This window comes from Malus sylvestris, chromosome 12 (assembly GCF_916048215.2).
Source record: "Malus sylvestris chromosome 12, drMalSylv7.2, whole genome shotgun sequence".
In the NCBI taxonomy this organism is placed as follows: domain Eukaryota; kingdom Viridiplantae; phylum Streptophyta; class Magnoliopsida; order Rosales; family Rosaceae; genus Malus; species Malus sylvestris.
The window spans coordinates 20,305,860-20,445,985 of NC_062271.1; the positions used below are offsets into that span (position 1 = coordinate 20,305,860).

The 140,126-nt window shown below is 38.1% G+C and overlaps 14 protein-coding genes, 1 long non-coding RNA gene and 1 other non-coding gene across 27 annotated transcripts; 8 read left to right on the forward strand and 8 right to left on the reverse strand.

Annotated features, from left to right (window-relative positions):
- Nucleotides 1-814: 814 nt before the first annotated feature.
- On the forward strand, nt 815-7,572 carry LOC126591953 (type I inositol polyphosphate 5-phosphatase 8-like). 3 transcript variants are annotated; one of them, XM_050257683.1, is made up of 11 exons: nt 815-1,145; nt 2,133-2,212; nt 2,327-2,411; nt 2,533-2,601; nt 3,102-3,186; nt 3,623-3,727; nt 4,270-4,708; nt 4,826-5,022; nt 5,141-5,252; nt 5,375-5,523; nt 6,781-7,572. In XM_050257683.1, exons 2-11 carry the CDS (start codon nt 2,183-2,185, stop codon nt 6,992-6,994), a joined length of 1,485 nt encoding a protein of 494 aa, XP_050113640.1. In that variant the 5' UTR covers nt 815-1,145; nt 2,133-2,182; the 3' UTR covers nt 6,995-7,572. The 3 variants fall into 3 exon arrangements, with proteins under 3 accessions (XP_050113640.1, XP_050113641.1, XP_050113642.1); XM_050257684.1 differs by lacking the exon at nt 815-1,145 and having other exon boundaries at nt 1,327-2,212; XM_050257685.1 differs by lacking the exons at nt 815-1,145; nt 2,133-2,212 and having other exon boundaries at nt 2,336-2,411; nt 3,106-3,186.
- Nucleotides 7,573-35,675: 28,103 nt separating this feature from the next.
- Nucleotides 35,676-38,766, forward strand: LOC126594176 (uncharacterized). Of its 2 annotated transcripts, none has more exons than XM_050260391.1 (6): nt 35,676-35,812; nt 36,077-36,251; nt 36,575-37,843; nt 37,923-37,991; nt 38,069-38,267; nt 38,416-38,766. In XM_050260391.1, exons 2-6 carry the CDS (start codon nt 36,249-36,251, stop codon nt 38,484-38,486), a joined length of 1,611 nt encoding a protein of 536 aa, XP_050116348.1. In that variant the 5' UTR covers nt 35,676-35,812; nt 36,077-36,248; the 3' UTR covers nt 38,487-38,766. The 2 variants fall into 2 exon arrangements, with proteins under 2 accessions (XP_050116348.1, XP_050116349.1); XM_050260392.1 differs by having other exon boundaries at nt 35,686-35,812; nt 36,534-37,843.
- Nucleotides 38,767-41,602: 2,836 nt separating this feature from the next.
- Nucleotides 41,603-46,139, reverse strand: LOC126593790 (ras-related protein RABE1a-like). 2 transcript variants are annotated; one of them, XM_050259902.1, is made up of 9 exons: nt 45,986-46,139; nt 45,734-45,853; nt 44,115-44,187; nt 43,918-44,018; nt 42,985-43,050; nt 42,632-42,729; nt 42,484-42,546; nt 42,310-42,402; nt 41,603-41,902 (listed from the first exon to the last, which is right to left on the reverse strand). In XM_050259902.1, exons 2-9 carry the CDS (start codon nt 45,804-45,806, stop codon nt 41,819-41,821), a joined length of 651 nt encoding a protein of 216 aa, XP_050115859.1. In that variant the 5' UTR covers nt 45,807-45,853; nt 45,986-46,139; the 3' UTR covers nt 41,603-41,818. The 2 variants fall into 2 exon arrangements, with proteins under 2 accessions (XP_050115859.1, XP_050115860.1); XM_050259903.1 differs by having other exon boundaries at nt 45,734-45,868; nt 45,986-46,099.
- Nucleotides 46,140-53,405: 7,266 nt separating this feature from the next.
- On the forward strand, nt 53,406-57,012 carry LOC126593912 (soluble inorganic pyrophosphatase 4-like). The gene is made up of 8 exons (XM_050260083.1): nt 53,406-53,574; nt 54,685-54,858; nt 54,959-54,987; nt 55,391-55,456; nt 55,540-55,647; nt 55,994-56,059; nt 56,131-56,333; nt 56,565-57,012. The coding sequence occupies exons 2-8, from the start codon at nt 54,687-54,689 to the stop codon at nt 56,605-56,607; spliced, it is 687 nt and encodes a 228-aa protein (XP_050116040.1). The 5' UTR covers nt 53,406-53,574; nt 54,685-54,686; the 3' UTR covers nt 56,608-57,012.
- A 1,921-nt stretch (nt 57,013-58,933) lies between these two features.
- Nucleotides 58,934-61,362, forward strand: LOC126594019 (uncharacterized). Its single transcript, XM_050260218.1, has 2 exons — nt 58,934-59,656; nt 61,007-61,362. The coding sequence occupies exons 1-2, from the start codon at nt 59,064-59,066 to the stop codon at nt 61,014-61,016; spliced, it is 603 nt and encodes a 200-aa protein (XP_050116175.1). The 5' UTR covers nt 58,934-59,063; the 3' UTR covers nt 61,017-61,362.
- A 2,170-nt stretch (nt 61,363-63,532) lies between these two features.
- LOC126594372 (histone H2B.9-like) lies at nt 63,533-64,216 on the forward strand. The gene has a single exon (XM_050260675.1). The coding sequence runs from the start codon at nt 63,562-63,564 to the stop codon at nt 64,066-64,068; it is 507 nt and encodes a 168-aa protein (XP_050116632.1). The 5' UTR covers nt 63,533-63,561; the 3' UTR covers nt 64,069-64,216.
- A 189-nt stretch (nt 64,217-64,405) lies between these two features.
- LOC126594371 (uncharacterized) lies at nt 64,406-68,280 on the reverse strand. Of its 5 annotated transcripts, XR_007613252.1 has the most exons (7): nt 68,008-68,280; nt 67,348-67,428; nt 66,248-66,425; nt 65,663-65,707; nt 65,403-65,573; nt 64,970-65,098; nt 64,406-64,869 (listed from the first exon to the last, which is right to left on the reverse strand). XR_007613252.1 is itself a non-coding variant. In XM_050260672.1 (5 exons), exons 3-5 carry the CDS (start codon nt 65,499-65,501, stop codon nt 64,519-64,521), a joined length of 579 nt encoding a protein of 192 aa, XP_050116629.1. In that variant the 5' UTR covers nt 65,502-65,573; nt 65,663-65,707; nt 66,248-66,445; the 3' UTR covers nt 64,406-64,518. The 5 variants fall into 5 exon arrangements, 3 of the variants coding, with proteins under 3 accessions (XP_050116629.1, XP_050116628.1, XP_050116630.1); XR_007613251.1 differs by having other exon boundaries at nt 65,321-65,573; nt 67,348-68,280; XM_050260672.1 differs by lacking the exons at nt 67,348-67,428; nt 68,008-68,280 and having other exon boundaries at nt 66,248-66,445.
- Nucleotides 68,281-69,248: 968 nt separating this feature from the next.
- Nucleotides 69,249-77,050, reverse strand: LOC126594373 (uncharacterized). Of its 2 annotated transcripts, XR_007613254.1 has the most exons (5): nt 76,109-77,050; nt 75,890-76,019; nt 73,782-75,277; nt 73,544-73,664; nt 69,249-69,413 (listed from the first exon to the last, which is right to left on the reverse strand). It is a non-coding gene; the product is annotated as an uncharacterized LOC126594373 (long non-coding RNA). The 2 variants fall into 2 exon arrangements; XR_007613253.1 differs by lacking the exon at nt 69,249-69,413 and having other exon boundaries at nt 71,434-73,664.
- Nucleotides 77,051-79,719: 2,669 nt separating this feature from the next.
- Nucleotides 79,720-79,793, reverse strand: TRNAN-GUU (transfer RNA asparagine (anticodon GUU)). The gene has a single exon. It is a non-coding gene; the product is annotated as a tRNA-Asn (tRNA).
- An 826-nt stretch (nt 79,794-80,619) lies between these two features.
- Nucleotides 80,620-82,451, reverse strand: LOC126592810 (histone H2A-like). Its single transcript, XM_050258598.1, has 2 exons — nt 82,144-82,451; nt 80,620-81,058 (listed from the first exon to the last, which is right to left on the reverse strand). Exons 1-2 carry the CDS (start codon nt 82,351-82,353, stop codon nt 80,816-80,818), a joined length of 453 nt encoding a protein of 150 aa, XP_050114555.1. The 5' UTR covers nt 82,354-82,451; the 3' UTR covers nt 80,620-80,815.
- A 3,585-nt stretch (nt 82,452-86,036) lies between these two features.
- On the forward strand, nt 86,037-88,751 carry LOC126592808 (uncharacterized). Its single transcript, XM_050258597.1, has 3 exons — nt 86,037-86,622; nt 86,823-87,434; nt 88,079-88,751. Exons 2-3 carry the CDS (start codon nt 86,838-86,840, stop codon nt 88,493-88,495), a joined length of 1,014 nt encoding a protein of 337 aa, XP_050114554.1. The 5' UTR covers nt 86,037-86,622; nt 86,823-86,837; the 3' UTR covers nt 88,496-88,751.
- A 5,399-nt stretch (nt 88,752-94,150) lies between these two features.
- LOC126592807 (arginine biosynthesis bifunctional protein ArgJ, chloroplastic-like) lies at nt 94,151-98,029 on the reverse strand. 2 transcript variants are annotated; one of them, XM_050258595.1, is made up of 16 exons: nt 97,745-98,029; nt 97,506-97,629; nt 97,348-97,421; nt 97,185-97,229; nt 96,997-97,047; nt 96,832-96,900; nt 96,584-96,642; nt 96,287-96,356; nt 95,842-95,922; nt 95,682-95,768; nt 95,428-95,547; nt 95,197-95,259; nt 94,876-94,953; nt 94,651-94,796; nt 94,458-94,528; nt 94,151-94,304 (listed from the first exon to the last, which is right to left on the reverse strand). In XM_050258595.1, exons 1-16 carry the CDS (start codon nt 97,910-97,912, stop codon nt 94,222-94,224), a joined length of 1,389 nt encoding a protein of 462 aa, XP_050114552.1. In that variant the 5' UTR covers nt 97,913-98,029; the 3' UTR covers nt 94,151-94,221. The 2 variants fall into 2 exon arrangements, with proteins under 2 accessions (XP_050114552.1, XP_050114553.1); XM_050258596.1 differs by lacking the exon at nt 96,832-96,900 and having other exon boundaries at nt 97,745-98,028.
- A 1,297-nt stretch (nt 98,030-99,326) lies between these two features.
- On the forward strand, nt 99,327-100,120 carry LOC126592234 (uncharacterized). Its single transcript, XM_050257956.1, has 2 exons — nt 99,327-99,468; nt 99,567-100,120. Exons 1-2 carry the CDS (start codon nt 99,327-99,329, stop codon nt 100,118-100,120), a joined length of 696 nt encoding a protein of 231 aa, XP_050113913.1.
- Nucleotides 100,121-105,101: 4,981 nt separating this feature from the next.
- Nucleotides 105,102-106,501, reverse strand: LOC126591869 (organelle RRM domain-containing protein 2, mitochondrial-like). Its single transcript, XM_050257572.1, has 3 exons — nt 106,286-106,501; nt 105,581-105,649; nt 105,102-105,480 (listed from the first exon to the last, which is right to left on the reverse strand). Exons 1-3 carry the CDS (start codon nt 106,401-106,403, stop codon nt 105,239-105,241), a joined length of 429 nt encoding a protein of 142 aa, XP_050113529.1. The 5' UTR covers nt 106,404-106,501; the 3' UTR covers nt 105,102-105,238.
- Nucleotides 106,502-108,011: 1,510 nt separating this feature from the next.
- Nucleotides 108,012-114,708, reverse strand: LOC126593862 (uncharacterized). Its single transcript, XM_050260023.1, has 19 exons — nt 114,465-114,708; nt 113,432-114,360; nt 113,263-113,331; nt 112,983-113,181; nt 112,224-112,308; nt 111,983-112,051; nt 111,782-111,863; nt 111,625-111,684; nt 111,467-111,519; nt 111,208-111,386; nt 110,543-110,726; nt 110,194-110,251; nt 110,034-110,090; nt 109,709-109,954; nt 109,252-109,313; nt 109,047-109,103; nt 108,861-108,954; nt 108,608-108,748; nt 108,012-108,427 (listed from the first exon to the last, which is right to left on the reverse strand). Exons 2-19 carry the CDS (start codon nt 114,188-114,190, stop codon nt 108,344-108,346), a joined length of 2,538 nt encoding a protein of 845 aa, XP_050115980.1. The 5' UTR covers nt 114,191-114,360; nt 114,465-114,708; the 3' UTR covers nt 108,012-108,343.
- A 157-nt stretch (nt 114,709-114,865) lies between these two features.
- LOC126593863 (glycolipid transfer protein 1-like) lies at nt 114,866-118,048 on the forward strand. Of its 2 annotated transcripts, XM_050260025.1 has the most exons (8): nt 114,866-115,040; nt 115,390-115,445; nt 115,653-115,777; nt 115,892-116,063; nt 116,480-116,610; nt 116,861-117,019; nt 117,227-117,284; nt 117,549-118,048. In XM_050260025.1, exons 3-8 carry the CDS (start codon nt 115,656-115,658, stop codon nt 117,600-117,602), a joined length of 696 nt encoding a protein of 231 aa, XP_050115982.1. In that variant the 5' UTR covers nt 114,866-115,040; nt 115,390-115,445; nt 115,653-115,655; the 3' UTR covers nt 117,603-118,048. The 2 variants fall into 2 exon arrangements, with proteins under 2 accessions (XP_050115982.1, XP_050115981.1); XM_050260024.1 differs by lacking the exons at nt 117,227-117,284; nt 117,549-118,048 and having other exon boundaries at nt 116,522-116,610; nt 116,861-117,212.
- The last annotated feature ends 22,078 nt before the right edge of the window (nt 118,049-140,126 follow it).

A 140,126-nucleotide genomic window follows, 5' to 3' on the forward strand; every position in this document is an offset into this window, starting at 1 on the left:
GAGATCTTGGTGCAAAGCTCCTCGAGGTTGAGGTTGATTCTGGGTTCTTGGTGTAGAGCTCCTCGGGGCTGAGGTTGATTCCGGGGCGGAGGGAGATCAAAGACGATAGAAGAAGAAGCACCACGACCACTGCCAAGAAAACCAGAACTGGGTACGAGGATGGGGCTTCCCTTCTACAACAGTGATGATGTCCCATCAAAGATTCAATGGCCTTTGTCAATGGAAGTTGATGTTTCTGCAGAGAAACAAAGTGGATGGAATTTGAAATTTGAAACCCAATTGACATATAAACAAGGACTTGAGTATATCAGGGAAGAAAAAGAAGGAGTCCAGAGAGACCCTTTTGAGAAAAGTGGGAAGAAGAATTAAAAATTAAATTATTATTTTATAATAAAAATTAATAATATTTTAATAAAATTGACTAGGTTATTTAGTTTTAGGAGCGGATATGCATTTGGCCTATTACTGTTCATTGGAATTTATCACTGTTCACTGAGTGGATAAATGCGCTGAGTGCTGGCACATTTGTGTTAGGGGTGGAACTACTCTAAAACTCATAAATGAGTCCCTAAAAGTGGTCTTGGGAGTCCTTATGTAGGGAATCTTATTGAAAATGCTCTTAAAACATTTAACTTACAAGTAAAGAGTAATACCTTACTAAGTCAGTAATAAAGTAATAACTAAACATAATAATTGCACTCCTCAAGTTTTAACAAAATGACTAAAATACCCATAATGGAATATGTGTGCTTTTTGAAAGTTGCACTTCGACGTTGAAGACCTTCGTCGAGTCTCACTCTCTCACACCTCTTTGCGAGCACCCTCTCCCTCTCTCTCTCTCTCTCTCTCTCTCTCTCTCTCTCTTACCTTTTTGCTTTTAAGGAGGAACGCCTCTTGATGTCTATAAATTTGAGAAGCCAAAGTGTTGCCACTTTTACGAGGAACGCGCACAAATTCCTCTGCATTCCTTCTTCTCTCCTCCACCGAGCCAACCAAAACAAGCAGCACATCAGGCCTCGGCTTCTCTGACTTGTCTCTCCTTCTTTGCCTGATCGACAACGAAAGCTCCACAAAAGAATTGGGGCTCTCCTTTCAAGTTTTCAACCTCCCTCAATTTTACCATCATCTCCTTTGGATTCATTCCTGTAAGCATTCTATTTCCCCAGTAAAACCAAAACCCCAAAACACCCAAATTTTTAATTTTCTGTAATTGTTGTGTTTTGCTTGTTTTAGTCATTGATTTGTGACGTAAATCCATTTTTTATCAGCAATGCGATTGACAGTACGTCCCACAGTTCTTATGATTCTTTCTCCTCTCTCTCTCTCTCTGTGATTCATTGTCCCACTATTTCTGTGAAGCTCTGTTTATCTCAAATCACCAAGATCTGGTGACTCCTTCCCCATATTTACAAAACCCAAATCCCAAATTTCTCAGATAAACATAAGATTCCGGTCCTAATCATTTCTCATCATTCTTCCATATTTTGGTTCTCAAAAGTCCTTTTTTTTTTTTACGTAAAATCCAGCTCCAAACTTGACCAAATATAATCTTTTGTGACATATTTATTTAGATTTGATCCGTGGCTAAAGATCTCAAACCAAAAAAGGCCAACCCTTTTGGTCACTATTCTTGTTTTTGTTTAAGGCCTCCCTCTCTGTAAAGGCTACCTCCCTTGCTTGTAAAGAAACATTCCTCCTCCCAAAAGGATGAACCTGGCCTATTCTCTCTCTCTTTCTCTCTCTTATTTATTAATTACCCCAAAAACCATTTTCTCCAAATATTGTAATTTTTTAAATTTTAATTTAATTTCTTCAAACTTACGTTGATTCCGAAGCTGTCTCCATATTTCCTGCAACTGGGTTTTTTATTTTCGGTTGAATGCTCTAGTTGACGCTGATTTAATCTCCGTTTTCGCCTTCTTTTTTCTTTTGCCGTTAAAAAAAATAAAAAAAAATAAAAATCTGTCAATAAATTATATTTTTTTCCTTTGATTCAGCACCCATTTTGTTTTTCTTGACGACTTTCACTTCTCTAGTCATATTTTTTTTTTCTTAATTAAGTAATTATTAATGTGCTTTTGGATTGGATTTATCTTAACCCACCTACTACACTCGCCTTCCTCTCCGTTCAGATTTTAGAGTTGTGGACTGGATTTCGGTCCGGTGATCGGACGGCGGAGCAATGAGGACCAACGGCGGGAAGATATCCAAGGTACCCAATTCATCTTTTGGCCATTAAATTTTCGTTTATCGTAAATTTGTAAAAGATCGGGTTCTCGAAACCGAAACAGAAATTAAATCCAATATCCGAATTGTTTGGCTACAGCCTTCGTGGCCGAAAGTGATGGCGAGGAAATGGCTCAACATACCAATCAAGGGGGATGAGTTTCATTCCGATTACTCTCCAAAATGTAAGATTTCGGGTTTTTCCCGGTTTTTCATTTTTCGCGGTGTATCGTTTCGTAACGGATGCGTTCGGTGTTTCGGCGGTTTCCAATCTGAAGTTGTTTGTTTGCTTGTTTGCTGTGTCAGATGAGACTGGGAGAAGGAAGAGCTGCTCGGACCAAGACCGCTACGTCGTCGTACCGGACGATTTTTCAGGTAATTTTACCATGCAGCAGCACCGTACTCGTACTTGGTTCACCTTTGGCTCTTTATCCTCCAGCTGGAACGGGCGCTCTGATATCCTCTGAGCCGTCCGATCCACGGCTTTTGTTTTTAATTTTGATTAGACACGAACTGGGTTACGATGGGCTCCCTTGATTCTAGATGGGTCCCCCTTGGGATGGTTTAGAGCGAGGAATGTTTTAGTCTATCGAAAACACAACTAGGATGTCAAGTGGTTGGATATTTGAAAAACAAAAAATTTAAATAATTTTATAATAACATTTTTGTACCGAAGTGTATTTCAAACACACTGAAAAATCTTTAGAGATTATTCTGGTTGTGCCACGTGGACGGGGAGGATGTTAGGCTTATGAACTTGGGTTATTGTGCTACAGTAACATAGGTGTCCTTTGCTATATTCTTTCTCAAGTAATTGAGCTTTTTCTTCAGTTTTGGGTATTAATCTTATTTTATTTTTTGTTTATTTTTTCAAGATAGATGCACGTTGATGGGGGAAACAACCCATAGACAAAGTTGTGGAATGGAGCCGCCTACTGTCACTGATGATCCCAATCTCAAGTAAGTCAATATCACGATTGTGTAAGTGATGTTTATAGGGCATAATTACATGTTAAGTGCAAAAACCTATAAATAATTGGTATATTTGTCCAATCATATGGTGTATTGACCTCTGTACATCATTGTATGTGTTACTTAGTGTTATTCAATGAGCTGTATTTTCATGTGTTTCTATTGTAGCTGGATTTGCTTATGTAAGTAATTGTCAACCAATTACAACAATCACGTACTTAGTTCAATAAATACATTTCCGTAACTTCTCTTATATTGTGTTGTGTAATTTTGACGATTGATTTTGACTTGGCTAATGTATGATTCAATTTTGGATAATTTTCTTGAGAATAATCTGACTTGGTCTTGGCCTTTGAAACAATGCTTCTTTTCACACAAGTTTTTGTGAGAATCGACTAAACGAAGTCGTTTTGTCTATGTTTAGGATGTTCGTAGGGACATGGAATGTTGGAGGCAAATCACCCCAGGACAACTTGAACTTGAGGGAATGGCTGAAATCTTCTACTCCCGCAGACGTCTATGTTCTTGGGTAACAATCTTTGCTTTGCATCTCTCTCTCTCCCTCTCCCCCTCTCTCCTTTCTTCTCTCTCTTTCTCTGTCCAGGAATTTGCATACCAAGTTTGACTCCTTTCTTGTTTTTTGCTTTGTCTTGACAATGGTAGTAGTCTAAACATGGAAAAGAAGACTTTGTGCCAATGAGTAGTCGTCCAACCTATAATTTACACTTTATTAGATCCAATCCAATATTCCTTTTATATTAGGGTTCTTGTTTAATTCGATGTTTGTTCTGTATTGCAAGTTTTAATTATGTAAAAGGATACTGGTAATATTTTATTATCAGACAGTCTAACGTGTCATGTCGGTAAAGTACAAGTTAGTGAATTAGTGATTTTCTTGTCAGATAGTTTAACTGGTTATGTCGTCATAAGTTAATTAACTAGTTATTCAGATTAACAATCTGACAATGTTTTATGTAGAAGTTAGCTGGCAAGAGAACTTCCATTTGTCATGCATACATCAAGTTACTTGAAATATATTTGAATTTGGAACTTTTTTTTTTTTTTAATTAGGTTCCAGGAAATTGTCCCTTTGAACGCCGGGAACGTATTGGGCGCGGAAGATAAGGGCCCAGCTGCCAAGTGGCTGTCCCTGATTCGCGAGGCACTGAACAAGAATGACCCTGGACAGCTTGACCAGCAAGGCAAGCCTAGGCTCAGCTTCTCCGACTTGCTTTCTTTAGAAGATGAGCTTAGCAGTGCAGATTTTGAGAGACTTCTGAATTTGAATCCCGCGTCGACTTCAAGTGGAGAAAACTCACCAACCTCGCCAGTGATGTGTCAGTGGAAAGGCAATAGTCCAATGCAAGGAAATCGTTACTGCCTATCAGCAAGCAAGCAGATGGTCGGAATTTTCATGTGCGTGTGGGTTCGTGCTGATCTTTGTAGACACATTAGCAACACGAAGGTCTCGTGTGTTGGTAGAGGCATAATGGGATACCTTGGAAACAAGGTTAGTTACTTTAAATTTCAAAACATAAAATTTATACCACACGAGAATAAAACTATTTGTATGATGACATTGTTGTTTAGATGGTCGCTTTAAGCTATATGATTTTGCATGCGACAGGGTTCAATATCAATCAGCATGACGTTGCAAGGAACAACATTTTGTTTCGTGTGTGCACATTTAACCTCTGGGGAGAAAGAAGGGGATGAGATGAGAAGGAACTCAGATGTCATGGAAATCTTAAAGAAAACAAGATTTTCTCATTCATGTAGAACAAAGGGACAACTGCTTCCTCCCAATAGCATTTTAGACCATGAGTAAGTCATTGAAACCAAACCTCTCTTATTTTTGTTCATGTAATTGCCAATAAGTATACATTATGGTTGTTTTAATCCTACAATTAAGACAATTTTGCCTGTTTTTAATCTAATGCAGCAAGGTTATTTGGCTCGGGGATTTAAATTATCGGCTAGCTGCTGCTTGCTGCGGCGACACACATGAACTATTAAAGAAGCATGATTGGCAGGCACTTCTAGAGAAAGATCAGGTAAGATACTGATGTAAGAACTGTTTTTCCCCCAAACATAGGGGAATAGGTGTACTGTCCCGAATCGAAATGGTATCTTTGGTATTTCGCATCTTACGCTCGGATTTGTTGTTTCTTGGCAGCTAAGGATAGAGCAACAAGCAGGTCGAGTTTTTAAAGGGTGGGAGGAAGGGAGGATATATTTTGCTCCAACCTACAAATACCTAGCTAATTCTGATCATTATGTTGCCCAAAGTTCTAAATCTAGAGATAAGAGACGCACTCCAGCCTGGTAAGATTCCAATCAGTTTCCCTATGAGCTTATCAATAATTGCATCAAATTTCATCACGCATTCATCGAGTTTATTGAAATGAGGAACAACTAGTGATCACCATCATTACACAGACATAATGTAATTATATGTTTCGTAATCTTCATTATGAATTTTTAATTACATACGGTGAGACCGGTTTCAACCTATATTAGAGATATTATCATTGATTAGCAATGTGGTCAGTAAATGTAGTACATCAGGTAATAGCGTCTCATCGTTAAAAATCTTTTCTAGACTACGCGTTGAGGTGGACCTTAAACTGTTGCTAGTTAAGGACAATCAACTTTGTTAAGCCTCCATATTCAATAAGAGTAATCGTCCTCCTAATCCTATAACCGACCCGTCAACTTTATTGAATCCGTGTTGACTCCAGGCTGCAGTTCCGGATTTGTTTAAAATATTTTTCAAATTGTTTGTAATTAGTACCGACCTTTTTCACGTTTTTATTAAACTGAATTAATCCAAATAAAGCTTAACTTTTACTTGCTACACTAATCCTTTTTTAATTGGTGTTGTGGGTGGTGGGATTTGGAACCGGGAGCATAGGGTGGGGATCCTCCTGACCGGGTCATCTGGGCCATTGAAATTTGATCCAACGGCTACAGACAGGGGGTCCTCTAAAAGTTATAATTATTGTAACCGTTGGAGCAAATTTCAATGGTCCAAATAATCCGGTCAGGAGGATCCCCACCCTATGCTCAGGAGGGGATCCGGTTCCGTGGGATTTAACTATTTAAGCATCATAAAGCAGGGACCATAATTATATTTTTTGTCCACATGAAATCAAAATATTATTTTTTGGTCATCATTTATGTTTTACGTAATTGATAGTTTAATTTAGGAGTCGGCAGGGGAAACAAAGAACTGTTTCCTAAAATGAACATGTGACATGTACAGACTGTCATGTCTGTATTATCATATTTAAAACAAGTTGCTTGTGTTTAAACCTTTGCTACCACGGCCCTGCGGGCGTGGGCATAGCCACATTGGTGAGCAATGATGCTCTTTATTATGCACCTGGGTTCAAATATATATTTCCACTGTTTACATCAGTTTAAGGTATAACATCTGCATTGTTCTAGTTTCTCGCTTTCATAGGCTGAGTATATGTTTGTTGTAGATGCATTTATATTCAGTAAATGTGGTTCAAATAGTTTTCATCGATGTTACTTTAGTTCGGAAAAGAGACTAATGTGGTTTGATATGTATGGCAGGTGTGACAGGATTTTATGGAAGGGGGAAGGGCTTAAACAAATGTCGTATGTGAGAGGGGAGTCGAAATTCTCAGACCACAGACCGGTTTCTTCGTTGTTTTCAGTCTGGTTAGACTTGGCTGACAAGAAAAAGCTCAACTCTTGCATGCTCAAGTCATCAGCCAAAGTGCAGGCGGAAGAGCTTTTGCTGCTCACGGAACCAAAAGCTGCTTAGACACCACCTCAAGGTTCTGATTTAATTACTGCCAAACACAGCCCACATTTTTGAAGACCAAAAGCTGAAGCAGCCAGCCAATGTACAAATTTACAGCTAAGTGCTGTGTAAATTGGTTTGGTTTTGACCGACTGACAAAATCAGAAGCTGGTGTCCCTGGCTTTTTTTTGACAGTTGTTGGGACTAAAATTTTAAGCTTCAAAGGCGTGCTTAAATTTTTGAAGGCATGATGATGATGAAATGGTGTCGGTGGAGCAGAGAAGTGAAGCAGAAGCATATAAGCTGCTGGGACTGGGAAAGTTGGGATGGAGAGTGATAGCAGCTTCTGTGAAAAGTTGAATTGTAAGTGGTTAATCGGCTTTTGGCAGAAGAATATATCTTTGTTTGAGATTAAGTTAGGGGGAGAGGGGACACACAGAGAGGTTGATTAAAAAATTGAAATGTGTAGGAAAAAAGGACAGTTTTGATTGAAAGTTTTCTGTTAAGGGAACTGGGGGAGATGGTGGCTTTCGTTCGCTTTTGCAATTTACTAATGAAATTCTTTTATATTTCCAACCAAGTATAAAGATGCGTCTTACGACACCTACAACGCGTTAGGATTCACTTAAATATGTATATATATTGACATTATATACCTCTCAAAGTTAAACCAGCTTTTTGTCACGAGTTATAATTTGCACAAACTTGCAACATTAAACAATAAATGAAATGGTTTTGGAATTTTGATTCCAGCGTTTGGAACAAGATTGAAATCAATTCCCATCCAATGTTTGGCAAACCCCAGGAATGAAACAAATGCAATCCTCATTCACTGAAGTGAAAATCCTAAACTTCAAAACATGTTAAAAATTGATTTGATAAATCTCAAGAAGTTATATGTTTTAATTCTAAAGTAATTACTGACCATGTCAACAACAGAACAGAAGTAGTGTCAGTCCAACCGTATTTGAATTCATCAACCTTGTAGCTATATCCCTATCCAAGTTAACAAACACCACAATCTGCTTTATCAAGGAGAACATTATAGCCGCTATGACTTATTGTTCAAATTCAGATCTCTATGCGCATGACAAAAGATTGAGAAAACTCCACGTTTATTAAAAGTAACACATAAAGTTTCTCTTATGTTGACACATAACATTGTCTCGTGCTATAATTTCAAGTGAACTACTTTCAATACTAGCACACCCAATAGCATATAGAACTCTAAGAGAACAAGACAAATGCGCACCAAAACACAAATGGAAACACTTAGAACCAAATTTTTTCACCCAATTTTGTTAGCAAGTCCATTATCCTTTGGGCCATACCCTTTTAAAATACAATTTTCCTTTAAATATATTGAAAACAGAAAAGAAAAAAAAGTTTCCCCCACTTTTTCCCCTAGACACTCCAAAGAGTATGACTAATTTCCAGACACTTCAAAGAGTATGCCTAATTTCCAGTTTCTAATCCTCCAATCTACCAACAAAAGAACTATACCATTTGATCCCTTTATCAGCCAAATTTTTTTTTAAATAAATAAAATAAAAAAATGCATCATGTAAGGATTTTACCATGAATCCATTTTATTTTTTACTTTACAAATTTTACAAAGGGGCATGCTCGCTGGATCATGCATCTATATTATAAATATACATAATAGATAGGCCTATTGATTCACACCCAATATCTTTCTATAGATAGTAATGGTATCAACTCATATGTCCGTGTGTCTATGTGGTGGAATAAAAATAAAACATGGGATAAAAATAAAATTATCTTTCATAGAGATGGCCGAGTGGTTGATAGCTCCGGTCTTGAAATCCAGTATAGTTTGAAACAAAGAACTATCGAGGGTTCGGATCCCTCTCTCTCCTTTATACTCAATGAATAGATTTGTTGCTTTTCTTTATTTTATTGGTTTTTCCCGGCTCAGTAGTGTAGCATAAAAGGAATGGCTCAGCTAAGTGGGATAGTCGAGCCAGAAAAAAAAAAAAGATTAGAAGTATAAATGAGTTGAAAAGAAAGATTGCTTTTAAAATAGGGGTGTGTTATCCACACACCATTTTTCACTTCTTCCACACCCCTTGTTAATTTTTGTCCTTTGATCTTCTTCAATTCATCTGATCGGACGGCCGAAAATTAAAAGGGTGTGAGAGAAGTAAAAAGGGGTGTGTGGATATCACATCCCTTAAAATATGACCTGATCCACCATACATATTAAGTTTGGTGGAATCAATTTGATTCCTACTTTAGGCTAAAGGCATTTTAACTCACTTTTGTTCAGTCAAACAGAACCTGTCTCTCAAAATTCTCAACCAGAGAATTATCTGTATTTTTACTAGCTTTATGCCTCAAATCCAATTAAAAAGAGCAAACCTGACTTGAAATTTTACCTTACTTCTGCTGGACCAGTTGTCTTAGTTAAAATGTGTCTCCTAGATCTAATTATTTTGGATGTCAAGTCCAAGTTGTGGTCTTCTCACCCTTTACATATTTCACTTAGGAGACATTTTTGTTGGTTGAAGGAGTTAACGGAGTATCACGGACAGATTGTGAAATACTCTAGCTAAAAAAATGGATTTAATCATAAACCCTAATATAGTAAGTAGAGTTTGATGTTTCAATTAAGGTTGGACGTTCTCTTCATCAATTCAAATCTCAAGACTCAAAAAGAGAGTAAGCAGAACCAATTCAATATGATATTCATCAACAATTACCTATAGAAATGGAGGAGATGCTTCCAATTGCAATCAACCACAAAGTTTCAGATAATACTAATTAATTAAAATGTCATAAACCTAAGTCCCAACAAATAAAAGCTCCAATGTCCATTTTAAGGTGCATAGTGATAAAGTTACTACTCAACAAAGTGTTTTTTTTCCCATTAAAGTAAATTTAAATATATATAAAGACTATATATAGTTTAAGTGGGACAACCTTTTGCTTATAAATCCAATAAGAGACAGACATGTGTCCCTGACTCAAGCCACCCTCGTGACATGGCACGCGTATTGTTACTATGCCGTATTGTGATAATAATACAATGTTATGAAATAAACTTACACATATTGGACTGTTAATCTGCTTCACTTAATTTATGGATTTAAGTTGTAGCATGTGCAGCACTCTTTTTTTTCTATCCTGAAGTTTTGTCCCATGTGTTTTTCTTCGAAAGGATTTTTTACCGAGGCCCACGTTAGTATTCATCACCTAGCATGCCAACTCTTTTTGGTTGCTTGTAGCTAGAAATTTTGATGTTTTACATCTCTATTGTATGGTATGTCCCGTGATATTAATCAGGTCACGTATCTTTTTTAAAATTGTTACTGTAATTTCTGATATTCACGTTTGGGTATGGACAGTTTTCTGCTATCCTCTATACTATCTATGTTGTTTAATAAATCACCAAATTAAAAAAAATACTAAGGCCTTGTTTGGAACGTCGTATTAAGCGCTGTATATGATTAATAATACGGTAGCAGTTGTTTGGTGCATAATCGTACTAAATAAGCACCTACTTAATTATACGATCCAACAAATTTAATATTATTGACATCGGACAATTAATACAACTCACAAGCTCGGCATTATTAGTCGGGGATGCTAACCAAAAACACGCTCGCTTATCCTCTTCGGTTTCACACATCTGCTCCTCGGCAAATCCTCTTCGGTTTCACACATCTGCTCCTCGGCAAATCCTCTCCATCTTCAGCAGCAATTCCTCGACGAGTTCTCAACCCCAACCGCCACTCATCTGCAATCAGTCGCCAAGCAATTTCCCGTCTCGTCTGCCGCTTCCTGCTATGTCACGTTTCAGTAGTCGACGTCGAAGCACGACAATGTGGACGAAAAGGTAGTTGAGATCAGGAAGCTCGATTGATGTCAACAACAATAGACTTAACAACTGAATGATCTTTCGTCGCCGACAGCATTGAATCCAGCTCCGACGACCCCCGATTAACTCTGACTTTTGCATCGAATTGATTTCTTTTCTTCATCAATTTGGATCTTCAATTTAATTAGTAGTTGTTTTGTGACAACCTGTCCCTACTTTTACGATTTTATTAATTTTAGTCTAGTGAAAGGACGAAAATGCCCTTAGAGGTGAAGGTATTGACTTTCGTTGACCAACGTATAGTGAGACATACGAAATATTCTTTTAACATATTCTTGAAGTACTCAACGATACAAACTCGTAGGCGTAAGCAGAATCGAAATCAGAACTACGGTTAAAGTTTTACGGAGCTACGAATCCGAAAGTATTTTTTAAGAAATCACTATTTTAATTATATTATACTATTTTATACTACTAAATTGTTATGCCACATGTGCATGGCTGAGAGGGGAAAAGAAAGAAATCGGGGAGGAGGAGAAACATAGGAGAAATGATTGGGCAGAGCTGCCCAATCGGAGGAGGAGAGAGGGAGATGATGAACGAATCAAGAGAAGAGGGAGGAGAGTCTGTCAATTTGATAACGGTTTGTTATAGTTTGATAGTTTGAACCTAGCATGGAATACTATGTCACTTGACCATTTTATGAATCGACAATCTGACCGTTGGATCGTCACCAAACTTTAATACGTTATAGTATGTAATATTTGAGGACATTAGAAACTTACGGATTGGGAATCCCACATGCGGATCTTCCCGAATTGGATTTGTAAGTTCGTAAAATAAAATGTTGACCGCCACTTAATTTTAACGATTGACGGAGATCCGACCGTTTGATCGTTCTGAAATTTTAGAATATTGTTCTAGAAGATAAATGAGACCCTTAGGAAGTTACAGATCTTCCAGATCGAGTTATGTAGGGTTGTGGACCCTGCCGTCAATCTTTGACCGACGGTTGACTTTTGGTCAATGGGTTTCAAATCATTATAGAACGTCATTGGGGATGTGTTTTATGTAAGTTATGTGTTATATCGATAAGAATTCTGAGACATGATTTGATAATTGTTCTAGGCGACGATCATTCGTGATGCATAGATATTTATGCTAGGGAGTTGTAGCACGAACTTCAGGTAAGTGGGTCTTTTCCTCTTTATAGTATATTTTTATGATTGATAGTTTCCATTTATGCATTTGAAAAAAAAAAATCCTTACGTATGCCTGGATTAGACTAATGTTTATAAGAATTAGCAAAATAACGGAATTTATGAAATATGCTACATCTTACGGGATGCACATGTATGCTTATAATCTTTGATGCCATAATTATATCTACGGCTATGAATGTTAGTATGTTGATTAGAATTATTGAATTTTTATGGCATGCTTATATTTATGTAGTCTGCTCATCATCGCTGCACCCCGGTGTTAGTGCTCGCCTTGGGTTAGGGCCAATCTTTCACGTGTATGTTCAGCCCCCGCACCACACACTCTCCTTGGATCCAAGTAGGTGCCAGTCTTGTCGTACAGGTTGCATTAGGCGACTCCGACTCGTAGGTGATCACACATAACGCCAGTCTTCACGTGATCATAGCACTAGAGCGTATATATTATGATTACACTCAGTCCTGTCGTACATGTCGCATTAGGTGACTCCGACTCATGTGCTAGCATAGATTGATGAGCAATTAGTTTAGTCGTACATGTCGCATTAGGCGACTCCGACTGGTGTGCTTACATAGGTTGTTGAGCACCTAATTTTATTTATATTACTGTTAAGATTTTGTGATTTTGAGATGTCATGCCTTATTTACGTTTTATAGGCTATGATAAGTATTTTCATACTATACGTAGTATGTATATTTTGGAAACTATACATGTTTTATGACGAAGGGTTATAACGTTTTCAAAGGTTTTTATTAAAACTTTATTTTCAGGCCCACTCACCCTTATTTTTCGCCCCTCCAGTTTTAGTAGCTGAGCTTTCATATCGACGAAGATTCTTGGCAAGTCTCGGTGTAGATGATTACCTTCAATGGTATAATTCCTCACCCTATTTACTATACTGTACTTATGCTTTGTCATCACGTGTGAAATGGGTTCATTTCCGCTCACATCGCACTTTTATAATTAGGCACTTTTAAGTTTTAAATTTATTCACAATTTCCACATCACTACACTTTATGGCTTCGTCACCTTCCAAGTGTTGGCCAGCACATCTCGATTCGAAGTCCTAGTGGACATTCCGGGTCTGGGTGTGTCAGTTTAGTATCAAAGCATAAGTTTGGGCAGTATTGCGTTCATCACACACGTGATGTAAGCATTCTCGGTTCTTGAGCCTAATTTCCGAATCTTACCACCTCGTCGAGTACGAATATGTGTTATCTTTTTTCTAAGTTTTGAGTGATTTAGACGACTTATCGACATTCTAGAACATCATTTTGGTGGACGTCTCTATATTTAAACGCCGTAACGCCGGTTCACAGTTTCGTCGCCGACATCATTTTGGTGGACGTCTCTATATTTAAACGACTTATCGACACATGCTAGTATATGGGAGTGATACCCTTATGCCATAACGCCGGTTCACAGTTTCAGGGTAACAAACAATATTAAAATATCCTATGTGCGTTAATTAGCGGCGCGCTGATAGACTGATTAACAGTGACAACCTGAGTTGAAACAATTACTATCATGGAAATTTAGGAATAAACTTTGTATTAGGACAATAAACCTATAGTTGTTTTTACCTTATCACCTATCTAGGTAAACAAAACCTCTTCGACTAGCCACATTTTCGATCACTCCTACCGATAAATAGTAGAATCAAAGTACGAGTTGATTCTTCACTGTTATAGTGAATTAGATATCAAGAAAGTTGTGAAGACCTATTAGCACGTATCGTAGAAACATAGGTAGTATCGTACGTTTCGAGGGCGTATATCTCCGGCATCATTTCCCAAAATTTTACTTGAGATACCACTAACGCGGGAGGTTAAATACACCATTGATCTACTTTCTTGTACTATATCAGTTTTCCTTGTGACTTTTCGAACCAGTCTTACTTCATTGATAGAACTTTGTTACTAAAGCTTACCGATTAGAGAATTATCCAACCAAACCCTTTATTTGGGGAACCTCAAACCTATTCGCGAAGGCAAAAAGCTGAACTTTAGGGTCATACCTAGATTTTAGCAGCTTCCCCTGGTGACGATTAAAAATTGTTATCCCCTACTTCGAGTTGATGGTCTAGCCGACTTGAGTTTTCTTCCACAGCCTGACGAATTCATAATGGTCTTATCGATGACTTTCTCATCTACCTCGGCAGTGAGACCAAATTCTCTAAATCTCGACAATCAACTTTATACAAATTTCTCAAACATTAGTTTTGTTTAGATTGGTACTTTTCCCGGGAGATGTGATCTCTGCAAACTATATTCTTTTCTTTTTCCAAAAAGATTGTAGTGGAAGAAGGTGGAAATTCACACGAAGTGTTGTGAAGTTTGAGATATCTTTGACCTTGTCGATTTATTGACAATTTGTTAGAGATTTTTCTGCTATAAAGTATTTCCTCACTTATGACCGAGGAAAGTTAATTTAGTTGATATGTTGAATATGAATAAAGTTTCTAACAACCGAACTGTTGTCTCACCTCACCATCGCTTTACACTCTTCGATAACATTGATCATTTTGGAAATCCATGATGACGTGTTCCTTGGATATTTTGACTGTGCAGAGGCAGCATGACGAAATTTTGCTCATGCTTTCCAACGGTTAGAACTGTTCAAAATGAACCATCTTACTTATGGCCTAAAGTCAATAGTTACCATCTTTACTTGAAAACCAGTTGACACTTCTCTGTGGAGAAACGTGTCCAAAACCTTTACCAACCTTAAATTTCTCAAATACATCTTCATTTGAAAAAAGCTAAAATTTCTGAGAACGACGATGGAAGAACCAAATCAACACCTATGATTGCACTATCGTGTATTACACCAGTTGTGCAAACGTAATTACTATTCATAGTAGTAAAAGATGTTTCTACCCTCGAACATTTTCAATCTTTTCCTATCCCATTCTAGCTGGAGTTCGCAAGCATCGATTTGATGTTATTTTCCAAATCATCAAAGGATCGTTCGAGTGGTTATAATCACTTCTTGTATCTATTTAAGGATGGAAAATATCACTATAAGCTTCCAATACGAGGTATCTTGTACATGTGGAGTTATGATGATGTTTCAGTGACCATTGACCGATGTGACGAGTTAACTCACTTTTCGCTGGTCCCGAGTGACCACATTTTAGACCACTTGGTAAAATTGCTCATTTTTTAATTTATCGGATTTTCTGGCGTTTTGATCAACATCTACATTGACCATGATGCCATAGCCACCTCCTTGTGCTAGAAAACATTCCAGTTAACTTTGGATACGTGTCTATTCTACTGCAGTTCGTATTATTTTGGGGGCAGGTAGGTTGTTCATCGCACATACATTGAAATTTATTTGTGATCATTAACTCTTTAATCACCCAACAAGTACTTTGGTGAGCGAACCGTTACCATTGGTGATTGAATATTCCGAAAGCTACCGTTGTAGTGAGAGATTATGCATTAATTCCAGAAACCTTGTACTTTAGATTTGATGGATTTGTTGTGACCCTTAAATTCTCGAGTATTATTTTAACCTTCTCGACATAATTTTTCGCTAAATTCGAGAGAAATTCAATATGAATTTACTCATTATGGTATTGTGAATTGCATTGTTCGAATATATGGTATGTGTCTCACTACTGCATCTTGCCTTGACACGTGGTTCACTTCCAAGCTTTAGGAAGTCTTCTCGAAGACTATGAGTACAAGTTGTTGTCCGATACCACGCTTCACCTTCGGACTAACGGCTAGTCGGAACGAATTATTCCGGCTTTTGTGGACATGTTGCGTTTATTCGTTCTATAATTTTAGTATGATGGTAGTGCACTTATCTTTGTTAAAGTTGCGTGTAACTGTGGTTACACTTTCGGTGTTAGGGTATAGCACCATTTGAGATGTAGTATAGAAACTCTTTACATATTACATAATTGACAATTGAGTATTGTGATCAGGTATTTGAATGATCGAGATTATGATACAGAAAATTTTATGGTATTAGTGATGTTGCCGAGAGGGTATTACGTGAGCGCAGTCGAGGCGCTGATCAAACGAATTATATGTATTTCCTAATGAGGGGCAAGATGGTAATATTGCACCCTCAGGAATTTTTTGCTTGCTTATCATGACAACAGTGAGTGATCGGTATTACGGGTTACAAATCATAATATCGATAACTTATCTGTTGAACTCGTTAACCAAGTGGACATTTAGGTCCGTCTAGTTATTTATTTATCGTTTGGGCTTAACGTAGTGTTACTACACACTTATTCTCAGAGTACGTTATGCTACGTGTGCGTAGGTGGAACCTTTCTATGTTCGGTTTTTTATTTCAGTACAACTATTTTAACTTTACTTCAGTACATATGTATTTTGACATTATGTTTTTATATATCTATTTTTGACCTTATATTTTTATAAAAGTATTATATTAAAGTATTGTGCTGAAGGAGAATGAAAATATGAATTTTGGGGCATAAAAGTGGAATCATTGCACTTCGATCGCGACGGAATGGCATTCCCTTTTATGCAACTGCTCTAGCTTGATTTCTTCCTTATATATATACACTTTCTTCCTACCTTTGGAGTATATATATAGTATAGCAAATGATTTCAAATTTCAGGGATGAAATTTTATTTAAGGTGGGTAGATTGTGACAACCCGTCCCTACGATTTTATTAATTTTAGATGAGTGAAATGATGAAAATGCCCTTAAAGGTTAAGGTATTGACTTTCATTGACCAACGTATAGTGAAACGTACAAAATATTCTTTTAGCATATTATTGAAGTACCCAACGATGCGTACGCGTAGGCGCAAGCGAAATCGAAATCAGAGTTACGGTTAAAGTTTTACGAAGCTACGAATCGAAAGTATTTTTGAAGAAATCATTATTTTAATTGTATTATACTATTTTATACTACTAAATTGTTATGCCACATGTGCGTGGCTGAGAGAGGAAAAGAAAGGAATCGGGGAGGAGGAGAAATAGAGGAGAAGGGATTGGGCAGAGCTACCCAATCGGAGGAGAAGAGAGGGAGATGAGGAACGAATCAAGAGAAGAGGGATGAGAGTCTGACCAATCAGGAAGGACAACAAGAGGGAAATGAGAGAATAAGGAGAAAAGGGAGGAGAGTCTGACCAATCAGGAAGGAGAACATGAGGAAAATGAAAGAAGAAGAAAATGAGGGAACCCAAACCGGGTCTCCATTGACCCGTGCAACCCAACCAGCGGAAGCCATGGAAATCGATGGTTTCCCGGCCAATTTCCGGTGAATTAAGCCAAACCACCACCTGGAAACCATCCCACAACCTCCCCTCTTCCATTTTCATCCATTAATTGGTGGATTTTAGGCCTAGGGTTCGTGAATTTGCACTGGTGGGATCGTGGGTGTCACAGCAGCAATTCGCCCATTTATGAAGAGTTTGCCGTCAACCACCACCCCTAATATACTTCCCATAACCCCAGGAACAATGCCCAATCATTGGTTGAAGTGTCGGAGTTGATTTGAGGACGAATCAAGAAACACCCATTCTAGGGTTCCGGCGGGTTCGTGGAAATTTGAAGCTTTTCCCGGCCAAATTGGACTTGTCCATAGTTATAAAGTTTTCTTTACTCACTAAGATCTACATTTCTGTGAAATTTGAGAATTTTTAAAGTAGGTGAAATTTTTCGACGAATCGGGGCGGCCGACCGCCACGTGCAGCGGCGCATGGCCAGAGGGCCAACGCTTTCTTTTTGAGTTAAATTTGATGTTCTAATGTCAATTTGATAACCATATGTTATGGTTTGATAGTTTGAACCTAGTATGGAATACTACGTCACTTGACCATTTTATGAATCGATGATCCAACTGTTGGATCTCACCAAACTTTAATATGTTATAGTATGTAATATTTGAGGACATTAGAAACTTACGGATCGGGAATCCGACGTACGGATCTTCCTGAATTGGATTCGTAAGTTCGTAAAATAAAATGTTGACCGCCACTTAATTTTAGTGATTGGCGGAAATCTAACCGTTGGATCGTTCCGAAATTTTAAAATATTGTTCTAGAAGATAAATGAGTCCCTTAGGAAGTTACAGATTGGAAATCCGAGATACGGATCTTCCGGATCAAGTTACGTAGGGTTGTGGACCCTACCGTCAATCTTTGACTGACGGTTGACTTTTGGTCAATGGGTTTCAAATCATTATAGAACATCATTAGGGATGTGTTTTATGTAAGCTACGTGTTCTATCGATAAGAATTCCGAGACGTGATTTGATAATTGTTCTAGGTGACAATCATTTGTGACGTCTCGATATTCTTGCTAGGGAGTTGTAGCGTGGACTTCAAGTGAGTGGGTTTTTCCTTTTTATAGTATATATTTATGATTGATAGTTTCCATTTATGCATTTGAAAAAAATAAAAAATAAAAAGAATTCCTTATGTATGCCTGGATTAGATTAAAGTTTATAAGAATTAGCGAAATGACGGAATTTATGAAATATACTACATCATACAGGATGCACATGAATGCTTATAATCTTTGATGCCATAATTATATCTATAGCTATGAATGTTAGTATGTTGATTAGAATTATTGAATTGTTATGGTATGCTTATATTTATGTAGTCTGCTCATCATTGCTACACCCCGATGTTATTGCTGGCCCCGAGCTAGGGCCAGTCCTTCAAGTGTATGTTCACCTCTCGCATCGCACACTCACCTTGGATCCAAGTAAGTGCCAGTCCTATCGTACAGGTCGCATTAGGCGACTCTGACTCGTATGTGACTGCGCATAGCGCCAGTCTTCACGTGATTGTAGCACTATAGCGTATATTATGATTACACCCGGTCCTATTGTATAGGTTGCATTTGGCGACTCCAACTCGTGTGCTAGCATAGATTGATGAGCAATTAGTTCAGTCGTATAGGTCGCATTAGGCAACTCCGACTGGTATGCTAGCATAGGTTGTTGAGCACCTAATTTTACTTATATTACTGTTGAGATTTTGTGATTTTGGGATGTCATGCCTTATTTACATTTTGCAAGCTACGGTAAGTATTTTTATACTATACGTAGTATGTATATTTTGGAAACTATACATGTTTTACGGTGAAGTGTTATAAAGTTTTCAATGGTTTTTATTACAACTTTATTTTCAGGCCCACTCACCCTTGTTTTTCGCCCCACCAGGTTTTGGTAGTTGAGCTTTCATATCGACAAGGATTCTTGGCAAGTCTTGGTGTAGATGATTACCTTCAATGGTATAATTCCTCACCCTATTTACTGTACTGTACTTATGTGTGGGGGCAAAAATTAAGGCTCAAGGAATATGCCACTACCTAAATTTGGGAGAGTGGAGCTAGAATAAAGGAGCATGATCAAACACTTCCATGTAATATGGAACATGGAGAAATAGGAGGAAAGTGGAACTTGAAGCCCAAGTATTTTATGTCTATAAAGGAACTAGAACCCCCGAGAACAAGGGGAGGAAAAAAAAAAGTATCATATAGCTTTACAATGTCTTGCAATTATTTTGAACAACGACTGACTTGAGCGTCGGAGTTTTTTCTTGCAGGTCCCCCCGCTCTCATTGTTGACAAATAAAGATATTGTCCAAGGCTTCTCAACGTGTTCAAGATTACTTGTTGGTGGACAATTGGAGTATCTGAAATTTTCTGCTCCAACAGTCGGCGCCGTCTGTGGGAATTCGTACAAAAAGCCATATTTGAGAAGTCATGGTTTCACCCACGCCATAATGGGGGCACGGGCCAAAAACCTGAATAAGTTTTTTTATTCTTCTCTTTGCCCAATTTAAAACCCTCGACTGTCTCTCTATCCCTGTTCTCATTGAACTGGATGAAGGAAAGCACAATCATTATAAGACGTCGTAACCAAGAACAACGATAAAACATAGGAAATTCTACAGAGGGTAAAGCATGGGAAATTTTTCAGAGGTGAAGATGACTATTAACCGCCATCACCATTGCCGTTGTTTTCTTCATTGCCCTTGCGATCGGTGATGGATCCCTTGAAGCTGATACGGCTCATCTACCTCAACAAGAATGGGAAGTTCCGGAGGGATCAATAGGCTGTCTCCATTGGTATCGTTGGTAATGCCTGCCAGGGAAAGAGCTTTATTCTTAACCAGCTTCTTAGATTTCAAGTGGCATTTACAAAAGGGTTATGGCGTTGGAATGCACCATTTAAGAGAACTGCACTGGATGAGCCTGAATACAATCTATTACTATTGGATAATGATGCTTTTGATCAGACGGAAATAGGATAATGGAAGGATAACGCCCTGTGAATATGAGGAGCTTGTTTTGAAGCCAGTTGAGGGCAAAAAGGGTCATAGAAGCTAAAACTGAGGCATGAACAAAAAAAGAAAAGCCCAAAAGTGGGGAATAAAAGAAAAGACACTGCATTCAACCCTATCTTGAGAAAGACAATTGCACGAAGTGACAATAAGTTCCTACAAAGCCAAACAGGACAACCAACCAAGCACCTATGGGAGATCTATTGTGGAGTGGGGGCACAGAAGCAACTCCTAGTAGTTTGAATTACCAAAGCCAAGGATAAGATGAATTATGCTCTTCGCTCACTTGAAATGCATGCTGCTGATTACTACAATCAAATATAAGTTGGTTTTTGAATTAAATTACATTTCTTTTGAAGATTCTTTTATTATAGACAATGATTAATCCCTCTGCAAGGATTTTGGATCAGTAACCTGGAAAGAAAAGTCTTTTTTTTATAGAGGGCAAGTTTATCCTAATAATTAAGATAAGATCTTGAAATGATATTTATAGAATGAGCGCAAAGATCATATTTTAGAGAAATTCGTTGGAGACATCTTCCCACGTCAATAAAATAGGGATCATACACAAAGAAAATCGAAAAACCTACATATATAACACGTGTTCAAGGTTGCAAAGCAAGGAAACATGCTCAAGGTTCACTCTTGCGACACAAATGGCAATGAAATTGCCTAACAGATAAGAACTACCACATTGATTTATAATCATTTTCATATTCGTGCAATTCATGGTTTTTGTTTGGCAAAGAAAGCTGAGAACACTGAATCACTAACATGGAATCTCAACTTATTTATCATTTACTTTATATATCACTTATGTCAATGAATGATATGAGTATTTCACTATTAATGTTGTGGCCTCATATTGATAAAGCTAATGAGGATTTCTTGGAATGGTGTTGGCAGTGAATCGTTCCAATTTATGAGAATATGGAGAGAAAGTGGAAATGCTTATATTACACATCGTTTGGTTGCATATGGAAAAGGAAATTGTTTGGCAATCACTCATGGGCTGGAGCACTTTATTACTACATAAATTCTTAATCGAAGATCATAAGATCGTTGGTTGTAGATCGAGAATGAATCAGGCCCAAAGGCCCAAGACGGCGGGAAATGTATAAAAAACCGTATGAAGAAGTCGTGACGCCGTCTAAGCTACAATGGGGGCACAAATTAAAACCCCAAATAGCAAAATGGCTACGCTGCAAACGGTGTAGGATATGGATTATAACGGGGGAAAGGATCTTCAACAATTTGAGCGTTGAAGGAAGAAAGAAAATCAGAAATGCATAATGGCTGCTAAACGTGAGACTAGCCAAGAATTTGGGGCATGTCGTGTATCATGCAAACAAGAAGACAAGAACTTATTTGCTTCTTTATGTAGTATTTATTAGCAAGAAATTACAAATAACATTTGATGATAATAATATAATCCTAATTAAATATCAACAATACTAATCGTTATTATCAATTTAGAGTCCTATTATAAAGTAATGATTCAGAGTCAAGCGTTGCCCCAACCAACTTCGACAGCGTACAAACCTCCATCTTCCGTAGCTGCTTCATAGATATTATTCATGCTACAATGGGGGCATGAGTCAAAGACCCCAAATAGATAAGTTTTATGATTTCTTTTGCAATTTCATGAAATTTAGGCCTTCTGTCATTGCACTTCGTGCAGTAGCACAAAAGGAAACGGATTCACTGACTTCGGAATGTTTACAAAAGAATTTCCATTACAATGTCTTCACAAATTTCAAACAATTCAATGAATAGAGAACAAGTTGATAGTAAACAGTTGAATGGGGGCAAGAACCTTTGACAATGCAAGTGTTGAAAATGAAATTAGGCTGAAGCAATCGCAACTCATCCCCAGCAACATACTAGCCTTTGTCATATGCAGTTGTTCCAATCCACTTCACTATCATCTAAAATGAGATGATTGGTTGGTCTCAGGCTTGGTGCCATCCACCAATGATAATTCAAATGAGCTCATAAAGCCATTAAGCACCAATTAATTGGAAATGGAGCATGAGCTAAACCTCAAGTAGGGAAGATTTCTTCTCTTTTATTATTTCAAGGTTATTGTGTGAAGTATGCATTTTTATCATAACATGTAACAAAATGATACAGTAAGACATTTCACTACGGGTCTTCTTTAGTACAGCTTAAGATGAGGGAATGAGGATCATCCTTTCATGGCTCTGAATTGTACAAAAGAAATGTTTAAAATTCTCAAATGTCATAGATAGGTATCTAAGTTTTCCAATAATGTATGCTGTCGTCCAATTGTGCAAAAGTCATATTTGTGCAGTGAAATTCTTAAGGCATGAGCTCAAGGCAACAGAGTTGTTATCTCTGGTCTAGGTTATGTATGATGGTTATTATTGAAAATGACATTTACCAAGAGCGACAAAAAATTATTCACAATTCATGCTTCCATATATTTTGTCTACTGAATGGAGCAGATCCAATGGGGGCAAGCAACTAACATTCAAATGCCTAATTCTCACAAGGTGCATTAAATGTAGGCATTGTCTCAAGAGGCGTCTGCAGATAAGAAAAGAAGGAAATAAGTAATGCACATCCCTCCATTATGTGTTGAATAGTTTGGGGCAACTAATATTCAACTCCAAGGCGCAATCATGGCCGAGGGCCGAACTCATGACCGAGTATCATTTCCATGGTCGAAGACGAAACTTATGGCACAAGTTAAAGCCTCCAAGAGAAGAATTCTTTTGGCCCCCTCTTTTACAATCTCATTTGCATGAAACGAAATTGTTACAGGTTATAACATTGCAGGTGTTAGAGGAATTTCTTAGTCACCTAACAAGATAAGACTTCTCACTATATTCTAATTTTTGACAATAGGATCATGATAAGATTCTCAATTATCAAATATTTTCTGAGATGTCAATTGCCATTAAGCTTCATAAGCTTTATATAACAGGAAAGCAATGTTATTCATGGGACATGACACACTCTGTTTTGGTATATCAACTTAAATGGAAGGTATATACATGATGTTGATGCACAAAATCAGCGAGGACTTTGGTACAACAAAAAATGTTAAGTTTGTGACCTTCGCTAGATTGCTCCGGTCACTAGTGTGGATAAGTATGTAAATGGATAGAGACAAGGAAACAAACACAAGATGTACGTGGTTCACCCAGATTGGCTACGTCCATGGAGTAGAGGACTTCTCATTAATTGTGAAGGGTTTACACAAGTACATAGGTTCAAGCTCTCCTTTTGTGAGTACTAGTGAATGATTTAGTATAAATGACATTAGGAAATATTGTGAGAGAATGATCTCTATTTATAGAAGAGAGTTTCTAGTTTCATTCTGACATTGACACATGTCGTGTTGTGATTGGCTTATGATGTTGACATGTGTCGCACTATGATTGGCTTCTAATGTCGACACGTGTCGCGCTGTGATTGGCCTCCTGGTTAGAGGGAAACTCTTCTGGGTCCTTGACGGTATAATGTTGACCGGTGCTCAGTAGTTTTGGGATTGGTCAAGTATGGTACAAACAGTGCTCCCCTAAGTTCCCGAGTGAGGGAAGCTCCTCGGTTGGGGACTTGCAAGATCTAAGCTATTGAGTAATCACGAAACTTCTAAGTACCGAAGTGTGGTATCATTTTCACTTGCCTTATCTGTCTCATATGAAGATGTGGCATCTTCTCTGGAAGTACTTTTCCTCCATCAGGGGTGGTATCTTTAACCGATGAAGATGCACAAGGTAATGTATCAATTTAACTTAAAGCTTACTAGTAGTTTTGGGCTTCGTCAAGTGCAATACAAACCCTATAGTATGAGTCCCCCAAGTCGCCGAGCTAGGAGATTTACCGAATGAGGTAACAGGCAGGGTAAGTAATCAGACTTCCAAGCAAGCAACCTGGATCAGAGGTTCGACTTCGGCTTCTGGTTGATTGTTCTCCTTCTCCTTGTGTCGTAAACAGCAACAAGGATAAGGAGAAGCAAATGGAGAAGAGATGATATGAGATACTTTTGCTTTTGAAGAAGTAACTTTCCATAGGCTTATTCTTGAACTGGGCTGGAGGGTTTTCTGGTTTCCTCCAGAGTATAAGGCCGACTCAAGAATTTGAGGGTCAAAACAAGTCCATCAAATCTAGAGTACGTTCAACCCTGATGATATAGGATACTTTTGCTGTTGACAAAGTAGTGGATGTATCGGCACGTGTTCTGTTACACTTGTCTCCACATGCTTCCTTGTATCCTTCTCACTTGCCCTATTTGTTCCTCAGACAGATGTGGTATCTTATCTGAAAGCATAAGATGTTGAAGATGAGTACTCGAGAGCAATGCCAGGTAAATAATCAGGCAAGAGGTTCCAGGTAGTCAGTTCCTGAATGGAAGCTTGATTCCAAGTGCTGACTGGTTGCTCTCTTTCTCCTTGTCTTGAAGGTAAGAACAATGCCAAAGGAAAAGACAGGGAAAAAGCATGATATGGGATACTCTTGCTTTTAACCCTGATGATATGAGATACTCTTACTCTAGTGTGGCTTGTTTACAGAGGTATTATCTGGAGGAAAACAAGCTGAGTATTTCGAGAGACTCTGCTGAGAGTGCCCTCTCGGATGTGAAGAACAATTGAGCTTTTTTTTTTATTTGTAGGTCTGCCTGGCTGTGGATGATGGAGGTCAACATATATAGGAGTTTCCCTAACAACAAGTAGTAGTGTTATTCCTTTACCCTTCTTGGTCATAGCAATGTAGTGGGAGCTGCAAGCTTCACATGTTTTAACTTTGTCAGAACACTTTGAAAAAGTGGTATGTGGTATCTGGAAAGCTGATGTTGCGTGTGAAGATTGCAGACAAGCTTTATCCAAGGAAATCTGGCTTTCGAAGTTCGGAGAGCGGTGCCTCTTTGGTTTTCGAACAAGTAATCATATCGGGGATCTGGCTCTCGAGATTCAGATAACGGTGCCTCTTTGATTTTTGAGAAAGCAATCCTGTTGGGAGTCTGACTCTTAAGATTTGGATAACAGTGTCTCTTCGATTTTTGAGAAAGTAATCATGTTGGGAGTCTGGCTCTCGAGATTCGGAGGGCGGTGCCTCTTCGATTTTTTAGCACAGAATCCTGTTGGGAGTCTGGATCTCGAGATTCGGAGAGCGATGCCTCTTCAATTTTTGAGAAAGCAATCATGTTGGGAGTATGACTCTTGACATTCGGAGAGCAGTGTCTCTTCAATTTTTGAGAAAGTAATCCTATTGGGAGTCTGGCTCTTGAGATTCGAAGGGCGGTGCCTCTTCAATTTTTGAGCAAGCAATCTTGTTGGGAGTGTTTTCTCGAATGTGAGTAAAGGTTGGGCATTTTTGCCAGTCTACCTTGCCATAGAGCACGGAGGTTGACACACATTGGGACTTTCTAGTTATCAAGCAGTGGTGTTGTTCCTTTACCCTTGTGGCTAATAGTAGGGTAGCTGGACCTTCAAAATTTATGTGTCTAAACTTTGTCAGAGATCTTTGGCAAAGTTATATGTGGTACTCGAGAAGCTGATGTTGCGTGTGGAAAGTGGTGCCTCTTCAGAATCCAGATAGTGGTGCCTCTTCAATTTTGAACCAACGGCCCTGTTACCCTTTCTTTTATAAGGGCACCAATTGTGTGCAAGAAGTACATTTAGAGAGTTATTGCTTGTAGGAATTTTCCCCTTACTTCAGAGATTTATTGCACCTCATTTCTCCTTCATCATTTTTTAGAATGTCTGGCCCATCCGACTGTCGTTTTGACTTGAACTTTGGTGAAGAGGCAGCCATGCCTTCTCAAGACAACATATGGCACCCATCATTCTTATCTCCCACTAGTCCTCTTACCGTTGGGGACTTTGTGATGAAGAATGATATGACCGCTGCGGTGGTGGCTAGGAACCTTCTCACTCCTAAAGATAACAGACTACTTTCCAAACGGTCTAATGAGTTGGCTGTTAAGGATTCTCTGGCTCTTAGTGTTCAATGTGCAGGTTCTGTGTCTAATATGGCCCAACGCCTATTTCCTCGAACCTGCCAAGTTGAATCATTGGCGGCTGAAGTGATAAGTCTCAAACAGGATATCAGAGGGCTCAAGCATGAGAATAAACAGTTGCACAGGCTCGCATATAACTATGCTACAAACATAAAGAGGAAGCTCGACCAGCTGCAGGAATCTGATGGTCAGATTTTACTTGATCATCAGAGGTTTATGGGTTTATTCTAAAGGCATTTATTGCCTTCGTCTTCTAGGGCAGTACCACGTAATGAAGCTCCAAATGATCAACCTTCGGTGCCTCCTCCTTCTGGGGTTCTGCCCAGTACTGAGGCTCCAAATAATCACCCTCTGGTGCCTCCTCTTTCTGGAGCTCTGCCGACTGCTGAGACTTCTCCTGAGCAACCTTTGTGAAGGCTCCCTCTTGTTTGTTTATTTTGATTCATGTATATGTACATATTTGTAACTTATCGGAGATATCAATAAACAAGCTTTGCTTCATTTCAACGTATTGTGTTCAATACACCAAGGCCTTCTTCACTAAGTTCTTTGAATTTTTCCTTTTGTTGAATCTTGTATGTTAAAGCTTTGTGAGTGAAGCATGTAGGTTGAGGTAGTTCTCCCTTAATTTCCCGACTGAGGAAAACTTCTCAGTTAGAGACTTGAAAAAATCCAAGTCACTGAGTGGTCGTGAGACTTCCGAGTATCAAGGTGCAGTAGCATATGGTAGGAGTCCCCCAAGTCTCCGGTCGAGGGAATTGACGAATGAGGTGTCTTGCTAGTAGCCAAGTTTCCAAAGTAACAAAACTTCACCATTTTAATTTCTAAGTGGTAGCCCAAAACTCCTCATTCATATATATTTGTTATGAAAATTGTTAGGCCCAAAGAAGATGAGGCCTAGGGATTTTTTTTTTTTTTTTAATTTTTGAATTTTCAAATTTTCAAATTTCTGAATTTTTGAATTTCTGAATATATATATATATATATATATATATATATATATATATATATATATTAAGCTTTATAGGTGAAGCTTTGTAAGTGAAGCTTTGAGGTTAAAGCTTTGTTGGGTACCATGAATTGATTTTGCTTCACATTATCTTGATCAAGATAGTGTGAAGCTTTTGTAGGTGAAGCTTTTGTGTTGAAGCTTTGTAGGTGAAGCTTTTGTGGGTGAAGCTTTTGTGGTGGGTGAAGCTTTTGTTGGGGAAGCTTTTGTGGTGGGGGAAGCTTTTGTGGGTGAAGCTTTTGTTGGTGAAGCTTTTATGGGTGAAGCTTTTGTGGTGGGTGAAGCTTTTATGGGTGAAGCTTTTGTGGTGGCTGAAACTTTTGTGGGTGAAGCTTTTGTTGGTGAAGCTTTTATGGGTGAAGCTTTTATAGGTGAAGCTATTGTGGGTGAAGCTTTTGTAGGTGAAATTTTTGTGGTGGGTAAAGCTTTTATGGGTGAAGCTTTTGTAGGTGAAGCTATTGTGGGTGAAGCTTTTGTAGGTGAAATTTTTGTGGTGGGTGAAGTTTTTATGGGTGAAACTTTTATAGGTAAAGCTATTGTGGGTGAAGCTTTTGTAGGTGAAGCTTTTGTGGTGGGTGAAGCTTTTATAGGTGAAGCTTTTGTAGGTGAAGCTATTGTGGGTGAAGTTTTTGTAGGTGAAGCTTTGGAGTTGAAGCTTTGTAGGTGAAAATTTGGAGTTGAAGCTTTTGTTGGGTACCATGAATTGATTTTGCTTCACACTATCTTGATCAAGATAGTGTGAAGCTTTTGAGAATTTGTAGTTGTCCTCCATTGATGAAGCTTTTGTTGGTGAAGCTTTTGTGGTGAAGCTTTGTTGGGTACCACGAATTGATTTTGCTTCACATTATCTTGATCAAGATAGTGTGAAGTTTTTGAGAATTTGTAGTTGTCCTCCATTGATGAAGCTTTGTTGAATTTCCCTTTTTTTTTTTTTTTTTTTTTTTTTTTAGGAAACTAGAAATTTGAAAATGTGGGAGAGACAACATATACAAATTTTGCTTCCACATTGTTGAGTAAGAGATTGTGATGCAAGCCACACCTTGTAGTAGTCGAAGGTTTGGATGAACCATATAAATTGAATTTGCTTCGAACAGTCTTGAATTTGCCTCGAAGGTTTGAGAATTGTAGTTGCCCTCCATTAATGAATCTTTTGTTGGCACCATAAATTGGTTTTGCTTCACACTGTCTTGAACAAGAGTGTGTGAAGCTTTTGAGAATTGTGGTTGCCCTCCATTGATGAAGCTCTTGTTGGCACCATAAATTGGTTTTGCTTCACACTGTCTTGATCAGGAGTGTGTGAAGCTTTTGAAAATTATGGTTGAACTCCTTTGATGAAGCTTTTGCTGGCACCATAAATTGGTTTTGCTTCACACTGTCTTGATCAAGAGTGTGTGAAGCTTTTGAGAATTGTGGTTGCCTTCCATTGATGAAGCTCTTGTTGGCACCATAAATTGGTTTTCCTTCACACTGTCTTGATCAAGAGTGTGTGAAGCTTTTGAGAATTATGGTTTCCCTCCATTGATGAAGCTCTTGTTGGCACCATAAATTGGTTTTGCTTCACACTGTCTTGATCAAGAGTGTGTGAAGCTTTTGAGAATTGTGGTTTCCCTCCATTGATGAAGCTCTTGTTGGCACCATAAATTGGTTTTGCTTCACACTGTCTTGATCAAGAGTGTGGGAAGCTTTTGAGAATTGTGGTTGAACTCCTTTGATGAAGCTCTTGTTGGCACCATAAATTGGTTTTGCTTCACACTGTCTTGATCAAGAGTGTGAAGATTTCTACGAGTTGTAGTGTTTGCATTGTTACAGAGGGGAAATGTCTGAAGCAGATGCAAGAGGGCTGAATAGCTTGATCTTCGTATGCCATGCACTGAAGTTGTTGTTGGCTTGCAATAAGACTTTGTTGGTGACTATAACTCTTATTGGGCATAAGTGCTCCTCTAGTTGAGTTGTCAAGCTTGAGGGTTTTTTGATTACTTATGAATGCTAGGAGTTCACATGTACAAGTTGTACCACTCGTCTTCTAGTAGGTGGAATGAATGGTGAGTTGCTTTCATCACTTGGTTGGTGGTACGAATGTGAGTTCCTTCATCACCTTTCATCACATTTCATCACCTGGTTGGTGGCACAAGGATGAGTTCCTTCTTCACCTAGTTGGTGGCATGAATGGCAAGTTGCCAAATGATATTAGAGTACGGGTTGTACATTTCATCACCTGGTTGGTGGCATGAAGATGAGTTCCTTCTTCACCTGGTTGGTGGCATGAGTGGCAAGTTGCCAAATAATATTAGAGTACGGGTTGTACATTTCATCACCTAGTTAGTGGCATGAAGGAGAGTACAAGTTATACATTTCATCACCTGGTTGGTGGCACGAATATGAGTTCCTTCTTTACCTGGTTGGTGGCATGAGTGGCAAGTTGCCAAATGATATTAAAGTACGGGTTGTACATTTCATCACCTGGTTGGTGGCATGAATGAGAGTACAGGTTGTACATTTCATCACCTGGTTAGTGGCATGAAGATGAGCTCCTTCTTTACCTGGTTGGTGGCATAAGTGGCAAGTTGCCAAATGATATTAGAGTACGGGTTGTACATTTCATCACCTGGTTGGTGGCATGAAGGAGAGTACGGGTTGTACATTTCATCACCTGGTTGGTGGCATGAAGATGAGTTCCTTCTTCACATTTCATCACCAGGTTGGTGAGAATAATGGCAAGGTGTCGAGGTACATTGTAGCAAGTGTCGAAGACACAAAGTATGTTGAACCCTTTCGAAGCACAATTGGCTTATGTATGGATGTGTTGGAATGTATGATGTTTATGTATGAATGTGTTGGAATGTATGATGTTTATGTATGAATGTGTTGGAATGTATAATGTTTATGTTGATTGATATGAGTGATGCTTATGAATGTTTTTCTATACATGAAGGGATCCAAGTTTTTGATATGTGAACCATGTTGGTTGTAACACTTAGTATCACATACTTTGTGTCAAAGTACGCATGTTGAAGCTCTAAGTTGGAGTATACGGGTAGGTCAGCGTAGACCAAGTGTTCCAGTGCTAGGAACGCAAAAAACTCAGAAGAAGTTGTCTGAATTCCCTCTTCTTTAAATATTTGCTGAAGGGCTTGTGTGACAAAAGATCTCAAGTGGTTGAGAGTCAAAACATTTGTAATGTGTATGCCTTCTTATAATAACATTTCTTTCAGTACCTAGTCCTCCACTTTGAAAGAGTGAGGCTTGGCCCCATAGTCATAATAGTCGACAGTACGTTCACCCATGGTTGTCTTGATACGAACTTTTATCCCTCTTGTTGTAATGGGCTTGCTGAGAGTAAAAATCCTTCCTCTTACCAAAAGACAGATACGTTTGGTTACTTAGCGAGTAGCTAAATGAGGCAGGAGATGATGCAATGGGTGTCTGAATGGCTAATATCTCCTCACTTGGTAGAACTTGACTTCCACTTCCCATTTGTTGATAGGGTTAACCATATGGGGGTTCCCTTGGTATGTCCTTGCTTATGCGAAGGCGTGGTTGTAACCATGTGCCATCACCTTAGAGTAAGTCTTCCAAGTGTTGGCATTGATCATGTACTTAAAGAAACAATCATGTAGGCCTACCGTGAAGGCCTTGAGGGCAGTCTTGTCATCTGCTTCAACGCAACGAGAATACTCATGGCTTGAGCGACCGGCATACTCTCGTAGTGATTCGTCCGGCTTCTGGCGAATAGTGTACAAGTCATCTGCAGAATGCAAGTAATCGGTCTGGAAGATGTGTTGAGAGATAAACAGTTTCCTCAATTCCTCAAATGAGTCTACTGTCTCAGGTGGAAGACGGCAATACCAGTTTAGAGCTCCGGCAGAGAGGGTGGAGGGGAAGAGAAGACATCGCTCTTCGTCGGTGTGCATCTGATATGCCATGGTGGACTCAAAGAGGTTAAGGTGTTCAATTGGGTCCTCCCTTCCAGTATAGAGTTGTAAACCAAGCTTTTGTTTTGTCTTCGCTTGAAGGAGGTGTCGAGGATCCTTCTTGTGAGAGGGTCAGGCCTGGGTTGGTTCCAGTCAGGTATCTCGGCCTGACGTTCGGCCTTCAACTTGTTTACTTCCTCAAAAAGCTGTAGGACAAGGGGGTCCTAAGTGGAGTCATGTATCACTAGAATTTTCTTTCATAAGTCTCCATCGCCTCTTGAAAGTAGGAAAGTTTGAGCAAGGGCGTGTGGTTTTTTCTTGGACTCGACGTACTGACTTCTAGGGCGAGTCTATCGAAATACCTTAGAGTCCCCCGTACCTTCATGTTCCTCTGGGACCTATCGTTCTTTCCTTAGATTGACAGTTGGCCTGGGTCGTGGGAGGGGACCGAGTCTTTCAGAAACCCTTGGGTCATTGATCTTCGAGCATATATGGAGGGGATTCTCTCGACGTTACTTTAGGAAGTCTCGGCAGTCACGATAAACGGCTTTCGATCCTTCCAACCCTTCTGCAAGGAGGTGTCTTCCTCCACTTCTTCTACTTCAGGTCGAAGTATCTAGGTTGAGAGAAGTCTCATGTTGATCAATGTTTTGATAATTAGCTCGCTCCTCATCAGGGATACCCATGTTGAATGGGGGTGACCCTCCGTGTTGGGGGGCACCTAGATGATGGTTGATGTCCACAGGGGCAACGAGCTCGCGTGTTTGAGTACGCCTAGTTTCATGGAGCGTCTCAAAGAGCTTCTCATACTGCTCCTAGAGGACCTCATTCTTCATTGCTATCTTGTTGTTCTGAGCTTCTAACTCATCGACTTTAGCTTGAAGAGTAACCCTTTTTCCTTCCTTCCTTCTTTGATTCGCATTAGGTGCAAGAAGGGTGTCATTCTGTGTGCTGTGGCTTCCTTCGCTCCCCATGTTGGAGAGGGATGCCTGGTCAAAAGAGATTGTACGAATGGTGGAAACCAGCTTGGCAAATCTGAAGATAGTGGGAATAAGTGTCGTTCCCACAGATGACGCCAAATGTTGATGCATAAAATCAGCGAGGACTTTGGTACAACAGAAAATGTTAAGTTTGTGACCTTCGCTAGATTGCTCCAATCACTAGTGTGGATAAGTATGTAAATGGATAGAGACAGGGAAGCAAACACAAGATGTACGTGGTTCACCCAGATTGGCTACGCCCACAGAGTATAAGAGTTCTCATTAATTGTGAAGGGTTTACACAAGTACATAGGTTCAAGCTTTCCTTTTGTGAGTACTAGTGAATGATTTAGTACAAATGACAATAGGAAATATTGTGAGAGAATGATCTCTATTTATAGAAGAGAGTTTCTAGTTTCATTCTGACATTGACACGTGTCGTGTTGTGATTGGCTTCTAATGTTGACACGTGTTGGGATTGGTCAAGTATGGTACAAACACATGACATTGCATGAAACTATAATATGACTATTGCATACACTGACTTACAGATAGTGAGAAAATTGATGTGGCTGCTTTGCTTTTGCTTGTGGGAGTCGAAGCTCCCATATGAACATACCATTTCCTTTTTTTTGTTCCTCCTTTCATAGCTCTCAGTGCATGTCGATATGTGGAACTTGATTCATTATCCGTTGACATCAAGAATGCAGGCCCCCATGCCTCACTTAAACACCAAAATAATTGGTGATTATTTAACAACATGTATTTCATAACCTTAGGACGAGGCTATCAAGATGTATATGTGAATATGCAGAGTTGAATTGCTCTTGTATGCACAAGTACGCATAGTTCTCATGAAGGAACAAAACTTCTGCTTGACCAAGTTGAGTCTAACAAAAATTTGTTGAAGACATTTGTGCAATCAGGACATAGGATAGGAGAAGATTGAAAAGCCACTTATAGGGAGTGTACTTAAGACTTCTGAGCAAAAGAAAAACACTCTACATCAACTCCATTGGCGACGAAGTTGCCTGAGAGGAATGTTCGAATAGAATAATTCAGCATGTGAATGTTTAAGGTGCAACAACTATGGGTGCCGCACTAACTTGCGTACGTGCTAAGGTCCAACTTTTTTCCACTATTACTAGAATGATTGCTTATGAATGAGTTATCATGAATTAGTATCTATGAATTTGAGACCAATGATCAAAAATATAAAATTAAGCTAACATCTCAAAATATAAGATCGAAAACCCAAGATCGAATGGGTTAAGACCGAATTAAAATCGATAACCTGAATGGGTTAAGACCAAATTAAGATCAATAACCCGAATGGGTTAAGACCGAACTAAGATCGAAAACCCAAATATCGAAAAACCCAAGATCGAATGGGTTAAAACCGAATTAAGATCAATAACCTGAATGGGTTAAGACCGAATTAAGATCGATAACCCGAATGGTTAAGACTGAATCAAGATCGAAAACCCAAGATCAAATGGGTTAAGACCGAACTAAGATCGAAAACTCAAAGATCAAAAAACCCAAGATCGAATAGGTTGAGACCGAACTAAGATCCAAAACCCAAAGTCAATTGGGTTGAGACCGAATTAAGATCGAAAATCCAAGATCAAAAGGGTTAAGACCGAATTAAGATCGAAAACCCAAGATCAAATGAGTTAAGACTGAATTGAAATCGAAACTTAAGACCGAATGGGGTCAGAAGGATCGTGATCGAACACAAATTTAGGATGCAAACACAAAGATTGTAAAACAGCTAAATGCCCAAGACCAAGGGTTGAAAACCCAAAACCCATGGTCGAATACCATATGATCACCTCGAAGGTTAAATTATGACTGTGTGATCATAGCCAAAGGCTAAACTACAATCGTAGCCGAAGGCTAAACTCATGTTCGAAGATCATCCACATGAAATCTTACATGTTTGGTTGTATCATACCAATGATGTCACATGAATTTTTGCAAAAGAAATATTTTTCCTCTACAAATTCATATGATATGTGTTTGTAGAGAAAAAAAGGGGGCATCTGTGGGTGCAAAAATTAAGGCTCAAGGAATAAGCCACTACCTAAATTTAGGAGAGTGGAGCTAGAATAAAGGAGCATGATCAAACACTTCCATGGAATATGGAACATGGAGAAATAGGAGGAAAGTGGAACTTGAAGCCCAAGTATTTTATGTCTATAAAGTAACTAGAATCCCCCGAGAACAGGGGGAGGGAAAAAAGGGAAGTATCAGATAGCTTTACAATGTCTTGCAATTATTTTGAACAACGACCGACTTGAGCGTCGAAGTGTTTTCTTGCAGGTCCCCCTGCTCTCATTGTTGACAAATGAAGATAGTGTCCAAGGCTTCTCAACGTGTTCAAGATTACTTGTTGGTGGAGAATTGGAGTATCCGAAATTTTCTGCTCCAACATTATGCTTTGTCATCACATGTGAAATGGGTTCATTCCCGCTCACAACGCACTTTTATAATTAGGAACTTTTAGGTTTTAAATTTATTCACAATTTCCACATCACTACACTTTATGGCTTCATCACCTTCCAGATGTCGGCTAGCACAGCTCGATTCGAAGTCCTAGTGGACATTCTGGGTGAGAGTGTGTCATGTTTTGGTTGGTGAATCGATGTGGTTCTAGGAGATTGAAGAAATGAAGAAGTGGGATTGTATGGGAGGGTGGGATTTGAAGCATGGAAAAGATGGTGAAGAAAGGAAAAAGCGATTGGGAAGAGGTTTTTTACCTTCTTTTTTTATTTTTTTTATTTTTTTTAAATTTTGTCTGTAATGATGTTTAATTACTTTTTTTTTTCTTTATGTTGTTCTTTGTTTTTCTTTTTTTTTCATCTTAATAATTATTGTATAAATTAAAAAAAAAATTATTATTATAGTACAACATGTTATCCGATTGACAAATTAATTCGATACAGCAACAATGTCCGACTAATTTAGTTAGTGTTATCCGACGACTATTTATATTATCCGATAAAAATAATCAGTACAGTCTGAGATGCCAAACGATGCCTAAAATACTAAAAAAGGGGAGAACGATGATGTACTCATTTAATATAAGTTTTTCTTGTTCAAACACTTTCAACTTCCAATCTCCAACTGGGAAAGAGATTATTTCCAAATCTCTTCCACCAAGGTCAACGAATCAAGTGATTCGGGCATTTGAAAATTCATCTAACTGCCCATCTCTTTTGATTCCTTAAAAGCTATAATAAATTTTTATCATTAGATGAAATTCCAAAGGTCCGGATCATTTAATCCGATGGTCTTGGTGGAAGAGATATATAGAGAATTTGTTTCCCTCCAACTAAAGCTCAGTCCAACCGGTTACAGAACAGTTCGAGTCCCAATGCCACGTGTACGGCCGCGATGCAATTTCCACGCAAAGTGAACGTGCAGGGCACCCACATCATCTTATAAGTTATATCTTTTTTCGCTTTACTTCAAAATCAAGTCCCTCTCACTGCAAGATCTCACCACGATCTCCGTCCGTACATTCTCCGGCGTGTTTTCCGGCCGACGCCGGAAAGTTCATTGATCATCGTCTACGGATCCCATAGTCAGGTTTGCATTGAAAATACCGCTGCTTTTGATGATACGTTACAGAGTAGGGTCTTAGGGTTAAGAGTCTCTCTTCCTATTTAGCTGATTAAGGCCCTGTTTGGTTGCACTGCTATTCAATAAGTGATTTTCAATCCTGGATTTTCAGAAAGTGGTATTCTTTGCATGACAAGTTCGATTTTCAACATTTTTGGTGTATCATCATTGTTTAATACTTTAATTAATTATGTTTATTGATGTATTTATTTGTTTAATTTTGTCTGGCAGATAAGTGCTGAAAGTTTTGAGCTTGATCAGTTTGGTATTTATAAAATTGGACTATCAATGTGCGTTGTTGGTGGAAAGAGATTGGTATATAGGAGTGTAAATAGTTGTTCAACCAGGTCCCCGGCAAGGGCAACAGCCTCGGCGGAGCGGAGTTCGAAGCGAAGCAGCAGAAATGGTATGTTTGAATCAAGTTTCATGTCTCTTTAATGGTGTTTTGCTTTCGAAATTGGCTCTTTTCATGTGTTTTTAGCAATGTGGTTTCGGTGATGCCTTGGTTTGTATCTTTTTGCTATTGGTTCGGTTGTTAGGTTTTCGTATGCAAATGTGTTCTAAGTTTTGGCTCTCATAACTGATTGATGTGTTTCGTTGTCGATTTAAGGTTTTTAGTATTAGCTTGTTATTTATTTACACCCACCATAGAGCTTTAAATTTCCTTATTTTCGTATATGTAAATTAGTTATGCAGTGAAGACGTCTTCCTGAGTAGTATTTGTGACAGTCTTTTCAGAATCACGGCCTATGGATGGCAAAGGGTACTGGGTGTTTAAATGAAGGTGAGGCGCTGTATGATAATTCCTCTAGAATTGAGCCTAAGCGTTCTCATCAGTGGTTCATGGATGGTCCTGAGGTAGGGATATTCCCCAACAAGAAACAGGTTGTTGAAGTTCCAAACAACAATCTGTATTCAGGAATGTTAAATGCAAATGTTTCTCCGTGGGGAAATGTTCCTGGTTTTCACTCATTCTCTGGCCAATTCGCTGAAAGGTCATTTGATTGTGAAATAGACCGGGCTGTGAAATTTGATGACACGAACATTCCGTCTGTTGGAACGGAAAAGATGAATTTGGCTAGAAAAGTTAATGAGGATCTATTTGGGAATGACTCCTCATTTGGTCTATCTATGTCCAACACACTAGAAGATCCTAGATCCAGTCCTAATTACAGTGGATTTAGAAAAGTCAAAGTTAGTGAGGTAAAGGACTCTGAGAATGGCATGCCCTTTTCAATAGGACAAACTTATATTCAGGCAGATAATGATGCCATGTTGGCGTCTCACGCGTACAAGGCCAAAGACAACTCAACTTCCACGGGTCCCATGTATAAGAAAGGGGATGACAACTTCATATCCATGAGTGATACCTACAGCAGGGCAGATAACGGCTTCATATCAATGGGGCAACCCTTTAACAAAGGGGATGAAAGCATATCATTTGGTCAATCGTACAAGGAGAGCAATAACACCCTGTTAATGGGTCAGACATGCAATAAGAGTGATAATAATATCATTTCTATCGGCCAAACCTATAAGGTAGAGGAAAATACCATATCAACAGATAATTTCTACAATAAAGGGGAAGGGAGTACCATATCCGTTGGTCATGCGACTCATGCCTACAGCAAGGGTGACAACAATATGTTGTCAGTTGGGCACTCTTATAATAAGCGAGAGAGTACTATCATATCCTTTGGCGGATGTGATGATGATGATGTGAATACCTCTGCAGTCTCTGGTTATGAACTTCTGATGGGTCAACCTTTTGTGAAAACAGAAACTGTGAATGAGAAAGAGTCAAGCAAATCAAATTCCGCTGCATTTGTTAATGTACCTCATATAACTGCTGGAAACGAAAATGTCCTGAAAAAGATAGTTGAACAGAAAACATCTAAGAAGGTTCCTCCGAACAACTTCCCTTCAAATGTGCGAAGTTTGCTGTCAACAGGTATGCTGGATGGAGTTCCTGTAAAGTATACAGCCTGGTCGCGGGAGGTAAAATCCTAGTACTCATGCTTTCATTTTCAGATTAGCTTATGTTCGGTGATGCATATATTCTTCATATGCATTTCAGAAGGAGCTGCAGGGTGTTATCAAAGGTTGTGGGTATCTATGTGGCTGTCAGTCGTGCGACTTCTCAAAGGTGAGTTTGTTCCAGTTTTTGCTTTTGACATATTGAAGCCCAGTTTGATGTCAATTGGACTCAACAATGCTTATCAGGTAATCAATGCATATGAATTTGAGCGTCACGCTGGTTGCAAAACGAAACACCCAAATAATCACATATATTTTGAGAGTGGTAAAACTATATATGGGACTGTTCAAGAGCTCAGGAGCACACCACAGAATATGCTGTTTGAAGTTATTCAGACTATTACTGGTTCGCCTATCAATCAGAAATCCTTCCGCCTTTGGAAAGGTGATGCACATGATCTTTTTATTACTGTTGGACACTTGACTTGTCCGTACACCATTTGACACTCCAAATTTCCCATTTTCTTTCTGGTATACGCGCTTTATGTTACGAACGTTGTCTTCTCATGCTTGCTCCTCTTTCTCCTTTTCAGAATCCTTTATGGCAGCAACACGTGAACTTCAGCGTATATATGGCAAGGAAGAGGGGAAACAGCTTAAATGAAGAAAGCTTGTTCGGAGGCAGGACCATCTTTTGTTTTGTGAATACAAGTAATCGTTTTTTGGCTGTACATTGGTACTCATTTGACGGTGACTTCATCACTAACGCAATGGCTCGGCATGGTTATGTGAAGGACAAGGTGTTCCTGTAAATCTTTGAGACAAACCTTATGTCAGAATAGAACCTCCGTTTTTAGTCGTCGGACATACGATGACGGGTTGTAGTTTGTATTTTGTAAGAGTGTTGAAGGAAATGAAATTTTAAGATAATTTGGCACTAAAAACATCACTACAAGAAAATTGATCTTTGGCGTGACCATTATGCACTAGTCACAAGCAGGGCCTGAATTAGTGACCAACTTTGCCAACCGATCACAAATGTTCACGTTGCTCAGTGAAATTTGTTTAGGCTATGTTCGGGTGAGAGATATATACATTTTGGATTCCTTCCATCATTTGTTCTTTTCGATTTCTCCTCGCATTTCATTTGCAAGATGCGATTGTGATGGCCTCAAGATTGATATTTTCTTTTACATCTCGTGCTTGCTTCGTTGCCGTTAATTCATCTTCGATCGTTTTGTCCGCGGACTCATAATCTATCGCTTTTACCCCCATACAACAAGATATAGGCCGGCAATTATGACCGCAGCACCCAGCAGCCTGTAAATGATCAAGTTAGAGTTGTTTAGAGTATCGCTTTGTCAAAACGAAAATTACACATAAAGCATGCAAGAGTGAGGGAGCTCATGCGGAACAAAGGAGCTCATGACAGCAACAATAATCATGCTTAGGGGACTGAAGGCTGTCAAAAATACAGGACCTCTGTCTTTCAGTACTACTCCTTGAATGTAATAAGCTAGTCCTGAACAGAATATTTCCTGCATGGATGTTGTATAAATTATTAAATATAAAGAGGCGAATTATATACGGAAATATGCACAAATACAACGCTTACGTACTATTTAATAAAAAAAAAACCATATGTTATAAATAGGCAAAAGTTATAGAAATAACATTTGCTAAAGACATGAGCGAAGCGGGTGCAAAATATCACATTATAACTTTATTAGCTATAACACAAAGGATGGCAGATAAAGAGAGGGAGAGAGATATATTGATATTATTTATTTGATTCTTTCTTTCGTAGTGTGTATTTTGATAACACACGGATCACTCTATTTATAGAGCTACTTCCGTGAAAACATCCAAAAATGATATGATGGTTACTTTTGATAATATTATATAACAAATATATCACTATTCTTTTCACTTTTTTTCCAATTGCATGTTGGTATACTAATGCATGTAGGATGTGGGCATACACCATACAGTTTTTACAACACCATAGTTTATATATGGTTTATTATTTGAAGGTCCAGTGATTAGGCCTTGGGCAAGATTTATAATGCGGACCCTCATTAAATACAACTTTGCATGTATAAACGTCACAAGAGAATTGCTATTAACACTTAACAAAAGTAACGATACACTCTTTCCTCTTACTACTTGTGTCAATAACAGCTCCGGAAAAAAAGAAAGATAAAACTGTCACTTGCAGTCTTGCATCAAATCTCCTTGGTCCTCCTCCACCCCAAGAACAAAAGCTCATGTCCCCTTGTTTTTTTTTTGGTCGATTCATGTCCTCATCTTGTTGAACTAAATATGAATGGTTTAATCGGTGGAATCCATATCCCGTTAAGTATCAGCAATTTCATCTTATGGTCAAATTTATGAAAAATAAGGATCTGTTTGGTATCCTACTCAAAAAAATTATAATTCTTAAAAACAACTTGGATGAACTTCTTTCAAGAACAATTTTTTTTACAACCCAAAAACTTGTTTGGTATCTAACCTGGAAACTATTTTAAATCTTCAAGGATTTAGGCCATATAACCCAAAAACTTGTTTGTACAAAACTATTAGGTGGCAGTGGCTGAGGGAGGATATTAAGGTTGGGTCGGAATCTGAGAAGCAACCCGGAAAATACTCACCAAGACCCAATATCTTGACGACTTGATTTGGAACTCTCAATTTCACACTTCATACTATGAAGTCATGTTGTCTTCAAATGGGTTTTGTTCACATATATGGTGGTGGGTTGCTAATTTCAAATGTTGCCATTGAAATTGACCAAATTGAGTTTGAAATAAAGCTTTGGTAATGGCGGAGAGGTGAGGTTGGGGCTTGCGGGTGATTAGAGTGAGAGGACGGTGGGTAAGGGATGGTGGGAAGGAAATATCTCAATCATTGGAAAGATCCATGTCATGGTCGCTGGAACATCTATCTCAGTCGCTGGAAACATATCTCTCATCGCCGCCAGTTACTCTCAGTTGATGTTTGGTGTCGCAAAGAAGAAGAAAAAAACAGTAAAAATAGACTTTTGTTGTTCTCAGATTTTAGGCTAGTTTTTGAGTTATTTTTTAGTTCAAGTTTTGCAAAACAGGCTTACCAAACAAAGTTTTGAGTTGTGAATTGAGAAACAGTTTTTGAATTAAAAACCTTTAACTCAAATAGAATACCAAACAAGCTCTAAATAATGCAGCTTTTTGGTGTAGCTCTGTGGGCAGCCGCAACATCAGAAGGTATACCCCAACGTCCTCAAAAATCCAAGTAAAGTTTATTCGATCCCAGTTTCGCAGACAAGACTTGTGCCAAACAGCGTCAGGAGAGTACATGTGTGATTCATGCCAAATGCACCAACAACAGTCTTAACACCACCCGTGAGGCGAACAAAATACGGCCGTGTTTCGGAGCATTTTAGATAAGAAAACATATGTTGGCACAGGGATAGGATGACTTCGCACGCGGCACCTAAACTACTTACGTCCGGAACACAAACAAACTATCGTAAGTATGATGAGATATGCTAGCGTTAGTTGTTAGTTGTCCATGCTCGTACATGACTATAAACCATTGATTAGCATCGCCTTCACTTCCACAGCAATCAATGGTTACCACGAGGAGTAGCAAACCCAAAAGGATCATAAAACGTATGATAGTTGTCGACATAGTCTAATAACTTCACACAAAAAAGTTTAAAACAAAGGGTAGGGAATTTCACACATTTTCTCCAGGAAATTAAAGGAATGAGCGGGAAAGGAGAGAGGATGCTCAAGAAGATAAACCTAAATGAAAAATCAACTAATATATAATTGACTTCCCAGAGTATGAGGATCTACCATTCACACCCAAATCACAAGTACTTATAAAATAATGATAATAGAAAGCGATACAAACACAAGTAACATAGTTGTGACAAATCAGTTTTTCTCCCCAGCGTAGTGGTTGCGTTTGCCTTAAACATTTACCCATCGCATCATGTTCGACACAGTTTTCCTAAGAACCGCAACACGCTGATTTTTGGGCAGCTTGAGCAGCCCCAGCTCCCTGGTCTGGTTGGTTAATCTTGATTGTCTGAGGCTGCCAAAATCCAACAAAAGTAACCTCAGTATATCATCAGAGCACGAGATGAAAGATTGAGTTTAATCAAACAATCGCCAACCAGCTCTAGTTGGTAGCAAAGACTTGATAATGAAAAAAACAATTCGGCACTTTAGAGGGTGACTGACTTCCAACTGATATATGCACCCACTACACACTTTCATTTAATTATTGAACACAAAGAGTTTCTTTGAGCCAGAAAAGGCCCTCTTTTCCATTTAGTTATTAAAAAGAAACCGTTTCTAGAGATAAAAAATGGATACCATATATTTCAAGTATTAAATTAAAAAGATCACATAAGTACCAATAATTTAGTTATAGAAAGGAAATCTAGCTACGTACGTATCAGGAGAAATGTAGTAATATAAGTGACATGGACATTATACCTCAGCCCTCGAGTCAGTATCGGCAAGTCTTTGCTTGATATCCCTAGCTATTGAAAAGAAGACCTCTTCCACATTCAAATTTGTCTTTGCACTCTGTAATTCACAATATCTTTTCAGGAAAATGGGAAAAAACCAAACTACATTGTAAGTAAGAAGACACCATGAGAAACTCACGGTCTCAAAGAATTTGATGCCATATTCGTCAGCAAGGGCTTGACCCTTCGAAGTGGGGACAGCCTGAAAGAGGTCACTTTCGTCAAGACAAGATTGAAGAACCCTGAATCACACTCAAGAAACATACAAAGAAGGGATTGGAACAAACCCTTTTGCTTTCATCCATGTCAGCCTTGTTACCCACAAGGATCTTGTTGACATTGTCAGAAGCATGCTGTTCTATGTTTCGAATCCAATTCCTAATGTCTGAATACAGATAAAAATATAGCTTGATTACCATGTATATGTAATAACCATAACACATAAAAAATAGACCATAAAAATTCACATATAATTCCAACAGTCCAAGTGTACAACCCCAATATCAAGAGAAATATACCGTCTTTTTTCATATTTTTTGGAAAAGGAGAAATATACTGTCATCAACAGAGATCTAGAAAGCTAGGGAACGGACAAATGATGAATATATGCATAGGGTGATGTAAGTGATGAAGAAGTTACTGTTAAACGATGACTCGTCAGTGACATCATACACGAGCAAAATACCCATGGCTCCACGGTAGTAAGCTGCAGAGACAGAATACAAGGTTATCAAAATTCTTAGGAAATGAAGGCAAGATTCCAAAAACTATCAATCTAAAAGGTAATATGAGATCTCAGCACAATTAACAGCTTTAGATGTATTTTGGAGCCACACTCAAAAAGGCGACCAAATATTATGACTTCATAAACTAAATGTGCTGAAACCCAGTTCCAACTCTGACCACTTAATGTGCCCACCGGCCTGACCCACAAAAGTTGAAAACTGAGAGAAAATAAGGCCTGCAACTGAACTGGCCCTAGTCATCAGGTTTACATAATTCTTCCATGCACGTCTCACAACTGTAACAAGAAGGCAACAGAGAAGCTCTGGAATTATACAAGACCCTCCACATTCAGATTGCCGCAAGCCAGCAACATAGAAAATATGGAAATATCTTAAGTTTAGACCAAACACCAGCTTATCCAGAGTATTAAGTTTCTTGCTAGTGGTTTGACTCCACTAATCCCAATGGAGTCAAACCAAACATAGTATCACTATAAACGTACAACACTACAGCGACACCATGCCCCTTTTTTGACGGGAGACTATAGTAGTAACAGCTTCCAACCTACTCTTTAACGCTGAACTTGATCAAATTTACAGCTCCAAATTGAATTTCGGAACCAAATACAAGCCCTGCTGAGCTTGAAGACATTGGGTTGTTCTAACTTAAAAACATTAAGATCCAATTTCGGTTAATACATGCTCCTTCATGAAGATGCATAATTGATAAACGAGCTTGCAAACACAGCTGTAAGAAGCATACAATCAAAACTTCCATTTAGGAGAAAGTTGGACATGGTTACACATTCAAGTTCAATTTAAAAACAATTTGAAGCCACAGAACTAACCAGTTGTAATTGTTCGAAACCGTTCTTGACCAGCAGTATCCCAAATTTGCAATTTAATTCTTTTCCCATCAAGCTCTATGGTCCTTATCTTGAAATCAATACTGTCAAAGAATTACAACCTAGCAAGATTCAGAAAGCGTTGCAGAAAAATAGAGATAACAAAACCTCAATCACATTCAAGCACAAAAATTTCCTACCCGATGGTTGTAATGAAACTAGTTGTAAAGGACCCATCAGAGAAACGCAGAAGAAGGCAACTCTTACCCACACCTGTAAAGTCACATAACAAAGAAAACAAAAAGGAATTAAACTCAAACTAATGGTTGTGGTACATACAAGGACACATAAACCATAATTGTGAACAGGCTCGACATCCTTAATCAATAAAGATACGTCATCTGATCCTAGTAACCCTTGAAAGGCATTTGAAAACAATAAAATCATTGGTTGCCTGACGATTTTAAACAGAACTAATCAACCCAATGCAACAAACATTCCCTTAAATTTGGAAAAAGTCCGAGGTGTTAGATGGAACGACACCTTCAGAAATATCAATGAACTAGCAAATACATGGTTTACAAAACTACTTCATACAGCTAGTGCGTTTAGGCTCAACCATTACTTTATGTTATTAGATTGAAGAGGTGTCTCAAATATGCATAACTTGGCCTATTGGAAACTCCCCAAGGTGTGGGCCCCTAAAAGGAGTCACCCTGTGGAAAAGTTCAATCTTGCAACACTTGCTCAAAATAATGCACTGATGAAAATTTCCTTACAAACGGGAACACATTATCAAAGAAATTACGCTAAGTGGACTCCTAAGAAAGCAGCATTCACTAGATTGACCCGAACATATGCTTCAAACTCCAATAGTCCCGAACCACAACAGGATTACTTTGAAATGCATAAGGACTATACCTCAAAATACAGATACCACATGAAATTCTGACTCAAAGGAAGCTAACTTAGAACTTCAATTAACTAAATCAATCACAAATCTAACAACTCAGACTGCCTATTCAGAACATACGCCATCTGATCCTAGTAACCCTTGAAAGGCATTTCAAACAATCAAATCATCGGTTGCCAGATGATGGTAAATAGAACTACCCAACCGAATGCAACAAACATCCCCTTAAATTTGGAAAAGTCCAAGGATTTCAACGGAACGACACCTTGGGAAAATCAATGAACCAACTTACACATGTTTAAGGCACCACATCAAACAGCTAACAGGTTTAGGCTCAACTATTGCAGACTCCCCAATGGTGAAGTTCAAGCTAGCAACACTTGCTGAGAATAATCCACTGGTGAAAATCTCATTATCAAATAGGTAAATTATGCTAAGCGGAGTCCTTAGATAGCGCCATTCGTTTAATACAATAACCCAAACATATGCTCCAAACTCTTATAGTCCCCGAATACAATGAAACTATTTATTTTGAAAATGCATACAAAATATACCTGAAATGCTGCTCAAAGGAAGCTAAACTAGAACTTCAACTAACTACATCAATCACAAATCTAACAATTCCAACCGCCTACTCGAACGAAGAGGCTAACCAAACCGCAACCTAAAACTTTCACCTCCAATAAATTACGCACATCAATCATGTACCTGAATTAACAGCAACAAAAAATACGATCTACCAAACAGAAATCGAAATCACAAATATCCTAAATATGCACGTCATTAGCCCTAAATCAACCCTCAAATTAGAACCTAAAATTCCCAAACAATATACGATCAAACGACGACGCAATAGCAGATTTCAGACCAGGAGATCAGAAATTTCCTAGAGATGTAAAATCGTACCGCTGTCGCCGATCAGGAGGAGCTTTATGAGGTAATCGTAATCAGCTCGAGCTCTGGCAGGTGGAGCAGCCATGGCAAGAATCCCAAAGCCACAGAAAATTTACCAGTGACGATAAAACCCTAGAGAGGAAACCGCTGATTGGTGAATAAATTACAGAGAAAATTGAAACCAAATTTCAGACGCAGAAAAATTAGAGAAAATAATAAAAAAAATAAAAAGGAGAAATTTGATTCGAGGAAGGAGAGAAATACCAGATCAGGAGAGAGAGTGAGATCTAAGAAAATGTGAGAGAAAGAGGAGGGAAGCGGAAGCAGAGTCCCTGTTACGTCAGCAGACTCAGCAGCACAAGTCGGCCGTTGATTTTTTGTTTTTTTTGTTTTTTTTGTTTTGATTTTATTAGCGAGAGAAGTATTGTGGTGGGGTACGAGAGTTCCTGGCCGTTGGATTATAAGGGGAACGAGATCTGAGTAGATGAAAAGCGCGTCATTGTACTCGTGAAGAGCGTCGCAGATGTTATGAATCTTAACAAGAAGTTATTTTGAATGTGCATGATCTGGCTGAATATCAACGATATGGTAAGGACGTTGATATTAAGTAAATATTACATTGATATTTGATTGATACATATGACGTAAATAATTAGTATCAAAACGTTATAAGTTAATAGGACAAGGATTGTCTGTCCTTCCACTTTCGATGTCCTCTCATGCCCTTCTATTTTATATAGTCACAGTTAAGCCACGTCAACATTTTATATTATTTTTTTATAGAGATAATAAGAAAAAAAATGAATAGTAATATAAAATGTTGACATGGCTTAACCGTGACCACACAAACAGGAGGGCACGGGAGGACATCGGAAGTGAGAGGGCAGACAATCATTGTCCAAGTTAATATAACGTTGTTAAGATGATATTAATATCGGTTCTCATATCAATAGTTGTGTCATTCACGTCAGATCATGCACAGTCCACGTGAGAATCATGTATATGCATTATGGTATATGATCGATCTCCACCAATTTCTCTTCCTTCATCATAACAACTAATAATATAACTCACTAAACGCTAATGTTTGGCAAGAAAAAACCATTTGACAATTCTTAAAGAACAACAAGCTATATAGAAAATTACAGCAATACCAAACTGACCCCTAAACTAAAAAGTTCTCATCATCTTACTAATCAAAAAACGAGATGATGTTTCACAAACCTATGGAAGGCCGACCCACCAAAACTAGTTTTGATCATTTGCCCAAAAGCGAATTTGAACCATATTATTGCTAGTTTATTATGAGGTTTAGCTTACTGTCCTACCTCCTCTAATATAAATAATATTGTTTGTTAAAAAAAATCACAATTTGTTGAAACAAACCTTCCCCCTAAGCCAAACTTGAGGGCCTTTAGTTTAGGGTTTAAGGGCTCATAGTTTAGGCCTTTCAAGTAATTGGGTTCATCATCTTTTTTGGAGTCCATGCCTTTAACAAAAAGGCTTCTATCAGGTGGCCTGCCCTTGATTTTGGACCAGATACCCTTTACAAAATAACTTCAATTTTTAAGTTTTTATTTTTATTTCTATATAATTTAATTGTCAACTTCAATTTTAAGTTGTTTTATTTTTTTATTTTTTGTGTGCAAAGATCTAGTTGTCATGTATGCCTCCTACCAACTAAGAGTGTAACACGCATTCGCACATTCTAAGAAGATTTCAGATCAAAATCAACATATAAAATATGCCAACTAACTAATAATTTTAAAACAGCCCAAAAATAAATCTCAGGTACCCTTCCGCTTGCATTCCAAGACTTCTGCGCACCTTCCAACTCTTATTAAAATACCAATTATAATAAATTGGCCACCTATGCATTCAGACAGTACGTCCCTTTATATACGTACATATATATATATATATACGTACATATATATATATATATATGTATATATATATATATATAATTTTAAATGCCCGAAATTGGAAAGGGAGAATATTTTTTTCTTTTAAACAACAGATATTATTTGCACTAAGACTTGTAGAATCATCAGAGAGATAGGCCAAGGGCCTACTTCCTACAACAACTATAGTATCTTCAACTTGGTAACTATCACCTGCATGATCCGTCAGATGTGGGTTTTATCACAAAAGATTTCGGTGTTAGTTAGAATGAGATTATGATATTTAAACTATTATTTTTGTTTTTCTACGACTGATGTAGGATTCAACACACCCTCTCACATGAGACCCAATTACTGAGTCACACATGAGAGATCATACATCGACAAACACATGGAGCTAAAGGGACTCACCCTACACGCAAGGCAAAAGGACCCACCATCATCGAATGGAGCCAACGGGACCCACACATCATGTGGCAGTACATTACGGGCCTGATCCCTAGCTCTGATAACATGTAGAATTATCAGAGAGACGAGTCATAAGCCCACTTCCAACAACACTGATATTATCCACAACTTGGTAATTACCACCTGCACAATCTGTCAAATGTGGGGTTTTATCACAAAAGACACATGTATTAGTTGGATGTGGTTCAAATTCGTTTTTGGGTAGAATTGAACCTAAGACCTCTCACTCACAAGTGAAGAGGAATGTGAGAATTTAAACGCAAAGTTATATTGCTATTTAGTAATATGGTTTAGTAGTATTCATCTTCACTTATAAGTAAGAGGTCTTAGACTCGATTATCGCCAGAGACGAATTTAAAACATATTATTATGGCTAGCCTAGTGTAAGGTTGAGTCTCACTCCCCTCACCTCTTTAGTGTAAATAATGTCGTTTGTTTATAAAAAATGTACATTAATATTGAACTCGTCATCTATATGAAGCAACTTTATTCGTTTACTTACAAATAAAATAAGAAAAGTAATGCTAAAGAGATTAAATTTGCAAACTAAATAATCTGTCACAAATAGGAATGAACACGTTTATCAATGCTTAAGTAATAAACCAATCATCAACGTCCATATCTTTTAGTTTTCAAAATTTAGTTTACAAATTTAATTCCCCAAGCATTACTCAAATAAGAATACAAACAAACTATAAGTTAAAATACTAGCAGTTTTTTAATTATAAATATTTGATACTTAAAACTAAAAGATGATGAGGTGCCATGTGTCAATCCCATCCTTAATTCTGCCAAATATAAAAAATTGATCATCTCTGGATCTCTTCCACCAAATTCACCCAATTACCTAATTCGGGCCCTTAAAATTTGATCAAACGACTAAAATTATTATAATTTTTAAAGGGACTCTTGTTTGTAGCCGTTAAATCAAATTTTAAAGGTCTAGATTAATTGATTGGTTGAATTTGGTATAAAGGATTCAGACATGATCCATTTCCCTAATATCTGAAAGCCTTCTATCTTCTGGCACTTCCACTTGTAAGTTTGTTTTTATGTGGGAGTTGTGATGGACGATCGGTTTTCTTACCAGTCAATTTGCTGTGTCGGCTGGCTAGCTCTTTCCAATCATACTTTATTCTTCCGCAATCCGCACAAAGACCCAAAGGCAATTCAAGACGCATTCGCCAATTTATGGAACAATTATCACTTCATCAAAAGGACAATAATTAGAATTGTACTTTAGAAGTTTAGCTGTGTAGTTCAGAAGTTTAGTTGTGGTAAGGTTAGTTGTTTACGTAATTTTTGATCGTTGATGTATGTGAGGTTTGCAGTACATTAACAGTTCGAATTCATCTATATTGTCAATATATAACTGACTAGGTTCACTTATGCACAAGTGGACCATTAAAATTACAATTTTTTTTATAGATTTTAATACGTGATAAATACGTATTTATGTCACTTCATTTTCATGAATACGATTGATGTTACACATGTAAAACAAGATTCTTAGTGCAATATTTGTTGCCATATGAGAAAGATTCGAGCAAATTTTAATTTTTCTGATTTAAAAAATAAATGAAGAAAAAACGATATGAAATTGGTCAGCATATTTAAAAGCATAGAATTAAAGTGGAATATTGCATGGCGCAGGAATTCCGAAGTATCGATTCTCTAGATGAGGAAAAATCAAAGTTAGAAATTTGCGAGTAAGATTCCTCACCCAAATTCCGATCCCTTTGTTTTTGTATTGATGCAGGCATGTTCAAGTTAAGTTTTTCAAGGAATCCTTCTTCAGACAAATTTGAAATTTATAATCGAATAGATGTCTCAACAGATAACAACTTACACAGAACCAGTTTATTATATTTGTGGCATCTCTAATATCGCACTGTCATGTAGATAAAAACTTACACATAACAATAAAGTATTGAACTTGAAGACGCCATCTAATAGTAAACTCGTTTCATTTAAGTTTATCTCACTAGCATTGCCACCATTTAGTAACATCATTTTCAGGTAAGTAAGTCAAATGCTATATATGGATCTTCACATCGGTTTCATGGTAACTTTACTACATCAATAAAAATGTCATCTTGACCTAAAGCATGTGATGTGTCGTAGTGTCTGATAAGTAATAAGAGAGCATTTTTCGTTTGGTCACATATTTTGTACCACCATTTGTATCATTTCTATTAGAGGTAGAGGGCCTACTAACACATCTCTATCAAAGAAACAATACAAAGGATGGTACAAATAAATGGTACAATCAAAATTTTCCCCTTGCTCGTCCTCGAGTGGTGAGTATAGTTGTTGGTATGGCTGCTTATTTCTTTTGCTGAGTTTTTTTAGAGGCAAATTAGTGTATTCTTTGCGCATATTAATTTGTTGTTGTGAAATTAGATATTAAATTTAATTTGCTCTCTAGTTAGACACATATATTTGCATATGTGGATTTATTTATGGCCCTTGTATTTTGTTATGCTGACCTCATAACAGCTGACCTGAACAGCGGATTCGTGAGGTTCATAGTGATTGTAGTGAAGACGATGATCATTTCCTCTACTTGGGCTTCTTTGTCCACTTGACCTACTAACAACTTTTCTTTAAGTTATCTCTTATACTATTTTCTTCTATATGAATGAAGCTTAATTCAGACAAATGAAAAGATGTTTGAGGCGGACATTTGTTGAAGTTAAACGACATCCTAGAAGGTATGAGTTCGATATTCTAAATTGACATTTGTAGTTCGAGTCCAAATTGATAAAATACAAAAGTTCATGCATAATCAAAACAAAATTTAAAAGAGAACAACTTATATAGACAACATAACGGTGCACTCGGTCATATAAGTATTTCTCAAACCAAAGCGAAGAAGAAGAAAAAAAAAAAAAGGACAAATGAACAAACTGGTACATAATGGCTGGCCACGAAGAAGTCCTTGAGATTGACACGGTCTGTGTTTTATCTTTCCTAAAATCTACTTCTTGAACCATTCGCCAGCAGGTCAATTAAACTGACCTAATTCCAAGAGTCCGAATCTTATGTACCGAAATTCTACCATCGTGTCCTGCATCGACCGAATCTATAACGTAAATTTTGACTATTCCACGAAACAGTGGCAATAAAAATATGTGAAAGAGTAAATTGTAGTTATAGTCTTTTAACTTTAATTCAATTAGAGTAATGGTCTCTCAACTAAAAATTCATTATTATTGGTCTCTCAACTCATCAAAACGTGCAGCTATAGTCCCTCAATTAAACATGTATTACCATTGGTCCATCAACTTTAATTCAACTGAAGAAATTGTCTCTTAACTTTAATTCAATTGTAGCAATGATCATTCCAACATAACTCGTTTTGACAAAATTTTTGACGTAGTTGATAAAAAGGACCATAATTACACACTTTGATGAGTTGAGGGACCTTAATTATATAAATGGTTATTCCAATATAACTTATTTTGACAAAATTTTGACGAAATTAATGAAAATGACTATAGCTACACATTCTGATAAGTTGAGGGACCAACAGTAATGAATTTTTAGTTAAAGGACCATAATTTTAATTTGATTAAAATTAAAGAACTATTATTACAATTTACTCGTATGTGAAATCTATCCAAAGTTATGAATAAAGAAAGAAGAGTAGTTGGTATTAGCAAAATCAAAAGTCAAACCTAACAAAAATGGGGCGTCGGAGCTTTTGGAGCAATGGATAGGCATTCCCACTCATCTCTTACACACCACCCACATGCCTAAGATAGAGGAAACGATGATCCCCCATTGGCTCTCGTTGCTTCTACGTCACCTCTTTCATAAATGACTATTAGCGTTTGACTGTCTCACTTATACATAGTGTTATCAATCAAATTATGCATGTATATTTTATTATTTTATGTGTGACTATTATATCGTTACTACTGTTATTATGATGTGATATGTGAAGCATTCAAGTAGATACATTCATATTTACTGAGATTAAAATTAAAATTATATAGCGGTTACAATCACTTGTCATATTATATAGTAAATAAGGATATGAAAATATTAGGAAGATCATATTTTTGTATCATATGATGTGATAGTGATATATACATATCACGTCCATTAATGAGTTATTTTTATTAAATGTTAGTTGTATGCATCACTTGCATATGTGATAGTACACTAAATATGTAAAAATGTGTGGTCTCTCTAGCAAAACTCATAAAAATATGTACAAATTGCTTTATTCTAAATTACACTAAGTGTTTAAGATATCAATATGTGTGGAAATATTGATATGAAGATTTGCAAAAATAGCGACAGATCAAACATTGGTTTGGACGAAATATAAAAGTTTTTTCGATATTTAACAGACGTGTCAGAAATATCGATGATATCTATCGATTTTAACCTAAACATAAGATTTTCTTCGATATGAGACTTCACCCCCCATTTTTATATCTTTCTCTAATTTTTTTTAACAATATTGACCTTATCGAATAAATTTTAAACACTAATTACACGTGAAGATATAAATTTTATTTATTTATGCCTTATACTAGATTCATACCATATTAACCATGCTGCCCATATCCTTAATATATCAAAGTAAATTATAATCATGCACCATTTTCTATTTTTGCACGCTCTTGTTTATATGGATCGTCAAATTCAATAAATTAAATAAAAATAATGAAGAAAATTAAATAAGAGTATATAGAAAAAGTCATCTACACCGCAATCATATTATCCGTATTTAGATCTTATCTTTTTATCGTTTTATTCCCTTTTACGATCTCGCAATTTTATCTAATCATCAAAACTATCTACTTTTAGACGACCTTTAAAGATCATCTTTAAAAATAATCAAATAAAAAATTATTTAAGTGATAAATTAGACGTTGTCATATAACTTTTAACGTTTATGATTCTTCTATAACACCTACATCATCTCCTCTCCCACCAATCCAACTCTCCTAGGATTAGCGTGATCCGTCAGCTAGACCATCCCCGATTCCCCACCCACATAATCCCGGATACGTTTTGTCTCATGGAGACTACTCACCGTCCGATTCACGATGTCGCAGCGAACCCAGTAAAAAAGCCCTCACGACCGTTAGGAATACCGTCTCTGTCCGTCTGTGGGACCAAATACCTACCAATAACCACCCGCCACGTAGCACATCGATGCCAGCTGGAAACACGTTAATTTCGGTTGGACAGAATATCCGGATTCCATGAGCACCAAAACTTGGGAAATTTTCACTTTAACTTTTCATTTATTTTATTTTATTTATTTATTTATTTTCCTTTAAATGGGAAAGCACAAAGAGAGCGGGAACACGTACAGCTGCTTCTTCCTTTCATATTCTGCTTGAGCGCCCCATTCACCCCACTTCCTTCCTCTCTTTCAATTTTTTAGATCTGCGCTCTCTTCCTCTCGAAGCTTTCTCCTCGCTCCGCCGACGGATTTTCAGCTCCGTTCCTCCGCCGGTACGTTCTCGCCTAGCTTTTCCGACTCCGTAACCGTCGTTTCGTTCAATTTACGCTGCATTTCTCGCTGTTTTTTGCATCGTTTTGGTCAACCTTACTGTCGTTCTAGCTGATTTGATCGTCGTTCTTGTTGTGTTTGTGGATCTGGTTTTGTTCTCTTCGGTTTTCCGAGGCAGAATCCGTCGACTTGGTCAAATTTATAATGCATTCGTAGGTTTTTTTTGCCGTCGTTTGGTCAACTGTGCATTCTAGCTGATTTTCGCGTTGTTTTTATTCTGTTCGCGGATCTGATTTTTTCTCTTCGATTTCGTTATGCTGCTCGTATGCGTTTGCTTTCGCTGCGCGCGCTCCATGTTTGCGTTTTAATTACTGTTAATCGCCATTTAAAATGAATTATTGTGCCGAATTTATGTAAATTTCAGAGATCAATCTTTCTAGTTGTTAATATCTAAAATTGCTCTTTGTTATCGCTCTGAAATTGTTTATGTTTTCGGCTTCTGGATTAATTGCAATTTTCTTAATTTTTCAGTTAAGTTAAAGAGTTACTGTTTGGCAGGTCTAGACGCGGATTTTCTGTGTATTTAGGTCAAAAAGTTTTCCTTTCCGTTTCCTTTGCTCTTTGAAATAAAACGCTTTGCTGACGCGTTTCTGGAAACGTTTTCCTTCACAGTCAATTTTACGAGGCTATTTTGGATTATTTTATTGAATTTTATCCTCCGGAATTGAAGAGAAAAGTGAGCTTTTACAAAATTTTAGAGCTATGGGCATTTTTGGATTTGTTGTGAGAAAGTAATTCTTTTACTTACTGCCTTTTGTCATTTGGATGATTGGAATCTCATAGCTTCGGACCTTTAAATTGTGAAATGTTGCATTAGTTTCATGTGATCTCGGTCTTTAATTTCGAAGGAAAAAGTTTCAATTTGTTTTAATAATTTAGATTTTCAATCATAACTCATAATCGTATCTGACGGGATATAAATGATTATTCTAGATCTTAGCTTTTGAGACTTGTGTTTAGTGCCTGTGTGGCACACTCCATGAAACATTATCGAAAAATCGCATTCAAAATATTTTGTTTTGCTGAGTTCATGTGGTTTATGTATCTTGTAGATATGGCTCCACCAATTGAGACAGTTCAGAAAGTTGAGCCTCCTCAAAAAGTTGTGGAATCCCATGTCACCTATCATCATGATCACTCCTCGCATCCACCTCTTAATGAGAGGATACTTTCATCCATGACCAGGAGGTCTATCGCTGCTCACCCATGGCATGACCTTGAAATCGGTAAGCAGTATCTCTGGTAGCCATCTTCGTCGTGCTTCATTTCTTTTATCTTATTACCTGTGTCTAAACTTGTCTTCTTTCTTTTTCCATATCAATGCAGGACCAGGAGCTCCTAAGATTTTCAACTGTGTAAGTATATTGAATCATAATAACTGTTTGATGCATTAAATTTTTTGATGATTTATCTTCGGCTTTGCTCAAATTTTGAATTCTCTGTAGTCTGTACTTAAGTTGAACTTATAGTGATTATATCTTGACCTGAATGACTACCCAATTGAAAAAGGTAACTTAGGAAGTCATATTAGATTAAGTTGAGTTGACCAGCTATCCAGAATCTGGAGACATTCTTGACATTTACTGATATTTAATTAATCTTCCGGAAAATTATTGTTAACATTATTCTCTAAATAATCAATTTTCATGTTGCAATTCTAATAGTTATGGCATCAATAGTACTTATTCACAAGAGTGTTCAATTGTGTTTGTCACTCTACTGACCATTGTTCTTGTGGAAACATGATTAATCATCCAGGTTATCGAAATCCCAAAAGGAAGCAAGGTGAAATATGAGCTTGACAAGAAAACTGGACTCATCAAGGTAAATATCTGTGCCAAGCTAATCTTCCTGGTAACTTTAGTACGTTGAGTGTGACTGCTTACGGGTGTTTTTTCTATGTGTAGGTTGACCGCATATTGTACTCATCTGTTGTCTACCCCCACAACTATGGCTTCATCCCCCGTACCCTTTGTGAGGACAATGATCCCTTGGATGTCTTGATTATTATGCAGGTATTTTTATGCTTCTTTCTGCTGCAAATGCTATATTGGAACTTTATTTCATGAATATCGGGCAATGAAAACCTGAATATGATATCAACCTGTTGGGCACATACTACCCATGTCCTATCATTCGCTCTGAGACAATCATATGCATGTCTCATTAAATAAATAATAATCATATAAAAAAATTTGGGCTTAATTTGCCATATTTGTAAGGAATCGTGTTTTTGAAAGTATTGCGTTATCTTTGTAAGTAACTTTACACAGCTTCCAAATCCATTTGGTTTATTTTAAAGCTGATGCTTGTAAGCGGAACCTCAATCTGATTTGTTTTGACACTTGAAAAATCTTACAGGAGCCAGTTGTTCCTGGATGCTTTCTTCGTGCCAAAGCTATTGGCCTGATGCCTATGATTGATCAGGTAAATATGAAGACAGAACGCGTTGTTATCTTAAATTTGTCACAAAGGTTTTTAACTTTTCATTTATTCAGGGTGAGAAAGATGACAAGATCATTGCTGTTTGTGCTGATGATCCTGAGTACCGACACTACAATGACATCAAGGAGCTCCCACCTCACCGTTTGGCTGAGATCCGGCGCTTCTTTGAGGACTACAAGAAAAATGAAAACAAAGAAGTTGCAGTTGACGACTTTCTCCCTGCAGCTACTGCCTTTGACGCAATCCAGCATTCCATGTAAGTGTCAATCCTGTCTGACCTTCGCACACTCATATGACTACCTCTTTGTCTATGAATTAAACTGTCGATAGTCTTACAAGAATGTCGTGGATACAAGTTATGCCTCTGTCTAAATTTCTTTTGACGTCAACCAGTGTCCATGTGTATAACATTACTCATTCTCGTTGGTTTGTTTAGTTCTACGAATGGCGTATAATCTTAATCTCTCTCTTTGTTTCGTTGTGATAGGAACCTCTATGCGGACTACATTGTGGAGAGCCTCAGGCGGTAGTTGTTCGTGCAAGTGATGAAACATGGTGCTATCACTACTCTTATATAGGGAACGTTATGTATTCGTTTCTCTGTTATGAAAAATAACTGTATTATTTGGTTGTTAATGCAGACATTTATGCCTTATGCTCCAGACTCTAGTTGGGATTGCGTCTTAAACCCTTTATATAGTAATGGTATCGACGAAAATGATAGGAGAAAGGAGAAAGGAAAATAGTCTGGGTTGATATATATATTGGTTTATGCCTTTATTTTTTCATTTGGTATGTGACTCTTGAGTTGAGTCTTCCCTTTCTGTTTTTGTTGGAGAAACATGTTTTATTTGCTTTCTTTGTGTCGATGTAACGGAGCAATTCATTTTGTAAAATGCTTAATTTCAAATGTATCATTTGTTACCAATTTCAAATTATGATTTTCCGATGAAATAATCGGTTCGAGGGAAGGCTTAACTCTTAGCCGAGATTGAATCTCAATATTGACCCTTTCATGTGATCCCATTAGTGTCGTACTTGCCAACTGTGCAGGTTGAATTTTAAACCTTCCATTTGTAAGTAAAACGGAATATTGAGTAATATCTAATTAATGGTGAAGCGTCTCATGCTGAATAAATTCGTTCATGTTTGAGATTTTATCTCAAAAAACGGTGATTCTATTAGCAACAAGGCACCCACTTAATTTTAGCAATGATTCTTAACTTTAACTCAATTGGAGCAATGGTTCCTCAACTAAAAATCCATTACTATTAGCTCCTCAACTCATCAAAACGTGCATCTATGGTTCTTCAACTAAAAATTAATTACCATTGGTCCCTTAATTTTAATCCAACTGGAGAAACAGTCCCTCAACTTTAACCAAATTGGAGCATTGATCCCTCAACTTTAACTCAATTGTAGCAATGGTCCTTCTAACATAACTCATTTTGACAAAATTTTGACGAAGTTGACGAAAAGGATCATAGCTACACGTTTTGATGAGTTGAGGAACCCAAATTATAGCAATGGTCCTTTGAACATAACTTATTTTGACAAAATTATGACGAAATTGACGAAAAGAACCATAGCTACACATTTTGATGAGTTGAGAGACCAATGGTAATGAATTTTTAGTTGAGAGACCTTTGCTCAAATTTGATTAAAATTGATGGATCATTGTTATAATTTACTCAAAAAACAAAAAAAACAAAAAAAAACCACTTGTAGTAGTATGCCGTGGAATCAAGTCCACCCACATCCGTTACTTGTATCAATCCACACAACCGCAACTAATACATCCAAGCTGTCTGCAAATTGGCATCCCAAATAAACAGTCAAACTTCAGAATTAGTACTCACCGGTAATATATGACCATGTCTTCCTTTCTCCACTACAATTTTCTAACATTGATGCCAACGTGTTTTGGGGCAGCCAGTCTCCGTTCAACACCCTTACTCTCACCGTACTAACAATGTTGTGCAAATGCTCGAATTGGACAATATAACTTTGTATGTAATCATCACGCTTTCATTGTTTTTTGTTTTGTTTTATGTTTTTTTCTCTCACGAGAGATCCAAATCACAGTCACTGTGGTATCATCCATTCATTTGTAGTAACACATTTTAGTTGGAGCGCTATCATGTCCACTCACATGAAAAAATAAGACAGTGGACATAAGAGTACTATTTTATTCGTATTAATATTTATGCCCTAAATTGCGATTTTATCTACTTAAATTATAACACTTTGATGGTAAAATCGCATGTAAATGTTTGGGCTTGGAACCCAAAACTTAAGTCGGTGATAAAACCTTTTAACCTTAATACCAAATTAAGTTGTTCATTGTATAATTTAACCAAACTTCTCTTTCTTCTTCTAATGTAAAAATATCGATGTACTAAGAAAAAATCGACTTGAACCCAATATCAAAGAAGGTTTGGGAGGAGGATTGTCTGCCCTCCTAGTTTCAATGCTCTTCCATGCCCTCCTGTTTTGTGTGGTCACGGTTAAGCCACATCATTATTTTATATTGTTTTTTTATAGATATAATAAGACAAAAATAAATAGTAATATAAAATATTAACGTGGCTTAACCGTGATCACACAATCAGGAGGGCATGGAAGGGCACTGAAACTAGGAGGGCAGACAATCCTCCTCCGAAGGTTTGCCCAGTTGATCACACCTATCTATTCTAATCACAGTCGGAGGTTGACATTGTGATAAACGTCCAGGTCACAGCCACGATGTGCTTATCTACGAAATCCACGTGCTTCCATCGGAACTCTGCACTTGGCAGAAACCCATCTTCAATCGTCAACATAATAAAAAAAATAAAATCCTTTAAATATTCCAAGCTCCAAGCTTAAGGCATAAAACCCTTCCGTTCCCATCCCGCAAAAACCCAAAACCCCAAAACCCCTTTCCTTCCAAAGGGCGATGTTCTAAAACCCTAATTTCCCCAGTCGGAACCCAAATCCAAACACCATGAGCTCCTTCACCAACACCACCAATTTCGACAACCTCATGCTCCAAACCCTAATGGGCAGGCTCCAAATCCGACCCCCCACCAACAACTCCTTCCTCTCCCAAACCCTCGAGGAGCTCCTCTTCGACGCCGCCAATCTCTCCGACGACGACGACGATGAGAACAAGACCCAGCTCGCCAAGGAAGAATCCCGCCTCGAGAAGGAGATCATCCGGGTTGTTCTCAGCGGCAAGACCGATTCCCTCAAGCCCAATTCGGGTCAGGCCGTCACGATCGGGGAGCACCACATTTGCGTTGGGTTTCATGAGGAATCGGGTTCGGACTATCGGGTTTGGGAGTGGCATGGGCATATCATGCTCTTCGATGAAGAGAACGGGTACACCCCTGAGTATATATATGGGAATTACTTTGAGAGGCTGATTGGTAAGGCTCGTGGAAGTGGCGGCGGCGGAAGTGGTGGTGTTCGTGAAGAGGAGACCAAGGAGGAAGATAAAGAGAAGGTGACCACTTTGGGGCTCAGGGAGTTGATTGATGGTGTAGATTCGGGTCAGGGTCGGATTCTTCATCGGAATATCAATGCGGGTTCTACAAGGTTGATATGAATTACCCCCCTTATTTTTCTTGTGTGTTTTCATATGATGTGCTTGTCTTTGCATTGCCTTCACTTTTGTTGGTGCTCAGGGTTTTCAAAGTAGTTGTGATTTCAGAAATGGTATATTGCAATGTGATTACGCTACATTTTGTGTTGGAACTTATATTTGGAGAGAGTTCGGGGCTGCATAAATTGCTCTTTTGTGCTCATTACCCTAATTGTTTAGCTAACTTCTCACATTGATGTTCGGAGTGAGCACAATCCTTCTTTCAAATATTAGAGTAAAGACTTTGGGAGGGGCACATCTATTTTGTTGTTAGAAATGGTAATAATTTTGATTTTTGTTGGTTTATAGTTTATTGTAATTTTACTAAATCAAGTTGGAAGCTCAAAAATAGATTTCATCAGCACTGTAATGAACATTTATGTTGTGGTTGAAACAACATAGCCGTTGGTGGCTTTGCTTTCTGATAGACAATTCTAGTGATGAGAAAACGTTTGTGATAGGACTGTTCAAGATGTCGACTTAAAAGCTTAAGAAGTTTTGCCTATCTTACCAGATAGGCTGAAAAAAAAAGAAAAAAAAAAAGGCCAAGCCTTGATTATTATTATCTTGAAATTGGTTATGATATGGCTACTAGCGGCTGTATGAGGTAGGCCGGCATCTCACAAGGAATTAGAGAATGATTCTGCTACCACTTACTCTTACCATCGATTTGTTATCATGTTTGTAGTCTTTTCGATATCCTGCCAGCCACCTTGACTGTGGACCCTTGTGCTTGTTGAAACCAATCTGGCATAGGTTGAGTTAGACGAGGTTTAAAGTTCTCTTAGAATATAAATGTTCTCTGTCTAGATCTAGGAAACTAGGATCTTGTTTCAAGTTGGGTGCTCTCCCCCTATATACTGTTTTCTTCATCCCGTTGTCCATAATGGATTTGAGACGCATCATGTGAAAAAAAAAAAAGGAGTTATAGAAGTAGAGTTTAATTCTTTAGTAAATTTTGAATGATTTTTCTGAAGTCTTTCTCCCATTCCTTCACCAAGCCTTATTTAAGTCTACCTTGCATGTGCTTTTTTCCGTGTAATAAGTTTCTCCTATTAACCGCATCTTCATGTTTCACTGATGTTGATAGTAGGTTGTGATTCAGAACTCCCAAATGACGGGATTTTTCTTAGGATTCTACGTTCATTTCTAGCTGGGATTTAACTTTCAACCTCAGTATTTAATACCTATACGTATAAACCTAAATAAAGATATGATAGTATGTGCTTTTGTGTATAGGATCCTGCCGATCGTGTCATTTGCAATGATCTATATGTTTAACCTGATTATCCTTCGTCTTACAGGATTAATTAAAAGAAAGGCTTTTGGTTCTTAAGAAGTTTCTCATGTTAAAGAAGGAGCTGCGTTGAACTTTTGTTTTCTTTGGTACGTGGTGTGGGAATTCAGGACTGCTTATCACTTTACATGGTTGTAAGCTGTTTTCTTTTTGTTTTCGTTTGAATTTCCAATATGTAAGACGGTACAGAAGAAGAAGGAATGTATTGTGAGACATCATTCTGTTAAAAGTAGTTTTTGATTAACTTATCAATGGACCAAAAATGGTGCATCGACTCTTTTATATTACTTGGTTGTAAATTTTAGTTATGCCTGTAAGCTGGCAGGTACAAATAATCGAGTTCCAAAGTTTTGGGTTCCGAAATGGTTATATTCTTGATATACTAGGTGTACTATTTCTAATTTATTGCATGACTTACTTCAATAGAGGGAGAATGGCTTGCATGGAACAAGTTTACCATCACATGTTGTCTTGGTTGCTATGCACGACAATGCATTATTTGACGTGGTAGTGAACATGTTTAACGTAAGTTGCGCTGTGGTGATTGAAAAGGGTCAAATTCTGGATTTTGGTGGCAAATTTGATGACCATTCTCGTAATGACTATAAAATTTTGTGGGGATTTTGAGCCGTTTTCTTCATCATTCTTGTATTCCGATTCTAGGTTTATCAAAACAAAAGAACTAGGCACATTTGATGTTTAGGATGGCTTGGCTTGGACAACTTACTAAACTCAAAGAATAGAGTGTTGAATGAAATTTGAATGTTGACGTACGTATATTGTTCAAGTGCATGTAGAAGATGGAGAAGTCATAAAGAAAACTATGTCTCATAATTCCCGTAGAAATGGGAAGATTGAGAGGGATAAGTGCTTTTGTAACTTCTCCATCTTCTACCTTCACATGAACAAGATATATGAAGTCTACAAGGCTATTATTCTTCTCATTTCTTGAAATTTCATGTATATTGTCATATACCAAAATTCAAATCTATTCAACAAAACAACATAGAATTTGTAAATTCTATCATATTCTCTATAAATTTTTTTATTGTTTGAAATTTTCGATCGCTTCTCCCTATATAATTTAATAGTATATATAAATGATGAGGTTTCCATGCAACGGTTTATGAATAGACAAATTATCCACGCTTAAGTTATTATGATGTTTTGGTTCTCCCTTTTATTTTACCTCACATAAATCCTGACTTCACCACTGTTCAAATACCTGTTATATTATCTACATTATGAGGTGAGGAATGGGTTAAGGATGACAATAGGCTAATCATAATAATTTGGTTTGAATTCACCTTTAGCGAGAATCAAATCTAAGACTTTACTTACAAGTGAAAATGAATACCAATAAACCGTTATATAAAGTGGCAGAAGGTAACAAAGTCTTTTAAGAGATCTTATGTTTGAATCTGATGGATGGCAAGTTCATATCCAATTTATTCTCTTACCCCTTAGTGTAAATATGTTATTGCATAAAAATAAAATAAAAAGTTTGCAAATTCAAAGGTATTCAACCAAAATTCTAAATAAATTCATGAAACTCTATGGATACTCACCCAATGTTTTGAAAGAGTTTATAAAACTCCACACAAATCTAAGTGTATTCAACGAAGTAGGATTATCTCTCCTCTTATTTTCATCATATTCCCTCCCCTCCTCTCACAAATTGTTTTATGTCTTCTTCTGACTATTAAAAAATTAACACACCACGTTGACGTGGCTTAACTGTAACTGTTCAAGTAGGAGGGGAGGGATAGGGAGGAAGACTAGGAGGGGAAATAATCCTACTCCATATTCAATATGATCTTTAAATAATTCATAACACTTCATGTGTATTCAATTAGGTAAAAATGTTTGGGATTTTATGAATTTGGAGGGATTATATAATGTATTTTAGGTTTTTGAAAATCAAGTCTCTCCCTCTAACATTTTGAATGATTTTAGTTGGGATATGAGAGCATTCATCTTGGATGGGCTTACTACTTAGATGATTTTAGCAGTTATCCGCCCCGCTCTAGATTCGCATAGACATTCAGGAACTATTGTCCTAGGGGTTAGGGTTACAAACTTATAATCTATGATGATCTAGTTGATTAGGAAATAATCGAGTTAAGAGTTGTAGCTATAAGTGCTACAGATGATCTAAAGAGAGGAATGAAAGTGATTGACATCGAAACTCCTCTAAGTGTTCCAATCGGTGGAGTGACTCTAAAACAAATTTTCGAGCCTTTTTTCATGTTTGTCTCGAAGGTCTGGAGAAAGCTGCCGTCATAAGGATTTTCCTAATCCTCCCTTGCACATCCAATTGAAAAATGTAAAAATTTGTACAAGTTATCCTTTCCGTTCTCCATTAAAACTCCTTCAAACTCCATTAATCGGTCTGACCACGACTCCAGTAAATCCAACCGCCACCACATGTCCAACTCTATCCAACGGATGCCCAATCATACACGTCACCGATCCTCGTGAAAACGAATCACCCAATCACAACTAACCACCCCTCACTATATAAACAATTCGCACTACCCGCCCCTCCACCAAAATCCCTGAATGCACTCCCTGTCCCCGCACAAATCCGTTTCAACTTCCCTTCGAGTCCGCTCGCATCCTTTCCGATACAACAACAAACCGCCCGAAATGGCGCCGACGAAGGCCGAGAAGAAGCCGGTGGCGGAGAAGGCACCGGCGGGGGAGAAGAAGCCGACGAAGGCGGAGAAGCAGATCCCGAAGGAAGGCGGAGGAGGCGTGGAAATGAAGAAGAAGAAGAAGGTAAAGAAATCGACGGAGACGTACAAGATCTACATCTTCAAGGTGCTGAAGCAGGTCCACCCGGACATCGGGATATCCAGCAAGGCCATGGGGATCATGAACAGCTTCATCAATGACATCTTCGAGAAGCTCGCACAGGAGGCGTCGCGTTTGGCCAGGTACAATAAGAAGCCGACGATCACGTCGAGGGAGATCCAGACCGCCGTCAGGTTGGTGCTTCCTGGTGAGCTCGCCAAACATGCCGTTTCCGAGGGCACCAAGGCCGTTACCAAGTTTACCAGTTGTTAATTTTTCATTTATTTTTTGCGATTCTTTTTGTTAATATTATTTTCGTCGTGAATAATATGCATGCAGTTGTATGGAATTGGTTTTGGATTTTTCCAGATGACGAATCTTGAGTGGTTCTGTTTGTATAAATTTATTCGGTTTTGATGAATCAGTGAAATAGTGAGCAATCCGCAGTTCCGCACCGTTGTGGGATCGAAATCTCTAATTTGCAGATTTCAGTTGGTGAAAAAGGGATCCTGATGGTTGGTGGATTGAAGATTTTAATTACGTTCCATTCTTTTGTTTTTTTTTAAACAAACGATATTATTTACGAGTGTGAAAGGGCTAAGCCTCATAATGAAATTGTAAAAATGTTGTTCATTTGACTTTGATACTAAACTGTAGTATTAATATTAAGTGGTAATTAAGTTAAAAGGAAAACTAATGAAAAGGGCTTGAAAACTTTGAGTTTTAATTAGGGGTGGGCGCGGTGCGGTTTGGTGCGGTTTCGAGTGAAACCACAACCGAAATCGAAACTTTTTGTGGTGCGGTGCGGTGCGGTTTTGAAGCCAAAACCGAAATGAAACCAAACCGTTTGGTTCGGTTCGGTGCGGTTTCAAACGGTTTCGGTTTCAAACGGTTTTTGTGCACAAAACTGCACAAAAAACAGTAGCAAAAATTACACTGGAAGGAAAAGAAAAACACAAAGGAGAAGAGAGTTGCTTCTTCTACTACCAGCGGAGAAGAGAGTTCCTGAATGGCATGTTCCTCTAAGTTCGTTTCCTCTGCAGTTGTACTCAAATCAGCCGCCTCAGTACATGCCTAACATTGGAAGGAAAAGAAAAACACAAAGGTTATGTACTTGGAGACGAAGAAAAAAGGACATCACTTTTGTAGGCTTTATGTTTGTGTCCAGGTAAACCTGATGTTCCGCGGAGTTCTCTTCATTTGTTTCTTTATCAATGGAATCTTGAGGGGGTTTTGCGACAGTATGAATTTCGTACACCACATGTTCTCCAGTTTCTTGCTCTGTACTGGTAGTCTCAAGCACCTACATTAAAGATGAAACCGTCATGATATATAAGGAGAAAATAGACCGCTGGTGCCATTTAAAATAAAACATCATTTTTTTCGCATGTTCATATCTATCAGTGATACGTTATGAATCCTGCATCTCGACCAATAACAAAACCGTGTAGGGAGAACTTATCAGATGATAAGACAGTATGAAAAACTCATAAAAAGTTTATTCCGATCTTAGCTTCTCCCTTACAGTGCCATCTTCTTTTGTGTGTGTAATTTCAGTCACTTCTTCCTTTTCTTTGTCTAAAGAAAACACTAAACTCTCTACTAACCAGAACCAGATGTGCCCCAATGTTTTTCAACACCTTCCACAGCAGCAGCAATAGCCTTTCCCTTTTCAGCTGCTCTTTCCATTCGAGCAATGACATCATATAAACACTTTGCTATATCAAGTAAAGCAATGACCTCTCCATTCTCCACAACAGGCAAATGTCTGAATTTCCCTATAAATGCAGAAATCATCATGTAGAAAGAGCAAACCACAATAAGATCGTATGCCAAGAAGTAAATTTTCCTCTCATTTAATACTAACCTTGCACCATAAGATCGTATGCCAAGAAATCATCTAGTCCTCAACCTGCCAAATACAAGTCAAATGCAACCACTAAATCAGTTGTTCAAAAACTAACAATAATGGATTAGAAGATGGATCTGAATAACCATCTTGGTTAAGACGCTGTCAAGTGCCAATTGATGACCATGTTGGAAATAATAAGATTCTCTATTAATTTTCTTCTTGGTGTTGGCAGCAGTAATCAAACTTAAGCCCCAAACAAATCCCTTATGCTTGCTTCCCCTTTGACAACACTAAATTATCAGCATTTCCAACCCCACAAAGGCTGTCAACAAGACACGGCTCATATACTAACTCTGATAGAGGAGACAACTTGAAGGCTAGCAATCCTTATCTCTGTGAAGGACCGTAATTTAGCAAGACAGCAAAGAAAAACATTTTGAAGCAATACAAGTCTCAACAGAGATATCAAAAATGAAAACCGTACTAGGTCACTTGTGACCACATAACTTCATCTAACAACAAACCCAAACCTGCCTAACATTCGAATTAATCTAACAACAACATATATGAAATTGAAGACAGAGGATGAGAAATTTTTACCTCTGCTCTGGGTGTGTCGACTCCAAGATTGGAGGCAAGGCAGAGATGAAAGCAGTGACTCGCAGAGGTAGATGCAGGCAGAAGCAGATGCAGAAGCAGTCGCTCGCAGGCGGAGATGCAAGGAGGCGCAGACGCAGTCGCAAACCCACTCGGTGTCGTCGGTGCAAACCCAGAAGTTCTAGCGGCGCAAAACCAAATGTATAAGTTTTCTGTATAACCTAGTTGAATAATGAACTAAATAAAAATAAAAAAGTGCGGTTTCGGTTTCGGTTTCGGTGCGGTTTTGAAAACCCAAAACCGAAACCAAACCGTTTTGGGTGCCGCGGTTAGGTTTTGAAACCGAAACCGTTTCAAAACCGCAAAACCAAACCGTTTGGTGCGGTTTGATTCGATTCGTGTTTCGGTTTCGGTTTTCGGTTCCAAGTGCCCACCCCTAGTTTTAATGATAAGGACAAAATAAAGGGTAAAGTGAATAGTACCAGAATTGACTTTTTAGTGTAAAAATGTGGTTTTTCGTTAAAGTGAACAGTACCAGGTACTTTTCGTTAAAGTTCCCTAAGTTAAATTGCTTCAATCATGGCCCACTGAGACGTTTCTCTACAGTGTCTACATGAAACGGTCTCGAGTGCTTGCCAAGGTTGCACATACAAAATTTGACTTTGTTTTTAGTAGAAGCAGTTTTAGGAAAAAACTGGGAATATGGCCCGCGTGTTGCTGCAGGATTAGAAACCGTATGGAAAAATATGTTTCAAAGCTATAATATATTGTTACAGAATGTTAATGTTATCTACACTGAAAGATGTTTGAGTTTTTTAAAAGAATTTTTACATGAAGAGCATAAATTGGGTGAATGAAGCTCTTGGAATTCTTTGAATCACTCTATGAATAGCATTACTTGTGAATGATGGATTGTGTAACAAAAATTAGTAAAAGAGTGTAATATATGTAACTTTCATATGTATAATTCAAACTTCTACACATTTATATGTACCTTACCAATTGTTAGAAACTGCTAAGATAACAATTGGTATCACATAATTGGTACGCTATTAACATAATGAATTTCGTGAAGAAAAAAATGATATGCAATTTCAACTTACGATGCTAAAGAAGCTCTATAAGAGTAGTCGGGTCCTTTGTGCTTTATCCATCAAAGACATTGCAACTGTAGATCCTGGAAACTATAAAAATTCATCCAGTCAAGAGACAAAATTCAATAGTTATAGGTAAGGTGAATATGGAACCACGAATGTAAGATATACTTGACAAATTTACAAATTCATTACAATTTCATAAAAAATACTAAAACTCAAGATCTTAAATTCATAAAATATCCAAAATTTGATAAGTTTGTCAAAATAAGTATTCATCACAACAATAGCACTGAAATTGAGTTCTTTTGTTTGCCAACATTTTTCCAGCAACCAAACAGATGAAATTATAGATAATGAAACAATCAATTCAATCAAAGACTTTGAATTAATCTCTATGACAACAAAAAGAAGACAAACAATTGATGTCGTTGTAGGTCATTTTAAATGAAACGAAGAACGTTGTCTTATATAGTTGGACGTAGGTAGCTGATACAAAATCTATAATCTATATATCCTGCAAAACATTGCGGAAGTAGTAAAAAACAATCCTCACAGATGACAGTAAAATAATAAGAAGACAGACTTGTACCAAACGTACAAACAAGATAATACATATTAAGGCAAAAATAACCAAAGAATAAAAAGATAAGGCTTTTAAAAGCCTACCAAATAGTATCACCAAGGAATTTTCCAAAGCATTAAGTGATTTTTTGTAACCCTTCTTCGTAATTCTACAAAAAAAAGCACAGGAATAACCATATAAGCTCCTAATAAAAGCTAAAAAGTTGATATAAATTGAAATTAAAAAAAAACAAAACAAAATTAGCACAAATGGAATGATTTAAATCTCTGTATATCTATAAAGTAAGGGTTAATCTCAGTTTACTACCCTAAAGTTTCATGATTTTTAATATTTGGTACATGAAGTTTTTTTCATCCTAAAATCATACCTCAAGTCTTAATTATGGGACAGTTTCATACATCTCTTAAGTTTTTCGTTAGAACTTTTGTTAACTGATGACATGGCGCCCACGTGGACAACAACTAAGCACCACGTGTCAATATGGGCCCATTCCAATATTAAAAAAATTAAAAAGACACAAAAACACCCACACAAAAAAAAGACCCACCCGTCTTCGACCTCCCCCAACCCCCTTCCTTCCTTCTTCCCTCTGCAACCCGCACCCTCTCCCCCAACCTTCCTTCACCACCAATCTCCCCCAACCTTCCCCCACCTTCCTTCTTCCTTCTGTAATTTCTTCCCCCATCCCCTTCTATCTCTCTAAAATCCCTCGCCACAGCTATCAGGTAGGGCTCTTCAATTTCCTTTTTCTCGGCCTTGACAAACTGAGCTATGTCAAATCCCAAACCAGGTTTTCCCCTCACCGCAGCCGTCCGATTTAGGCCCCTGTAACTGCAAAGCACTAAGAACGAGGCGTTCTCTTCTTGGATTACGGACCCAAATCTCGAACCAGAGGAGGCTAAGACGAACGCCAGGTCCGCTCTGGACGTGAGGCTAGACCGGTGCAACACCATCAGAAACAACCAGAGCTCGGGTTCCGTGACGTCGTCGTCATGAGGTGAGTGAATGTTCTCCAAATCTCAATTGTTATGTAGGTTTAAGAACTAAACAGTCAAAAAGGGTAGACGAGATGAGATCAGATTAAGTGTGAGGACAGAGTTTTGTATTTATTTAAGGTCTTGTAAAGAATTATCGATTTCTTGTTATAAGAGGAATTTCATATTTTTCTACCCAGTTTCACTTTCCTTTTATTTATTTTTATTTTTAGCTTGCGTGCCAGATTTAGGTTCGATTGTCACATCCCGGACCCGGGGCGACAACAATAACTCAACCGAATCCGAAACATGAGTTAAAAACTCAATAAATAAAAAGAAATTGACACTGGTTGGAAAAATGAACTCCTCTTATTAAAATAATTCATGATTCTTAAACAAATCAAGAATTCTTTACAACCTACATTAAATAAATGAATAAACTTTCTCTATTCCAATCTAATCCGATCTAATCCGATCTCATCCTACCTACCCTCTTGAATGTCTAGTTCGTAAACCTGCATAACAATAGAGGGATGAACTTCAACAGCTTAATAAGGACATAACTTTATCACAGTAAATTGACAATATTAAATTAAGTGTCATAAAATCATATAGCCAAATATGAAATCATTATTGATAATAATGCATGGATGCAATGCAACCTCTTCAATTACCCCCGTTAATTTATATAATAAAACGCGTGGACTTGCACGTCCCATACCATGCATTTTACCCCTACATAGGTGGTTCAAATATTCTATTATAGAAACTAACCCCCATATGATATTTCAAGTTCATAAACCCCTTTTACTAGTCATCTTATCTAATTCATTGATCTCCAGCCCAAATCACCCACATCAACAATTCCTATCGATATCCTATTATACTGTGCACATCGGGCTCGCCTGGAACTGGTTTCATAATGAATAGATTCAACTACACAAAAGTTCCTTTCCAACTACCCTCATTTCCATACTTCCAATCTGAATACTGAAATTCCCACCACATCAACATGAATGATGCACAAATAATATCAATTTATCTTTCACATGTATCATAGTATATTCTCAACGAATAGCATCCCAGCAATGATTCCATATCCAATAACAAGTAAACACTTAATTGAAGCAATTAACCAATTAATATTCAATCACATTAATCAACCAAAAAGATCAAGAATATTATACCACTTCACGAAATTTAATAAAATAAATTTCCGTAAAGGTCTACCTTATTTCCTTAGCCGACCCCACTTAGTGGGAAAAGGCTTTGTTGTTGTTGTTGTCTACCTTATTTCCCCTACCTGGATTCCAAAGCTTAAACAAAGATTCACGTCACTACCGGAATGGCTAAGCTCCACGTACTTATCCACGCCACTACCGAAATAGCTAAACTCCATATACTTAAACAAGTTCCTTGATCATTCCTAAATGATCATATATTTCTTCTACTGTCTTTTATCTTCTAACTTCTCCCTCTAAACATATATGTGATAAGTGTAGACATATGATGGATGAAGCAATGGCTGCTGCCATGTCAGCATATATGGTTGGGAATGGTTGCTGCCATGTCAACCTATGTGGTTGAGGTAGTTGTAATTGGATGTAGGTGGTTAGAATCTGATAGTTAGGATCTATTAACTAGATAAGAAGGGTAGTTTAGTCTTTAAGAAATGTTACTCTATAAAGCTTTGTAATCACACTTTGCAATTCATTCAATACAATCAGCACTTTTCTTCTTATCTTTCAGACCACCATTCCCAACCATATATGCTGACATGGCAGCAGCCATTGCTTCATCCATCATATGTCTACACTTATCATTCCCCCTCAATCTCAGCTGGGTTTACCAAGCTTGAGATTGCAACAATGTCTAAAGAAAGCTGAACCAGCCGCTGCAAATCTGCCATGACCCTGTGCTCGCGCTTAGCGTTCTCCTCGTAGTTGAACATGACCAAAGCCCGCTTATCCTCAGCACTGTAAACCTGGTTTTCCTTTCTAATACGAATGGCATTCATTCTCTGGGGCCTACTATTACTCATTACATACCCAAGGTTCTCAAAACTTATGAATCTCATCAGCCTAAAACCAGCAGCCCTCTCAATTGCACAATCAATCGTTTCGTGAAAAATGGGAAAATGGCTTCTCCACCGAAGGATGTCACTTGCCCAACAAATAATGCCAGCAGTAGATGAAGAATTTTACAATCCCCTGCAAACCAAGCCTTTCAACAGCTACAACTCTAACAACTAATCTTGACAGAAAACTTGGCTTCGTGCCCACAAACTTCAATCAACTAATCTATACAGAAAAATGGCTTCGTGCCAAAAAAAAAAAATCAATCTTGAAATGGCTTCGTGCCGCAAACAAACAGTAATGGCTTCGTGCCGCAAACAAACAAACTTGAAATGGCTTCGTGCCCAAACAACTAACTATCTTGAAATGGCTTCATGCCCAAAGAAACAAACTTGAAATGGCTTTGTGCTGCAAACAAAGAATAATGGCTTCGTGCCCAAAAAGAAATCAATCAAAAGAATAATGGCTTCGTGCCTCAAAGAAATCAATCAACTACTTCACAAAATCAATGAATCATACACTTTTGCAGGGAATTGGCAGCTCCACCACCGAACAGAACATGGATCAAATAACACCAAAGAAGCACAGAGAGCTAATATGCTCACAACACCAAGAATTCCTCACTGAGACAATCAAACAAACAGTTGATATGCTAAATTGAGGAGTACTCGAAACAGCACATGATGACCATTTCTGATACCATTTTCAAAGCTCGAACTCTGTCTCCACAGTTCCACAGTGCACTGAACATGGTGTTGTATGAACTCAATTCATAGAAAGTCCAATGCACAGAAATTGCAGATATTGCCCAAATTTCTCATATTAGAGAGCTCCTAATTCTCAAATCACAGTAAACTTCTCAGACAACATTATAGATTTGCATATGGGTACCAAGAACAAAATCACCTGATTTACACCAGAGGTCGAACGTTTGCATAAATTCCAAGCGCAAAATCTTCAAGAAAACCCAGCAATCGAATTGACCGGTAGTGTCGAAGAGCAGCAAAATCAGATACCAACACCGACTGCCCATAAATCCACTCGACCACCGTTAACCATTTTCTTATTGATCAGTGCTGATTGATGAGCAAGTAAAGGTTGTGGATGGAAATGCACTCCCTTGCTGCCGCACATATTAACCAAATCCTCACAGAATCGGAAGTTAAAATTTGGGTCCAATTGGGAGAAATTGACGCATGCCCAGAAACACCAACACCAAATCCGACTTCTGACACCAACACCGACTGCCCACTTCCAAAAGGGGATGAATTCACTATCCCTTTAACCCCTTCGAAATTCAAAGACCGTATAATCTTTGGCCCTGCAACTACGGTCGTCTTCGGATTCTTCTCCTCTCGTCGATGCATTGACTATGCCTATCAATTCTCCAAGAACTTCAAGACCCCCTTCGTCGTCTTCTCTGTTGGACTCCGTAGCCACAATCTCCCAAAAAACAACCCAAAAACAAAACAACCCAAAAAATAGTAGAACGATCGCGGAAGAACCCAGAAATTTATCGAAACATCTAATGAAAATTTGGAAAGAAACTAAAGCTAGAAACACAAGAAAAAAAAAAAATAGGAACCACCAGAATCCATGGCGTGAGCCTGGTGGCTCTGATACCATATTAACTACATTGTAAAGATGAAGAAAAATGAAGAACTGTGTATGAAGATTTACAGAAAATGAAATTACAGAGAAAATAGAAAGGTCTGAAAGATAAGAAGAAAAGTGCTGATTGTATTGAATGAATTGCAAAGTGTGATTACAAAGCTTTATAGAGTAACATTTCTTAAAGACTAAACTACCCTTCTTATCTAGTTAATAGATCCTAACTATCAGATTCTAACCACCTACATCCAATTACAACTACCTCAACCACATAGGTTGACATGGCAGCAACCATTCCCAACCATATATGCTGACATGGCAGCAGCCATTGCTTCATCCATCATATGTCTACACTTATCAATATGTATACACCTCTACGTAAGAAAAACACTTGCAGGCATAGCATGCATTTTTCAAAATCAATTTCACCTTTGAAAACGGTTGGAGGAATGTCCTATTTATACTAAAAGACGGCGGCTGCAAAACTTGGAGATTAAATAAAAATAATTACAAATAAACATCGGTCTTATCCTTGTGACACTTGTCAAAGTAATATAGATTGTAAAAACTATTTGGTGCCCCTGTCTTCCTCTTACCTCGTCCATGCTATCTAATTGCCTCCTCATGCTAATATTAGGCTTTGAACTATACCTTGACACCTCCACTCAATAGGCTAAGTTAGTCAGCATCTACAATCCTTAGACAACACTCTAAACTCCCCACCGGTTGCCACCTATGAATAAGATTTCATGCATGTAAAATCATGCCACACACACAACTAACTTCAATGCTTACGAGCACCTCGTGTCAACCTAAGCTCTACGATATGTATACATACATATACATATGTATAAAACATACATATACATAATGTACTAAAGGGTAATTCTATTAACACCCCCACAATCTTATGAATACACCCCACAATTTTATTTTTTTAGTTAAATTTCCGTTTTTACCTCGACGATTTAAATTCTATAGTCCAAAATAAACTTCATCCACCCTCTTATGCCGGTTGCCAAAATCTTCGTAAGCACAGCAATCTCCATCATCAACGATCCACTCAAATTGCTCACAAACCTGAAAAGTCATCAAATTCCGCAAAAACAAAGTTAAATTGAATTAACACATGTTAGTGAAGCAGATGATGTTAGAGAGAGAGAGAGAGAGAGAGAGAGAGAGAGAGAGAATAATAACTCTTCATTGAGACGTTTGTTTGGATTGAAGGTGTTGGGAAGAGAATCCACGGATAATCCATGGGGATGGGGTGGCTTCAGAAAAATGGAGGACAGAGTTGGAATTTTAGAGACACATTTTAGATGTGAGATGTATTCATAAAGATGTGGGATGCTAATAAAACAATCCTTCTTAAAAACTCTTTTAAATATAATATATATATATATATATATATATATATATACATATGTATATATCTAAAATACGGATCTCACACGTCGTCAAGGATGTGGGCGATGACAAGATCGGGCATGGCTCTGGTGCCGCGGTGGTACAGACTGCCCATTTTCTGGAGGGCAAATTGGGACTTTAACAACTTCTGCTGTTTTTGCTTCCACATTTCGGACAACCAGGAGAATGAGAGAAGAGGGAAGTTTTGATTGGTGGGCAATTTGGGAATTTGGGTACTTTGGGATAGGAACCTTCTGGAAGGTGATGGGACGACGGCGCGAGGCTTGGTGGCGGAGGGTTCGAAGGTGGAGAGGGTGCAATGGAGGAGGGTAAGGAAGACGAGAAGGGCACATATGGAGATTGTGGATTGGGCTTTGGAGAGAATAAGGCTGTTGGAGTTGGGGATTTTAAAAAGAGAGGGGGATGGGGGAATAAATTACAAAGGAAAGAAGGAAGGTGGGGGAAGGTTGGGGGAGACTGGTGATGAATGAAGGCTGGGGTAGAGGATGCGGGTTGCAGAGGGAAGAAGGAAGGGAGGGGGTTAAGGGAGGTAGAAGACGTGTGGGGTTTTTTTTGTTTTTGTTTTTTTTTTTTTTTGTGTTTTTGTATTTTTTTAATTTTGAAGTGAGCCTATATTGACACGTGATGTTCAGTTATTGTTCATGTGAGCGTCATATCATTAATTATCAGAAATTCTAACATAAAACTTAACGGATATATAAAACTATCCAAAAATTAAAACTTGAGGCATAACTCTGGAATGAAAAAAACTTTATATACCAAATGTTGAAAACCATGGAATTTTAGAGTATTAAATTGAGATTTGATAGTGATTTTTTCTATTTGTCTTTACTATAGACTAATTCAAAGATCTATTCTTCTTGGATATCTAGGGAAAGGAATAACATCTCTAATGTGGTCAATGCCGGTAGCAAATAAAACCATTCGTTCGAATCCTAAATCAAAGCCACAATGTTTGATGGTCCCAAAGCGCGGTAAGTCAATGTACCACTCATACGGCATAGCAGGTAGACCAATTTCCTCAATCCTGCAATAACACTTCCATCACACAATACAAACATTAGTCAGCTCATTCAAATATTATATAAAACTATCCACTCGGAAGTATGAGAGAAAAATTGTGGAGGAGATGACTCCACTGAAAAAAGAATAACTACAACAACAACAACGGTAGATAAAGTCACTAAAACAGACAACTGAATAATACATGCTTATAATAACATCGTAACGCTCTTCCCTTTACCTTCCCCCAATCAACTCTCCACCTGAAATATAAGAAAATCGTATGAGGTAATAAAAAGATGAGTAAACTGTCGATTTGCCCCCTGAACTATCACCCAACTTTCGATTTGCCCCCTGAACTTTTTAATTGGAAAATTAAGGACTTAAACTAATTTTTTTTGGCCGATTTCCCCCCTACCGTTAGTTTTTCATAAATTTCATCCAAATTAACGTTAACTCTTATCATGTGCAAACCACGTAACTCTCATTTTTGGACAAAAGCGTCATTTCACTAGACCTTCAGACAGAAAAGCTATAGAATCACACATATTTGCATAGGTTTATATTTTAGAAATCTAAGGTTTTCAATTATTTTAAAGAATGAAGTGACCGAACTACCCACACATGTTGTGCATATGCTTCCATTTAACAGAAATTTGGATGGAATGAATGAAAAATTAACAGCAGGGGGCAAATCGGCCAAACAAATTAGTTTAAGTCCTTAATTTTCCAATTAAAAAGTTCAGGGGGCAAATCGAAAGTTTGGTGATAGTTCAGGGGGCAAATCGACAATTTACTCTAAAAAGATACACAATGCTCAAGTATACAACAGAGCATTGAACTCAACGGTTCGAAGTTCAAAGTATAATACCTACCTCTGGTACCAAGACATCCACAGCAGCCACTGTCTTTAAATCATCGTTGAGCTTTCTGTAGAATGCTTTGACCCCTTTAGGATAGTTGTAAACAGTAACAGGCTTTTGAAATAATACCTCCGTCAGGTATCTGCACAAAATCAAAACAATGAATCGATAAGCTCTTTTTAATCAGTAACCATAATAAGACAAACCAGTAGAATAATTCTAAGGGATTACCTTTTGTGCTCAGATGCCAAATCAATCCCCCACTATACATGGTTCTCAAACTTCTTACCTTTTTTCACATCATCAATGAGCAGATCCACTATTTCTGTATAAGTAATCCATTTAAAGGGTGTTTTAGCAACCATTGTTGGACGATCAATGCAAGTTTTATGAAATTATTGATTGTTTTTCATATTTACAACACAACAGGAAACACCAAGTCATCCAACACCATCTAAAACCATAAAACAACATAACAAAGACACCGAAATCTTAAAAAAAAAAAAAAAAAAAAAAAAGATCCCCACATATTCGACTTTCCACTATAGAAAACACAACTTCACAATATTTGGAAAAAAAAAAAATTGTTGTAGAAAATGTTAAAATGAAAAACTGAAATTGTTTAACTTGAGCATAAACGGCTTCGAAGCCGCACACAGAAGCCCAAAAAACGAAGAGCAAAGTGTCCTGAAACAAAAAAAAAAAAGAAAAGCAAATTATACAACCAAATGACTGATCTAAGGATATAAACAAAACACCCAAAATTACAAAAACGAAATTCCAAAAAATATAGAGCAACATGTTTTGAAACGAAAAACATAAACAAATCATACACCTAGACATCAGATCTAACAATATAAAACACCCAGAATTAGGAAAAAAAAAATTCATACAAAAATCCCACTTGAACATGGAAAACTACAAAATAAAATAAAATAAAGCAGCAATACTATAAAGGTTAAAAAAAACTCACCACCAAACAGAGGTGGACCTTGGAGGTAACAAATCCACCCTGATAAAATCGAAAAACCAACAAAATTGGTACTGACCCAGGGGTTTTAAACGCAAGGTGCATCAACTATTTATTTTTCCAAAGGTTTTAAACGCAAGAAATTTGCACATATAATTTGGCTGAGAAAAATGAGAAAGATGAGAAGATCAGAAACGGAGAAATAGAGGAACCAGAAGATGAGAAGGTCAGAAATCATTTAAAATTTAAATTTTAAAATTCAAATATGAATAGTACTTAACGAAAGCTTACCGTACGATATATGATGAACGGACATGATTGCGGGATCCCTAGGATCCCTAGGGAAATGCTCAGGAGACACTCCTGGTTCGAAATAGAGGACTCGAGAGATAAAGAAAGGCAGGCAAAAAAACACTGAAAATGAGGAGAAAGAAACCAAAACCAAAAACGAGGAAGGGTTGAGAACTTTTGGAATCAGACCTACGCGTCGACATCCAAGAGAAGCAGGCCGACGCATGGATATCAAGGACAAACACGTAATTCTAGTGTGCAACAAAGAAAGAAAAGAAAGTTGGAAACTGAATGGCAAATCCATCATTTCACTGTTAATGAACAGTGCTCTCTCACACGATGAACAATGATTTTCTGCTGGCTTTTAGTAGATAGTGATGTTTGTGAGCAAATGTATTTTTTAGAGAAACTGTCAATATCAGCATGACATAGGCTAGCTAGACCAATGTGAGAAGCTTTTAGGTACAAAGAACAAATATTATCAAAGCTGATTTTTTTTTAACAAACAATATTATATATACTAAAGAGGAGATTATGAGCTTTACTTTATAATGAGTTAGTAATAATATAGTTCAAATTCGTCCTTGACGAGAATCGAACTTAAGACTTACAAATGAAGAGGAATACCAATAAACTTTAGTACTAAGTGACACTTTCGTGATTTAAATCACAAAATAAAAAGAAACAAAAAAATAAAATCATGAAATAAAGAGTAAACTGTCGATTTGCCCCCTGAACTATCACCCAACTTTCAATTTCCCCCCTGAACTTTTTAATTGGAAAATTAAGGACTTAAACTAATTTTTTTTGGCCAATTTCCCCCCTACAGTTAGTTTTTCATAGATTTCATCCAAATTAACGTTAACTCTTATCATGTGCAAACCACGTAACTCTCATTTGTGGACAAAAGTGTCATTTCACTAGACCTTTAGATACAAAAGCTATAGAATCACACATATTTGCATAGGTTTATATTTTAGAAATCTAAGGTTTTCAATTATTTTAAAGAATGAAGCGACCGAACTACCCACACATGTTGTGCATATGCTTCCATTTAACAAAAAATTGGATGGAATGAATGAAAAATTGACAGCAGGGGGCAAATCGGCCAAAAAAATTAGTTTAAGTCCTTAATTTTCCAATTAAAAAGTTCAGGGGGGAAATCGAAAGTTGGATGATAGTTCAGGGGGCAAATCGGCAGTATACTCTGAAATAAAAATAATTAAAAAATTATAACCAAGGAAGAAAATATCGGTAATATCGGAAATATCGGTAGTCCGAAAACACGGAAATATCGGGATAATATCGATATCGATAAAAATTACATGGAAACCACGGAAATTGTAAGAAAAACTTGGAAATTTTTATTGAAACTTTGCATGATGTTTATTTAGTCAATTATCTATTAGTTTATCACAAAAAATTGGAATGAAATGCATTGCATGATGGATTTAACTGATTTAAGTTGATTATATAGCGAGCTGTCAAACATTGTAAGTGTAGAAAATATGTAGTAATTAATGAAAGAAGTTTAAACACACCATAATCATTTATATATAATGAATTAGTACAATATTTTACACTTTATACATTGCATGGTAAGATACATGAGTGACTAAGTACCACATAGAGTTCCTATGAGGTTCAAAATTTTCACTATCTTCATCATCTCTATGTGTAGAGTAAGTGTATTGTGAAGAGTAGTCAGCAACCATGACAATGGCTTTCAAGAACCGAAACCCAAAAGTCAATAGGAAACCGAATACTTCGGTATTTTTCGGGATTTCGGGATTACCAAACAAATGGGATTTGGAAACCAATCCCATATCGAAAATTTCGGTATTTTTCGGGATGGTTTGGGATTTTTGGGAATTTTTTCCAACCATACATGTAAGTGACCAAATAAAAAATAGAAAAATTAAAAACCACATGCCATTGACTAAGTAATTAATTGACACAATTTAAAATATAATACCACAAAAAATTTGGAATATGTGCAAATTTGTTTCTTGCAAAAAGAATTCAAAACAAAACCATATATATAAATAGTTTAGCATGTTTTCACAAAAACGTAAGTGGTATAGTGGTCAAGGCGCTGAAGGAGTTAGATGGGAGGAGTTTGAATCCCTTTATGTGCATGTTTGAGACTTTTCAGAAATTTTCAAATATTTTTAGGTTCATCTCGCGATATTATCTATAATATCGCGATAATATCGATATTTTCGCGATATTATAACGATAATAAAAGGAATACTTGCGAAATATCGTTATATGAAAAAAACGATAATATCGGCGATATTATCGATATTTTCATCTATGATTATAACCACAAAATAAAATAAAAATAAACAAAAATAATAAAATCATAAAATAAAAATAATACAAAAAATAAAAGGAAAACTAATGAAAAAGATTTGAAAACTTTGAGTTTTAACGATAAGGACAAAAATAAAGGGTAAAGTGAATAGTACCATGATTGACTTTTTAGTGTAAAAATGTGGTTTTTCGTTAAAGTGAAAAGTACCGAGAACTTTTTGTTAAAGTTCCCAAAAATAAAACCACAAAACAATACGAAAAAATCCGCTAGAAGGAGGGTTCGAACCTCCGACCTTGTGGTTAACAGCCACACGCTCTAACCAGCTGAGCTATTCCAGCTCTCTGATATAATGTTGGAACTTTTTAATTTTAAATTACATCACTCAATTGCTCAATAACTCCCGGTTAAACCACAACTCATTTTGTCTTTACAAGCTCTCACCGACATTCAACCTTATCGAAACGCCCAAACGATTCTTTCTACCGTACAACAAATGTATGGATCATTTACAGATTAAATGCCATCATTCTATACTCTAGGAGGGAAAGATGACCCCGCCTCGTATCGTGGTTAAAACAGCTAATGTATAACATACTGTATTGTTCATTAATTGTGAAACTTAACTCACTTCTTATCTTTTTAGTGTAGATAATGTTATTTGTTCGAAAAAAAACATACCGCATTGTTGTATGGTAAATTTTTCCCACTCAAGCATCATGAAGCAGATGCTCTCAAAGTACCTAGTAAGATGTAATGTAAGTGCAAAAAAACACCAAAGCAAAGCAATAGTTATATAAGGGGAAATGATTGATACAAACTCTTTTTCTCCTCCGCCCCCCCCCCCCCCTTCTTTTTTTTCTCCTTGACAATTGAATTGAACAAATCAAAGGAAAATCAAGCAACACAATTAACAAGGGGTGTAGAAAGTTGAAAAACAAAACATGCAGAAACTGCTCTCACTTATATAAAATGAGAAAAACTAACGAAAAATTCTAAAAAACTTTAGGTTTTAACAAAAATAACAAAATAAAAATGTAAGTGAATAGTATCATGAATGACTTTCAAGGTAAAAAAGTCATTTTCGTTAAAAGTGAACAGTACGAGAGTGTTTCATTAAGATTCCCTGTAAAATATCTCCAACCGCGCCATTGCAAAAGGCGAAAATTTAGAAGTCGGGTGAATTTCATTTCATATGAAACACAGATGTTCTAAGCGGATATTGAAACAGAGAGTGCAAAGAGTCTTAAGTCCTAGGGGGATAACGAAGGGGATAACGACACATGAAGGCATCCTACTAACCATGTACAGACATGGAGACTCCATAGACAGGTACTACCATAGACACTGCTAATTAGATCAGTTATGCCTTCTTAGGGGACTTGGTGGCAGCTTTGACGGGCGACTTGGGCTCTTTCGCAACCCTCTCATGCTTCTTTGGCAGAAGCACAGGATTGATGTTGGGAAGAACACCGCCATGAGCAATTGTCACACCCTTCAGGAGCTTTCCAAGTTCTTCATCGTTCCTCACGGCCAATAGCACATGCCTTGGGATAATGCGATTCTTCTTGTTGTCTCTTGCAGCATTTCCAGCCAGTTCCAAAACCTAACCAAATCACGTCATCACAATTAACACCAGTTCCTAACCAAATCATACGGTATATACTTGAACCCATTTGGCCGCTAATCAAAGAGATTGGGAATAAATTTGGGTTACTGGCTGTTATAGGACAATTATAAACTTGAAATAAGTAAATCAACACCAACGACATGATCAACACTAATTTTCATTGGAAACGTCTTAAATGCCCCATATATACCAATTAAAACTACACGATTAACACATGTTATCGACAGCCTCCAATCGAATTGATTCATCCTCAGAATGCAAAATTCTCAATGTTGATCCTGTCGATTGTGCCAATCGCGTTGTTTTATATGGTAATATACGGGAGGATTTGAGACATGTCACGTGTTACGCTTCGTGTGGATCGTGTTGATTTTCTTATTCCAGCAAAAGAGATTTATAAAATTGTCCGATAACGGCCAACATTACAAAACAAATACACTCAAGAAGACAATTTTAGAAACTTGAATTCTGAATTGAGGGAATGCAAACCAATGATCATAGGATAAACTACCAACCTCAGAAATCACATGCAGGAGCTCATCTATCTAACAGAAGTTAAGCCATCAAGGGCCTGTCTGGATTCCAAACTACAGTTAAATCATTTACAATCCTCTACAATTTAGAAAACCATGATTTCCTTTTTCCTTTTTCCATCTTTTTCTTACCAACCAAACAGATCCCAACAGTTAACAAAAAGCAAAACCCTTTTCACCAAAAAAATTAATATAAAACTTGGTTTTCGTCACTAAATAATTTCATATTTTGGCATAGGTCAATGCACATTTCATTTTCTAGCTGAGGTCAACAGAAACGATTTCCCCCTGCAATTAAAATCAACACCACTTGCTTAAATTTCTCCTCTTTGACATGCACAAAATGCAACTAAAATCAAAACCACTTGCATAAATTCCCCTTCGTCGACATGCACAAAATGTTGATTGACCCCAACCCTCATATCGAAAATATTCTGTGATCTCAAACAAATTACTTCAAAAATCTAATAGCAAAAACCCTAAGCAACTGATCGGCTAATTCGGAGACATAGAAGAAGCTGAGATTACCTCAGCAGCAAGGTACTCGAGCACAGCAGCCAGATAAACCGGAGCTCCGGTTCCGATTCGCTGAGCGTATCGGCCATGCTTCAAGTACCGGCCGATACGTCCGACCGGGAACTGCAGACCAGCTCTCACAGACCGGGTAACCGGTTTTTTCTTGGGACCGCCGGCTCTCCTCCCTCCTGCGCCTTTCTTGAACTTCCCACCGGTTTCCATCACCCTGCCCTCCGCGCTGGGATCAACTTCTGAACCGACTTTCCCGAGAAACAAACAGAAAATAATTAAATAAAATGTAGAAGTGAAATTTTGTGCACATGGAGCTTCAGTGAAAGGGGCAGGTGAGATATACACTGGGTTAGGTTGGAGCACTAACTACGGTTTGGAATCCGTGGACATCCACCGTTGGATTGGCTCAGATCGACGGTTGTAAGAAGCTGAGTTTGCAATCCAATTGTCTGGAGTGGACTCAATTGTAAATTGGGCTGACTATTGTTTGCGTTTACTTTTTCTTATACCAAAGTTCAGAACCCTTTTCAAATAAAGGGGGATTCATCAATTTACCATTTGAACTTGCAAGGATTAGCCAATTTTTCCTTTTAATTTTAATTTTGGCCAATTTCTCCCCTTGATTCTTATAATTAGTCAATTTGCACCTTATTGTTAAATTTTTTAATTTGAGTAAATTGTAGCTATGATCCCTTAACTTTAACTCAATTGGAGCAATGATCCCTCAACTAAAAATTCATTACCATTGGTCTCTCAACTCATCAAAACGTGGAGCTATGGTCCCTCAACTAAAAATTCATTACCATTGGTCCCTCAACTTTAATTCAACTGAAGAAATTGTCCCTTAACTTTAACCCAATTGTAGCAATAGGCTTTCAACATAACTCGTTTTGACAAAATTTTTGATGTAGTTGACGAAAAGGATCATAATTACACACTTTGATGAGTTAAGGGACCCTAATTTGTATAAATGGTCATTCCAACATAACATATTTTGACAAAATTTTGATGAAAGTGATGAAAATGATTATAACTACACATTTTGATAAGTTAAGAGACCAATGGTAATGAATTTTTACTTGAGGGACAATTGCTCCAATTTGATTACATTTGAGGAACTATTGCTACAATTTACTCTTTTAATTTTTCATCTATACTTCCGTAAAATAGGTATCCGCATGACTGCCTTTAAGGGCAAAAAAGTCAGTTTACCTACATCTTCCGTCTTTTTCCTTTTCTCCAAGCTGGTTCCACACCACAACTGTCGTCTGCAACCCTCTGACTTTTTCATCAAATATGCCGCCCGGAACCGCTGCAAACACTCTCTTGGATGCATATCCGTTTCTGTTGGAGTTGTCGCAATTGCCCGAAAACCCTCTGGGAAAGTAGAACTCTTCTTCCTTTTCATCTTCCTCATCATCTCGATTATGGGTCGAAACCGGTTTGGCATTCTCCCAACGGCTCAGCCTCGAGGTTTGCCAAACAAGCGGCGGAAGCGGATAGAGGTCCAGTGAGTCAACTTTCCGAGTTTCTTTTTGGGCCTTTCGACCAACACTCATCGCGCGAGTCAACTCGTTCCTCGAGTCTGCGCGAGTTGACCACTGTGCCCAGGTAGAGGAACTCGAAGCTGGTGGAGGAGCCGGTTCGGACCTTGTGGGTACCACTGAAGAAGTGCCCGAGATTGGGCGCCTGGAACACCCTGCTAGTGTGCTCGGATCTAACATACGACTTTTCGTCCTCGTTGTCAGGGAAGTTGCAGCGGTTGTGGTGTGGAACCAGCATGGGCTCAGCTTGGAGAAAATGAAGAATAAGAGAAAGTTCGAAGAAAAGGAAGAAGAAAGTGAATGTAGGTAAAATGACTTTTTTGCCTTTGAAGGTAGTCATTCGGAAGAAATGTGGATACCTACTTAAAGGGAGAATGGATGAAAAATTAAAAAATTTAACAGTAAGATATAAATTGACTAATTATGTGAGTTGAGGGGGAAATTGGCTAAAATTAAAGTTGAGGGGGGAAATTGGTCAATCCTTACAGGTTGAGGGGGTAAATTGATGAATACCTCTTCAAATAAATTACAACATGTATTGGCAAATAGAAAAAGTCATATTGTAGATTTGTCTCCCGAATTTGTATAGAGCTGTCAATTTCCTCCCTGATTTTTAATTTTAGCCCATTACATCTGAATAATTATAATTAGCCAATTTCTTAAACTTTAATTTTAACCGATTATTCTCCTAAACTTTTTATAAATAGCCAATTATCCCCTTGATGCTAGATATAAAAAATATCATTCAATTTTCTATCTATTTTGATCACTCAAATAACACATGACAACTGTATGGAGGCAAAAATAATGGGAAACTTGATGGATGAACAATTTCAAAATCTAATGCTAGGGGAATTAACTATTTATAAAAATTTTAGGAGGGGTAATCAGATAAAGTTAAAGTTAAAGAAGGAAATTGGCTAATTATAAAACTTTAAAGGGAAATCGGCTAAAATTAAAGTTCAAGGGAAAATTGATGGCTCTAAGTGGCGGTGGGGGGGGGGGGGGTTGTAAGGATGGGGGATAGACAAATACCTCAAAGAAAAAATAATTGGGCCCATTGTTCACTCACAATAATTAAGGTAGTTTGTGTGCGTCCTGTAATTAAAGTAGTTTAGAGTAATTTACTTAATTTTTTAATGTGAGTGTCATACCACCAAATTATACTAGTTTTATTATTATTATTATTATTATTATTATTATTATGGAAGCCAAATGATACTAATGTAAGAACAGGATCCTCTCCTGAGCAATTTCCTAGGGATCTTAAGGATTCCGCAATCTTGTCCGTTCATTTTATATTGTGCGGTCAGTTTTCGTTAGGTACTATTCATATTTGAATTTTAAAATTTAAATTTTAAATGATTTCTTACCGCACGATATAAGATGAATGGACAAAATTGCAGGATCCCTAGAGAATTGATCAGGAGAGGATCCTGGTTTCTAATGTAATGGGTAAACGATACAGTTAATCATGAACCTTGGGTATTGTACTGATAAAGAATATTGAGACAAATCTCTCTAGTCTAATCATTTGATATCAACACGTTATCAACTATCAATATGTCATTTCTATTATCAATCATATCGACACTTTAATTACATAGTTCTCCATATTTTTTATCATGGAATTCTATATTTCCTGGCGGACTGGTCAAGCAATTTGACCAAACTTTTTTCTTTCTTTCTATTTGTGTGGACTTACAACACCATATCATATTTGTGACGATCACACTTAAAAGCTTGTTGATAAATACAACCTGTTTAATGCTTATTTTATTCTTCAACAAATGCGAACCTTTGTTACATACGTTTTCATAAACATGAAATTAATTTGTCCTCTGACTTTATATTGTAATTATGATTCAAAATTACATTGTTTAAACGTCTAGTATTAATGATCAAAGTAACGTTATTGTTAAAGTTTGTGATTAAATCTCCACATAGTGTAGTTTAGTGATTCAAATTTAATTGTTACTTTATATATAAAGTCAGCATCCTAAAATAATGAAATTTTCAAATATTGTCAAAATAAAATAATTTAATGAAATAGGGATAAAATGGTAAAATTGAGAACATTTCAATTTAGAAATAGAAAAATAATAAACAAAAAAAGATGCCATTTCTTGCAAACAGCCGTACACCTTTCCAAAAATATCTGCAGAGGGAAATGAAAAGGAGAATATGTTAGTTGACCCGGCCCAACCCAACTAAAAATCTCCCTCGACCGACTGAATGACCGGCAGTTCGCAATGGACACATGTACGTCCATGATCTGCTGGCCCGCCAGACTCGGCCGTGGACCCATTGACGCAAAGTATTACCGTCTTCCTCTCCTCCTTATATACAACAAGGAAGAGCCCCAAAAGTCCATCCGTTCTGATCTCCATTTCTGCGATCTCTGAATCTCCTTTTGACTTTTGACCCACCACCACATTAGGCCGTCCCTCCTTTCTCCGCCATGCTCCGCTGTTAAGACCCCCGATTACACGACGACCCTGAAGCCGGTTTTCTCAGATTTCGCAGCTCTGGTTCACGATCTGGGGCGGTTTTGCTGCGACTTTCGGGTTTAGGGTTTCGAAGGGCATACGAGAATGCCTTCGGTGCCCACTCACCTCCTCCTACGACCCTCGGTCCCTAACTTGACTTCCTTCCACGGCGGCTCTTGCTCTCATCGTCTGAAACGTCTCGAAAAGGGTGATCGGCGCGGTAATCTTAGTTAACATTCGGTTTTAATCTCACTTGGGTTCGTTTATCTTGTGGCTCTTGCTCAGCTTCCCAGTTTGTAGCGAAGGTTAGAGAGTTTTCGTCGAGATTTCTTCGAGAAATCTGAGGTTTTAGGGTTCGAAGAACTTTTTGTTCAGGCTTTAAGAAATTTGAAGTCGTTTTGTCAGATCTTGGTGCGAAGGCTTTCTTGCTGTTAACTTTTTTCGAGGTAATTAATTTTATGAATTTATGTTTATTCATGTTGATTGGTATTGTTTATATTTAGGTTCAGAGTATGAGGCAGCTGGATATTTTTGGATTATATATATGTAGTTATTTGTAGTTTATTTATGATTTGGTGAACTCTGTTGATTTGATTTCTCCGATGATGTTTGATGTTGTTAAAATGTGGATTCTGGCATTTTGTAGAATTTGTAATTGTAGATGGACATAAGCTCTCCTCGTGGGAAATCGGTGTTGCGAAATGTAGACAGTTTGCAAGGTTTGCAGCCCTCTGTGAACCAAGAGCAAATTCGTACTAGTTTGCTTGAAGATTATTCGGTAAGCGGTCTTGTAAGTGCTGTCGGTGAGTCCTTGAATATCAGCGTTGGAGAAGACTCGACTGATGTTAAAGATGTTGGAAGAGAGTCGACTGATATCAAAGATGTTGGAAGAGAGTCGACTGATGTCAAAGATGTTGGAAAAGAGTCGAGGATTGATGTTAAAGATGTTGGAAGAGGGTCAATTGATGTCAAACATGTTGGAAAAGAGTCGATTGATGTCAAACATGTTGGAGAAGTGGAACATGCTTCTGATGGGTATAATACTATTGGTGTGGAGAAGAGAAACACACATGAAGATCCTAATGCACAGCAGGGAAAAGTCGCTCGAAAATGCTTGAACAAGTGTGCAATCTTTCCTAATCCTACTGGCGTGCTCTCTCCTAATGCCTCCGCAAGCATAGTAAAGGAGGAACCTAAAGAAGCACTATGCGGGGATGAACATCATCACCAAGCCTGCTTGTGCTCGGTGTCTTTGCCTGTAAGTTATCTATATGCTTACTGGAAGAGCCTATTGTCCCCAGAGTTGTGCACTTTATTCCCCCTAATACTATGTTTTCTCTCTTGGATATCCCGTTAATCATTACCACTTTTGTTTTCAGTTGATATACTTAAGGAACCTGTTGTTATTGTAATGAGCTCATATCCTTACACGGACTATGCCTAGCTTGATATACAGCACATCAAACAAAATGGTGAATGTGGTTTAGAGTTTCCGGTCATGCCCCCCCTCTTGGCTCCACTTAAAGTGTGGGAGGCGGAATGTGTTTGTTTCTTTGTGTTTTAGCGAACGTTCATTTTTATCCTGTTCATTATGCCTTGTCCTTGATGTTGGATGGTTTCTCTGTAGTATATCATGCAAGGTATAGAAGCGGCATATTTTTTCTGTGCATCTCCTCTATTAGGTTCTCCAGAAAATATAGACGTAAAATTTAGTGTAATTATATTTATGCATTAATGTACAACAACGTAAATTTGGTAAGTGTAAAATAGGTGGCAGAGTAGTATGCTGTCTTCTAGTTTTGGAATGATTGAACTGGCTACTTGAAAAGAAATGTTGTGATAGTCTAGTTTCCAATGATGTGCTCACTATGTAGGTCTTATGGTTCTTAATGCCTTGTGCAGGCTCCTACGAAGCTACTTTCTGCTCTGAAAGGTAGCCGGGAGAAAGAGGGCTTATCACCCGGGAAACTTTCTGTCACTTGGGCCCCTGATGTGTACGATCCGCCTGCTACATCAATGTCGCACACAGTTACAGGCAAGAAACAGCAGAAGTCAAAGAACAAGAAGAATGGGAAGAAAGATGGAAAGAAGGGGCAAAAGAGCAGCTCATCACGAGGAAAAGATAAGAAGCAATATCGCAAATCTGGGGCTTCTGAGAGGTGTCACAGATCTCTGGATCCCCGTGAAACATTGGTCGACCCAAACAATGGTTTTGGTGAGCTTGTGGTAGGCAGCCCAGACCAGCATTCTTATTGTGGGAGCTCCTTCTTGAAAAATTCGCTTACTAACGTGCATTACCCAGTTGCTGAAGCCTTGTAAGCGAACGTAATATCACATCCTACGCTGTGTGCATAAATAAGTCACTAGAGACAATGTTATGTTTATGAGTGTCGGAGAAAACTTGGAACAATGTGCTACTCTATTTGTACCCAGTGTGGTGATTTCTTTATATGTTGTATCGTTGCTATGCTTCCTTCAGAGCAGCGTTTTGTAATTAGGATTACTGTGTTTGTGGCATGCATTTCTACTGTGAATCGGCTTTTCGCTCGCAGAATGCTATCTTCTTTGGTTGGCCCGATTATGATTTATTAATTTTCTGCTTGGATTTTGTCTGCGTACTCTCCGTCTAGGGTTTGGACATATTCAAGATGATATTCCTTGGTGTATGCTTTTCGCAGACGATATAGTGTTGATAGATGAAACTCAGGAAGGGGTAAATGCAAAGCTTAACCTTTGGAAAGAAGTGTTGGAATCTAAAGGTCTTCGCCTAAGCCGATCAAAGACAGAATATATGGAGTGCAAGTTCAGTGCAAATGGAGGTCAAAACGAGTTAGGGGTGAGGATCGGAGATGAAGAAATAACAAAGAGTGACCGTTTTCGTTACCTAGGATCTATCCTGCAAAAGAACGGAGAATTAGATGGAGATCTCAACCATATAATACAAGCTGGATGGATGAAGTGGAAGAGTGCATCAGGCGTGTTGTGTGACCGCCGTATGCCACTAAAGCTCAAGGGAAAATTTTATAGGACGACAATAAGGCCGGCGATGCTGTATGGCACAGAATGTTGGGCGGTGAAGCATCAACACGTACACAAAATGGGTGTAGCGGAGATGAGGATGCTTTGTTGGATGTGTGGGCACACGAGAAATGATAAGATTAGGAATGAGGATATCCGGGGTAAAGTAGGAGTAGCCGAAATTGAAGGAAAGATGAGAGAAAATCGGTTACGGTGGTTTGGACATGTGCAAAGAAGGCCTACTGACGCTCCGATTAGAAGATGCGACTATGGGACAGAGGTTCAGGGCCGAAGGGGTAGAGGAAGACCTAGGAAAACTTTGGAAGAGACCCTAAGAAAAGACTTAGAGTACTTGGATCTAACGGATGACATGACACAGGACAGAACACAATGGCGTTCTAAGATTCATATAGCCGATCTCACTCAGTGACTTGGATTTTCCAAGTCTCCAACCGAGAAGTTTTCCTCACTCGGGAAATTAAGGGAACACTACCTCAACCTACATGCTCCACTCACAAAGCTTCAACATACAAGCTTCAACAAAAGAAAATTCAAAGAACTTAGCGAAGAAGGCTTTGGTGTATTTAACACAATACGTTGAAATGAATGAAAGCTTATTTATTGATATCCCCGATAAGTTACAAATATGTACATATACTTGAGTCAAAATAAACAAACAAGAGGGAGCCTTCACAAAAGTTGCCTAGGAGAAGTCTCAGCAGTCGGTAGAGCCCAAGGAAGAGAAGGCACCGGAGGGGGATCATTCGGAGCCTCAGTACTGGACAGAACCCTAGAAGGAGGAGACATCAGAGGTTGATCATTTGGAGCTTCATTAAGCGGTACAGCCCTAGAAGACGAAGGCAATAAATGCCTTTGGAACAAACCCACAAATATCTGATGATCAAGTAAAACCTGACCATCAGATTCCTTCATCTGGTCAAGCTTCCTCTTCATGTTTGTAGCATAGTCATGTGCGAGCCGGTGCAACTGTTTATTCTCATGTTTGAGCCCTCTAATCTCCTGTTTGAGACTCATCACTTCAGCCGCCAATGATTCAACTTGGCGGGTTCGAGCAAATAGGCGTTGGGCCATATTAGACACAGAACCTGCACACTGAACACTGAGAGCCAGAGAATCCTTAACAGCCAACTCATCAGACCGTTTGGAAAGTAGTCTGTTATCTTTGGGAGTGAGAAGGTTCCTGGCCACTACCGCAGCGGTCATATCATTCTTCATCACGGAATCCCCAACGGTAAGAGGACCAGTAGGGGAGACGAAGGATGGGCGCCATATGTTGTCTGGAGAAGGCGAGGCTGCCTCTTCAACAAGGTTCAAGTCAAAACGACGGTCGGATGGGCCAGACATTTTCAAAGGTGTTAAAGAGAGAAGAGGTCGGACAAATCAAGATCTTAGAAGTGCAAGAATGGAGCTTCTACCGGTGGATATTCAAGTGTGCTTTGGAACTTAATGTCAGCCCCTATAAAAATCTGCACTCGACGAAGCTTCAGAAATCGAAGAGGCGCCTGCTCAGAAATCGAAGAGACATTTGCTTTCTCAAAAGCTGGGTTGCTCAGAGACCACGAGGGTCGATCTCAGAAATCGAAGAGGCGTTTGCTTTCTCAAAAGCTGGGCTGCTCAAAGACCACGAAGGCCGATCTCAGAAATTGAAGAGGCTTGCTTTCTCAAAACCTGGGCTGCTTAGAGACCACGAGGGCCAATCTCAGAAATCGAAGAGGCACCTACTTTTCCAGCCTTGTCAGCACCTGTCACACTCACACTCAGCTTTGCGGAAATTATGGGCATTCTGTCGAAGATTTCTGGCGAAGTAGAAAGCACATGAATCGTACTGTTCAATCACCCACTTCCCACACGCAACAGTAGCTCATGGGTACCACAGATAACTTTGCCAAATTCTCTGACAAAGTTGAGACACGTGAAGCTTGCAGCTCCCACTACATCGCTCTGACCAAGAAGGGTAAAAGAATAGCAAAGAAACAACACTAACAAAGTTTAGACACATAAATTTTGAAGGTTTAGCTACCATATTATTACCCACAAGGGTAAAGGAACAGTACCACTGCTGGATAATTGGAAAGTCCCGGTGTGTCAACCTCTGTGCTTCGTGGCAAGGTAGACTAGCAAACATGCCCAACCTTTACTCACATTCGAGAAAACACTCCCAACAAGATTGCTTGCTCCAAAATCGAAGAGGCACCGTCCTTCGAATCTCGAGAGCCAGACTCCCAACATGATTACTTTCTAAAAAAATCGAAGAGAGGGTCAAGGAACAGTACCACTGCTGGATAATTGGAAAGTCCATGTGTGTCAACCTCTGTGCTTCGTGGCAAGGTAGACTAGCAAACATGCCCAACCTTTACTCACATTCGAGAAAATACTCCCAACAAGATTGCTTGCTCCAAAATCGAAGCGGCACCGCCCTCCGAATCTCGAGAGCCAGACTCCCAACATGATTACTTTCTCAAAAATCGAAGAGACACCGCTCTCTGAATCTCGAGAGCCAGACCCCCAGCAAGATTGCTTTCTCAAAAATCGAAGAGGCATCGTTCTCCGAATCTCGAGAGCCAGATCCCCGACAGGATTGCTTGTTCAAAAACCGAAGAGGCACCACTTTCCCAACTTTAAGAGCTGGATCTCCTTGGATAAAGCTTGTCTGTAATCTTCACATGCAACATCAGCTTTCCAGATACCACAGACCACTTTTTCAAAGTGCTCTGACAGAGTTAAAACATGTGAAGCTGGCAGCTCCCACTACCGTGCTATGACCAAGCAGGGTAAAGGAATAGCATTATTACTTGATGTTAGGGAGACTCCTATATATGTTGACCTCCATCCCCAACGGACAGGCAGACCTGCAAACATGCTCAACCCTTCCTCTTATCTGAGAGGGCACTCCCAACGAAGCCTTTTGAAATATTCAGTTTTCTTTCCCCCCGATAACACCTCTGTAAACAAGCTATACTATAGCAAGAATATCTCATATCATCAGGGTTAAAAGCAAGAGTATCCCATATCATGCTTTTTCCTTGTCTTTTCCTTTCGCCTTGTTCTTACCTGCAAGACAAGGAGAATGAGAGCAATCAGTCAGCACTTGGAATCAAGCTTCCAGCCAGGAATTGACTGCCTGGAACCCCTTACCTGATTACTTACCTGGCATTGCTCTCGAGTACTCATCTTCAACATCTTATGCTTCTAGGGAAGATACCGCATCTGCCTGAGGAACAGATAGGGCAAGTGAGAAGGATACAAGGAAGCATGTGGAGACAAGCGTAACAGCACACGTGCTGATACATCCACTACTCTGTCAAAAGCAAAAGTATCCCATATCAACAGGGTCGAACGTACTCTAGATTTGATGGACTTGTTTTGACCCTCAAATTCTTCAGTCGGCCTTATACTCTGGAGGAAACCAGAAAACCCTCCAGCCCAATTCAAGAATAAGCCTGTGGAAAGTTACTTCTTCAAAAGAAAAAGTATCCCATATCATCTCTTCTCATTTTTCTTCTCTTTATCCTTCATGCTGCCTGCAAGATAGGGAGAATGTGAACAATCAGCCGGAGCTCTGATTGCTTACCTTGTCTGTCACCTCTTCCAGCAGATCCCCTAGCTCGGCGACTTGGGGGGGCTCCTACTACATGGTTTGTATCGCGCTTGACCAAGCCTGAAACTACAAGTAAGCTTCAAGTGAAATTGATACATTACCTTGTGCATCTCCACCAGTTACAGATACCACCCCTGGATGGAGGAAGAGTACTTCCAGAGAAGATGCCACATCTACCTATGAGACAGATAAGGCAAGTCAAGACGATACCACACTCCGGTACTTAGAAGTTTCGTGGTTACGAGATCATTCTCTCACAATATTTCCTAATGTCATTTGTACTAAATCATTCACTTGTACTCACTAAAGGAGAGCTTGAACCTATGTACTTGTGTAAACCCTTCACAATTAATGAGAACTCATCTATTCCGTGGACGTAGCCAATCTGGGTGAACCACGTACATCTTGTGTTTGCTTTCCTATCTCTATCCATTTATATACTTATCCACACAAATGACCTGAGCAATCTAGCGAAGATCACAAAAAGTGACCGTTTTCGCTACCTAGGATCTATCTTGCAAGAGAACGGAGACTTAGATAGAGATCTCAACCATAGAATACAAGCTGGATGGATGAAGTGTAAGAGTGCATCCGACGTGTTTGTGTGACCGTCGTAGGCCACTGAAGCTCAAGGGAAAATTTTATAGGACGGCATTAAGGCCGCGATGTTGTATGACACAGAATGTTGGACGGTGAAGCATCAACAAGTACACAAAATGGGTGTAGCGGAGATGAGGATGCTTCGTGGGAGGTATGGGCACACGAGAAAGGATAAGATTGAGAATGAGGATACCCGAGGTAAAGTAGGAGTAGCCAAAATTGAAGGAAATATAAGAGAAAATCGATTCCGGTAGTTTGGACATGTGCAAAGAAGGCCTACTGACGCTCCGGTTCGAAAATGTGACTACGGGACATAGGTTCAGGGCCGAAGGGGTAGAGGAAGACCTAGGAAAACTTTGGAATAGACCCTAGGAAAAGACTTGAGTACTTGGATCTAACGGAGGACGACACAAAACCGAGCGCAATGGCGTTCTATGATTCATATAGCCGACCCCACTTAGTGGGAAAAGGCTCTGTTGTTGTTGTTGTTGTACTCTCCGTCTAGGGTTTATGAATTCATACATCAACACTCTCCGTCTAGGGTTTATGAATTCATACATCAACAGCATCGTGGAACCCTAATTTATGTGGAAGTTCAGTTATGTTTGCTGTGCTTGGCGACGTTTTCATTTTGTACGGCCATTTCCCTTTTCGAGTATAACTGTTACTTAAGGTTGTGTTAAGGGCCGTATAAATTGAGCTGGTGTTCTAGACCAACGGCTAAATTCAAAATGGAATTGAAGAGTAACAGCCTAAATAATCTCATTTGGAATTCCAGTTGGGGTTGCACAATGACGAAATGAGTACTTTATGTTGTGTACTCGGCATTAATTTTAACATAATCGTAACTTAGGTCACAACCCCATGCTTGACCTCGTCCAGGGCCATCACCTGTTCAAAAGTAGAGGGCATATCAAACACGAAATATTTACAAAAATAGTTGAGTTTGCAGGTATAGTAGTCAGTCAGATTAGGTATAAATTATAATCATGGTTCTAACTGAATATCCGACTTGAATCTCCTCCAAATGTTTCAGAAACTTACCTACGGATACACTAATTACAACTGTGCCGTGGATCTCACCAGCCTTCTTGAGGTAGTTACTAGCCGTACTCCTGAAAGAAATATAGCAAGTCAAACTACTAGGTTTAAGGTCGATCTCCTCGGAGGGGAGAAAGATGACGAGCCGAAAGGGAAAGGGAAATGTCCTTGACACAGAGCGAAACGATTTTGTTACCTGTCAAATAATTGTGGCTCCCCACCATTCATGAGCAGAATATCCCCTAGTAATACTTGGAGCTTGCTTTGGTCGAAAGGTATCCCTGCATAGCCTGCAGCAGCAGCGATTCGTCCCCAGTTTGGGTCTCGGCCATATATTGCAGCCTGATTGACATTTGTGAATTAAATTTAGTATTTGGTACACATGAGCATCAAAAAGTTAGGCCGAGTTCGGATATCATGCCTTTACTATTGAAGAAGATGCCACCGACCGTGCTATTTTTGCTGCTTCAGCCTCACCGTCTGCACCAGTCACCGTGACCTGCACATCTAAATCCGGATTAGCAAACACATCTTCGAAATCATATATGAAATACCTCAATTTCATCATCCTCAAAAATCAAAGTGCAAACAATTAGCATAGTCTTGTACTTACCCAGATCCCACACTGAGCACTTTACAATACTATGTTATACTTGTGAGATTAAAGAACAATTTGACTTTAGCTTGAAAATTAAAATTAGAAAAACAGTGAAAATTAGCAATCTGGAATAAGAATGCAGACCTCAATTAAGCAGGTTGCTCCTTCTCCGTCCCAAGCTATTGATTTGGCAAGACCTTGCATTACCTGCAAAATGACACAACAATTGCAATACTAAAAATTGGATTTAGACCATACAACAGCTCAAATGGAAAACACAACTTTTTTTTCCATTTAATTCCTGAAATTTGAATCTCACTCTAGGAGATTTTTAGACCACAGAGGTTAGGTAAAAATTAAATGCGCGGAACTAACCACATCAAGGCATGCTTGAAGTTGGACTGCTTCGTTACTGTTGTAGGAAGATATCTTGGTTCCAGATAGTCCACTAGCTAACGCAATGACAGTATCATTGGTGCTTGTATCACCATCTACCTGCAACGAGAAAACACCTTAAGTGGGTTATCATACTACAAAAGAAAGATGCAGCAGCTTGATTACACTCTGTCAGGTGTTAGTCCCACTAACTATGATATTCCGAAAAAAGAGAAAATAGAAAGTTTACTTACTGTTATTTGGTTGAAGCTTCGGTTGACAGCAATTTGAACCATTTTTCTCCAAACATCACTGCTAACCATTGCATCGGTTGTTACTACCTGTTCCCATATAAAACTCTTAGTAACATTATGTACTAGTAACAAACATCAGGAGTAACTTTAGAAGACATACTCCCAGCATGGTAGCCATATTTGGGTGGATCATCCCGGAACCTTTTGCCATTCCCCCGACTCTTATATTTGTCCCTCCAACCTGAGCAATCACCAGTTTAGTAAGGACCTGACTGATTTTTCAAAGTTGTTTTTATTTCCAATGTTGTTTACTTGGTAGTAATATGCAGAAGCTAGATCAAAATTAAAGAATGTGACATTAGTTTACATAGAGTAAATATACTTGGAAATTGTAATGCCAACGTTTTGGCATCGCTGATTATGCATAAAACAAAACTTCAAACAAAAGCAAGCAACATAAGAGTTGCTCCTGCTTGGGTCAATGGTACAGTGTCTTTATCAAGACCCGTACAAGACAAGCACTCAGAACATTAACAAAAACAATTCCAAAAAATAAAACATATATCTCATGCATCAAGGATATAAATACAGGAAACATTGCACACCTGAGACTGAATTGCCACACTCTTGCTAACGAGGTCGGTTGTTGTGATTGCCACTGCTGCAGCATTTGCCCTGCAGAACGAACCAAAATGGCACATCAGGGTGATGATTTAAATTTTTTTTAATCCCATAGTTTCACAACAAAAAAGAATAGCATGCACTCAAAAAACAAGAGAGTTAGTTTACATCAAAGAGAATAAAGTACTTGGAAATTCGATGCCGAAAATAAATACAACCAGCTACATAAACATGAAAGTATGCCATTTATATGAGCTAAGTTTACAAGCATTAACATTTACCCATCAGTTGACGATGACAGTGAATTAACCAGTTTTGGAAGAGATTTTAGAAGTGCTTCCTGCATAAGAGAATTAACAAATGAATCGCTTATACAACACTAAGAACATATCAAGTTATATATCTGCCATAAAAATATCATGTAACATTTATCAGTCAATCTATTAATATTCCAAGAAATCCTGTGCACATCAGTATGATTACAAATGAGCAGACGAAGGAAACAGAAATATGGTGGCTATATATTAACCTTCTTTATCATTTGACCAATCACACCAGTGGATTCAATCAGCACTTCCTCTTGTCTCAAATGAAGCAGCTGCAGTACAAAAATTCATGTTGAACTTGATAAAAAAAAAATCCAGCCTATGCAAGAGTATCTATGAGATTCACGTGTTTGTCGCCCTCCACATACCTTAGCAAGGCTGCTGGAGCACTCTATTACATCTTGATATCCCGCATCACCCTGGACAGAATTGGAATGTATATCATCTGTGCAAAACTTAACTGTAACAACATACTCGGAGAGTGATTTAACAAGCTACAGAGTTTGGAAGACAAAATAAATAGAAAATTGACAATAGGGATCGATAAATGTCCTACCGTTGCTGCATTGGCTTGACCAGCATTGATCAAAACTGCTCGTGCCTAGCAGATAATCAAAAACACAAAAATGATATCAAACACAACAACAAATTTACAGTAATCCCAGCATCATTAGCTAATAAGTGAAAGAAGCATTGAAACAAAAGACAGTCAAGCACACCGTTTCTGAAGTCTTTAATACAGATTTGCAATACAACACCGGCGCAGCTGCTACCACATTCGTGGTAAACGATCCTGCAATTAATCAAACTTAAAAATCATTACAAAAATGAAAAATTACACAGAATCAACTAGCTCAAGATGAGATTAATTACTCACCAGCAGAAGTGGCATCAACATCACAAGTGACAAGCGCGAGATCAGGCTTGTCGCCTTTGGCACGAAGACCGCCATACAATCCTGAAGCTTTGAATCCTTCTGCAGCTGTAACTCCACCGGGAATCTACAGAATCACGAATAAAGTCACAGTCTTGATCAATATTAAAGAAACAGGAAAACGAAATTGCACAGAAAAATGCAAAAAGTAAAACAAAAACAGCATCGTGGAGAAGGTCAACCTGCTTCCAAGGTCCTTCTGGAAGGAAAATGGGGGCTGCCGGAATGTGAGCGGAGACTTCAACTGCAGACATGGAAATAGCGGGAATTTTGAAGTCCCGTCCAGACGAACCGAAACAAGGGATTGCTGAGAATTTGACGGAGATGGATTGAGGAACGTAGAGATACATTTCGGCAATAACACCTTGGAGTTGGATTTGAAAACGGTGGTTTTAGGGTTTTGCGGCTGTTAAACGTATTTTTTCTATTTTTTGGGCGGCCGAAATGTTTCAAACAGTATTGGTGTGGACGTAAGAAGGAGAAAGTTTTAAAGGGTTAATACTTGGGTACTAATACTTGGGTACTCACTGGTGAGTACCCAAAAAATGACTCTTTGAAGTGGTCCAATTAAAATTTTACACCTGTTATGTCCATACACTTCCAAACAGATTTTTCAGTGTAACCGTTACACGAGGTGGTACACCACATGTCTCTATATAAATGGTGGTTTATGTGTGTTAAAAGGTTAATAACTTAAAAATTAAAATTTTCCAACACTTACATAAAAACACATGGTGTATCATCCGTGTTTTCGTCATAACTAAAAATTTCTCCTAGATATGGAGAAAATTTTCATTTTTATGGGAACACAAGTGGTACACCACATGTTTTAATAGAAGTGGTGAGAAATTTTATTTTTTAAGTAATTAACTTTTTAGCACATATATCCTACTATTTGTATAATGATACGTGATGTACCATTCGTGTACCGGTTACATTGAAAAATCTCTCCTAGATATGCTCATACACAAACATCCCTCATCTTCCTCACCATAAACCCATCTCTTCTGCATCCGCTCTGATCGTTTCTTTTCGACAACCCCAACACTAATTCCATTTATTTTCCAACAACCACCTCTAATCCCTCGCTTCTCTGGCAACCGCCTCCGATTCTAATTTTTTCGGCAACTGCGAATAGACGGCCTCCCGCGATGGACGTTGTTATTCCCCACCGGCCTTAACCTGCTGCTTCCCGATGGACGCCCTTGATTTCAATCTTAGGAAAACTAATGAAAATGACTTGAAAATTTTGAGTTTTAATGATAAGGACAAAATAAAAGGTAAAATGTGATAACAGTATACAAAGCAAGCTTAACAGCTTGTGATCGTGTGGTTGTAATAGTGACAAGTGTAGTCATCATGTAATCTTTGTAATAGCTTAGAAAGTAAGCAATCTAGTTAGATATATACTGTACATAACCATCATTGTAAACATATGAAAAAGTCAAGAAATAAAAAAGCATCTTCTCTGCCTAAAACTCTCTTTCTCTCTCTTCGTATACCTATTTCTTCTTATGCAAGAATACATCTTCTCTGTATCTGTTGGTATCTTTACATGGTATCATTCGCCAGAAAAGCTTCGTGCTTGAAGGTTAATTGATATTGGTTCTTCTACTTCCGCTCTATCTCTTTCATTTCTCGATCTTTTTAGGGTTCTCATTCCCCTATTCTCCTATGGTTCTCGATGGTTGTAATAGTGCACACCAGGTGTTTGATCTTTTGTCTCAGTGAAATTTTCTTTGAATTCTTGATTCATATTGGATCATGGTGACTACGCAATTGCAAATTCTTCAATCTCCTATTACCTCTCTTATCTCATCAGTTTCATCCTCTATTTCTGTGAAACTTGATGATTCCAATTACCTCACATGGCATTTTCAGATGGAGCTTTTTCTCGAAAGCCATGGTATTATGGGGTTTGAGGATGGTACAAACCCTTGTCCTGCGAATCATAGCGATTCAATTGAGTCTTCCAGTGACTTGCATAACAATGATGCTTTTAAGATTTGGAAATGCGTGATCGGGCTCTCATGCAACTCATCACGGCCACATTATCTCCTACTGTGATTTCGTGTGCTATCGGTAGCACTAGTGCTCGAGACTTGTGGGTGCGTCTTAAAGAACAATTTTCTATTGTTACTCGGGCCACAATCTTTCAGATGAAATCTAAGTTGCAGAATATTAAGAAAGGTACATATTCTATTTCCTTATATCTTCAACGAATTAAAGAAGCTTGTAATTACTTGGCTGCGGTTGGAGTTCTATTTGCTGATGATGATATTGTGATTTTAACTCTTAATGGTCTGTCTTCTGAATACAATACATTGAGGTCTATTATTAGAGGTAGGGAGAATGTTATCTCTATGAAGAATCTTCGCTCACAATTGCTTGTTGAGGAAGCAATGCTTGCTAATGTTCCTGTTACTCCTTTCCTATCTGCAATGGTAGCTAGCAATTTGTCTGCTGCGTCTAAGCCTCCGCACTTTGAGTCCAATTCGACTCGTCCTCATTACTCCAGCAATGGTTCTTCCTCAAATGGCGGTTCATATAGTTCTTAGGGAAGCTTTTATCAGTCCAATGGGTCTGGTTCTAAATCTACTTACAACAACAACAAGGGTAAAGGCAAGTATCACTACAATTCCTGGTTTGGTAATGCAAAGCCTGGTTCTTTTCATAACAATGCTCCTGGTATTCTTGGTACCTCTCCACCAAAGGCACAAGGATTTTTCCAGACTCCATGTCAAATTTGTGGAAAATTTGGACATCTAGCTGTTACTTGCCGGTTTCGAAATACTGAGAACTCTATTCCCGAAGGCTGTCAAATCTGTGGAAAAAGGAATCACAGTGCTCATTTCTGTCATTTTCGAAATGCCAACCTACAAACTCAGCAAGTGTTAGCTATGCATGTTGCTACTCCATCTTCTGTTCCTAATGCTCCTCCTCAACAAATTTGGCTCACAGATTCTGGGGCTACATCTCACATGACTGCTGACCTAAATCAGTTGTCATTGGCTTCTCCATTTCCTTCCAATGAGACAATTCAAACAACGGGTGGTGGTGCAGGTTTATCAATCTCCCACATTGGTTCATCAACTCTACATACACCTTTCAAACCACTGCATCTTAATTCAGTTCTATATGTGCCTAAACTAACTCAGAATTTGTTATCCATGCATAAATTGTGTCTGGATAATAACTGCTGGTTAATATATGATGCTTTCTGTTTTTGGATCCAGGACAAAGCCACAAGGAGGATTCTCTTCAAGGGACATTGCAGTAATGGATTATACCCTATTCCCCTACCAGTTTCATATCATTCTTCCTTACCCAGAGTACAAGCTGCTTTCATTGGACAACATGTATCTTCAAGTCTATGGCATAATAGATTAGGCCACCCATCCAATTCTATAGTATTTGCAATTTTAAGAAAATGCAATGTATCTGATCTACCTGATCATAAGTCTGAGATGTGTCACTTTTGTCTAGAAGGGAAATTTTGTAAATTGCCATTTGGTGACTTTGTCTCTAAGTCCATACATCATTTTGATATTGTTCATAGTGATGTATGGGGTCTTTCCCCTTGTAATTCTGTGGAGGGTTTTAGATACTATGTGACATTCATTGATGAATGTACTAGACATTGTTGGCTCTTTCCTCTCATCAATAAAAGTGATGTTTGTTCCACTTTCATTGCCTTTTACAATTTTGTGTTAAATCACTTTGCTCTTTCTGTTAAAACCTTACAAAGTGATGGGGGAGGTGAATATATTAGCAAGTCATTTCAACAGTTTCTTGTGACCAAGGGTATTAAACACCAACTTTCATGTCCATACACCCTTGAACAAAATGGCCTAGCTAAAAGGAAGCATAGGCATATTGTTGAAACAACCATAACCCTTTTGCAAACTACCTCATTGCCTCCAAAATTCTGGTCTTTTGCATGCCAAGTTGCTGTCTACCTTATTACCAGAATGCCAACACCTATTTTACACAACAAATCTCCATTTGATTGTTGTTTAAAGATGTACCAGCTATCAATCATCTTCGGGTATTTGGTTGCTCTTGTTTCCCACTGTTAAAACCTTACAATAACACCAAGTTGCAACCTAAAACAACAAAATGTGTCTTTTTAGGCTATGCTTCTAGATACAAGGGCTACATATGCTATGAAGTGAGTCAACAAAAGATGTATATATCTAGGCATGTTATTTTTTATGAGAGTGAATTTCCTTATGCCATGTTGTCTTCCAAAATCTCAAATTCCTCATCTTTTCCTCCGTCTATTTCAATGCCTTATGTTACACATGATAATTAGGTTGTCTCCATCTCATCTGCCTTTAACTCACCTACACTTGAGTCTATTCTTAACTCACCATACCCTGAATCCATTACTGCAACACCAACACAGTCTATTCTACCTTATTCCCCTGTGGCTGCAGAATTATCCTCTGGATCTAATCATCATGATCACACTGAGTTTTCTTCCGAGTTTCAACCTGAGAGTTTGCAAGTGGTTCATTCTCTCTAACCTATGAATACACATGCCATGCAGACAAGATCCAAAAGTGGCATCTTCAAGCCTAAAGTTTTTCTCTCAACAATTGGAGAGGACAATCCTCTTGATTTCACTCAGGTGGAACCTTCAACATACAAGCCTGCTCTTAAATCCTCAGTATGGAGTGCAGCTATGAAAGAAAAGCTCTCAGCTTTACATTCTCAAGGAACTTGGTCCTTAGTTCCTCTTCCTGCAAACAAGAATTTGGTAGGGTGTAAGTGGGTCTTCAAGATTAAAAGAGATGCAGATGGGAACATTTCTAGATATAAGGCAAGACTTGTTGCCAAAGGCTTCAATCAAGAAGAGGGTATTGACTATGGGGAGACTTTTAGTCCAGTTGTTAAACCACAACTGTGAGGTTAGTTTTGGCTTTAGTTGCACATTTTGGTTGGTCTTTGGGGCAACTTGATGTGAAGAATGCCTTTCTTCATGGCATTTTACAAGAAGAGGTTTATATGTCTCAACCTCCAGGTTTTGTCAACTCTCACCAACCCTCTCATGTTTGTAAGTTACATAAATCCCTATATGGCTTGAAACAAGCCCCAAGGACTTGGAATGAGAGGTTTACCAATTTTTTGCCTTCTCTGGGTTTTCTTACAACATATTCAGACTCCTCCTTGTTTGTGAAACATGTTGGACATTTTGTGGTCATTCTCTTGCTATATATGGATGACATAATCATCACAGGCAGTACTACTGCAGCTATTACTGATGTTATACAGGCTTTAGCTCAAGAATTTGATATTAAAGATTTGGGACCCCTCCATTACTTCTTAGGGATCCAAATTACTCATCATTCTACTAGATTATTCCTTTCACAGTTTAAGTATGTTTCAGATTTGCTTCACAAGACTGTATGGGTCTTTCAAAACCGTGTAATACTCTTGTCTGCCTTATACCAGGTTACTTAAAGATGATGGAAAACCCTTTCATGATCCAGCATTGTATCGAAATGTGGTGGGTGCTCTGCAATATCTTACATTTACAATACCCGACATTGCTTTCTCTATGCATCAAGTGTGTCAGTTTATGCACTGTCCCATGGAATCTCATTTTATAGCTGTGAAGAGAATCCTTAGATATCTGAAAGGCACAATGGATTATGGTGTTCAACTAAGCAAAAAGGATTATGTTTAACTGCATTCAGTGATGCTGACTAGGCTGGGGATCCAAATGACAGACGGTCTACTACAGGTTTGGTGGTCTATTTAGGGTCTAGTCCCATCTCTTGGTCATCCAAGAAACAAAATACCGTTTCTAAGTCCTCAACTGAAGCTGAGTACCGAGCACTTTCATCCACAGCTGCAGAGATTGACTGGATCACTCAACTTCTGAAGTTTATTCGGATTGATGTCTCATGTCCAGCCACTCTTTTATGTGACAATCTTTCTGCTATAGCCTTGGCTTATAATCCAGTTATGCACCAACGGACAAAGCACATTGAAGTTGATATTCATTTTGTTTGAGAAAGGGTTGCCAAGAAGTTCCTTCAACTTCAGTTTGTTTCTTCCAATGAACAATTTGCCGATATTCTTACCAAGGGATTGTCTACTCCATTGTTTAGGACACATTGTAACAATCTCAGGTTGAGCAAACCTCCTCCTGTGATTGAGGGGGGATGATAACAGTATACAAAGCAAGCTTAACAACTTGTGATCGTGTGGTTGTAATAGTAACAAGTGTAGTCATCATGTAATCTTTGTAATAGCTTAGAAAGTAAGCAATCTAGTTAGATATATACTCTACATAACCATCATTGTAAACATATGAAAAAGTCAAGAAATAAAAAAGCATCTTCTCTGTCTAAAACTTTCTTTCTCTCTCTTCGTATACCTATTTCTTCTTCTGCAAGAATACATCTTCTCTGTATCTGTTGGTATCTTTACAAAATAAATAGTACCAGATTTGACTTTTTAGTGTAAAAATGTGGTTTTTCATTAAAATGAACAGAACCGTAGGTTTTTCGTTAAATCTCCCTTCAATCTTCTGTTGTGTGGTCATAATCCCGATCTTCAAGCCATGGTGAGGGCGATGTTTGTATGAGTTGTTACCGTTGTTTGGTTACATGTTTTATATAACTTAAACTTTAACAGGTGTCCTATTTACACCACTTCAAAGAGTCACTATTTTGTGTACTCCATAGTGAGTAGCCAAGTATTGCCCTGTCTTGCGTGTGAGTACTACCGTCAATGCCACATATAACAAGTTCAAAGACAAGATAATGAAAGTGTTGCCTCTTAGTACTACAATTAATGGTAATGTTCACAACTTTAAGGTTCGGTTAATGTTCTTATGCTTTTCTTTTACAAGCATCTTATTGTGATAATTTTTTCACGGTTATGTTACAAACTATTACTTGCTTTCTAACAACCCAAGTAGTCAAGGTTTACTCTTTATCATGAAAAAAATAATCAACTCGGGTTTTTTTTTTTGTTTTTTTTGATAAAAAATAATCAACTCGGGTTTTTTTTTTTGTTTTTTTTGATAAAAAATAATCAACTCGGGTTTGTAAAGAAAAACACTCCTCAAAATCCATATCGGTGGATATCTTCGTAGGGAAACATTCTGTTTTAATAATTTGTCAAAGCTAAACAGTGGTGCAGCAAGATCACGGTGTTCCACCATTCGTGCCTAACAAATATCACCCTTAAGATTAAAAACTGAAAAAAAAAAATCAAATTTTCGAAGTGCATGGTTTAACAGAATCAGTGTAAGTTTTTTTTCTTCTTTTTCAAAAGGGGAATCAACTAGTGGTAAGTCATGGTTATTCACTCATTCCCGACCTGGAAGAGCTATGGGAAATTTCACGTTTCCCGTGATCACAGTCAAGTAAACTCACCAGCTCGGAGCATCGAATCCGGAACCTCACATATTTTTTTGTTTATTGGGGAGCTGCAGCCCGCCAACTTACCACTGGGCCACTTGCTGTGGTTTCAATGTAAGTTCCATGGGTAAAATGTGCCAGAAAGGTTAAGAGAAGGAAATTTAAAGCATGGATAACCGTGTTTAAATAATTCAAGTGTTTCATATTTCTCAATACAAATAACCAGAGAGAGATTAGTGTTGAAACTACCCTCCTTTTCATCACAATGAGATTAAACCCAAGCAACTTATGCAGTCATCATCCACACCATCCAATCGTCTTGTTTGATCTGAAGCCGGTTTCCGAAGGGTCTTGCGATGCTTGCGGTGGAGGGGCATATCTAGGCTCCCTAGGCTTGGCAGGGTCGACGAAAATAACCCACCCATCCAAGAACTTGGCATTCATTCCTTCTCTAGCTTTCTCAGCTTCTTCAACTGATGCGTAAGTGATGAAACCGAACCCCTTTGATCTTTGAGACACCCTATCCATGACCACCTTAGCTGCATGGCCAACAAATGCAATGCGTTCGGGTTAAAGCATTGTAATTAAGGTTGTTAGGACTTAGGAGAGCAAATGAACAAGCCAGAAACGACTTTTTACCATCTACAATCTGTCCAAATGGGGAAAATGCCTCTTTAAGCTTTTCGTCTGTTGTTAATCTCGAAAGACCTGCTCATTGCAAATAACGAAACAATAGTAATGATTCAAGATTCAAAATATTCGCGTCTTCAAGATTCTGCAAATGGTAATGTAGTCTCCTCAGGAGCTCAACAGTTCTTCGGTAAACAGATGGCATATTTACAGCCATATTTGTTCTGTTTTCTTTTCGATCAATTAGTCAAAATATTCGAAATTATTGGATTGAACCCTTGTTATTAAATTAAAAAATAACAACAAATAAACACAGATTGAGGCACAAGAATATGCAATTACAAAAAGGCCTAATCGCTTATAGACCACAACAAACATACACAAAAAGTCTAAAGGAGCACCAAATTATACAAAAAGGAGCACCAATTATATAAACTCGCATAATCTGGGTGGAAACCACAGCCATTGATCGTAATGTGTCAATGTTTCATCGACAGGTCGTCGATATTTAATTTCAGCGAGTGGGATTTGATTTCTGATCAATTTAGCCAAGTTCCCAAAAAAGATTCAACCTTTGACAAAATAAGTGAAAAAGAAAGAATTTTCAATGCAAAGAAATGAAAACAAAGCATGGGTTTCTGCAGGATTCGATTGAATTTCGCACACAGTGAAGAACAGAAAGAAAATAACGGAGTGGGTGAGATCGAAACATACAGCTGATGAATAGCCTGGGGGATGTGAGAGTTGAGTTGTGACGAATGGCGGCGAATTGGGAGTGGAGAGCGGAGGAAGATCCGCCGAGGACGCGTTGGAAGGTGGAAATGAACGCCATTTGAATTTTGAGGTGATCCGACTTCAACGGACAGTGTGTGATGGCAGAGTTGGGGGATTTTGGGGGTTTAGGGTTTAATGAGCAGAGAAAAATATCAGGTTCGGGTCGGGTGGGAGCAGAGTTCCAGAAGCTTCTACTCTTTGTCCAAAACCAATAGGCCCGACCGGGCTTGGCCCAATTTGGATTTTTCCACAAAAGTGAATGTCACGACTCACAAATTTAATAAAGTTCCGAATATGTCCCCGATCAGACATAGTGGAAGTTTAGAGGGTCGGATGGTCACATGGTTCGGTCGTCCGTACTTTAGAATTTCTCGACATAAAAGTTTATGGGAATGTAATACTGGAGTCACCAATTACATTTCTAATTAGTTTCATGGTTTTTGTGGAATAAAATTGTAGCCTAATCTAGCATCAAATAAATCTTAAATAATTTTAAAAAATATAAACAAATACCGAACACTAATTTTTAATAAAAATATAATTGGAAACACTAAATAAACAATAATTCTATCATGATTTATTGCCCCTTAATTATCTGTTTAACGTCCTTGAATTATTTATTTATTATATGTTTGTGAACAGGTTCTATTTTTTGAGACGAAATGATAGTAACTTTATTGATAGGATTATAAAGAATTACAGTCTTGAAAAATATGGTTCTAAATAATATCATGAGACTTCCCAAATCAATACGAATCAAGATCTAAAACAAAAGTCAACTTAGCCATTTTATGCATCACAAAATTAGTGGTTCTATGAATATGACAAACAATTTATCCAAATTTTGCAAGCAAGCTCGAAAGTCACCGCCTCTAAACCCAGCCAAAGCCATCACCGCGGAGGCTGCCCAAAGAGTTCACAACCTGAAGGGAATTGGATTCCATCCAGATCCATTTTCTAGGGATCCCCACATTTCAACCATTTATCGTGTATCATGCGATCAGAAATCATTTGACTTTTTTTTATTCAAAATCAAACACAAACAATATCTAATAAAAACTAACCGTATAATGTACGATAAACGATTAAGACATAAAAATCCCTGAGATTCCCACAAAATGAATCTGAAAAGGATCCTCTTCCAACATGAAGGGAGTAACTTTTAAGTACAAACATTCGACCATCCCTTCTCCAAAGCCAGCTGCACACTTTCTAGCAGCATGGAACTCCACCACATCGAGCACTGTTACAGGTGGGATTTTCAGACAAAACCTCCAGCATAACTACCGGCTTTGCAACCGGTTTTATTCGAGAACATTTCACATATTCATATTTTATGTTACATGAGGGTGCGTTTGGTACGCAGACGGAACGGAACAGAACGAGACGGGACGGGACGGAACGAAGGTGTAATTTTTGAAAAAGACATGGGGTATATTTGTCTTAAAATAGTAAAACATTGTGTTCCACAGACGTGGAACAAACCCGTTCCAGGGGGAGGTGGGACGCAAAAACACCCAAAATCTGTTCCGTGGAACAGCCCGTTCCACCCATTTTTGGCGCACCAAACGCGGGACGGAACGCCTCGTCCCGTTCCGTCCCGTCCCGTCCCGTCCCACGTACCAAACGCACCCTGAGTTACCGTCCATAGTACTAAATCCCAAAGTGGTAGAAGCAAAGTGACAATTCAAAGTGAACACAAATGAAAAATGTGAAACATCATCGTCATACGGTAACCAAATAAAAACGTGGGATGCATGCAGGATAAAAGGTCAGCATGCACTTCTTTTTCTTCTCTTTTTACGTACTTTCTTCTTACTCATCTTCCTCCTTTTACTCTCGAATTCCAGTTTCTCCAATAATATTTGTCTTTAAAAAAAATCCTCAAACTGCTGCTTATTGGAGAGGTGAATCAGTAACGATATTACATGACAAGTGAAGCGCGAAAAAAGATAAAACTAAATCTAACTTCGAACATCACGGAAAATTGACGAGTTGTCAATCCGTCAACTTCACCACCTTTTCTAGCATTGACGTCCCCCTGAAAATTGTCAACTGCACTTCCCTCATGTATTTCGATAACTGGCAAATAAGAGAAGTTCAAGCGGTTAGGGATTGTTAACATTCACTAGCTGCTAACATCAAGAAGATTGAAAACAAGAACAGCCCGCCTTATAATACCTAGTTAGAAAAATCAAATTCTCTGTAACTGCGTACCATCTGCAGATAATATATGCAATTCAAGTAACTGTATTCACTTACCTGCTCGTCTCGCATCTTTCTAAATCCTAATTTCCTCGTCCAGATTGACTCAGCTTCCTCAGCTGCGGGGAGAACCAGTTTTTCCACTTTCAGGGAAATAAGTAACCTCTCTATGCATGAAAATAATGCTTGGAAATAACCCTACAAACACCAAGAAACAATGAGGTCAAACTTCAAAAAACCGGTGATTTTCATAGAAAAGAAAACTGTAGTATTATCAGATAAACGCTAGCAGATTCTAAATCCAACTTACTTTTCCTTGATGTTCTCTACTAGTAGCAACAATAGGAAGCTCAGCAACCTCCCGACCAAAAACCCTAAGGAGACCAGCAGATACAACAACAGACCTGTACATAAACGAAAATTATTACTAGTGTAAAATGGTGTGACAAAACCATCAAGTACTAGAATTCGTACTAACACCGGAGGAGCAACGTACCCCACTATTAAAACTACACAGTACATGCCTCCAAACTCTTGACCTGAAATATTTCTCCTGAAAAATGCCAGAAAAAATAATTGATTCAATAATATTTTTGTCAGAGAAATTGTATTGGATGAACAAACGCTACACAAAAATACATAATTCCAAGAAGCAACAAATAACTAAAAAACAGGGGAACAAATTAAAAACCACCACTTACCCATATACCATGACAGGGATCAAGTCACGACCAGACTGTGCAACAATAGGGTCAAAGCACTCCTGCCAATTGAGCACAATCAATTTGAAGGTGACAACATCGATAACTATTCCATATAAATTTGCCCGCACAACCAATTTGAAGTGACAACGTATGAAAGATACACAATTGACAACTACGAAGTGACAGAAAAATACATAAATAGGAAGCCTAATCTAGAACGCCAAGTGACATACGAGAGAAGCCATTCCCTCAATATATTTGTCCTGTATAAGTTTTGATGACTGAAACATAACTTACCAGTTCTAAAAGTAAATTCTATTTCTTTGTGAATTTTAAACATACAATTGGGAAAGAATAAAACACCAAAGTCCAAGTTCAGTGTCATACGTTGAAAGGCATTAAATGAGCATGAAAGAATAAGGGTAACAATTCCAACGCACATATATGTACTTACTCGAAAAATAGCAGCAGCCCTTGAAAGGAAGGGTAGGTGTTCCGGATAGCGCCTCTTTCCACTGAAAACTCGCCATTGGACATCCGCCATTCCATCAATAAATATGCCTCTGTCTGCATGCTTCCGGATTATTGTATCTGATAATGGAGCTGGAACATGCTCTGCTTCACTGAGTACTAAATTCTGTAAAGCTGCATGAATCCTGTTACAGTCATCACAACAAAACCATTTATCTTTGGGGAGTTCCTGCAGTAAGACAGCAAAAAATATAAATTAGCATCCCAGAAATATAAAAAATTTAACCACCACAAGGTTCAGAACATACTTTTAAGTCACATAATCCACTGTTCCGTAAGCAGCCAACATGGAACTCCTTCTCACACTGAACAAGAATCAAGGGTAAGAATAAAACGATGACAACTAAAGAGAGAAATTTTGACAACTCTCGTTGTATGTGATCAAAAGAATGAAAATGCAAGTCATACCTGATCACAGATTATAACAGTTCGTTCATCAAATAAAGCCGCACTGAAATCATGGCTCCTAAAAATACAAAATAATATGTTAGCACCTATGAGTTATAACCAAATGGCAAACATCAAGTGAAGGAATTATTTCGCAAGTCCTCAAGAGAAATTATATAAAAATATTGCAAAGAAATTGCGTAGAAACCAGGGTACCACATTTCCAACAAAACAGTTTGTAGCCATAAATGTTGACCATGATGTGAGAGACTAAAAAAATTCAACCGACTTAATTAAAACCTTCATTCACTTCAGGCTACTTAAAATGCATACAAGAAATGAATGGAATTAATACACAAGAGGAACCAACCTGCAAACAACGCAGCCACCAATTTCATACTCAGGTGCATTGAAGACCCGTGTCAACCGTATTACAATAGGTCTTCCAAAATTTGAAGATTCCCCAGCAGCAGCTTTTTTACCAGGTTCAAACTTATCTCTACAATCTGGACAATGCCAATCACCTTGAGGAACCCGTGGTAAATCCAAACAAGCTGCAATATAAACAAAGGTTAGACCCAAAATAAAATGAAACACCTAACAACTACTAACTTGATTGACTCATAGGGATATTAAAATTCTTAACAACCTGATCAATATATAAGATGACTTTGTTTCCCAACAAAAGAATTGAAATATCAGTTTATTTTTTTGAAGCATGAGTAATATTAGCTGTGGGGAGAATACATCCTATCATTCGATTGAGAAGACAGTGATGTGGAACAAAAAAAAAATTCATCAAACCATTAAATTGTTCGGTAATTTCAATTCAATAGCACTACAAAAGCATGAGGAGTGATGAGGAACAAAAATCATTCATCAAATCACTTAAATATTCAGTTAAACTGGGGAAAGAACAAAACAGAATGTATCAAATGTGATCTTAAAAGTTGATGAGCAAGCCTTAAGAAGACAAAGCAAATGTATACATCCACAAACTAAATTCAAGTACCAAAAATTAGAAACAATATCAACCTGAATGATAAGCACCAGGGCATCCATCACAGAAAATCATATCCCCTGTATCATGTCCACATACAGCGCACATATCATCATTGCCATCACTGCCACCAATTGTCAGGTTTTGGCCATTGGCCAATGACATGGCTATATCGTGAAGCGTCAGTCCATTGGAAATATAGATGTGACGGTAGCTGCAAAATGAAATAAATTATCTACACATGACACACTAAACAACTAGAACAGCAGCCAGAGCTCTTTAAAAGCTACTCACGGTTGACGCCTTGCAGCCATTCCAGCATGAGCTTCAAACTGTGAAGGGCTTATCTGTTTTGACATAAAGAGTAAATTGACATGAGAAAAAAGGGAAGGAGGGGCTAGACCAATATACAGGACTCAAATTTGATGTGGTATGTGCAGCTCAGTATTTACCTCTTTGTCGCAGCAATTACAGACTATCCCATTTCCCTGCTTATAGCCACTAAGTAATCTCTGGGAATACCACAGCATCAAATCATTTAAAGATCAGAAGTTACAGGCATCCACACATGAAAACAGCATTACCATGATAATTATATCCATAAATTACCTGCCCCTTGACATAGTATGCCAATTTAGCTCCATCTGGAAGTCCATTTGGCATAAATAGTAACCGGTGGAGATCATTATCCCTGTCAACCAACAATAATTTCCCAATCAAACAAATCTCACCCATTATTGAGCAGCATCTTATAAAAAACTCCTCACAAAGAATCACAAAAGGAAAAGGAGGGGAAGGGATGATGCAAACCTTTTCCTATTGCCACCTTCAGCAGTTTTCTTCTGGTACATAGCTGCATACGGATTGTGGAAGCTTGGTCTGCACAGCAGATACAGTTTCAGTTTTCTCATGCAAAAGACTGCATGTTTCAGTTTTCCATTAGCCAGTAAATAAATGAAGTTCAATCACCGTTAAATTAATCTAACAAATTTAATGATGGACATATATTCAGTGTATAGAAAAAAAAATTACCATGTGTTATGTTTATTACCTGGGAATTGGATGATGCAATTTAGGGAGCTTCACACGATGTCTTTTCTCCACTTCAGCCATTCCATCACTTCGATTAAGAGTTTCTGCAGAATGTTTTATATATCGAAAAAGGAACATTGGGGTCTTAATAATACATTAACATAATTTATATATCAGCCGGACACAATTTCGTTTCCTTTCCTCGATCACTGTTCCCTTAGCATTTTCGGTCTTCCAACATAAGCATTTTAAAACGCAAAATTTATCAAATTGCGATATCTTTAGCCAACTTTCATCTGTCTAGATTACACTACCCTCAAAATCTCATCATGCACATGACAAATGAGCTTCATCAATGGCAGATTTTCTAGATCTGAGATATATGGTATTTGTCCAGGGAAGTTAAGAAAAATGATGGTGAAATTAAACATGAATTGGAATCAAGCTCAAACCAAGCAACGAAGTTTTCTTCTGACAAGCCCTCCCCTTCCTTCCTCGTTCACTTTCCTTCCCATCCCCCTTCAATTCCATAAAATAGTTCCCATCCAAAACAAATATACAAATCATAATCATCATCTTGTTGTGCCTACTTGGGATCCTACCTAAGTGGGTCTGGATGTCGTCTGATGTTATTTGGGCTACCGCATGTCCATAAATCCTATGTGTTAGAGTCAAGCATTGGCTCGATTATTAAGGGAAGGGCTTTTTTAAAAGGCTTATTGAGAAAAGAACAATTTCTGGAAGGGAAAAAAAAAACTAAGAAGCTTGTTGCTATTACCTTTCCAAACCCGGAAGGACTCTTCATTGAGAGCAGAACCAGCAATATCCTTTATCACTTCATCCAGACTGCTTAGCGGAGCAGTCTTCAGTTCTTGTATGATGCTATAAACTGCCCTCCCATTCTCCATGTATATGTGATTATTAGGATGCCGAGTCTTGACACCAGCATGCTGCTCAAACTCATATGCACTGAGTACCTGCTCATTGCATTGAATCAATCAGCTATAAGCAATATTGCACTTAAACTCTAAAACAATGTAAACAGTGAGTATACTTGCCCTGGTGAAATTGCATGATGAGCAGCCGCACAAATAACCACCGCCACTTATAATTCCATGTAGCTCTATCTGCCAAAATTTATATTAGAACCTCCATAGAAAATAAATATTCATACTGCAAGCACATATTATATCCAACCCAGAAGAAAATATATGTTTGATAAAATACCTTTGGCGGGGAGGAAACATACGTCACTCGAGCTCCATCAAGAATACCAGTAGACAATAGCTTCTTAACATTTGAAGGATAGCTGCTCGGAACTACGTAGTTAGAACTTTCCAACTTTGAATTAAGCGCACAAGGATGAAAGTTGCCGGTTTCAGCGCATTGCCTCCAATATGAACTAGCTGGAAACTCCCTACTTGTACCAGGCATCGCTTGAAAGTCCATTCCGGGCTCCTCGTGTGAACCTCCATGTGAAAGGTCTTGATTACTCGCAGTCTGATTCTCCTTTTTCTTGCTGAACTTGAACGTAATCTTGCGAATCCCAGATGAACTGGCAAGCTTAGGAATTTCTACCACAACACGAGAGGTCAATACATCACCATTCGTCTCGTTCTCAATTTGACAATTATCTTTCTCGGTACACTGTCCATTGCTCAAAGTCTCCTCTGCACCCGAATTCCCCGAACATGAGGACTCAACTTCACCACACTCTGTTCCGCTACTATTTACCAATTCCGCAGGTTGGCTAGTAATGTCCTGAAAAGTGGAGCTATTCTCTTTCGGAGACACAACGGGGTTTGATACTTCCGATCTTATATCCTCATTGGAATGCTCCTTCACTTGCTTCTTGTTTGGAAACCTGTCTGCCCCGCTATTATCTTCGAGACACTCGTGCTCCCGCTTCAGTTCAGTTCTCGGGAAGTTTTCTGTTTCCACTTCCCCATCTCTCAATTTCCCCACACAAATTGCCTCTTCTCCCATCCAACTACAACTCCACTCCAAAATCCAAATTCGACAAATCCCCAAAAACCAACACTTTGAGACTGAGACAGCATTCAATCAGAAACCCAATTCCAAAAACGAATCCTAATTCACCGAGCTCGAATCACGAATCACAGTTTTTCGCTCAGAATTCGAAAACAGTTTTTATCCTTAAAAACAAGTAATCGAATCAAAACCAAACCACAAAAATGAAAACAAAAACATTGGAACCATCAGTTTAGGAAAAGATTCGAAAAGGAGTTAAATTTAATACCTTGTGGTACTTCAAATCTGAAAAATTCGAATCGAACAGGACTTGGAAATCCGATAGAAGAAAGAGGAGCTCGGAGATCCAAAGCGATTTCGAATCGAATTCGGTAAGATGCGGATCTGAAATTCAAAAAAAATAAATCTGGGTTGTTTGTGTGGAGTGAGATCTCTGAAGAGGAAATAGCGCGGGATGCGATAAGGGTTTTAAGAAAAGTGTGAAAACATGCAGAGCGGCAAAAATAGCGAAATGAAAAGCTTGCCTCGCGCCCCAGATTCAACTTTTGAGGGACAGATGTAGTCCATAAGACACAAAGGGTGTGTTTGTTTGGGCTCACTAAGTTTCATTGGACTGGACTGGACTATAGTCCAGTGTTTGTTTGGTGCGGGGATTAAGTTTAATGGGATTAGCCGGTACTCGCTCCGACTAACCCCTTCTCTAAACGTTCTTAGCGAGAACCCCCAATTCTCACGGGATTGCTAAGCCTGTCTTCGAGAGTGTTGCTCGCTCCTCATTCTTGGTCGTCCTCCTCTCCGGTCCTCCTCGCTGGTCCTTCTCGCTGGTCCTGCTCATCTTCATCTGGTAAATTCCAAATTCGATGACCTATTTCTATGATTTTGTTTTGTAGATTGTGAAATCATTATTGGGTTCTGATTGATTTTGTTGGTTTGGGTTCGAAATTATTAATGGGTTATGATTGATTCCTCGTATAATCCTTCTAGTTGTTATGCTTATATATACCTTCTAGTTGTTTGGCTTGGGTTTTTGACGGGTCGGGGTAGTGCTGGTAACCCCAATGATTAGTGTGTGTGTGTGTGTGTAACTTTCATTTGAAGTGTTGAACCTCGTTGCTTGCTGCTACATACCCATGTGATTTTTTATATGTATAACATCGATCAACTTCCTGACTTTGGTTCTTGCCTTGATCCAGTTCAATTTGAAGAACCTTTGAATCGTGTTAGGACATCCATCTTTGCTTGTGCAGTGGTGAGATGCTATTTTCATTTATTTTCTCCTTTTATTTTCGCTGCAAGTTTTTACTACCTTATGCTTGCTTTTGTCATTATGGAGAAAATCGGCTCGTCTTTGTCTTTGTCTTGTGGGTATAATCTATATACATATGATATATATTTTGTTTCTTGAGTTTGAATGCATGTTATTATACTCACTCTCTGCACTTTTTCCTGTGTGTAGCCAATGGAAAGAATATATCAATCCAATCCTTCCAAGTTCGAATACTTGTACAGTTTGGTGAACCATGATGTCAAAACAAATACTCTTTTCAAGAGTACCTCCGTTTCTCTTGTTTGGCTCACAAGGTACACGATAGAATCATAAACTCAGATTATTTTCTTTTGGCTTTAGAACCACCTCTGCACTTTGTCAAAATGCGATACATCACATTTTTCATACTACTCTTGATTTATTTTCAGATACATGGATTTTTTGGTAGAGCTATTTCGGAACTTACGGGAGCATCCTCTAGATTGGGTTACGATTCGAGCTGTTTATAATGCCTATGCCAAGACCCTGATAAAATGGCATGATGAAAAAATTATACTGACTTTGATTCCCCTTCATTTATTTGGTGACCTAGGATTATTCGTACTAATCTTTCCCTTTGAATGTCCTATTTCTATGCTTCACTAGTGACAATTATATTCTGCAAGTTGCCGGCTTTGCCTAGTTGCTTTGTAATTACTTCGCCCGGCAACACTTTAGTGTATTTCCATGTTCTCCATATACTCAAACTAGTTTTCTTTCTTTTTAGTATATAGTACAGAACTCATATGAAAGCATGAAGCTATTACACTTATTAAACACGAAAGCATTTCTGTGTTTTCCCATGTTCGAGAAATGCCTTGCTTCTTAGTATAGTCTTACTGCTTCAACAGAGGAAATTTCGGAAAACTCCCAGCAACTTATCATTGGTTGTTCTCTATGATTTATTGTTTTACTACTCTCTTAAGTGAAATTTTATTGGTTAGAAAAATTAACTTAATTGTTCACTGGAATGATAGCTTGGAAGCAAATATGCTCCCGAAAAAGACTTGTTGTTGAAGGTGATCGGAGGCAATGGTGATGTCATGGGAGACATGGAGAAATTTTGCACTTCTTTACTCCTCTACTTAAACAGAATCACGAGTTTTTGGTAAGTTATTTTTTTCAGTTGCATAATTTACTAGGCTCCTTACTCTTAATAATCCTTTCTCAGCTGGTAGGAGCCAATAAATCCTTCCTTCCGTGTCGAGGTTCTCTGAAGAAAGGGGAAGTTTAAAATAGAAAAAAGAGGCAATGAATTATTAAATCATTTGTTATTGTAAAATGTTAAAATATTTGCTCATGAACTTTACACTTTTGAGATAGGCTGGAATAGATGATTTTAAGTTATTTCGTGCTAGCCTTGTAGCAAAGGTACCAAGTACATACCCAAAACAAAGAAAGATGGGGAAGACTATGTTTGCTCCTGCTTTGGAAGAATTGGAGAGTGTCAAGTCTGAATCAAAAGAGATTATGACGAAGCATTTCTTGGAATCGTGCAATAAGATTTTGCCTATTATAGCTTCATTCATTTCTCTCATTTATTTCATCCCGTGAATAGTGGCTTTAATTTGTTTGATTCCAAGCTTTGAACCTTTTTTTAAGTTTTCAAGAAGGCACACACCTGAGACTTGGCGTTTATAACGATTGTTAAGCATAAAGCTACATGACCATTTGTTATTTATTTGTACAATATGAGCTTTATGATTTGGTTCTGGGCTTGATGCAGCTGAATTTGGAAATGCTGTGTATCTTGTTACTTTTGACATCCGTACTTGTGTAGTGGTAAGATGTTATTTTCATGTATTTTCCCTTTTCCCTTTCATTTTCTGCTTTGAGTCTCATACTTTCTACTTTTGTAATTTTGCCTTAATTAGAACGCTTTGCATTGTCCAGCTTGGACATGGCAATGCTAATCTAAACTCTTTGCATCTGTATGCTCAGAACATCTTATGGTTATTATGCATGTGAAGTCAGGTCGTATGTTTTGTTTATTAAGTTTGAATGCATGCTAGTGTTCTCACTCTATCCAATTTTGGCTTTGCATAGAGATTGCAGTATAGATATTCATCGGAGGCAATGGTGATGTCACAGGAGTTCTAGCTGGCGATGCCCATGTGGCTCTCAGTGTTGGTGTTGATGGCCACGACTTGCGTGTAGCAGACATGGGTGATGTTCTAGGTGAAGCTTTCACTTTCTATGTATTTAACAAGGACTTTTGTTGGTTTACATGGAAATGACTCATTAGCATTCCTGAATTATGTGAGACGGGAGTTGTTGTTGTGCTAAACTTGGGGAATCTTGAATGCCATACACTTAGTTTTGAGACTCAATTCAGCTCATAACAACAAGACTTCCGAAGACATCCTTTAACAACATTTTTGCATCAAGTTTATTGTTTTATTTCTTATTGTAACATTTGCTTGTAGAATATCTTATATATGTTCACACATGGCTTTTGGTGCAATATTTATTGTATTTATTTTCAAGTAGGCCTTCAAGTTTCAAACATTGGGTGTAAAATTTATCAATTGATACAATTTTTCACAGCGTGGTATTCAACATTATTTAGGCATTATATTTTCTTTAGTTAAAAAAAAAAAGATCCATTTTTCACATATTTATGTTATTCTGCTTCTTAGTCCGATACTGCACCAAACGCTTCACTAAGCTAGTCCAGCTTAGTCTAGTCTAAGCCAGTCCAACTTAGTCCCTGCAGCTAGTCCAGTCCGAGACAGTCCGATGCAACAAACGCACCCAAATATTATTATTTCTCTTTTTCTTTAAATAAAATAAAATAGAAATAAATTAAAAAAATGGTGACGAATGAGTTTCTTTGGAAGAATCAAGAAGCCAGGTGGATAAAGCTTACGGGCCCACTTTTTGGACGAACCGGATGGCGCCGCGTGGCGTACAACCATCGGGACCCATATAAACATTGTGAAGTGTCACGTCGATGACACGTGTGATGGGAATTGGAACCGCGAGTCCCGCGCCTTTTCAATTTTCCCTGGAATTTTGACCTTGTAAGAGTTTGGTGCGCGGAATGAGATCACAGCGATCTTCAAATCGTGTCCGTTCATCGTATATCGTACGGTTAAAAATTATTTTAAATATCTTATTTTGAATTAAATATGAATAGTACTTGAAAAAAACTGATCTCACGATATATGATGAAAGGAAACGATTTGAAGATCCCAAGATCCTTATAAAAGAAGATCCAAAGAGGATCCTCCTGGTGGTGCGCGGAAGCAACTATGAGTGCAGCGTTTGATTGAATTTGAGCCATGGTATGGTCCAAGTGGAGGCATTTGAGGGAGTGTAAAAAGTTTTTGAGGGGTCGAAACACCTAACTATGGTTTATGATATTTCTCTTCATTTGTAAGTGAGGGGTTTCGATTCTCATTAAACAGAAATTTGAACTATATTATTGCTAACTCATTATGAGGTAAGGCTAAGCATAACTCCCTCCCACTTAGTGTTAATTATATCGTTTGTTTACAAAAAATGGGGTGGTTCGGTATGGCATCTTAAATCGAAAATGGATCCCGAATTCCAAACTAAAAATTTTCAAGACAAGAGTTCGAAGACCAATCCTGAACTGAAATTTTTGGGATTTCCAAAATGTTTCAGTATTTCAAAAGAGATCTGAACTAGATTTTGAATTTTAGGTTGAAATATGAGATTTTTGGGTTGTGTGCTAAAATTTAGGCTTTTGGCTTGTATTTTTGTTACCCAATTTCATATCAATTGAAATTTAGGTTTTTTACCTTATACTAACTTGAAAATTCATACTAATTCAATTACCAATTCATTCATACCAAGTCAAATTGACGTTCCAAAGTTTCAAACTATTTAATTTCATACTTCTATTTCTAATATAGTCTATTATCAAACTACTTAAATTCAATATTTAACATGCATGCAACCAAAATAAATATATATTTATTTTTATTCGATTTGGATTCCTGAACCATTGAATATGTATTTTTGATTCCCATACTGAAAGGTTCGGGATTGATTCAATATGGAGTCCCGAAAATTTAATGTTATCAGTTTAGAAATTTTTTAATATAAGATCAAGATTTTTTTTATTTGGTTTGAAATTTTCGATAAAATTTTCCAGCCCTACACCTAACTGTCATAGCCCAAAAAAGAGAAACACATAACTGTCCCCAATGATGGATTTTTTTTTTCTTTTCTTAAAAGGAAGATAAAGATGAGGAAAATAGAGTGTGGGCCAGGTGCATAATACCTTAATTAAGTGGGATCTGGAGACTGGATCGATACATGATACCTAAGTGGGCCTCTTTCCTTTCAAGATGGCTTGGCTGCGGACCATGTTGATTTTTTAAGGAATTCTTTTGTTCTTTTTCCGTTTCTAGAAAACTAGCTAGTTGCAAGTGGCCCTTTACCACAATGGTAAAAAGGTATTGAGCCATTACATGACGGTATGGGTTCGAATTCCGTCAGTGACTAATCTAACATATAATCTAACAAAATCTATTGTTTGACAAAAAAAAAAAAAAAAAAAAAAAACTAGCCAGTTCTTTTCTTCTATAGTTTTCCTTTTCAATATTTCTCACTTTGGAATGTATTGATCTTATATCGATGATACAACAATGACATGATGACAAGACAACGATGATATAATGACAACATAATAAACATCGATCATTTCTTCAACAAATATCAAAATATGTTTATTGCAACTAGTGGGCCCTTTTTTATACAAGCAATAATTGAAATTCAGAGATCAAGGAATTTCGTAAATGGACCTTGTTGCGAATTGCATGCATTTTTTAGTGGTCACCACTCAATGCCTGCATAGTTTCTTCTTGCTTTGTTGCAAAAAAAAAAAAAAAAAAAACACTTGCATATCATATGCATGTTGTGAAACTAATTGCTAAAAGAGAGACTACAGATATGCCCAGAAAGAGAAGAGAGAAAGAGATAAGGGATTGAGGAGTTATATGTGTAATTCTTCATGTTTAGTCTTTTTATTTATTTTAATCATGGTGGGCTTTACTTGCCCTATAAGTAATACAAGTCATACAAGGAAAAAATCTTCCAAATTCTATAAGATTCCTACTTCTAGTTTACACAGTCGTACTAGTTAAAAAAATATTATTCACAACATTCCTCATTGAGTGTATACAACTTAAGAAGTGGTTATATCAAGTCTTCATGATCAGGAAATGACAATTGTTGTCGTAAGTTCTCGTTTGGCACATGCAATGCATACGCGTGTCAAAGTAAAGGTGCATATAAGGAGATAATCTCATCAGAACAATGCTCGAACTTCAGGTCAAAGGATACTAGTATACCAAAAAAATAATTGAGTTTATACATAAGCATATGCCATATATTGAGAAAGAACAATAAGCTCCATGTACGAAAAAGTTTGTGAATATTCAAAAACACATAAATCATATGAATTTTCCATGTTCTGAAACTTCCAAGATTACGCCGATTCAAAAATTTTGAATTTGAAAAATTGTGATCCAATCCAATTCGATTCCAAAATTTTAAAACGAAAATTGAAAATGTTGTTTCCAATCCAATCCGTCCGAAAAGCACCCCTATCCTTCATTATCTTTTTCTTTTTCTTCTCCTTCCAAGTTGGGGAAACACATGCAGTGTGGGAATGAGCTTTTAGTTGAACAATTTAAGCATACCAAGTTAGGGTCTAACCGAATTAAAATACAACTTGTACTATAATGTTATACTACTAATTACATCGAAGCATTTTGATAACAAACAAGCCCAAGGGTTATATAAACAAACCTAGTTAAATTACAGACACTATCTTAAGTACATCGAGGACTTTTGTGACCGATACCAAAGCTTTGTCACCTGTAGTTATCGTAGAACACATACGAAACCTAACTTTTAATTTAACCTTGCTTAGGCATGAAATGTGGGATCATCTTTCCTAAACCTTTAAACCGTAATTTGAAGATGATGGACTGATGGTAGCGTCGGCAAATTTCTAGTGGCTGAGGAGAACTTTTGTGGCCTAATTGTGACGTTATTACGTAGTGTTACAATTATATATGATTATTACACACATTTAATTTGTTAATACTATTGAAAAAAAAAACTCGTCATTCAATACCATGGTTCTAAAAGACGTTAGCTACTAGTCGGACGGGGAGTTGGCGCCTAGCACCTAGGCCTAGAAGGGCTAGGCGGATTTGCATTTTTTAAATAAATTTATTATATAATATATAAATAAGTGCATGTTTACACTTAAAAAACCATGCTTGTATATAAAATTTGAAAAAAAAATAAAATGCAAAACATACAAAAATAAATATTTATCATAAAATATGGACATTATATAACCTATGAAGGTGATTAGGTGCAGCGAACTTGCTTGCCTTAAAATAGAAAAAAGAAAAAGAAAAACTCGATCTGAAACAGATGAGGACGAAGGTTCCAAGTACCATATGCACGAACCAATGACCATGGAACCTCAATAATATTTTTCATCAAATCACATGGATTCCCAGCAAATATTTTATCTAGGAGTCCAATCAAAGTTTTGTTAATTATTTTTTTCTAATTATTTGTCATTTTTTTTGTGCAAATATGTAAGACATTTTTTAAGTCTCGGGATATAAAGTCTACTATTATAATTTAAATTCGATCAAACAAATTATAATTTAATACTATGTTACACAAGTTTCATATATCGAAAGCATTTTCTAATTATAACATTGTGTGTATTTTAATTTAATTACAATTTTTAATGTGGGGACTTGTAGCTTCAATAGCAATGAGCCCTTAACATATGTTTTTTTTAATGCGAGATGTAAGTGTTGGTCGATCAAAGACAATACAAGATCGATCTAAATATTCGCATTCTGCAATTATCTCGTAAGATTTATTTTTTATTGGAGAATTTGTCTTTCTTCTTTAATTATAAATCACAATCTGACAAAGAATACTAATTGTTTATGCACATCAATCAATTTCTATCATTTCTTTTTGACAAATGATTTTATCTATACTAAATGAGTGGGGGAGTGAGCTAAACCTCACAATGAGCTAGCAATAATGTGGTTCAAATTCGCATTTGGCGAAAATCGAAACTAAGACCTCTAACTTACAAGTGAAGAGAAATACTAGTAGATTGTAATACTAAGTGGCTAGTTGTGTCATTTCAAAATTAATAACACATTTAATAAAAATAAGGATCAACTATTGCATTGATTTTTCAAATCCCCTTGCAGATGCTAAAATCCTTTACTTATCAGTAATTTTGATATAATAAAGAGTGTAGTTAAATACAAATTTATGGACTATGAATACCCGTTCACACCTTCATGAGATACTTTTGGTGGTAAAATACTTCAACCAAGTCTGGCCCAATACTTTTGGTGGTAAAATACCAAATTTATGGACTATGAATACCCGTTTAAGGCTCTAAAATCCTTTACTTATCAGTAATTTCGATACCAAATTATTATGACAACTCATTATACTACTTAACCAAAATTCTCCTGTCACAGCCCGTCCCGAGATTTTCATATCGAGAGTATGAAATGACGGAAATACCCTTGACGTTACTAAGGTGTGTGTGTGTGTTATGTTTTAGATATTCATATTTTTCCTAACCTATTGGATATATTAATTAAGTTGGATAGAATTTTCAAAGGTTGGATTGTTTGTTTGGTTAGGGATGTAAATGGATGGTGTGGATTTGATCTTAGACCACACATATACACCTCCCTGTTATTCCTCCCTTCCCTGTGTCTCTCTCTCTCCTCGTCTCGACTCCCTCTTTCTCTTCACACCCAAATGTACGGACGCACCCAAACACCTTCCAAACTCGACGGATCGAGGCATCCAAGGTATGCATCTTCATCCTTTTGACGTTCTGAGTTGAATGGTACTAGTTTTAGGAAGTGAAACCTTCGGAATCACGTGAAACTCGAACCTCCATTTTTGGTCATTGTTCATGCAAACGTAAAATGTTGATTTTCAGGGAATTCTAAGCTTGTAGTGAGCTTTGTGAGGTCCCAAGGAAGCTCGGAGTGCTTCGTTTGAAGGATTTGGACGTCGGGATCACGTGGTTCAACTTTGGCCGATTTTCTTGGGATTTTTCCGGTGAGATTTCTTGATTTTAGAGCCTTAAACTAGTCTATCGTGATTCTATGTGTTTGGGGCTTCAATTTGGTATAAAATACGAAGAAAATGGGTGAAAAACGAAGGAGAGCGAAGAGTTTTAAAACTCGCCGGAAACCGGCTGCTGGAAAAACCAGTCCGACAACTGGCTGAGGAAGAAGGTGCGCGTGGGACCTCCAAAAAAATTTCTAAAAATTGTGCGACGTCCGTGACGTCGAGTAGGTCGATGTGGTATATTCATATACTCGAATTGAGCATCGTATGAGAAGTTATTTCAAAATATTGGTGATGTGTTTAAAATTAACGTTTTTATAGTTGTTTCGCATATAGGTGACACGTATCCCGAGGACGAGCGCATCCAGGGACGTCACGGGGGTTACGACCCATTGACTTATCAATGAGTGGGCAGTTTTGATTTCGTATTACCTATATACAACCGTTTTTCCCAGAAAATGCATTTATATGAAAATTATGATTTAAATTGCCATGCATGCAAATGTTGAGATATTTGAATTGAGAATTGATGCATATATATGTGAATTGACGCGGTGGACGCACAGGTGAGTTTTATTATTATTCAGATGAGTTATTTTATATGAATTACATTGAAAGCTCATAACCTGCACTTAGGTGTTAGTGCTTATATTGTTATTCACCACACCGCACGCTCGCCTTGGATCCAAGTAGGTGGATGTCGTACAGACCATGTGAGGGTTCCGACATGCTAGTCGTACAGATCACTAGATGTGATTCCGACTAGTGGGTGACCTTAGTTATGCGCGCTGATGATTGTTGAGAGAAGCACTAGAGCGTATTTATACACCTATCATCGTACAGACTACTATACGTAGTTCCGAGTGATGTGCAGTGTAGTGCCGTACAGGTCACAGTTGGTGACTCCGGCAGGGCCGTATAGGTCACTGTGTTGACTCCGGCTGAGTGGGATGTTGAGCTTTAGAATCAGCCGTACAGGACCATTGTAGGGTCTCCGGTTGATTTATTATTTCACCTGATTGATATTGATGCATTCTGATTATATTTTGGGCATGGCATATCATTTCTGAGATGTTATTATGATGGATTGTGATTTGAGCTCTTGATGATATATATATGTGTTATATACTATTTTTCTGGGAAAGTATACAGGTTTTACGGTGAGGGGTTAGAAATGTTTTTAACGAAATGTTTTGGAAAATCTTTAGTTTTATTGACCCACTCATTTTGTTTTGCGCCCCTCCAGGTTCTAGTTAGCAGTTGGTGGCTCTCGAGGTCTTTTTCCGGCATTCTGACAGACACTTGACATGTAGGACTCACCTGAGGGTGATGTACTTTTATTTTTGTCCTACTTGATTGCACTTAAACCTATGCTCTGAATTTATGTGTTTATCTTAACTCGTCATGTCATTCTAGTAGGTTGTTCTGCTAGAGTTGGTTTGAATTCCTTTTTATGTATGCTGTTGTTTCGCTTCCGTGTCGCACTTATGGTTATGTCACGCTCACGTGACGGCCAGCACGCCTAGATCCTCTGGATCGGGGTGTGTCATCTCCACCCCTTACTGTAAAATGATTATTTATCCTTTAATCCCACAATATTTTTTTTGGAGGATTATGCTCTCTATATTTTTTGCAGTGATAATATCATTATTTATCCTTTAATCCCACAATATTTCTTATAATATTTTTTGCAGTTATAATTTTGAAGGAAAAAATGTTTGGAGAATTTAGAGAATTTAGCAATAATGTTGGAATTGAGTTTTGGAGAGAATGAAGTTATTTATATAGGGGTGTGGTCGGCCCCCTTGGGAGAAGAGGGACCGACCACTTGGATGGCTTTTTCTTGATTTGTAGCTAATTAGTAAATTAATTGAATAATAAATCAATTAATTAGCTAATTAATATAATTAAAAATGAATGATTTGGAGGTTACTTTGTGGAGAAGATTTGATGAGGATGGATGAAATAGGTTTTAAATTAATACCTATTTTGGGCATTTTTGACTTTGTTGAGGGATGATTGCCCACTGCTTGAGCGTAGAAATCTCGGTGTGCCTTGAGGGTAATTTTGTCCTTTTTACCCAAAAATCCATGTGTCGCCTCCATAGTCTTCTTGATTATTTTTGACTCCACAAATGCCCCTACACCTGTTGGGTTGCTCGTAGGAAAATGCAGTAGGTGTAGAGATCTTCTTGCTTTAGGAAACATATGATTGTTTTCTATTTTGATGTTGATTCCCTCTTTAATAGAAAATGAGATCCTTATAGGAAAGGGAAATAAATTTCTCTCAAAGCCTATTTAAGTCCACCTTAAGTGGGTTATTAAATCAACTTTGGAGAGTGATTTATTCTACCATACAAGAGAGAGAGAGAAAGAGCTTAGAGGATCTTTGTTCCCCTCCTCTAGCAATCTTCTACATCTTGCCCGTGCAAAGGATCATCTTTCGTTGCTTGCTTCGTTTTCTCGTTGCTTCTAGGTAAGAAAAAATTAATTTTCTTGTCTTCTTAATTTTTGGGAGCCTCGGGGCTTGAAATTTGGCTCAACAGGAGTCGAGGAAGCTTAAGAAAACTTGGGAAAGGTCACGGCACAAGGGTTGTCGTAGGTGGCCTGTTGGTCTGGGCTTGGCGCAGGCTAATCGAGAGTTGGGTCGTGAGGCCTGTGGATGAAAGAAGAAAGGCTAGGCCGTAGGGCTTGGCATGGGTGTTAGGCTCCTGCAACTTGGGCCTTCATTTTCATTTTTTTTCTTTTTTTTTTCAAGCAGTCATCTAACGAATCTTTCTTGCATCTTTGTAGAATTTCTTCGAGCATGTCTTCCTCGAACCACAAGAATGATGATGGTGTGCCGCCATTGTACCGTCAAGGTGGGTCTTTGAGCAAGGTTGGTTACTTTAAGGTTGCTTACTTCAAGATTAGCTTCGATGACTTGTTTAAAGACTTTCTTGAGGCATATTGGCACGCCATTCTGTCGGGAGTGCGTGTGAAGCGTGTTAAGGATGGTAGCAGTCGTGAGCCATGTGATGGGGCTTGGAGAGCCATCAAGTACCACCCCTACTATTTTGTGTTGGGGTTTACTTTTCCTATGCTGCGTTTCTTCCAAGAAGTGCTCTACTCTATAAGATGTGCCCCCGCCTAATGTTCTACGAATGCGGCATGTGTGATGGTGGGATTCCATAATCTAAGCCAATTCTTTAACCTAGATCTAACCATCAACGAATTTTGAAACTTTTTGACATAGGTCACATTGAGGGAGTTGGGCAGCTACGATCTCGCCATAGGCTTTTTGATAACTTAAGCAAGAGAGATCATTACTAGGCCAAGGAAACTTCGGAGATAAGTGGAGAATGAGAGTCTGATTCTTCCCCTGAGCTGCGTGTTCCAACGGTCTTCATATCCAGTAAGTAAGCTGCTTAATCTCTCGGTTGCTTTGTATTTGTGCCAAACTGCCCTTAATTTTATGATTATCTTCTGCTGCTTTTGTAGATTCGAAATTTGGCTCCACTCCTAAGACTTCTTTGGACATGAAGAAAGTACATGTCGCTATAGCTATCCCCTTCGAGTACCACAAGTGGCGTTGGTTGCTTAGTCCTCTTTGTAGGGAGAAATCTGGGTTGCCCCCGAGAGATAAGATAAAACAAATCAAGGCTGAGGCGTTGGCTCGTCTTATTACTGTGGTGGAGCCTGCTACAAATGAAGGTAGAAAAAAAGAGATATTCCCCGCTTGCTCAAGATGTATGTTGAGAAGAAGCTGAAGACTTTTTCCATTACTCGCAAGGGTTCACTGGCTGTTCCTAAGTTTATGGTTGACTTGACTTCCTCCAAAGGCAAGAAATAGGAGGCTGCCAGATCTGTGCTGGTGGCGCCTACCATTCAGAAGGCTGCTAGTTCGATTACTAATAAGATTTCCCAATGTAAAAGTTCCTCCATGCCTTCGGTACTGAAATTCACGCCAAAATGTAGGGCTAAGTTTGGTTCACCTTTGGAAAGGCTTGCTACTATGAAAAGTGACAAGGTGCCCTTGCCTGCTAAAATGGCGCCAAAACTCGTTCCCTCTGCTGCTGAAACCAATTCGTTTACTGAGAAGAATGAAACTGCTCATGTGGGTGGTTGTGAGAAATCCACCAAGTCTATTTTTGGGGAAGTTGTTGAGATTTGTGCGCATTTGAAACCATATCTGCTTGAGGACATGGATATATATGCCAAGTTTGTTGATGGCGTCAAAGGGGTTGCTGGCCCAAGTTCCTTTGTGAAGCATACAACCAAGTATAGAATAACTGCTCTGCTGACCATGATGCTAAAAAGGGCGATTCTAACAGCCGAGTCTATGCTTATTGATCAAAATGATACCAAGGCTGTTAAGGAGATGGCAAGAACTGTGGCAGCCGAAGCTTACTCCTTGGTTGAAAAAGTCAAGAAATTGGAATCTAAGCTTGCTACTTTGAAGGGGTCTAACATCTCTGTCCCCACTTCTCTGCAGCTTGAGATTGCTCGCCAAGAGATTGTGGATTTGAAGACTAGGCTTGACGCGATCCAAGTAAAGTATGAAAGTGTAGAGAAGGAGATTAGGTGTTACATACCTCAGATTCAAGATCTTGAACGTGCCATCTCTAAATTCCCTCCGCTGCTTATGCAAAGGATGAAGAATTTATTGCTGCTTACAATTAAGTGATCCACTTCAAGAAGGTCGTTGATAGGCTTGAGCTTCAAGTGTTGGAACTCCAAGGTGTTTTGAAGATCAACGATAGTTTGAAGAAAGAAGTGGAGGAGCTGCAGTGGGTCCATGCTTATCTGCTTGAGGAGAATGAGCAATTGAAGGGTGAGAAGGCTGGGTTTGAGGCTTTGCTTACTCAGAGTCAAGCTAATTTCTACAAGCTGGGTTATGTAGACCATCTCTTTGGGCGGCCATCTAACTTTGAGTTTTTTGGTAAAGACTTCAAAACCTTTTTTATTTCCTCGAAAAACTTGCTTGCCTTCATTTTTGAGTCTTCTATTGGTGAAGTAATCGAAGAAGTTAGTGCCCAGGTTGGGGCAGCTGGTGGTGAGGCGCCGGATGGTGCCGCTGCTAAGAGTGTCGCGATTGCTAAAAGTGTGGTGATCGAATAGCCATGAGATATCCAAGTTGCTGAACAGTAGTCTTCTAGGTAGCCTTTAGGATTTTCTTTGTTTTCCTTGTTGCTTTTGCTTTGCTTGAACTCCTTTAGTCTTTGCTAGTTGTTTATCAATTTTGTTAGAAAATTTAATAAACTTGTTTCCTTCATTTTTCTCCATCTTCGCTTCTTTTGTTCATGTCCTAACCTTTAGACTTTATAGGCTAGTGGCAGGCGTGCTACTTTTCTATAAGCAGACAAGCTCACGTACCCTCTGTACCCGTAGGTGTTGGTGTAGAACTTCGCAAGGTTGTTAGCCATAGGGTTCGCAGCCAGATGCCTTACTTACAGAAGCAGACAAGTCTGCATAACCACTAAGCTGTTAACCTTAGCTTTCTCCAATTTCGTAGGTTGTGTAGAGTATCACTACACTTTAGGACTTGGTGTAGATCATTATGCACTTGGTAGAGGTGAAGCTTATCGACTACATAGTATGTCTGTAATGGATAAAGCTTTGTATATGTGCACTAGCTTGTTTAACCTTTCACAAGAATGTGCGGTTGTATAAGTCTAGCACGACTTTATTACTCAAAGGGCAAGCCGTAGGCAGTCTTCTGGAAACTATAGGCTACCTTAGTGCACTCGATAACAGCTTTAGGGTTCTAGGGCAGCCGTCCATTGGGCGTCTGCGTAATGTGCCCCATCCGTCTCTAGGGCCTGGTTCCCCACGGATTAGGCCAAGAGACCCAAAATCTTTCAGTTAGCTAAGCCTTGAAAATGACCATTGTGGCTACTTCTAGGAATCCGGCGTAAGCCATCGTGCATCTTGTTGTGAAAATTATCTTAACACACAAATTTAACCCTCTTTTGACAATTGTAGTACAAATATAAGTAGGGATCGTTCTGGACCGAGGATTAGGAGGGCTTGCTAATAACCTTTAAACTGACTCAAAAATATAAAACTAAATTTAAAAACACTTAACAAGACTCACAAGACTCAAAGCAAACTTAAAAAACTCAAAACAGCTTAAAACAACCAAATAAACTTAAACTAGATACTAGGAATGACTTTGGACGAAAATTGACTTTTACTTGAATCAAAACATTTAAAAACACAAATTAAAACAGATTCTAACTAATTAGACACACTAAAGTAAAGGGGGATTGAGTTTTGGACGAAGTTGAAACAAACAAACAAGTATGAAAAACTAGACAGATTGTAAAACAAATTTGAGAAATAAGATGATGGATGGGATAGCTAGAGGCTTTTTCTCCACACATGACATGTATGCAAATAACTCGATTTCCAGTTATTACTTCATTGAATTATGAACGACAATGCTCCAAATTAACCGTGACAATAGTTAACTCTCAGATTTTCCTTGTTTTATTGGATTGGATGACATCATTCGACAACCCAAAACATTCTTCTAAAGTTCCCTACATGACATCATAATAAAGATACAATAAAAGATCATTACGTTTAATGAAAATCATAAGCATTGACAAAGCATTTGCAATTATGACATCATGTCACTCATGCTAGGAATTGAACTTAACGCGATCGTTTATAAGCGACATTTACTACATGTGAATATAAGTTTATAACGATTATGTGAAACTTTTTTATATTCTAGCATCGGATTTATGCATGCCAATTAAGTGTCGACCCTTAATCAACAAATACAAATAAGTTATCAATCAAATAGTTAAGCCAATTGCATTTACGATTCAAGAGTTCATAATTGGAATTTATCAAATCATATTACACACATAATCATGGCTTTGAAATCACCCCTAGCCAAGAGGGGTTTAGCCACTCATATTCACAACAAAACAAAAGAAAATGAATTTAAACATTGGAAACAAAAGAAAGAAAACACCTAAACGCTCCAACGATCCAAGTTGGACAGCAAGCACGTCCAAGCACTTTCCTTCCCTTCCTTTGCTACGGCACAAGGTGTTGGTAAGTGTTTGAAGGTTTGTTTGTATGGAGGAATGGATGTGAAGATGAATGGATGTGTTTGGATGAAGGTTGTATTGAATGCGGCAAAGAGTGGAGAATTGTGTAGATGATGTGTGTGTGTGTGTGTTTTTGGATTGATATCCCCCATGATGAAGGGTGGATGAATGTATTTATAGGCTAGGGAGAGGATGTAGTGGGTGGTGGTAATGAGTGGATGTAGTGGTAGGTGAATGTGTTGGGTGATGTGTAAATTAACTAGCACTCAAATTAACCCTCTTTTTATCAATTGTAGTAAGTATGTAAGTAGGGATCGTTCTAGGCCGGGGATTAGAAGGGATTGCAAAATCACTTGAAAACTGACTCAATTACGTAAAAACAAGTTTAAAACACTAAACTAGACTCAAAGAATGCAAAACTAAACTTTAAAATACCAAAACAAACCAAAAGACTCAAAACAGCACCAAAACACTCAAAACTGACTTAAAAACACAATCTGGGCAGTTTTGAACACTAGACACAAACTTGGACGAAATTAGGTTTTAACTTGACTCAAAACACTAAAAAACACAAACTAACTTGACTTCTAACTAATATGACTCAACAAAGAAGAGGGGGATTGATTTTGGACGAATTTGAAAACAAAACAAAACTTTGTAAAACGAACAGATTTTAAAACGAATTTGGTTTAAATGAATGGATGGAAAGCTAGCTAAGGGGTTCATCTCCACACATGTTATACTTGCATTCAAAATGATTTCCAATTGCTTTTCAATAACCCATGAATTCTCAACGCCCCAAGTTAATTAGGTCCGCTTAAATTAACCTTCAGATTTTCCTAACGTTATTGAATTGGATGATTGCATAGGACAACCCAAAGCATTCCCCACAAGTCCCCTACATGATTGCATAATAGAGATACAAGCAAGAATCATTAAGTTCTATGAAAACCATAAGCATTGACGAAGCACTTGTTACTATGATTGCATGAAACTTATGCCAAGAATTTACTTAACGCGATTGAGATCATCAACCTTTACTACTTGTGAATATAAGTTTATAACGATTAGGTAAAATTCCCTTACATTCTAGCATCAAACTCATGCATGAAAATTAAGCGTGCACTCTCAACCAACATACACAAATCAGTTTTAATTCATATAGATAAGTAAATTGAATCCACAACTTATGAAACGCAATTAAAAGTAATCAAATCATATAGCAAGCATAATCATGGTTTCGAATCCCCCCCTAGCCAATGGGCGGTTTAGTTCCTCATACTCGCAAAGCAACGATACATAAGTTTAGAAATTAAAATCAAAGGAAAGAAAACACCTAGAATGCTCCAACGTGGCAGCAAGTGCATCCAAGAATCCTCCTTCCTCCTTGCTGCGGCAGAGAACTTTAGACAGGTTTTTGTGGTTATTTGTGGTGTAGAATGGATGGGGAATGGTATGGAAGGCTTTAGGGTTGATGGGTGGTGCGGCTTGGGTTGTTTTTAGGCAAAAATTTGGGAGAATGGTGGTGGAAGGATGCGGCAAAGGCTAGGGCAGATTTCTGGCGTGATTTATGAATGTGAGAGGTGGTGTCCATGAATGGGTGCGGCATCATGTATTTATAGGGTCCTAAAAGTCTAGCAAATCAGATTAGGACTTGGAGGATTAAATCCCATCAGGAAAGGGCTTAAAACAATCAGATTTTGGGTAGGAAAGGTCCTCCTAGGTGCGACAGGAATGGATTAGAAGGATAAGGCTTCTAGATGGCCTTGCAAGGCAAGGAAATCAGGTTTCTAGAAGCTAGGGTGCGGCACTAAGGGATAAGGATAAGGTTTAGGTGTCCTAAATGGATAAGGTGCCCTAAATGGATAAGGACTCCTCATTTCACTTGGAAACTTTGCCTATTAGGATTAGGAAACCATGTCTTTGTCTTTCCTTCTTCATCTTGGAATCCTTTTCCTTCTTGGACTTGGAAAACTTCTTTGTTGCTTCTCTTGAGACCATTTGGATTTTGACTTTCCTACTCCAAGTAGGAAACCTTGTTTGAGTAGGAATCCTCATTCTTCTAGGAATCCCAATTTCACTAGGAAACCTCTTTCAACTAGGAATCCTAATTCAACTAGGATTCCATCTTCAATTAGGGACTTTCCTACTTCAACTAGGAAACCTTGTTCAAGTAAGAAACATCATCTTCAAATCTTCAATTTCATCCATCCTCATGGCTCCAAGCATATGATGTCCATTCCAAGCTCTAATTTGCTCCAAAAGGCTCCAAAATGCACCATTTTGCATACTTTGCCCTTAAAACCTGAAAACACATAAAACTAGCTTAAAAGACTACTTTAACTAAGGAAAAACAACGTAAATGCACAAGAACAAGCTAACTAAGGCGCATAAATATGCTCCTATCATTGGGTGGTTGAAATGAGTGGATGTAGTGGTAGGTGAATGTGTTGGGTGGTTGTAATGAGTGGATGTGTTGGGTGAAATGAGTGGATGTAGTGGTAGGTGAATGCGTTGGGTGAAATGAGTGGATGTAGTGGTAGGTGAATGTGTTGGGTGGTTGAAATGAGTGGATGTAGTGGTAGGTGAATGTGTTGGGTGGTTGTAATGAGTGGATGTGTTGGGTGAAATGAGTGGATGTAATGGTAGGTGAATGTGTTGGGTGAAATGAGTGTGCTAAAATGGTTATTTATAGGGAGAGGATGATGCACAAACTTCAAATTTCATCCATTCCTTTTGCTCCAAGCATATGCTATCCATTCCATGCCCAAAAATGCTCCAAAATGCACTTCTTTGCCATATTAACCCTTTGGACCTACAAACACACGAAAATAGCTTAAAATACTAAAATAACTACAAACTAACAACATAAATGCCAAGAAACAAGCTAACTAAGTCACATAAATATGCTCCTATCAAATTCCCCCACACTTAGCTTTTGCTAGTCCTCGAGGAAAACAAAACAAACAAAACAAAACAAAACAAAACACAACCTAGACCTTCCAACAATTGCCTCAGGGATTTTTAATGAAACATGACATGTTAAAAATTATCATTCTCACAGATTTTGGTCATCTTCACACTTGAGCACATACTTAATCGCAGTCACCACTTACTAGTTCACAATTAACCAATTAAAACGATGTTTTGAATGTAGTAACATGCCTTAGAGAATTTGCTCAATTCCTTACAAGATACTCTCTATTTTCACCCATTTTCTGACTACACACCCTACACTAGTTATATGTGAGAAGATTGATGTAAACACGACAGACTAGGACTCACATATGTTATAACAAATAAAGCAATTTTCTGGAGTTATTAAGCATGTTTAGATATGATCTCATGAATGGAATGCTACTACTTAGATGCGAGAACCAGTGACACCATATGCTTATACCAATTTCGAACTCCAAAAATTGAAACACACAACACTCAAGATTGAAGTCAAGGGTTGTAACAGGGCTTGGGGGTAATGGCTAACAAATAAAGGATAGGGATAACAAACGCTCTTAAAGCGATAGCAAGCAAAGCAATGAAATAGACACTTGGAAATCACTTTAGAATGCAAAATCAACTTTTAAATACAAAGGAAAGATTCATGCAACACTTAGGGCCGAATTCAATGTTTTGGACCCTTTCTTTAACGAACAACACTTTAGAGCTCTTTTTCATACTCTTTTCAATTCTTTTTTTTTCTTTTCTACCTGTGCCTTATTAAGGACTTTGGCACACACACACACACACAAGAATCACTTCCCCCACACTTGCTCTCTGCAATACATTGATAAAAAAGGAGTTCATTTTAAGTCATGCTTTACTATGCTTTAAGAATAAGGGTATGGATGGTCCTAAAACTAGGCTAGGTAAGGATAATGTGGGTTAACAAAGAACATAGGCTTAACCAGGCTCAACGGGGTTAAACTTAAACACATAATGAAATAGGGGCATGGCAATTTGGCTTTGGTGGTCACTACACAACTTCATCTTGAATATATGTTATGCAAATCAATAGCATGCTTTGAATGAAATAGGCATGAGTTCTAGCATTTGGAACTAAATGATGAAACGCCTTCTAAGTAGCAACCAAGCAAAGAATAATGAGATCATGCAACGACTTTAGAAAAAAATGATACACAGATTATTAACTCTCCAAATAAACGTTTAGGCTCAAGTCTCACAAGGTTGTAGCGTTCATTTGAGTTCCTTCCTTCAAGCATGTTACAAAAACTTATTTTTCCTTTATGATTGCATGTGAATTCATAAATTATAACCACAACCAAGCATACAGCAAAGAGTAAATCAAATTTTCATCCATGTTTATAACTCTCTTTAACAGTCATGTAATTAAAAACCAAATCCTCATCATTGTGTTGGAAGGTACCCTAAGACACAAATAAACACACAAAAACAACTCTTTTTTTTTGGGTTTTTCAAAATTTTATGAGATTTTCGGATTTTTATGTCAAAACACACTAAAACCCTCCAAAACAGCTTAAAAATACTTACAAACAGCAAGGAACAACACTAGAAGTAATGGGTGATAAACTCTTACGAATTTTATGCAAAACAACTTGGTTACCCCTCCACACTTAAATCAAACATTGTCCTCATTGTTTCAAGCATAAACTCACACAAAAACAAGCAAACAAACAAACAACGAATAAACATGACAAGTATAGCAAAGTAAAAACCAGACAAAGTAGAGTTTAAGAACGCAAATCTGGTTTTGGAGATAGATGATCTTGTTGACTTTCCACAGCTTTGATCTCGAACTGGTTTGGAATTCTGAGCGAGGGATATAAGAGTTCTTTGGTTGTGCAGTCTGCATTCTTCTCTGCTTGTTTCTTCTGCATGGCAAGCAGGCACGAGGTAGAGGTGATGGTCTGTTTCTTTCTTCAATCTTTCCAAGTGCCGACCATTTGCTTTATTTCTCCTTATCCCTAGCTGAGGATGAATTAGCACATTGTCTCCACATGCTTCGAGGTATACTTTTCACTTCCCTTATATGTTCCCCAGGCAGATGTGGTAGCTTGAGGAAGCATAAGATGTTGAAAATGAGTACTCGAGAGCAAGGCTAGGTAAGCAATCAGGAAGGGGTTCTAGGCAGTCGGTTCCAGATTAGAAGATTGACACCAATTGCTGACTGATTGCTCTCTTTCTCATTGTCTCGCAGGTGAAAAACAACGACAAGGAGAAGGACATGGAGAAAACATGATATGAGATACTCTTGCTTTCAACCTTCATGATATGAAAAACTTTTGCTTTTGATGGGTTGTTTGCAGAGGTATCCCAGGGAATAAGGACCACTGAGTGACTCGAGAGGCTTTGTTGGGAAGGCATTCTTGGAGATGAAGAAGGGTTATGTATGTCTGCCTTGCAATGGAGGGTGAAGGTCGACATTTATATGAATTAATAACCGGTACTATTCTTTCACTCTTGTCGGCAACTGTGGATGATTAAATAGTAATCTTCACGTGCTTTCTACGTCACCAGAAATCTTCGACAAATTGCTCGTAATTTCCGCAAGGTTGAGTGTGCATGTGACAGATGCTGACACGTCTGGAAAAGCAAATGCCTCTTCAATTTCTGAGCTTGCCCATTTGATTTATGAGCTCCGTCAAGTGCAGAGGTTGCATGTGACAAGTGCGGACAAATCTGGAATAGAGGATGGCCCGTGGTTTCTGAGCAAGCACAGCTTTTGAGAAAGCTAGTGCCTTTTCGATTTTTGAATTGGCCTCTTCGATTTCTGAGCTTGCCTCTTCGATATCTGAAATCCCGTCGAGTGCTGATTTTTATAGAGGATAAGTAGTTTGTTTCTAAGCACACTTGAATTTCTGCCCGTAGAAATTCCCTTCATTGCACTTCTAAGATCTCAATTTGTCCGACCTTTTCTTTCTTCAACACCTTTGAAAATGTCTGGCCCCTCCGACCGTCGTTTTGACTTGAACATTGGTGAAGAGGCATCCATGCCTTATCCAGACAACATATGGCGCCCATCTTTCATATCCCCTACTGGTCCTCTTACCGTTAGGGATTAAGTGATGAAGAATGATATGACCGCTGCGGTGGTGGCCCGGAACCTTGTCACTCCTAAAGATAACAAACTACTTTCCAAACGGTCTGATAAGTTGGCTGTTAAAGATTCTCTGGCTCTCAGTGTGCAGTGTGCGGGTGCTGTGTCTAATATGGTCCAACGTCTATTTGCTCGAACCCATCAAGTTGAATCATTGGCGGCTGAAGTGATGAGTCTCAAACATGAGATTAGAGGGCTCAAGCATGAGAATAAACAGTTGCACAAGCTTGCACATAACTATGCTACAAACATGAAGAGGAAGATTGACCAGATGCAGGAATCTGATGGTCAGATTTTACTTGATCATCAGAGGTTTATGGGTTTGTTCCAACAACATTTGCCTTCGTCTTCTGGGGCTGTACCGCGTAGTGAAGCTCCAAATGATCAACCTCCGATACCTCCTCATTCTGTGGCTCCGCCGACTGCTAATGCTCCGCCGACTACTGAGACTTCTCCTAAGCAGCCTTTGTGAAGGCTCCCTTTTGTATTTTTCTGCCTCATGTTCATTTTCAACGAATTTTAAAGTAAAATACCTTGCATATCTGTCAATGTTTCAAAAATAAACCCACAACAAAAATAATTAAACAAGCAACAAATAAAAATGACAATCATGGCAAAATAAAATTGCAGAAAAGGGAAGGTTTTTAGGAATGCAAAACATGGGTTACCTCCCAAGAAGTGCTTGCTTTAGCGTCTTGCAGCCGGACGAAACTTCCTTCTAAACTTGGATAGGGCCCACGACACTGAGTGGGATTTCTTCCACAATCTGACCCACATCACTCTCATAGTATAGCTTCAGGCGATGCCCGTTCACTTTGAATTCGTCGCCATTCCTTAAGCTTTTAACTTGGACTGCACCATGGGGAAAAACATTAGTGACAACAAATGGCCCAATCCACTTAGACCGTAACTTACCAGGGAACAATCGTATACAGGAATTGAATAGTAGCATTTTATGTCCAATTGAGAATGTTTTTCCCCGAATCATTTTGTCATGAAACGCCTTTGTTTTCTCCTTGTAAATTCGTGCATTCTCATAGGCTTCGTTCCGTATCTCCTCAAGTTCATTCAGTTGGAGCTTCCTATTCATTCCAGCAGCATCTAAGTCCAAATTGAATGTTTACATAGCCCAGTGCGCTTTGTGCTCCAGTTCCACAGGTAGGTGACATGGCTTGCCGTAGATTAGTCGAAATGGAAACATACCTAAAGGTGTTTTGTAGGCAGTGCGATATGCCCATAGTGCATCATCTAAATGCAAGCTCCAATCCTTCCGGTTTGGCCCAACAGTCTTCTCCAAGATTTGATTGATTTCTCTATTCGAGACTTCGGCTTGGCCACTTGTTTGAGGGTGGTATGGCGTGGAAACTCGATGCTTCACATTGTACTTTTTAAACAGCGCCTTAATGGTGCAATTGCAAAAGTGGGAGCCTCCATCGCTTATGAACACCCTCGGCATGCCAAATCTGGAAAAGATGTTAGCCTTGATAAAATCTGCCACCACTCTAGAATCGTTAGTATGGGTGGCTTTGGCTTCCACCCATTTCGACACATAATCAACGGCTAGCAAAATATAAGTAAAACCATATGAGGGCGGAAAGGGTCCCATGAAATCCATACCCCATACATCAAAGATCTCCACATTAAAGATGGGGGTTTGCGGCATTTGGTTTTTGGCACCGATTGTACCTGTTCTTTGGCATCTATCACAAGTTATACAAAATATTTTAGCATCCTTAAACAATGTAGGCCAATAGAAACCACTCTCTAAAACATTAAGGGCTGTCCTTTGGGTGCCAAAATGACCCCCACATGCATAACTATGGCAAAATGCAAGAATTGAATTAAACTCGGAATTGTGCACACATCTACGAATAATCTGATCAGGACAATACTTCCACAAATATAGATCATCCCGCACATAAAATCATGCATCATTTCTGAGTTTATCACGCTTGTATTTATCTAGAGTGCTAGGAACTTGTTTTGTGACCAAATAATTGACCAAATCAACATACCAGGGCTCACTTACCTCTAGGGACATCAATTGCTCGTCAGGGAAGGTCTCTAGAATGGGTAAGGAGTCCTCCTCATGCACCAAACGGCTGAGGTGGTTAGTTACCACGTTTTCACTCCCCTTTTTGTCTCTTATTTCAATGTTGAACTCTTGAAGTAGGAGCATCTAACGAATCAACCTTGGTTTGGCCTCCTTCTTGGTGAGGAGGTACTTCAACGCTGCATGGTCAGAATATACAATCACTTTAATGCCAAGTAAGTATGAACGAAATTTATCTAAAGAAAATACAACTGCAAGAAGTTCTTTCTCAGTGGTAGAATAATTCAATTGAGCATCATTTGGTGTTCGGGAAGCGTAATGGATGACGTGGGGCTGTTTGTTCCTCATTTGGCCTAAAACAGCACCAATGGCATAATCAGATGCATCACACATTAGCTCAAATGCAAGACTCCAATCTGGTGGCATGATGATGGGGGCCGAAGTCAACATGTCCTTGAGGGTTTTGAAAGCGGTCTCACACTCCTTGTTGAACTCGAAGGCTACTTTCTTTTGGAGTAAACAGCAAAGGGGTTGGGCGATTTTTGAGAAATCCTTGATGAATCTCCTATAAAATCCTGCATGGCCGAGAAAAGAACGAACCTCCCTCACCAAAGTAAGAGAGGGTAAGTGACATACAAGATCTATTTTAGATTTATCAACCTCAATCCCTTTTTCTGATATGATATGCCCCAAAACTATACCTTGTTTTACCATAAAATGGCATTTTTCCCAATTCAAGACAAGATTAGTTTCAATGTATCGATCAGAGTAAGATTATTCAAGCATGAATCAAATGAGTCACCAAAGACACTAAAGTCATCCATAAACACTTTAATGATATTTTCCACAAATTCTGAGAAAATACTTACCATACACATTTGGAATGTGGCTGGTGCGTTGCATAGCCCAAATGGCATTCGTTGATAAGCAAAGGTACTAAAGGGACATGTGAATGTAGTCTTTTCTTGGTCATCGAGAGCTATCACAATCTGATTATAACCCGAATAGCCATCAAGAAAATAATAAAATGAATGACCGGCTAACCTTTCCAGCATTTGATCAATAAAGGGCAACGGAAAGTGATCTTTTCTTGTCATAGCGTTGAGCTTCCGATAGTCAATACAAACTCTCCATCCGATTTGGATTTGGGTGGGCACAAGCTCATTATCTTCATTTTTTACCACAGTGACTCCGGACTTCTTAGGAACAACTTGAACCGGCGAGACCCAATGGCTATCAGAAATTGGGTAAATCACTCCACAATCTAGTAGCTTGATGATTTCCTTCTTCACAACGTCCATCATGGGTGGATTGAGCCGACGTTGT

Bases quoted from the DNA above. Each gene is read 5' to 3' on its own strand.
- LOC126593912 (XM_050260083.1), top strand. From the start codon at position 54,687: ATGGCTCCACCAATTGAGACAGTTCAGAAAGTTGAGCCTCCTCAAAAA. The intron at 54,988-55,390 runs GTAAGTATATTG...TTAATCATCCAG, and splicing joins CTCCTAAGATTTTCAACTGT to GTTATCGAAATCCCAAAAGG. The intron at 55,457-55,539 runs GTAAATATCTGT...TTCTATGTGTAG, and splicing joins AGAAAACTGGACTCATCAAG to GTTGACCGCATATTGTACTC.
- LOC126592807 (XM_050258595.1), bottom strand. From the start codon at position 97,912: ATGTATCTCTACGTTCCTCAATCCATCTCCGTCAAATTCTCAGCAATC. The intron at 96,643-96,831 runs GTTAATATATAG...TCTCTTATGCAG, and splicing joins TTGGTCAAATGATAAAGAAG to GAAGCACTTCTAAAATCTCT. The intron at 95,769-95,841 runs GTATGTCTTCTA...ATATGGGAACAG, and splicing joins ATATGGCTACCATGCTGGGA to GTAGTAACAACCGATGCAAT.
- LOC126593790 (XM_050259902.1), bottom strand. From the start codon at position 45,806: ATGGCTGCTCCACCTGCCAGAGCTCGAGCTGATTACGATTACCTCATA. The intron at 44,188-45,733 runs GTACGATTTTAC...GTGACTTTACAG, and splicing joins CCTCCTGATCGGCGACAGCG to GTGTGGGTAAGAGTTGCCTT. The intron at 41,903-42,309 runs GTATAATGTCCA...GGATTTTGGCAG, and splicing joins ATACTGACTCGAGGGCTGAG to CCTCAGACAATCAAGATTAA.
- LOC126594176 (XM_050260391.1), top strand. The intron at 37,992-38,068 runs GTGAGTTTGTTC...AATGCTTATCAG, and splicing joins AGTCGTGCGACTTCTCAAAG to GTAATCAATGCATATGAATT. The intron at 38,268-38,415 runs GTGATGCACATG...TCTCCTTTTCAG, and splicing joins ATCCTTCCGCCTTTGGAAAG to AATCCTTTATGGCAGCAACA.
- LOC126592234 (XM_050257956.1), top strand. From the start codon at position 99,327: ATGGTGACTACGCAATTGCAAATTCTTCAATCTCCTATTACCTCTCTT. The intron at 99,469-99,566 runs GTATTATGGGGT...GATGCTTTTAAG, and splicing joins GCTTTTTCTCGAAAGCCATG to ATTTGGAAATGCGTGATCGG.
- LOC126593862 (XM_050260023.1), bottom strand. From the start codon at position 114,190: ATGGGAGAAGAGGCAATTTGTGTGGGGAAATTGAGAGATGGGGAAGTG. The intron at 110,091-110,193 runs GTATGACTTGCA...ATTCTTGTTCAG, and splicing joins CTGTTATAATCTGTGATCAG to TGTGAGAAGGAGTTCCATGT. The intron at 108,428-108,607 runs GTAAGTGAATAC...CTTATTTGCCAG, and splicing joins GAAAGATGCGAGACGAGCAG to TTATCGAAATACATGAGGGA.
- LOC126594371 (XM_050260672.1), bottom strand. From the start codon at position 65,501: ATGATGTCATTGCTCGAATGGAAAGAGCAGCTGAAAAGGGAAAGGCTA. The intron at 65,099-65,402 runs GTTAGTAGAGAG...TCTTTAATGTAG, and splicing joins TTGGGGCACATCTGGTTCTG to GTGCTTGAGACTACCAGTAC. The intron at 64,870-64,969 runs GTTTACCTGGAC...TTCCAATGTTAG, and splicing joins AGAACTCCGCGGAACATCAG to GCATGTACTGAGGCGGCTGA.
- LOC126594372 (XM_050260675.1), top strand. From the start codon at position 63,562: ATGCACTCCCTGTCCCCGCACAAATCCGTTTCAACTTCCCTTCGAGTC.
- LOC126591869 (XM_050257572.1), bottom strand. From the start codon at position 106,403: ATGGCGTTCATTTCCACCTTCCAACGCGTCCTCGGCGGATCTTCCTCC. The intron at 105,650-106,285 runs GTATGTTTCGAT...TGCAATGAGCAG, and splicing joins CCCCAGGCTATTCATCAGCT to GTCTTTCGAGATTAACAACA. The intron at 105,481-105,580 runs GTAAAAAGTCGT...TTGGCCATGCAG, and splicing joins ATTTGGACAGATTGTAGATG to CTAAGGTGGTCATGGATAGG.
- LOC126592808 (XM_050258597.1), top strand. From the start codon at position 86,838: ATGGACATAAGCTCTCCTCGTGGGAAATCGGTGTTGCGAAATGTAGAC. The intron at 87,435-88,078 runs GTAAGTTATCTA...TGCCTTGTGCAG, and splicing joins TGTGCTCGGTGTCTTTGCCT to GCTCCTACGAAGCTACTTTC.
- LOC126594019 (XM_050260218.1), top strand. From the start codon at position 59,064: ATGAGCTCCTTCACCAACACCACCAATTTCGACAACCTCATGCTCCAA.
- LOC126591953 (XM_050257683.1), top strand. From the start codon at position 2,183: ATGAGGACCAACGGCGGGAAGATATCCAAG. The intron at 3,187-3,622 runs GTAAGTCAATAT...GTCTATGTTTAG, and splicing joins ACTGATGATCCCAATCTCAA to GATGTTCGTAGGGACATGGA. The intron at 4,709-4,825 runs GTTAGTTACTTT...TGCATGCGACAG, and splicing joins TGGGATACCTTGGAAACAAG to GGTTCAATATCAATCAGCAT.
- LOC126592810 (XM_050258598.1), bottom strand. From the start codon at position 82,353: ATGGAAACCGGTGGGAAGTTCAAGAAAGGCGCAGGAGGGAGGAGAGCC. The intron at 81,059-82,143 runs GTAATCTCAGCT...TGATTTGGTTAG, and splicing joins TCGAGTACCTTGCTGCTGAG to GTTTTGGAACTGGCTGGAAA.
- LOC126593863 (XM_050260025.1), top strand. From the start codon at position 115,656: ATGGAAAGAATATATCAATCCAATCCTTCCAAGTTCGAATACTTGTAC. The intron at 116,064-116,479 runs GTACTAATCTTT...CTGGAATGATAG, and splicing joins TTGGTGACCTAGGATTATTC to CTTGGAAGCAAATATGCTCC. The intron at 117,285-117,548 runs GTAAGATGTTAT...GGCTTTGCATAG, and splicing joins ACATCCGTACTTGTGTAGTG to AGATTGCAGTATAGATATTC.